The sequence below is a fragment of the Henckelia pumila genome, chromosome 2 (assembly GCF_033568475.1).
Source record: "Henckelia pumila isolate YLH828 chromosome 2, ASM3356847v2, whole genome shotgun sequence".
Taxonomy (NCBI): Eukaryota; Viridiplantae; Streptophyta; class Magnoliopsida; order Lamiales; family Gesneriaceae; genus Henckelia; species Henckelia pumila.
In genome coordinates, this window is record NC_133121.1 from 98,023,856 (window position 1) to 98,134,324 (window position 110,469).

The 110,469-nt window shown below is 34.0% G+C and overlaps 5 protein-coding genes, 1 long non-coding RNA gene and 2 pseudogenes across 9 annotated transcripts; 4 read left to right on the top strand and 4 right to left on the bottom strand.

Moving 5' to 3' along the window:
* Nucleotides 1-5,761: 5,761 nt before the first annotated feature.
* On the top strand, nucleotides 5,762-9,290 carry LOC140883881 (senescence-specific cysteine protease SAG39-like). Of its 2 annotated transcripts, XM_073290498.1 has the most exons (4): nucleotides 5,762-5,775; nucleotides 6,589-6,625; nucleotides 8,183-8,567; nucleotides 8,701-9,290. In XM_073290498.1, exons 1-4 carry the CDS (start codon nucleotides 5,762-5,764, stop codon nucleotides 9,288-9,290), a joined length of 1,026 nt encoding a protein of 341 aa, XP_073146599.1. The 2 variants fall into 2 exon arrangements, with proteins under 2 accessions (XP_073146599.1, XP_073146598.1); XM_073290497.1 differs by lacking the exons at nucleotides 5,762-5,775; nucleotides 6,589-6,625 and having other exon boundaries at nucleotides 8,129-8,567.
* Nucleotides 9,291-16,804: 7,514 nt separating this feature from the next.
* LOC140878891 (uncharacterized) lies at nucleotides 16,805-26,802 on the bottom strand. 3 transcript variants are annotated; one of them, XR_012149356.1, is made up of 5 exons: nucleotides 23,819-26,802; nucleotides 18,284-18,503; nucleotides 17,845-17,980; nucleotides 17,572-17,740; nucleotides 16,805-17,355 (listed from the first exon to the last, which is right to left on the bottom strand). It is a non-coding gene; the product is annotated as an uncharacterized lncRNA (long non-coding RNA). The 3 variants fall into 3 exon arrangements; XR_012149355.1 differs by having other exon boundaries at nucleotides 16,807-17,355; nucleotides 17,702-17,740; nucleotides 23,819-25,052; XR_012149357.1 differs by having other exon boundaries at nucleotides 16,806-17,355; nucleotides 17,724-17,980; nucleotides 23,819-26,800.
* A 20,544-nt stretch (nucleotides 26,803-47,346) lies between these two features.
* On the top strand, nucleotides 47,347-58,808 carry LOC140877990 (senescence-specific cysteine protease SAG39-like; annotated as a pseudogene).
* Nucleotides 58,809-62,977: 4,169 nt separating this feature from the next.
* On the top strand, nucleotides 62,978-65,201 carry LOC140880737 (senescence-specific cysteine protease SAG39-like). The gene is made up of 2 exons (XM_073285432.1): nucleotides 62,978-63,565; nucleotides 63,684-65,201. The coding sequence occupies exons 1-2, from the start codon at nucleotides 63,115-63,117 to the stop codon at nucleotides 64,271-64,273; spliced, it is 1,041 nt and encodes a 346-aa protein (XP_073141533.1). The 5' UTR covers nucleotides 62,978-63,114; the 3' UTR covers nucleotides 64,274-65,201.
* A 178-nt stretch (nucleotides 65,202-65,379) lies between these two features.
* LOC140880738 (signaling peptide TAXIMIN 1-like) lies at nucleotides 65,380-66,090 on the bottom strand. The gene is made up of 2 exons (XM_073285433.1): nucleotides 65,785-66,090; nucleotides 65,380-65,669 (listed from the first exon to the last, which is right to left on the bottom strand). Exons 1-2 carry the CDS (start codon nucleotides 65,904-65,906, stop codon nucleotides 65,546-65,548), a joined length of 246 nt encoding a protein of 81 aa, XP_073141534.1. The 5' UTR covers nucleotides 65,907-66,090; the 3' UTR covers nucleotides 65,380-65,545.
* A 9,870-nt stretch (nucleotides 66,091-75,960) lies between these two features.
* On the top strand, nucleotides 75,961-77,185 carry LOC140885157 (GDSL esterase/lipase At5g45920-like). Its single transcript, XM_073292093.1, has 5 exons — nucleotides 75,961-76,065; nucleotides 76,145-76,369; nucleotides 76,473-76,540; nucleotides 76,663-76,827; nucleotides 76,930-77,185. The coding sequence occupies exons 1-5, from the start codon at nucleotides 75,967-75,969 to the stop codon at nucleotides 77,045-77,047; spliced, it is 675 nt and encodes a 224-aa protein (XP_073148194.1). The 5' UTR covers nucleotides 75,961-75,966; the 3' UTR covers nucleotides 77,048-77,185.
* A 5,967-nt stretch (nucleotides 77,186-83,152) lies between these two features.
* On the bottom strand, nucleotides 83,153-83,701 carry LOC140877991 (uncharacterized). Its single transcript, XM_073281595.1, has one exon. It carries the CDS (start codon nucleotides 83,699-83,701, stop codon nucleotides 83,153-83,155), a length of 549 nt encoding a protein of 182 aa, XP_073137696.1.
* A 6,461-nt stretch (nucleotides 83,702-90,162) lies between these two features.
* LOC140877992 (senescence-specific cysteine protease SAG39-like) lies at nucleotides 90,163-92,009 on the bottom strand (annotated as a pseudogene).
* Nucleotides 92,010-110,469: the final 18,460 nt, after the last annotated feature.

Here is a 110,469-nt window from a genome sequence, read left to right on the forward strand (position 1 = left end):
TTGACACCGATGCTCTCTTACGTGTCTAATATGATAAAAAAAAACCGTATGTTACACATTTAAAAAATTACATAAACAAAAAGGGAAAATTGAATTTGTGTACGTTAATTAATTTTGTTACATTTTGATTTTGGTCCTTCATATTTTCACAATTCAGTTTTAGTCATACATGTTTCGATCTTTGGTTATTTTAGTTCCTTTTCGTTGAAAATAATGGTATGACACTGTACACACTAGCTCCACACAGCGCTGCATTGGTGACATGTTAGCGCCACATTCGAAAACATGAATAAAATTGCCAAAATAAAAAAATATATAGAAGACTAAATCTGAAATCTTACAACATAAAAGACCTAATTCACAAAGTGACAAACTTAAGGGATAAAAAATGCAATTTTCTCCGACAAAAATGAGGGAAACGAAAAAAAATTTTACCTCCCATTTTGATGTTTTGAAGATCATTTTGATTTACTTTCTCATTTCTTTTTACATACATAAATTTTAATGTGTGTAATCTAAATTTTATTATCAACATGCGTGCTATGTAGGAAACCACCGGTTATAAATAAATCATATTCTATAGATTTAGAGGTTTAAGGCCAAAAAAAAGATGTTATTGGATAAAAATCATGTTTTGACAAGTCATCGGTGTTTTATAAAACGCGAAAAAATATCGTTTAAGTGCGATTAAGCGTTAAGCATGAGCAAAAAAACTTCTCTTTGAGCAAAAACTTGAAAAAAAAAATGGTCAACCAATAGCACATAAAACGTACTTTTCACGTTTAAGGTTGTTCTAAACACGCTTAAACTTGTGAAGTTTGAAGTTTGACCGTGACGCTTCGTCACGGTTCGCGCTTTTTATAACCTTGCAAGTCACGTAAAAAAAAAAGCCAAAATAGGCTAATTTACGAAACTAAAATTGTAAATTTTTTATATCTTCAGTTTTTGAGTTTATTTCTCATATGTATAGTTTTTAAAACTTAACAAACAATTCTTTTCAAAAAAAAAAAAAAAAAAAACTTAACAAACAATTGTTATAGTGCCTATAATGAACATTATGATTTTTAGTTTTCAGTTTTATATCATTTTTTTTTAGTTTGAAAATAATGTCATGATTATTGTCTATCAGATATCTTTACTATTTATTAGATATTAATAAACATATATATAATTTTAGGTTGCACCTTCCTAATACTATTAAATATAGTACTTAACTGAACTATGTATTTACAATGTGTTCAGATGTCTAAAAAATGGAATTTGGAATTGGATTTGGATTTGGATTTGGATTTTAAAATCCATAAAATTGAAATTCCGTTTTGTGTTTGGCAAAAGTTAAAATATATTTTAGAATTTGATAGTATAAATTTTGGATAAATGATATTTTATTAAAAATTATAAAAAAAACTTAAAATTTATAAGTAAAGTATATGAATTTATTATTAAAAATAATTTTATTTCTTTATAAACTCAAATCCCGTGAAATCCCGTGAAATCCGACCAATTTTGTCAAGATTTCACTTAACTAATTGAAATCCTATGAAATCCCACCAAATACCAATCCCGTTTTGAAATACCAAGTTGCCAAAAACTAAAACGGTATTTCCAATTCAAAATCTGTTAGGATCGAAAATGTCTTTCTCAACTGTATATGGAGTTCAGATTAGTTAGTAAATGAACTCTTGTCTTTCTCGTGTGTCTATGTTAATCAATCAGTGCGGAAGAGATTGACTAATAGATCGAACACAGATCAAATGTCTTGGTTGAATTCGTGAGGTGAGTGAATGTGTTTGACAGATAAAAAATAACACAAAGACTTGTTTCTGGATGTTCGGAGCTCAATCTCCTACGTCACCCCTTCTTCCACCTCGGAAGGATTCACTCTCTTCTAGAAGACTTTGATCTGATACAAGCAATTTGCACAGATCCGATCCAAGATTGGACTTACACCTCTGCCTATCTCAGAACTCCTAGACACTCAAGAACTCAGCCCTCGACTGATCCTTGTTACAAAGATAGTGTTTTGACAGACCACTCAACTGATCTGGTACAATCTTACAACTGAATAAACTTAGCACAAAATGATCCTCACTTGATCTGATATGACACTGAGTGTGTGCTTCAATTGCTCTGCTTCAACTGCTCTTGAAGCTTTTAACTTGATCGTGTATTCTTCTCAATATCTTGGCTCTACTTCTTGTGTTTTTCTTTCTGAGTATTTATAGCCTTCAGAATATAGCTGTTAAGCTGCCGACAGGTGATCTGAATGAGCCGCCAACGTATCTCCTTAAATGACTCTCAAATCTTGACTTTCTGGTTCTTTGTTGGCAACGTTCAAATCTTCATTTATTGCCTGTCTTTTAGCACAACGGCTCTTTGATCTTCTATAATCATTTGATCTTGCTTGATTGATCTGCCTACTTGATTGCTTTCCAGATGATGTTTCTTTGATCTGCTTTCTTGTGCATAGATCTGCTTCTTCTGCTTCTTCAATTGATGACTTAAGTAATTTTTCAAACACCGAAACTTAGATCTTGAATTCCTAACAATTTCCCCCTTTTTGGTGTTTGATAAAAGTAAGCAATTTATCTGTCATTTTCCCTCTTTTTGACAATCGCATCAACTGATGATATTTTCCTTTTTAGTTGTTCTTTGATCTGCTCTCACTTTCTCTGAATCTGTTCCACCTTAAAATGTGATGTCTAATGAATTGTTCAAATTTCTAGCTTGTCTGATCTGGTTGACTGATCTGGTCATGTCTGAGCTTTAACTGATATGATCTGGTTCAATTGATCTAGTCTCTTAGTTGATCTTCATCATTCCAATGATCTGGCTCGTTTATTATTCGATCTGATCTTTTCTTGTTCGATTTTAAGTTCGCATGTGAGAGATATACTCGAAATACTAAGCTGTGTCAGAAATTCTGTTCTGCAGAATTTCTGTGCACATCTTGAAACTTCATCATGCTTTATCTGCTTCTTACACTCCGATTCAGATTAAACTTCTTGAAGATGATTTGTAGATCATTGTCTTAGATTCGTAACGCATACTGAATCATCCCGTTTGAATAAGCGAGCTGTAAGTTATGGCCAAAATACCAGAGATGGTCTGTTTGATCTGGTTGTTGTAACTTTGATCTGGTTTGCATCCAGATCGATGTTGCGACCAAATTTTTGCCTTGATAACGTCCGAATTAACTTATCTAGCCTGAGATATGACTTCTAGATATTTGAGTAATATTTCCAACCGTTTTGGCCTCAAGTCATTTGGATCACCGAGCTATGAGATATGATCGATTTACTGAACTGCGCCAGCTTAAGTTATTTGATCTGCTCCAACTTATCTGGATTCTTATCTCTTGCTCTGTATCTTCGAGTTGATATGTTACTGCCAAGTTGATCTGGCTCCTTTTGCGTCTATTGATCTGCTTTGCTCAGTTCTTCTGTTCTTCTTTCTTCTTCTCGACTGATCTGCTTTCTTCTTTAATTAAGATGCCAGAGAGAATCTTCATTCCCCCTTAATCTGTTGTGTTTCTCTCCAGATTTTGTGTTGTGTGATGTGTTCTTGTGATCTTCAAAATCTCTTTTATATGTAGATGAAATCCCATCGATCTTTTATTTTTCACAGTTCTTCATCTAGTCTCCAAGACTGGTGCGGGCTCGCATGCTCTTCGTAGCAACAGCGCTATCGCGCTTTGGAGGAGCGCTACTGAAGCGCTATCGCGCTTCCAAGGAGTGCTAGGAGCGCTATCGCGCTTCTAAGGGGCGCTAGTAGCGCTATCGCACTATTGAGGGGCGCTATCGCGCTAGCAAGGGGCGTTACTTTCTTGTTATCCTCTGTAATTTTCTGAAGATTGCTGTACTGTAATTCCTTTCTCAATTCTTCTCAGTACTTGTCACTTGCAAATACAAATAAAAATATGCTATGGTACCCATATCTTATGTGGGTCCTCGATGGATTAGTCCTTTAGGAACCCAAACTTTGATTAATCTAACAGATCGATCATTGAAAGTGTCCCATAAAGTTTGTATATTGTGTCATGTGTGCTGGTGATATGTATGTGAATGATAAATATGATATGCATTGTGTCGTTTGTGCATTGGATATGTCTGTCTAGATTGATCGTACAAGTTAGGTCTCCAATATCTCTTTTGAACGGATCTATTTTTTAAATAGGGTGGTCTATGTTGTACCTTCATAGAGTCTTGTCTTGCTTGACCATATCCAGACCGAACTAGTCTTTTCTTGATCCAGCTTGAGTTAGAACTCTCTGGTTCCACATATCCCAATCCTCGATTGTAAAGAGTTTTTGGTTGAGATATAGGTGAACTGACATGATTATCAGGTTCTATATTTTCATATATCGTGCTGGACTTGACAAATTTCACATAATTTGAAGTGTTCTTGTCCAAACAGGATTGAGTACTTTTCTCGGTTGATCTGCAGTCCTTGTCATCAAAGCCGAGACCTGTCTTGTCTCCAAAAAACTTTTGTGACTCTTGCATCTCAGTCAACAAAACATATGACTTATTCCACGTGGTTATCAGTTCAGTAAGTTTTAAGTTTTCTGACTTTAACTGCTGACTTTCCACTAGTAGCTTATCATTTTCAATCTTAAGCTTGGCAATCTCTGCTTCTAGGCTAATTTTCTCAACTGATGTTTCCCAATTAGGTTCAGTTGAGCAGTCCGACAGATCATTTTGCTTGGCCTTAACTTCCTCAAATGCTAAGCTCAGTCGTTGATACTCATTACTCATGTCATGTAATGCATTTGCTAAATCTTCTCGTGTAAATTCATCTGAGTTGAAATCAAATACCTGTTCACTGGGGAAGAGTTGATCTGATGATTGATTGCTGATAGATGGTTGGTCACTTTTGGCCATGAGGCAGCTATCTTCATCTTTGTCATCAGAACTTGATGTGCTCACTGAACAACAAGATTCTTCAATAAAAGTGATTGGTTCAATTGAGCAACGTTCTAGAAAGTCAGATGAATGAATTGGTTGACTTGTGCTCTCTTCATCATTTGATCTGGAACTATCTGAGCAGCAGAGTTCTTTAAGATCTTCAATCATTGGACTCCTGATCTGCTCAACTTCCTCATCTGTTCCAAACTTGATCAACTACTGCCAAAGATCCTTAGCAGCGGAGCATGTCTCAATAGTTTTGGCAGTGCAGTTGTCCACAGTGGTGTACCAGAAGCTTTTAGCAATATCACTGAATGCGGCCATTTGAATATGTTCAGAGACGAGAAAAAACCTCGCTTTGATACCACTTGTTAGGATCGAAAATGTCTTTCTCAACTGTATATGGAGTTCAGATGAGTTAGTAAATGAACTTTTGTCTTTCTCGTGTGTCTATGTTAATTAATCAGTGCGGAAGAGATTGACTAATAGATCGAACACAGATCAAATGGCTTGGCTGAATTCGTGAGGTGAGTGAATGTGTTGGACAGATAAGAAATAACACAAAGACTTGTTTTATGGATGTTCGGAGCTCAATCTCCTACGTCACCCCTTCTTCCACCTCGGAAGGATTCACTCTCTTCTAGAAGACTTTGATCTGATACAAGCAATTTGCACAGATCCGATCCAAGATTGGACTTACACCTCTGCCTATCTCAGAACTCCTAGACACTCAAGAACTCAGCCCTCGACTGATCCTTGTTACAAAGATAGTGTTTTGACAGACCACTCAACTGATCTGGTACAATCTTACAACTGAATAAACTCAGCACAAAATGATCCTCACTTGATCTGATATGACACTGAGTGTGTGCTTCAATTGCTCTGCTTCAACTGCTCTTGAAGCTTTTAACTTGATCGTGTATTCTTCTCAATATCTTGGCTCTACTTCTTGTGTTTTTATTTCTGAGTATTTATATCCTTCAGAATATAGTTGTTAAGCTGCCGACAGGTGATCTGAATGAGCCGCCAACGTATCTCCTTAAATGACTCTCAAATATTGATTTTCTGGTTCTTTGTTGGCAACGTTCAAATCTTCATTTATTGCCTTTGTATTTTAGCACAACGGCTCTTTGATCTTCTATAATCATTTGATCTTGCTTGATTGATCTGCCTACTTGATTGCTTTCCAGATGATGTTTCTTTGATCTGCTTTCTTGTACATAGATCTGCTTCTTCTGCTTCTTCAATTGATCTGCTTCTTCAATTGATGACTTAAGTAATTTTTCAAACACCGAAACTTAGATCTTGAATTCCAAACAAAATCCCAACAAATTCAGTCAAATTCCCGTTATCCAAACATAGTGTTAGAGTCCGTTTGGTTTAAGAAACAAAAGAGAAAAAATGTTTTTTATTAAAAAAAAAAAAGTGCTTTTGTTGTTTCAAATGTGTTTGGATAACTATGAAGTGCTTTTAAAAGCACTTAGCCCGTTTGAATTTTGCAGAGATTTTTTAAAATAAGTGCTTTTAAAAGCTACAATTTTTGGCTTTTAAAAAAACTTTAATTTTGATTTAAAAAAGTGTTTATTTAAGCACTTTTTTGGTCAACCAAACACCTTGTTAACTGAAAAGCACTTAAAAAAGTGCTTTTTTGGTCTGGCTTTTGAAATCAAACGGGGTTAAGAGCCAAAATAAGTGTTTTTTTAAAAATCTTATTTGTAGCTTTTCAAAGGTTTTTAACTTAAAAAAGTGCTTTCAATTTATTTATCCAAATACAAAATTATTTTAACTTTTACTTAAAAAAGTGATTTTAAAAACCAACTTAAAAAAACACTTATTTTTTAAAAAAACTTTTGAAAGCAAACGGTTAGTGATAGAATGATAGTGTGTATTTTTTGTCAAGGATTTCCTACAAAAAAAATTGTCACATATTCCTCCAACTCCATATGAAAGTTATCCATTCCATCAAAAAATCAGTCTTTAATATTGAGGTATGATTCGTGTTTTTAATTAATTTTTTTGAATTAATCTATCGCATGATTTGGTCGAATGTATTATTACATTTGACCATTTTGTGACGACATAGGCATTTTCAATTATTTTCCATTACATAAGAAAATTAATGTATATACATTTGTAATTAATTGAATTGACAGAATTAATACACATGGAAATTTAGGTGACTGGACGTATTCCTCCAACTCTGTAAATCGTTCAGCTTATATTATTAATATATGTATAACTTATCTTATTCAATCTCGTGTTTTTCTCGTAATATTATTTAACCATTTATTTATTATTTATTTTACATAAATCAAATCAATAATTATTTATCACATCAATCAAATCATTAAATTTAAATTATTATATTATCCCTTATAATATTTTTCTTATTTTATTTATTGTTAAAAAGACAAAATGATAATTTATCATTTTTATATAAAATTTAATCAATAAAATCAAATAAACTACAATCTATCAATTAAATCAAATACTATATTAAATATAATTTCTTATTTATTTTTATTACATTATATTAACTATCTATGTATTAATATTTATCCCATCATACCTATCAAACGGATATAACGGTTACATATACATATATGGTATTATATTGTATTTTTTTTTTTTTGAGAGATTATATTGTAATGATTTGTATGGTTTAAAATCATTACCGTTATTCCTTTCAAAAAAAAAATCATTACCGTTAAGAATATTAAATTCATTGTATATGTCAAGTTATATGAATCAAAATAGGAACCCAAAAAATGTAACTATAATTTTGTCGTTATTAAAATTGAGGAAATTATAATCCTAATAGTGTTTTTGTTTCTAAAAATTTAACTATTTCTTTTATGTATTTTTTTTTAAAAAAAAAACACACACACACTGACACACACATACACACCATGGACAAAAAAAATCGTGCCACAAATTAATATTTGGTTTTAGCATCCAATCCAAATGACAAACAAGTATACAAAGACACATACATAAATATATATTACTAGTTAATTGAATAAAGCAGCGTTCAAGCAACTTTCAGTTACGATTAATTAGAATATTGTGCATCAATTTGCCGGCAATTCCAGGGAGTTGTTATGGCAACTCAAACTTCACATTCACATTGAAAATGAATTCTATAAATTCACAAAGGATTCAAAGCTCTTCACATCACAAAATATACAATAAAAACTATACAGTCAGTGCTTGCATTAACAATGGCCATGACTCCAACTTGGAAGCTTGCTTTTGCCACTCTCTTTGTGATGCAGTTGTGGGCTACTAATTATCAAGCCACAGCGCGCACGGTGCCTCATTCGTCATCAATGGTTGAGAGACATGAGCAATGGATGACACAAAATGGACGTGTATATAAGGATGACACGGAGAAGACGAAAAGGTTCAAAATATTCAAGAAAAACGTGGAGTACATCGAGTCTTTCAATGAAGCCAGACTTCGATCTTACAAACTTGGCATCAACAAGTTAGCTGATTTGACGAATGAGGAGTTTCGGGCAGCCCGAAATGGATACAAAAGGGGATCCCATCCAAAAGCTTCATCTAATTTCAAATATTCCAACGTGTCCGCAGTTCCGTCAAGTGTGGATTGGAGGAAGAAGGGGGCTGTTACAGACATCAAGGATCAAGGCCAATGTGGTTAGTGCATAAAAAAAACAATAAACTGCAATAGCCAAAATTGGCTGGTCTCGACTTTTATTTTCCTTTATAAATACTATGTTTTAAATTCTCTCAAATTAAGAAACAAAATTTTAATTCATTAACAATGCAGGATGCTGCTGGGCCTTTTCTGCTGTGGCAGCCATAGAAGGAATCCACCAGCTCACCACAGGGAAACTAGTCTCATTATCCGAGCAAGAACTCGTCGATTGCGACACAAGTGAAGATCAGGGTTGCAATGGTGGTCTCATGGACTATGCGTTCCAATACATAATAGGAAATAAGGGACTGACCACTGAATCTAACTATCCCTACCAAGGAGTCGATGGCACCTGCAGCACACAAAAGGAATCCTCCCATGTCGCAAAGATCACAGGATACGAGGACGTTCCAGCAAATAGTGAGTCATCATTGCTGAAAGCTGTGGCAAACCAACCTGTATCCATAGCCATTGATGCTGGTGGATCAGACTTTCAATTCTACTCTAATGGAGTATTTACAGGAGAATGTGGAACCGATCTAGACCACGGTGTCACCGCAGTCGGTTACGGGAAAACTAGCGACGATACAAAGTATTGGTTGGTGAAGAATTCTTGGGGAAGTAGCTGGGGAGAGAGTGGATATATTAGAATGCAAAGAGGCATTTTTGCTGCAGAGGGTCTTTGTGGCATTGCAATGGAAGCTTCTTATCCCACTGCTTAAAAATCAAACGTTGTAAATTTGATTTTCTTCCTAAAAAACTCACAACTTGCCTATAATTATATATATGTTGATCTTATGTAATATAAGACATTAATGTACTGTTAATTCAGCTCATTGAACTCTCCATCTATATATATGTGTGTATTTTGACTTAATTGACTTAATTAACACTTCGTGTACATGTAGCATTACCCTAATACAAAATGGTACCACACATTTTGAAGCATAACCAACACTAGCCATTGACTCCGCACACACGTTGTGTGTAATATGATATCTATATTCCCAAGTTAGTTGTGTTATTTTGAAAATTAATTATGACATGAGATTTAGATATTTTTTACAAGAGCTTATTTAATTTTAAGTGCTTCCAAGCTTCTTAAATACTACCTTTTATAAGATGATTTTTCTATAATTATGAAATATTAAAATCTAAAAATTTATAATGAATATGAAATAAAAATATAAACAAATAATAACGTAATAAATAAATTTTGTTTTGAAGAGTTAAATGAAGAACACAATTATATACATTATAATCAAATGTGTGAGAAGTAAGTTTGGAATTAGAAAATGGCTTCATCAAAAGCTCAATTAATAATATATAAAGTAGAGATGACGAAAGTACAAATATATTATTTACATATATAAATTGAATGAGGTCTTGACTCTACTTGATTGAAAAAATAAATCATGACAATGACAAATGGAAAAATTGTATTTTTGATCTATATGTTTTGTAATTTTCATAACTATTTCATCGAATTTCAGTTTTATTTATGATTTACATATTTCTTAATTTTGTAAATTCAGTAATTTTTTTTTATTGAAAATGGTCATGTGATATCTACATGCTAGCGTTACATCGGAAAATTTCTAAAAAATAAAATCGAATATATAAATACTAAAATTAAAATTGATAACATAAATGATAGAAAGCCCAAGATTCATACATAAAGAACCAAAAATACAGTTTTTTAAAAAATTAATTATATATATATTATATATTATTTTATAGATTATAATTGGTTAGAATCTTAATTAGTATCTTACTATATTACTATATATTATAGTAAAGTCCTTTTTTTTAGAGAGTTATAGTAAAGTTCTTTAATTAATTGTTTAATTTATGATATAGTCCAATTTAATTCTGAACAAAATCAAAATTAATGAACAACTTAGACATTTTATATTGTCTCCTCTTTTCTTAACCCTTTGTTATTTTCTTATTTACCAATTTGACACTCACTTTGTACTTTTTTTTTTTAATTTATGAAAATGTCACTCACTTTTGTAATTGATGTATCTTTGTGACTAATTGTTATGAAATCACTACATTTGTTTTTTTGCATTTTTTTAATTTTACCATTTATTAGTATTATTTTATTAAAAAATTGATTATACAAGCACGTGACGTACATTTAAGTATTGGTAATTAATTAATGTTGTGTTATAGACTATAGGCCGTAGGGGTGGCTGAGTATTTTAAAATTTTGTTATTTTGAATTTTACCGTATCTATTAATACATTTATGAATTATCATAATTAGCTAAAGCAATTATTTCGGTTACAAATTAGTAATCCATAGGCATAATATTATAATAATCTCTTTCACATAATAAATTTTAATCCCAACTTGGACTAAAAGATAAATTAGTAAAATTTGATGAATTAGCAAGTTCATATATTTTTGGCAATATGACTAGGGGTGTTCATCGGTCGGTTCGGTTTTAATTTGTCTAATTTTGGTTCGGTTTTCCGGTTTTCGGTTTATAAAAAATGTAATCCGAAGTCAAACCATTATACTTCGGTTCGGTTCGGTTTTGCACAATAATGGACCGGTTTATACGGTTCGGTTTAGTCGGTTTGATCATTAATAATACATAACACAATAAAAAAAACATAAATTTCATCCTACTTGTAATTTAAATACCTCGACATACAACTTAAATTTATAGTCATATAGTGAAGAAACAAAAAATAACAAACAATACAAGGACAAACATCCAACCACATGCATATAATATTTTCAAAAAAACAAAACAAATTTTGATACGGTTATTCCAATTTTGATACAATTATTAAAATTAATAATATAAATACATTATAAAATATAATATATTTTTTTACATGATTTCTTAGTAAAAACTTTAAAAATAAAGTTTAAATGACATAAAAAACAACAATCAACTAAAAATTACATAAAGAACAATCAACTAATCAAATATAAATTACATAAACAACAACAATAAATTAAATAAACAACAATCAACAAAAAATTATTCAAAATGATTATTCATTCACTAAATATCATCTCATAACATATATAATATAAATAAAAAATATAAATAAAATTATTAATTTAATTCATTTTCGGTTTTTTCGGTCGGTTCGGTTTTGATATATATAATCCAAAACCGAACCAAATAAACTTCGATTTTAATATTTATATCCGAATTACAAAATACGATTTTCGGTTCGGTTTGGTCTTTGATTTTTCTGGTTTGAATTTCCGGTTTTTTCGGTTTTATCCGAAATATAAACACCCCTAAATATGACAATTTAGTCAAGTATCTTTTGTTGAATCACTTATAGCCTTGTAACTATATTTTGATGATTAATTTTAATCATTTCTATCAAAATCATGTAATTAAATTAATAAAAGCATTGTTAATTCTTATTTAACTACGAGGCCAAAAAATCGCTCGTGACATATAAATACGTTTATATATCAATGTAATTATTAAAATTTAATAATTATATTAGTAATTTAATTATATATATATATATATATATATGATGAAAATTGATTGTGAACAGATAATTACAGGACTGTAATTGATTAAACAAAAAAATACAAACTCAAACTGTCACGACCCCATATATATAGGTCTAAAATTGATATCGTGCTTATTTTAATAAATAAAAAAAAAACCTTGGCATAACTCTACAATACCATTGTATAATAAGTAAATAGATTTAGCAAACATATAAAAGGATTAAATATTATGCTCTCTAAATATATAAATTACAAAATGTATATATATATATATTGTGAATTAGCGACTAAAAATTTCATAACTAATTAGCGACGGATTTGGCTCCTGACAAGTGACAAACACCTCAGCGCTTGCAAAGGTTTTACCGACCGAATTTCGATTTCGGGAAATCCGTCGCTATTTTATTTCCTTGCGCGCTTGTAATGAAAGGTGCGACAGTTAAAAACCGTAAACCGTAGCAACATTTTGCAACGCCCAATATACTTTTTTTTAATAAACCGTAGCAAAATGCCCAATATACTTTTTTTAAAAAATTAAACCGCTACAAATTAGCAAAGAAAGCATTGCTAAATCTGAGATACTTGTTTGTTCACTAGCCATCTATATCAGTCAACACCATTTCTTTGTCTAATCTAATTTGTCATTCTTATCTGGAGTTTTCTCAAAATCTTGTTCATTGTGAATCGGCTCAATAAAGTTTGCTTCTAGAACTCTAGGTTATACTTATAACATCCACACGTATAATCACATACTGACATACATCGTACCGAATCAAATAAAGATGATTAAAGCCGAACGGAGGACGTGGAAAAATTATAAAATGAAGAGAAAATTACCAATGTGGTGGAATTTGAGCTTCAGAAAATTAGGGGAATTCCTGATACTCTAGGCGGCGGCTATGGCGGCGATCGACGGCGGCTGGGAAAACGGGTTCGACGAAAAGAGCTCAAAAATTAGAAAAATAAGTATCACAAAAAAGCTTACAACGTGGGATTTCCGAATCTATGATTATTTTCGAAATTTAGCCAAGGACGGAGGAGTTATGGCGACTTTGAGAATCGAAAAGGAATTCGAAAGAAAAGAAATAGAGGTAGAAGAAGTGTCGGCCGAAAGTGAAGGAAGCGAGGAGAGAGAATATACATGCAAACTGCCGCAATTGCGACGGTTTCAAATTATTTTTAAAACCGTCCCAGAAATAATATATGTATCCGGTATATATCTATACTGTCATATAAAAGATTTGCCTATTATAGTAATTACCTTGAAAACACCAAATTTATTTATTCCAAAATTACCCTTTTATGTCCAATATTTCACTAAAAACTTCTCACACTAACTCCATAATTTGCTTTAAAGAAAACTTTTCTTCTACACACACAAAGTATGTGCATTTTTTACTCGTATATATTAATACACGAAGCACATACAACTATATTAGTACACGAAGCACATACGTTGTATGTGCATAAAATATATATTATTTGAAATTAAATATTATTTCATAAACTTAAATTTAATTATAATTTTTGTTTAAATGTTAGGATAATGTGATAGTAGTTAAGATAATGGGGATATTGGAACAAAATGTGGGAAGTTTTTAAATAAGAAATTTACTTTTTTGGACATCAATTATTAAATATATTAGAAGAATGATAAAGGGTAAATTTGAAAATAAATTAAAATGAACAAATATGGTTTTTATATGGATTTTATGTATTATAATATAGTAAAGATATATATATATATATATATATATATATATATATATATATATATATGTGTGTGTGTGTGTGTGAAATTATGTGTATATATATTTTATATATTATTTTGCAACGGTTTTAAAATAACTGTTGCAATGTCATTGCGACGGTAAAAAAAACTGTCGCAATAATTAAAAATTTAAATAATCTACTAAGTTTGCGATGGTTTACGGTTTTTTATAAATTGTAGCAAAGCATCCGTTTGTTTAGTGTTTTGCAACGGTCGTTTTTATAAATCACAGCAACTATTGTGATGGTTTTAAAAAAATCGTCGCACAAGTTGCAAAGAATAAACCGCTCCAAAACAGTTGCAATACGTTCCCGAAAAAGTGTTTTGCTATGCTTTTCGAACGCGTAGCAAGCTTGCGTTTGCAACGCTATTTGCGACGGAAAAAATGTCGCAAAAAGCTTCTTTTTTTTTTGTTTGTAGTGAGGGATGACTATCTCCGTACACGACGGAAAATCCGATATTCGATTCGAATGGAGGAAGGTATAGAGAGATTATTTGGACCCGATTAAATAAAACGGATGTAACAACATCTTACCCGTACTCAATTAAATATATGTGTGTGCGCGCATATACATTAGGTTGTGTTTGGTAGAGTTTATCACTTATCAGTTTTTTCTTAATAAAATTTCAAAATGTAATGAAAAATTTTGTTAAGAAAAATCTGAGAAGTGTTTCATAAAAGCTCTCCCAAAAACTACCTAATTCTAATTTACTTTTTTTGAATGATGGTACTTGGATAGAACGAAAAAAAATATTAGTATAAAACAAATGTTATTTTTGTTGGATAATGATATTGGAATAACTTGTTTATAATATTTTATTATTTCTTATATGATGTTTAGTTTGTTGTTTCTTAAATTTAATTTTTCCTTACTATTTCTTAAGAATTTGTTTATTTCTCAATGAAATAAGTTTCAGTTCAAAGTTCAAATTATTAATGATAAAACTGTATTTTAATTTGAGTATATTTGGAAGCAATGTTGATACTTTCTTTACTTACAGGACAAACAAAAGTACTATCTAAATAAAAAATTTCTATTTTTAATTTGTGAAATATTTAAAGAGCAGTACTTCATTTTTATGAATAAAATGTGCTACTCTGCACACAATATAATGAGTGCATGTAAATTTAAATTGTGTATTGAGTAAGTTTTTTTAAAAAATTAAACATTATATATGGAGAATTATATTTTATAAGAAATCATAGTTTTATACATACACGATCTATTTTACGCATATTATAAATATCATTAGAAAAACAAATTTTACAGTCATTCAAAAAATAGTTGTACTTATAAGAACTAGTTATATACAGATATATTAGTTAAAAAAAATATTAAATATAGTACTGAACTATGTATATAGTGATAGACTGATAGTGTGTATTTTTTGTCAAGGAATTCCTAAAAAAAAAAATTGTCACATATTCCTCCAACTCCGTTTGAAATATATTCATTCCATTAAAACAAAGAAGTGTAAATTATTTAATATTTGAGACTGAAAGACATAAATTTTCTAGCCATTTTACTCATATAACAATTGAATACATTATAATCATCCTAGCTGGTTTTTTTTTATTGGCTTGGTCTTGATATTCCTGCACCCCAAGATGATATTAGGAGCTTAGGACACGATTTGTATCTGGCCAAGTGATAATCTCTCTTTAATATTGAGGTATGTTTCGTGTTTTTAATTAATTTTTTTGGATTAATTTGACGCATGATTTGGTCGAATACATTATTATTTGACCATTTGGTGACGACATAGGCATTTTCAATTATTTTCCATTACATAAGAAAATTAATGTAGATACATTTGTAATTAATTGAATTGACAGAATACACATGGAAATTTAGGTGATCGGACGTATTCTTATTAAACTGTAAATTTAATGCATAGAATAGCAGATTAATTAAAAGTTAAGTGATCGATTAATTAACATTTCTTATTCCAATAAACCAATTCCACCATCTTAGTGTAAATTTATATACAACGGTTATATGGTGAACGAGTTGAACAGAAATGATACGGTGAACAACTACCGTGAACATTTATGCGAGCACCTGCTGATGTGACATTATGCACATCCAATAGGTGAGAAACACATCAGCAGGTGCTCACATGTGTGCTCACGGTGATTGCTGACCATATTATTTATATATATATATATATGACTTTTCAGCTGCCCAACAATATTATCTCACTTCGTCCCCGTTGTTTTTTTTTCGCATCACTAAAACACGGTATCGGGTTTTAGTGGTCGGGGACGAATTGTGCATCATTAGTTGGACAGCTGAATATATATATATATATATAAGAATATATATATATATATATATATATATATAAGAATATTAAATTCATTATATATATCGAGCTATAGCCTATATGAACCAAAATAGGGGCCAAAAATCCAAAAAATATAACTATAATTTTTCGTTATGAAAATTGAGGAAATTATAATTCTAATAGTGTTTTTGTTTCTAAAAATAGTTAACTAATTCTCTTATATGTATTTTTTTAAATAAAAAAAGACACACTCACACACACCATATGGACAAAAAATCGTCCCACAAATTAATATGTGGTTTTAGCATCCAATCCAGAAGACAAGGAAGTATACAAAGTCCCCTAAGGGATGTTCAAGTTGGTGGAGTAGGTGAACTCTTGGCTATAGGTCAGCAAGAGTTGGATTTTCCAACATCATCTTGGACTAGCATGTCACACAAGTCTTGTCTAGTGTGGTTTACCTGACTAGCGTAGTTTGCAGGCTATTGCGTTAGTCCGAAGTTTTACCCAAAGCACACCGAAAAATAGCAGCTACGGGTTCCCACGTCACAAAAAAATGAAGTATACAAAGACACATACACAGATATATTATATATATTATTAGTTAATTATTTAATTGAATAAAGCAACGTTCAAGCAACTTTCAGCTATGATTAATTAGAATATTATGTATCAATTTGCCGGCAATTCCAGGGAGTTATTATGGCAACTCAAACTTCATTGCAAATGAATTCTATAAATTCCCAAAGGATTTAAAGCTCTTCACATCACAAAATATTCAATATAAACTATACAGTGAGTGCTTGCATTAACAATGGCCATCAGTACTTCAACTTGGAAACTTGCTTTTGCCACTCTTTTAGTGATGCAGTTGTGGGATACTTATCAAGCCACAGCTCGCACGATGCCTCATTTGTCATCAATGATTGAGAGACATGAACAATGGATGGCACAATATGGACGTGGATACAAAGATGACATAGAGAAGGCAAAAATGTTCCAAATATTCAAGGAAAACGTGGAGTACATCGAGTCTTTCAATGAAGTTGGACTTCGATCTTTCAAACTTGGCATCAACAAATTTGCTGATTTGACGAATGAGGAGTTTCGCGCAGCCCGAAATGGATACAAAAGGGGCTCCCATCCAATATCACCAAAAGCTTCATCTTTCAAATATTCCAACGTATCCATTGTTCCTTCGAGTGTGGACTGGAGAAAGAAGGGAGCTGTTACAGACATCAAGGATCAAGGCCAATGTGGTTAGTGCATAGAAAATAATAAGCTGCATTAATAGCCAAAATTGGTTGGTTTCCACTTTTATTTTCCTCTCTAATAATAACTATGTTTTAAATTCTCTCAAAGAAACAAATTTTCATTAACAATGCAGGATGCTGCTGGGCCTTTTCTGCTGTGGCAGCCACAGAAGGAATCTACCAGCTCACCGCAGGGAAACTAGTCTCATTATCCGAATAAGAGCTCGTCGATTGCGACACAAGTGAAGACCAGGGATGCAATGGTGGTCTCATGGACTATGCATGCTTTCGAATACATAATAGGAAATGAGGGACTGACCACTGAATCTAATTATCCGTACCAAGGAGTCAATGGCACCTGCAGCACACAAAAAGAAGCCTCTCATGTCGCAAAGATTACAGAATATGAGGATGTTCCAGCCAATAGCGAGTCATCGTTGCTGAAAGCCGTGGCAAACCAACCTGTATCCGTGGCTATTGATGCTGGTGGATCGGATTTTCAATTCTACTCCAGTGGAGTATTTACAGGAGAATGTGGAACCTGTTAGGTATCCACCATCTTCATGAGCCGAATAGCCAACCCCTATATACCTATCACCTGCACGATAACAAACCAAAACTAGCAGCCAGCAAAAAAGAAACCAAAGAAACAGCCGTAAAGAAAAACGAAGGTTTTGGGGCTCAGATAACTAAAATCGTCTCTCATTTGCAACCGGCAAACCAAGGCAAAGGCACAAAAGATTCTCACGCCCACTACACGCTTGAATCCCTACACACAGTAGGAAACCACTCCAACGTCTCGAGAAGGGAACGAGAGAGACTCACAGAGCATCACAAAGCTCAACGAAGAAAAGAAGACAGCACTTCACGAATGCAAGAAAGAAAGAGATGGAACGCTCACTCGGTTCACAAAGAACGCAGACGTTTCTTCCTCCTTGCGGCTGCTCAATCCTTACGCTCCTCTTAATCTCACTCTCTCGATCAATCGGCAGATAGGTTGGGGAAAGGTTTTATACAAGGGCCTTATTAATTGGACTAGGAAAAAATGAATTAGTTGGGCCAAAGCCCAACAAAACTCCACCTTTTGGCCCAACGCCGGTTCACTGGTTTTGGAGAGTCACCTACAGTTATCATCATCGCCCCACAACAAAAAACACAAAGTCAGTATCTGTCGAAAGTATCAAAGTTTAAAATTTTTAAACACGATCTAAATTTTTCAACAGATAAACACTTAGTTCCCATATCAACAGGATTAAATTCAGAAGGAATCTTTTGAAGATAGACAATACATTTTGCTACCACATCACGAATGTAGTGGAACCTAACATCAATATGTTTAGTTCTATCATGAAAAACAGGATTCTTACACAGTTGGATGCCGGATTGACTATCAGAAAATACAACAACTTCACCTTCAAGAAAACCAATTTCAGAAATGAGTCCTTTCAACCAAATAGCTTCTTTTAATGCTTCAGTGACATCTACATACTCAGATTTGGTGGTTGAAAGGGCAACAATGTGTTGTAATTGAGATTTCCAGCTAATACAAGCACCACACAATGTAAACACATAAGAAGTTGTAGATTTTCTATTGTCCCTATCATTGGCATAGTTAGAATCCACATATCCTACTAATTTGACAACATTTTTAGATCTGGAAAATTTTAAACCATGATTAACAGAGTCATTCAAATATCTCAACAAAAATTTGAGAGGCTTCCCAATGGTAAACTCGGGGATCAAACATATAACGACTCAAACAACTCACAAAATATGCAATATCAGGCTTTGTGCTAACCATTAAACACATGACAGAACCAATAGCATTTGAATAAGGCACATTCTTCATGCATTTAACATCATATTCAGTTTTAGGAGCTTGTTCTTTACTTAGAACGAAATGACCAGCAAGAGGCACATTAACAGGTTTGGCATTTGACATTGAAAATTTACTCAAAACTTTCTTAACATAAGTATCCTGATTCAATAAAATGATAGACCGCTTTCTATCCCTATAAATATTCATGCCAAGAATCCGTTTAGCATCTCCTAGAAATTTCATATCAAATTTATCACTCAAGCAATTTTTGACATACTCAACAGTTTTCACACAAGAACTAATCAAATAGCATATCAACCACATAGATAAGCAAAAACTGGAACATTAGCATTTTGTTTGAAATACAAGCAATGGTCATAATTACTTCTAGTAAAACCCAAAGAGAGCATGCATTCATCAAACTTTTTATTTCATTGCCTAGGAGATTGCTTCAAGCCATACAAAAATTTCTTGAGCAAACAAACATGATCAGGATACTTATTATTAACAAAGCCTTCAGGTTGCCTCATAAAAATTTTCTCATTTAGTTCACCATGTAAAAAAACAGTTTTAACATCTAACTGTTTCAACTCCCAATCAAACTAAGCAACTAGAGCAAGCATAATTCTAACAGTAGTAAATTTCACAACAGGAGCAAATATTTCGATATAGTCTATCCCTTCCTTTTGAGTAAAAACCTTAGCTACTAACCTAGCTTTAAATCTGACAGATTCACACTCATTCTTGACCTTAAATAACCACTTACAGTCCACAACATAACAATTTTCAGGTTTAGGCACAAGAATCCAAGTATTATTAACATGCAAAGAATTAATTTCTTCTTTCATCGCATTTAACCATTTCACAAAATTTTCAGATTTTAAAGATTCGTCATACGACTTGGGTTCAACATTATCAATAGATTCAAATACGCTAAATGCATAAGAAGTCATGTGAAAGATATCAAAGTGTTGTGGAGGCCTAATATTCCTTCTAGATTAATCTCTAACTAATTGATAATCATTCAAGTAATTTTCATGCACATTTTCAGCAGTTTCCTCATGCACATCAGATTCATCAATAGCATTTTCAGACAGATTATCAGACACTTCATCCAAAACAGGCACATTCTGCACATTTTCAGAAACAAGACTTGGACCAGACAAATGCTCCACCTTGTTTGGAGCAGTGGCAGCTTGGGGAATGGGTAAGGTAGCAGATAAACATGGAAAATCAGATTAATTGAAAACAACATCCCTACTGATTAACACTTTAAAACCAGCTTGATCCCTTAACCACAATCTATAACCCTTAACCTCATCAGGATAGCCAAGAAAAACACATTTTACTGATCTAGGTTCAAGTTTATCTTGTTTCTGATGCACAAAAGCAGAACAATCAAAAACTTTCAAGTTTGACAAATCAGTTTGCGTACCCGACCATACAAATTCTGGACACTTACCATTCAAAGGCACAGAAGATGATCTATTTTATTCAATAATCTGCTGTACAAACAGCTTCACCCCAGAACTTTTTTAAAAGTCCAGAACATGCAAGCATACACCTCACCCTTTCAAGAAAAGTTCTATTCAAACGTTCAGCAATACCATTTTGCTGAGGCGTATAAGGAACAGTCTTGTGTCTTTGAATACTAGATTCAGCACACAGGTTGTCAAACAATTTGTTACAAAATTCAAGACCATTATCGGTTCTTAGAATTTTAATTTTCTTACCGGTTTGATATTCAATCGAGTTTTTCCAGTTTTTAAACTTTTCAAATACATCAGATTTGTTTTTCAATAAAAACACCCAAACTTTCCTTGAAAAATCATCAATCACAGATAAGAAATATTGATTTCCACCATGCGTGGGCACCTAGCAGCAGTGTTTTCATAACCGAACCGGTGATCGAACCGGTTTACTTAAAAAAATGGTCCAAACGGTCGGACCGTTTTAACTGAACGGTCGAACCGGAAAACCGTTTATATAATTTAATATAATAAATAATATATTTTGAAATTTTAAAAACTCAAAAGTTATATAAATAGACATAAAATATATATTTAACATAGTTTAAAAGCTAAATAAATATGTAAATATATTTAAAATATCAATTATAGTTATAAATTATTTAAATAATAAATTATTTATTTTTTAAAAAACCAATAATTATTAAAAAAAATTAAATGAAGTAGAAATTTAAAATAATAATGTATTTATATATAAAAATATTAAATCTAAGGTTTAAAAATAAAAAAATTTAAATTTTCAAAATAAAAAAATAAAAAAATTCGAAAAACCGATTGAAGAACCGGTTTTCCGGTTCTTGGCCGGTCCAACCGGTTCTTGACTGGTTCTGACCGGTTGGACCGGTTTTCCGATTTTTGGGGTTGGACCGAACCGGTCCGGCGACCGGTTCCCGGTCGAACCGGCCGGTCCGGTCCGGTTCCGAAAACACTGCCTAGCAGGACCCCAAACATCAGCATGCAATATTCAAGAATTTCAGAAGTGACATATTGTTTGGGACTTGGGGAATGTGGAAACTTGACTCTAGGGCTATGTTTGGTAGCATTATTAATAATCCATGTATAAATATATCCTCTCTAATCATATGTTCTTCTCATCATATTATTTATCATCTATTAATTATAATTTTACATCAATCAAATCATTAATTATTTATCATACATCAATCAAATCATTGAATTTAAATTACTATATTACCCTTTATAAATAATATGATTTATATTTTATTCATTATTTAAAAGGATAAAATGGTAATTTATAATTTTTATATAAAATTTAATCAATCAAATCAAATCAACTATAATATATCAATCAAATCAAATATTAAATCCACTATCATTTCTTATTTATTTTTTATTACAATACATTACTTATCTATATATTATTTATCTCATCATCCGTACCAAACATACCCTAGATTGTTTGCCTAGAACACATGCATCACAAAATGGCACACAAGACAATTTTTCAGTACCAAAGTAACCATCTTTATGCAAAATTTCTAAACATTTAGAACTCATGTGACCTAGTTTTTTGTGCCACAAATCAGTTTTATCACTCTAGGAAGCATTCACAAAGTTTTGCATACAATATTCAGGTTCAGCATGGCAAACATACAAGTTTCTCAATTTTTCAGCTTTGAAAATCACCAAAGAACCTTTCAAGATTTTCAAGACCCCATTACCCCATCTACCCTGTAAACCGTCATCTTCCAAAGCAGCACATGAAATTAAATTATGACATAAATCAGGAACATATCTAACATTTTTCAAAGTCAGCACATAACCTGAATCAAATTTCAAACATACATCACCAAGACCAGCAACTTGAGACATCTTTTCATTAGCCATAGAAACAGACCCATGCTTCACTTCTTTATAATTAGAAAATAGATTTTTGAATGGAGACATGTGAAAAGTGCACGTAGAATCTACAAGCCATTCATTTTCACACAAAGCACTTGAATGCACAGAATTCACAGTAGGCACATCACATACTTTAGTCACCATAAAAACATCACCAATGCTTTCACTAGAAGAAGTCATATTAGCAATATCTTCATGCTGATTTTGTAATTCTGGTTTTGTTTTTGTTTAGCCTTAGAACAATCTTTAATGTAATGACCTGTTTCATCACAATTAAAAAATTTTCTATTTTTAGGCCTTGACTGAGATCTTTGCTTACTCTTACCTCTGTTTTTTAGAGAAGATTGATTATGATTGTTTGAATATCTTTGAAAACGAGTTTTAGACCTTCCCCTAACAAACATAGCCTCACTAGAATTATTACCACCCCTATTCGTTTTCAAATCGATCTCTTTGCTTTTAAGACCATTCACAACAGTTTTTAATGTTATATTATCTCTGCAATACTTAATAGCATATTTAACATCACTGTAAGAATCAGAAATAACATTCAAGAGAACAACAGGTGTGTATTCATCAATGTGTTTATCTCCTGTTTGCTTAATATCTTGAATTAGTTTGGTAAACACACCATTATTTTCATCAATGTCTTTGTTCAAATCAAGTTTGAAATGGAAAAAATTTTCAAGTAAAAACAATTTACTCGGCAGTGAAGTCTCAGTATAGAGTTCTTCTAATTTTTCCCAAAGTTCTTTGGCCAATTTCGGATTACCAACTTTTCTTAACACCGAATCAGATAAATTCAAGATAATAGAGGAGTAAGCAAATTCATCCATTTCAATCTTTTTCTCAGCCGTTTCGGCAGCAGAATACGACAAATCTATTGCTTTGAAAACTTTTTGTTGTATTAAAATTCCTTTCATTTTCTGCTGCCAAATTGAAAAATCTGTTTTCCCATTAAAATGTTCAAGATTAAAACCAGTGAATGACATTTTTTTTCACACAGAAAAAACAACAAAGCAAAACCAGCTAATTTTTCACAGAAATGCAGTAAACTAACTATTAGAGCAGTCACAACAGAAGCCACTTAAAATCACAAAAGTGAAAACACAACCAACACAAATAAGCACATAAGTCCTAGGAATCTACCAGCACGTAATCCCAGTACCTAAACCGCGGCCAGCGGCTACTACAAATGCGATAAAAGAGGTTCAAGCCAATTTACCAGATCGAAACTCTTCCCACGAACCAAAACTACACCCAAAGGCGACGAAGGGAAGCGGGATGTCCAAGGCGCACGACTGCTGTCAAACAAAAGCAGCGACTGTCCAAAAATGGTGGCGGCTGTCCAGTCGGCTCGGTTGCTGTCTAGGAAGCGCGGCTGCAGTCCCGGCACCGGCGCGACTGTCCAGAGGAGCAGAAAACAGCGGCGCGACGACAGTGGCTCTGATACCACTGTTAGGTATCCACCATCTTCATGAGCCGAATAGCCAGCCCCTATGTACCTATCACCTGCACGATAACAAACCAAAACCAGCAGCAAGCAAAAAAGAAACCAAAGAAATAGCAGTAAAGAAAAACAAAGGTTTCGGGGCTCAGATAACTAAAACCATATCTCCTTTGCAACCGGCAAACCAAGGCGAAGGCACAAAAGATTTTCACGCCCACTACACGCTTGAATCCGTACACACAGTAGGAAACCACCCCAACGACTCGAGAAGGGAACGAGAGAGACTCACAGAGCAGCACAAAGCTCAACGAAGAAAAGAAGACAGCACACCACGAATGCAAGAAAGGAAGAGATGGAACGCTCACTGGTTCACAAAGAACGCAGACGTTTCTTCCTCCTTGCGGCTGCTCAATCCTTACGCTCCTCTTAATCTCACTCTCTCGATCAATCGACAGATAGGGTTGGGGGAAGGCTTTATACAAGGGCCTTATTAATTGGGCTGGGAAAAAATGAATTAGTTGGGCCAAAGCCCAACAGAACCGATCTAGACCACGGTATCACCGCAATTGGTTACGGGAAAACTATCGACGGTACAAAGTATTGGTTGGTGAAGAATTCTTGGGGAAGTAGCTGAGGAGAGAGTGGATATATAAGAATGCAAAGAGGCATTTTTGCTGCAGAGGGTAGGGGTGTTCATGGTTTGGTTAACCGCTCGAACCGAGCCGAAACCAAAAATTCGATTTGAACCGAAAATCGAACCGAAAATTTGGTTCGTTTTTGGTTTTCAGATTTTTGGATTTTCGGTTTTCGGTTTGGTTCAGTTTTTTTCGGTCGGTTCACCGAACCGAACCGAAAAACGTTTTTTTTTATTTTTTTGAAATTTTAATTACTTTTTAATATTTTAATTAATATTTTTATTTGTTTTTATTAATAAATAAATATAAAATAAATAAAATAATTTAAAAATATATAAATTCGGTTAAACCAAAAACCGAACCGAAAAACCGAAAAAAATTTGGTTTTTAACCGAACCGAACCGTTAAATTCGGTTCGGATTTTCGGTGAATTTCGGTTCGGTTAACCAAAATTTCGGTTCGGACCGAATGAACACCCCTAGCAAAGGGTCTTTGTGGCATTGCAATGGAAGCTTCTTATCCCACTGCTTAAAAATAAAACATTGTAAATTTGATTTTCTTCCTGAAAAACTCACAACTTGCCTGTAATGATATATGTCGATCTTATGTAATATAAGATATTAATGTACCGTTAATCCTGCTCATTGAACACTCCATCTATTATATATATATCTATACTATTATATAAAACTTGGGCATCCTTTAATAACTACTTTTGGTGTGTCAAGATGACGCCAATTTTTTTTTTCATTTTACCCCTATTCATTTAGATTTCTCTGCACAGTTTTCCTTTTTTTTAAGGCAAAGGGAAAAATAACATTTTGACAACTTCCATAATTTTAATTTCATCTCACGTCTCTCTCACATGTCTCCTAAATGAACGTTCTTTTCTCCCAAACCAGAAATAAAAAATAAATTTTATTAAAAAAATACTGTAAAAGCACGCAACGCGTGCTTTGGATCGCTAGTATATATATATATACATGCACGTATTTAACTTAATTTACTCCCACTAATAATACAAAATGGTACCACATATTTTGAAGGATAACCAACACTAGCCATTGACTCCGCACACACGTTGTGTGTAATATGATACCTTTTATAAGATGATTTTCCTATAATTATGAAATATTAAAATCTAAAAATTTATAATGAATATGAAATAAAAATATAAAAAAATAATAACGTAATAAATAAAACACAATCATATTTTTTTTGAATTTTTTAAATGAAGAACAAAATTATATACATTATATACATTATAATCAAATGTGTGAGAAGTAATTTTGGAATTAGAAAATGGCTTCATCAAAAGCTAATTAAACATTATGGTCTCTCCCTCAATTAATAATATATAATATAGAGATGACGAAAGTACAAATATATTATTTACATATAAATTGAACGAGGTCTTGACTAGGAGTGCAAATGAATCGAACTTGTTTGTGAGCTTTACGAGCCCGCTCGATAAATATTTTATTCGTATTCGAGCTTATCGAACTCGAGCCGAATTCGAACATGTTCGAACTTTTTTTCGAGCCGAGCTCGAGCCGAAATTACTCTGTTTGATAGTTCGCGAATAGTTCACGAGCCTTAATATTTAATTAATATAATATAGTTAGATAATAATATATATACATTTCGAGCTTTCAACCCATAATATCCGAATAGTTCACGAATAGGTTCGAATATTTCAACCGAACTCGAACTCGAACTCGAACTTCATTTCGAGCCGAACTCGAGCCAAAATATTTGAAATTATCGAAATTCGAATCGAGCTCGAACTCGAATATACTCTTATCGAGCCGAATTCGAACCTTAAAATTTTACCATTATTCGGCTCGATTTGATTCGTTTGCACCCCTAGTCTTGACTCTACTTGATTGAAAAAATAAATCACAATGAAAAATGGAAAAATTATATTTTTGATCTATATGTTTTGTGATTTTTATAACTATGTCATCGAATTTCAGTTTTAGTTATGATTTACATATTTTTTATTTTTTGTAAATTTAGTAATTTTTTATTGAAAGTGCGGATGTGATAGATACATGATAGGGTTACATCGAAAAATTTCTAAAAAATAAAATCGAATATATAAATATTAAAATTAAAATTTGATAACATAAATGATAGAAAATCCAAGATTCATACAAAAAAAAACCAAGACAGTTTTTTTCAAAATTATATATATATATATATTATATATTATGTTATAGATTATCATTGATTAGATTCTTAATTAGGCATAATCATTTATTTTAGAGGTTGCAAATACTACCTTAGTATCTTACTATAATACTATATATTATAGTAAAGTCATTTTTTAGAGAATTATAGTAAAGTCCTTTAATTAATTGTTTTACAATACTGGTGAAACTTGAAATGAATTTATGATTATAGTCCAACTTAATTTTGAACAAAACCAAAATTAATGGACAACTTAGTCATTTTATATTGTCTCATCTTTTCTTAACCCTTTGTTATTTTCTTATTTACGAAAATGACTCTCACTTTTTACCCTTTTTAATTAATTTATGAAAATGTCACTCACTTTTGTAATTGATGTATCTTTGGTGACTAATTGTTATGAAAACATAACATTTGTTTTTGCATTTTTCTAATTTTACCATTTATTAGTATTACTTTATTAAAAAATAGATTATACAAACATTGTAAGGCGTACATTTAAGTACTAGCTAAATTAAGTAATGTTGTGTTATAGGCCGTAGGGGTGGCTGAGTATTTTAAAATTTTGATATTTTGAATTTTACAGTATCTATTACATTTATGAATTATCATAATTAGCTAAAATCAATTATTTCGGTTACAACTATCACTATAAATTAGTAATCCATAGGCATAATATTATAATAATCTGATTAATCTCTTTCACATAATAAATTTTTTAATCCCAACTTGGGCTAAAAGATAAATTAGTAAAATTTGATGAATTAGCAATTTCATATATTTTTGGCAATATGACAATGTAGTCAAGTATTTTGTTGAATCACTTATAGCCTTGTAACTATATTTTGATGATTAAAATCATGTAATTAAATTAATAAAAGCATTGTTAATTCTTTTATAACTACGAGGCCAAAAAATCGCTCGTGACATATAAATACGTGTATATATCAATGTAATTATTAAAATTTAATAATTATATTAGTAATTTAATTATACATATATATATGACGAAAATTGATTGTGAACAGATAATTACAGAACTATAATTAATTAAACAAAAATAAACACACAAAACTGTCAGCGCTTGCAAAGGTTTTAGCGACCGAATTTCGATTTCGGGAATCCGTCGCTATTTTATTTCCTTGCGCGCTTGTAGGGAAAGGTGCGACGGTTAAAAACCGTAAACAGTAGCAACATTGGTTTTTAAAAAAATAATAAGTTAATAGATTTAACTGTTGAAAAATATATTATTATTATTATGTTGAATATTGAATGTTGAATATTGAGTTGTAAAATGTGGAAAATTAGTGTGTGATGATGTAGATGATGATGTATTTATTTTTGGACTAATCTCAAATGTGGATCTATAAATAGGTCTTCATTTGTGATGAAAAATACAATTCAGTTGAGAGAAAAATATTATAAAGTGTAGAGTTTGATATATTTTAAGTTTTTGGAGTATTTACTTTTTACCGTAAATTTTTACTTTTTCACAACACGTTATCAGCATGATCGCTCGAAGTTTTTCTATATTTTCCGACGCTCCAAAATACAAGAAGAAGTCAAAAAAATATTCAACAAGTAAAAATTTTTATTTTACTGTTTATATATTTTTATTGTGTATATATTAATATATAATATCATGTTATGAAAAAATAAGTTTTTTTTCAAAACTTGTTATAAATCCTGGGAGGATGTTAAGACGACATCCCACACTCTCGGTAAGGGATACGACAAGTATAAAAGTCTCTAAGGTTTTAAACAATAACATGATATGATATATATTATTGTGTATTTATATACTAACCATATTTGTATAATCTCATGTTATTATATAAAAGGTTGTCTACGACACCGATCTTATAATAATGTGATATGATATACTATACCTGACTTTATACTAACTATATTGGTATAATTTCACAACATTATATAAAAGGTTGTCTACGACAATGACCTTATAATAATGTGATATGATATACATAATTATTTAATTATGATTATCATTATATGCATTGCATCATTATCACAAATTTTTATTCAACACATACTCGATTTTTTTTCTTTACCCCCAACGGTCACAAACGGCTAATTTTTGCCCTATAAATATGTTCACTCAAACTCATTTTCAATCACACCAAATTCACTCTTTCTCTCAAAATATTTTCTCCTCGGTTTTTTTTCGAAAAAGAAGAAGATGGAGTTTTTGACCTTTCTAAGGCTATTTTTCATAACGATTATGATCATCATGCTCACGAGTTTTGTACTCACCAACGATTTTCCACCACAGATTTTTTATCTATTTATATACGCACTTGTAATTTTCGTCCTTCCATTATTTTGTATTATCATACTAATAGAAATTAACTAATAAAATGCATTGTTATTTTTCTAGTACCACCATGTCAAATTTGGCAAATATTGAATTCGTTGCGCTCTATATCACTGGAAAGAATTATATGACATGGACTCTCGATGTAGAGATGCATCTTGAGTCATTGGGTCTAAGTGATACCATCAAAGAAATTAATATATCAACCTCACAAGATAAAGCAAAGGCAATGATTTTTTTACGCCGACATCTTGATTAAGGGTTGAAATGTGAGTATCTCACAGAAAAAGACCCAATGATTTTATGGAAAGGATTGAAAGAAAGATTTGAGCATATAAGGGAAGTGATACTTCCGACCGCCCGTGATGAATGGAATTCGTTGAGAATCCAAGACTTTAAAAAAGTCAGTGATTATAATTCTGCGATGTATCGAATAGTCTCGCAATTAAAATTCCGTGGACTTGAAGTCACAGAGATGGAAATGCTTGAGAAAACATTTTTCACTTTTCACGCATCAAATATAACTCTACAACAACAGTATAGAGTGCGTGGTTTTACGAGATATTCTGAACTCATTGCATGTCTTCTTGTGGCGGAAAAGAACAATGAATTGTTAACAAGAAATCATCAATCCCGACCCACTGGATCAACGGCATTTCCTGAAGCAAATGTCGTAATGAAAAATGAAAACCAAAATCAAAGACATAGACCAGAATTTGGTCGTGGACGAGGTCGAGGAAGTGGGTGTGGGCGTGGACGTGGACATAAAAATTATCGCGGTCGTGGTCGTGGCCGTGGATATGAAAATAATCGAGATAGTTATTTCAATAACTCATCTCAAAAGAACGTCACGAACCACCCACCAAAAAGGCAGCATGAAAATACGAGTGAAAATGAAAATCACTCAAAAAGATTTGAGAGTGTTTGTTATAGATGTGGCACTCCAGGACATTGGTCACATATTGTCGAACCCCTGAGCACCTATGTAAGCTCTATAAAGAATCGACAAAGGAAAAGAGACCAATTTTGTTGAAAATAGTGAACATTTAATTGGTTCAACTAGTTTCAATGCTGCAGATTTTTTTAAATGATTTCGAAGACATTGATTAAAAGATTGGTGGGATTAGATTGTAACAAATTTGTATTTTTTATGCATTCTTGTATTATAAAGCATGTTATATTTTGCATTTGTATTGTACTTAATTTTTCTTTATTGCATTTTTGTGAAGTTTGATATGGAAAATGCTATGAGCAAACATAGAAATAATATCATGGAAATTTGCATACCGGATAGTGGTACAACGCACACTATTCTACGAGATGAAAGATATTTCTTGGAAATAAAACCAACAAAAACAATGGTGAATACAATATCAGGTCCTGTAGACTTGATTGAAGGTTGTGGAAAAGCACATTTTTTGTTACCTAATGGTACAAATTTTTTGATAAATGATTTTTTATATTCACCACAATCGAAAAGAAATTTGTTGAGTTTTAATGACATATATTCTCATGGATATGATACTGAGACGATAACTGATGGAAATCAGAAATATATGTGGCTTACCACATATAAATCAGGAAAGAAATACGTGGTTGAAAAATTATCAATGCTCCCTACTAGATTGCATTATACACATATAAGGCCAATCGAATCAAATATGGTGGTTAATAGTTCTTCAATATTAATCAATTGTCATGATCGATTGGGACATCCTGGTTCAATAATGATGCGAAGAATTATTAAAAATACGCATGGTCATCCATTGAAAGACCAGAAGATCTTTCAGAATAATAAGTTTCAATGTAAATCATGTTCTCTTGGAAAACTTACTATAAGACCATCGCCAGCTAAAATTCAAATAGAATCACCCATATTTCTTGAACGTATTCAGGGTGATATTTGTGGGCCAATTCATCCACCATGTGGACCATTTCGATATTTTATGGTATTGATCGATGCCTCCAGCAGATGGTCACATGTATGCTTATTGTCAACTCGGAATGTGGCATTTGCAAAACTAATGACTCAAATAATAAAATTGCGGAATCAATTTCCCGATTATACAATCAAGAAAATAATACTTGATAATGCTGGAGAATTTACTTCCCAAACTTTCAATGACTATTGTATGTCAATGGGAATTACTATTGAACATCCTGTTGCTCATGTTATACACAGAATGGATTAGCTGAATCATTGATTAAATGTCTACAACTGATTGCTAGACCAATGATTATGAGAACAAAACTCCCTATTTCTATATGGGGACATGCAATTTTAAATGCTGCGGCATTAATTAGTATCAGACCAAGTGCATATCATAAATTCTCCCCATTGCATCTTGCATTTGGTAAAGAACCAAATATTTCTCATCTGAGAATTTTTGGATGTATGGTGTATGTGCCTATTGCACCACCTCAACGATCAAAAATGGGTCCTCAAAGAAAAATCGATATTTATATCGGTATGATAGCCCATCAATCATTAGATATCTTGAGCCTCAGCACGTTTTGCTGATTGTCATTTTAATGAAGAAATCTTCTCAATGTTAGGGGGAGAAAAAAAACACATCGAAAAAGAAATCACATGGTATGTACCATCAGTATTACATTTGGATCCAAGGACCAAACAATGTGAGAAAGATGTACAGCAAATTGTGCACTTGCAAAGAATTGCAAATCAAATGCCAGATGCATTTGCAGACACAAAAGGGGTAACAAAATCATATATACATGTTGTAAATTCCCCTGCTCGAATTGAAATTCCAAAGAAACAAATTGAAGACACTCATGATGTCATAAAACACTTGAAGCGTGGAAGGCTAGTCGGTTCTAAGGATAAAAATCCTCGGAAAAGAAAAAGGCATAGAGAAACACGATGATCATAAAATAGAAAATGGTGTTCCAGAAGAAACACTTGATGATGAAAATGTTCTGTCAAAACCACAAACTGACGAGAATCGTGAAATTTCTATCAATTATATTAATACTGGAAAAATATGGAACCGAAAAGATATAGAAGATATTGATGAGATATTTTCTTATAATGTGGCATGTGACATCATAAATGAAAACGAGGATCATGAACCAAAAACCTTTTGGTGAATGTAAAACTCGTCATGATTGGGCAAAATGGAAAGATGTCATCCAGTTTGAATTGGATTCGCTAAATAAACGTAATGTTTTTGGACCTATAGTCCCCACACCTGAAGGTGTAAAACCTGTTGGATACAAATGGGTTTTTATTCGAAAGCGAAATGAGAAAAATGAAATAGTAAGATATAAAGCTAGACTTGTTGCACAATGTTTTTCTCAAAGGCCTGGAATTGATTATGAAAAAACGTATTCTCCTGTTATGGTTGCAATTACGTTTCGATATTTGATTAGTTTGGCAGTGTCTGAAAATTTGGAAATGTGTCTTATGGATGTTGTTACAGCTTACTTATACGGATCACTTGATAGTGATATATACATGAAAATCCCTGAAGAATTTAAGATGCCTGAAGCACAAAGTTCAAAACCCAGAGAATTTTATTCTGTAAAATTGCAAAGATCATTATATGGGTTGAAGCAATCCGACCGAATGTGGTATAATCGGCTAAGTGAGCACTTGATGAAAAAGGGATATGTAAATGATCCAATATGCCCTTGTGTTTTCATCAAGAAAACAACATCCGGATGTGTAATTATTGCTGTATATGTTGATGATTTAAACATCATTGGAACAAATAAAGAAATTCAAGAGGTTATGATGTACTTGAAGGAAGAATTCGAAATGAAGGATCCTGGAAAAACCAAGTACTGTCTGGGTTTGCAAATAAAACAAAAAGAATGTGGAATTTTTGTTCACCATGCAAATTATACAGAAAAGATCCTTAAACGTTTTAATATGGATAAATCAAATCCATTAAGTACTCCAATGGTTGTAAGATCATTAAACATAGAAAAGGATTCATTCTGTCCATGTGAAGATGATGAAGTTATTCTTGGTCCAGAAGTATCATATCTAAGTGCTATTGGTGTCCTTATGTATCTTGCAAGTTGCACTAGACCAGATATATCTTTTGCTGTAAATTTATTGGCAAGATTCAGTTCATATCCAACAAAGAGGCACTGGAACGGAATTAAACATATATTTCGTTATCTACGAGAAACAACAGATTTGGGACTTTTGTACTCAAAAGACATCAACCAAAGTATCATTGGTTATGCAGATGCTGGATATTTATCTGATCCACATAAGGCACGTTACCAAACCGGATATGTATTTACTCATGGAGGTACCGCAATTTCTTGGCGTTCACAGAAACAAACACTCGTAACAACTTCATCAAATCACGCTGAGATTATTGCGCTACATGAAGAAAGCCGTGAATGTATTTGGCTAAATCAATGACACAACATATCCAAACTTCTTGTGGATTATCAGTAGACAAGAAGTCTGTGACGTTGTATGAAGACAATGCTGCATGTATTGCTAAAATGAAAGAAGCATACATCAAAAGTGACAGAACAAAACATATACCCCCAAAGTTTTTTGCCTACACTCAAGAGCTTGAGAAGAATAAAGATATTGATATCTGTTATATTCAATCAAGTGAGAACTCATCAAATCTCTTCACAAAGGCACTTTCCATGACGATATTCAGAAAGCATATATACAACATTGGAATGCGCAATCTTCGGAATATGTGAAGAATCATTCATGTTAACATGAGGGAGAGTTTACGTGGCTGCACTCTTTTTTCCTTACTATGGTTTTTATCCCACTGAGTTTTTCCTAGTAAGGTTTTTAACGAGGCAGTATAAAACACGTAATAAAGACAGTCATCATATCACAATCATCATCACAAGGGGGAGTGTTGAAAAATATATTATTATTATGTTGAATATTGAATTTTGAATGTTGAATATTGGATATTGAGTTGTAAAATGTGAAAAATTAGTGTGTGATGATGTAGATGATGATGTATTTATTTTTGGACTAATCTCAAATATGGATCTATAAATAGGTCTTCATTTGTGATGAAAAATACAATTGAGTTGAGATAAAAATATTATAAAGTGTAGAGTTTGATATATTTTAAGTTTTTGGAGTATTTACTTTTTATCGTAAATTTTTACTTTTTCACAACATTAACAAACATATAAAAGGATTAAATATTATGCTTTCTAACCTGTCAAAAAAAAAATTATGCTTTCTAAATATATAAAAAAATAATTAAAAAGAAACTTGCAAAGCTTTTAGCGACCGAATTTCGATTTCGAGAAATCCGTCACTATTTTATTTCCCTGGGCGCTTGTAGTGAATGGTGCGACGGTTCGAAATCCATCGCTATTTTATTTCCCTGCGCTTGGGCGGTGTTTAAAACCGTAGCAAAATGTCCAAAATACTTTTTTATAAAATAAACGGTAAAGTAGCATTGAGTACCTAAACCCAAACAAATATACATGTTCAGTCCCCCGTCAGAAAAATGTTTGTTTAAACTTCCTGGCCCACATTTTTTTTTCGGATGAAAATCAGTACAAAACATTGAAAATAAGGTACGAATACATGATATTCCAGTACAAAACATTGAAAATCTGCTATAAATGTATGATTTTTGAGTACTCAAATATATAGATAAATATTGACATTAATGACAAATTGTATGTTTTGATGAAAATGGATACAAAATATCAGAAATAGAGCACTAATATATGTTTTTTGAATACGAAATGTGTTAGATCTGATACAAATATATTATTTTTGAATACTAAAAATATTAATATTAAAGATGTTGTGAAAAAGTAAAAATTTATGGTAAAAAGTAAAAACTCCAAAACTCAAAATATATCAAACTCTACACTTCACAAATATTTTTCTCTCAATTCAATTGTATTTTTATCACAAATAAAGACCTATTTATAGATCCACATTTGAGATTAGTCCAAAAATAAATACATCATCATCTACATCATCACACACTAATTTTTCACATTTTACAACTCAACATTCAACATTCAACATTCAATATTCAACATAATATTAATAATAATAATATTTTTCAACACTCCCCCTTGTGATGATGATCGTGATATGATGACTGTCTTCATTACGTGTTTTATACTGCCTCGTTAAAAACCTTACTAGGAAAAACCCAGTGGGATAAAAACCATAATAAGGAAAAAAGAGTGCAGCCACGTAAACTCCCCCTCATGTTAACATGAATGATTCTTCACATATTTCGCAGATTGCGCATCCCAATGTTGTATATATGCTTTCTGGATATCGTCGTGGGAAGTGCCTTTGTGAAGAGATCTGATGAGTTCTCACTTGATTGAATATAACAGATATCAATATCTTTATTCTTCTCAAGCTCTTGAATGTAGACAAAGAACTTTGGGGGTATATGTTTTGTTCTGTCACTTTTGATGTATCATTCTTTCATTTGAGCAATACATGCAGCATTGTCTTCATACAACGTCACAGGCTTCTTGTCTACTGATAATCCACAAGAAGTTTGGATATGTTGTGTCATTGATTTTAGCCAAACACATTCACGGCTTGCTTCATGTAGCGCAATAATCTCAACGTGATTTGATGAAGTTGCTACGAGTGTTTGTTTCTGTGAACGCCAAGAAATTGCGGTGCCTCCACGAGTAAATACATATCCGGTTTGAGAACGTGCCTTATGTGGATCAGATAAATATCCAGCATCAGCATAACCAATGATACTTTGATTGGTGTCTTTTGAGTACAAAAGTCCCAAATCTGTTGTTCCTCGTAGATAACGAAATATATGTTTAATTCCGTTTCAGTGCCTCTTTGTTGGATATGAACTGAATCTTGCCAATAAATTTACAGCAAAAGATATATCAGGTCTAGTGCAATTTTCAAGATACATAAGGGCACCAATGACACTTAGATATGGTACTTCTGGACCAAGAATAACTTCATCATCTCCACATGGATGGAATGGATCCTTTTCTATGTTTAATAATCTTACAACCATTGGAGTACTTAATGGATTTGATTTATCCATATTAAAACGTTTAAGGATCTTTTCTGTATAATTTGTCTGGTGAACAAAAATTCCACATTCTTTTTGTTCGATTTGCAAACCCAGACAATCCTTGGTTTTTCCAAGATCCTTCATTTCGAATTCTTCCTTCAAGTACATCATAACTTCTTGAATTTCTTTATTCGTTCCAATGATGTTTAAATCATCAACATATACAGCAATAATTACACATCCGGATGTTGTTTTCTTGATGAAAACACAAGGGCATAATGGATCATTTACATATCCCTTTTTCATCAAGTGCTCACTTAGCCGATTATACCACATTCGGCCGGATTGCTTTAACCCATATAATGATCTTTGCAATTTTACAGAATAAAATTCTCTGGATTTTGAACTTTGTGCTTCAGGAATCTTAAATCCTTCAGGGATTTTCATGTATATATCACTATCAAGTGATCCGTATAAGTAAGCTGTAACAACATCCATAAGACACATTTCCAAATTTTCAGACACTGCCAAACTAATCAAATATCGAAACGTAATTGCATCCATAACAGGAGAATACGTTTCTTCATAATCAATTCCAGGCTTTTGAGAAAAACCTTGTGCAACAAGTCTAGCTTTATATCTGACTATTTCATTTTTCTCATTTCGCTTTCGAATAAAAACTCATTTGTATCCAACAGGTTTTACACCTTCAGGTGTGAGGACTATAGGTCCAAAAACATTACGTTTATTCAGCGAATCCAATTCAACCTGGATGGCATCTTTCCATTTGGCCCAATCATGAAGAGTTTTACATTCACCAAAAGATTTTGGTTCATGATTCTCATTTTCATTTATGATGTCACAAGCCACATTATAAGAAAATATCTCATCAATATCTTCTATGTCTTTTCGGTTCCATATTTTTTTAGTATTAATATAATTGATAGAGATTTCACGATTCTCGTCAGTTTGTGGTTCTGACAGAATATTTTCATCATCAGGTTTCTTCTGAAACACCATTTTCTATTTTATGATCGTCGTGTTTCTCTATGCCTTTTCTTTTCCGAGGATTTTTATCCTTGGAACTGACTGGTCTTCCACGCTTCAAGCGTTTTATGACATCATGAGTGTCTTCAATTTGTTTCTTTGGAATTTCAATTCGAGCAGGGGCATTTACAACATGTATATATGATTTTGTTACCTCTTTTGTGTCTGCAAATGCATCTGGCATTTGAGTTGCAATTCTTTGCATGTGTACAATTTGTTGTACATCTTTCTCACATTGTTTGGTCCTTGGATCCAAATGTAACAATGATGGTACATACCATGTGATTTCTTTTTCGATGTGATTCTTTTCTCCCCCTAACACTGGGAAGATTTCTTCATTAAAATGACAATCAGCAAAGCGTGCTGTAAACACATCGCCTGTCTGAGGCTCAAGATATCGAATGATTGATGGACTATCATAACCGATATAAATACCGATTTTTTTTTGTGGACCCATTTTTGATCGTTGAGGTGGTGCAATAGGCACATACACCATACATCCAAAAATTCTCAGATGAGAGATATTTGGTTCTTTACCAAATGCAAGTTGCAATGGGGAGAATTTATGATATGCACTTGGTCTGATGCGAATTAATGCCGCAGCATGTAAAATTGCATGTCCCCATATAGAAATAGGGAGTTTTGTTTTCATAATCATTGGTCTAGCAATCAGTTGTAGACGTTTAATCAATGATTCAGCTAATCCATTTTGCGTATGAACATGAGCTACAGGATGTTCAACAGTGATTCCCATTGACATAAAATAATCATTGAAAGTCTGGGATGTAAATTCTCCAGCATTATCAAGTCTTATTTTCTTGATTGTATAATCGGGAAATTGATTTCGCAATTTTATTATTTGAGCCATCAATCTTGCAAATGCCACATTCCGAGTTGACAATAAGCATACATGTGACCATCTGCTAGAGGCATCGATCAATACCATAAAGTATCGAAATGGTCCACATGGTGGATGAATTGGCCCACAAATATCACCTTGAATACGTTCAAGAAATATGGGTGATTCAGTTTGGATTTTAGCTGGCGATGGTCTTATAATAAGTTTTCCAAGAGAACATGCTTTACATTGAAACTTATTATTCTGAAAGATCTTCTGGTCTTTCAATGGATGACCATGCGTATTTTCAATAATTCTTCGCATCATTATTGAACCAGGATGTCCCAATCGATCATGCCAATTTGTTAATATTGAAGAACTATTAACCACCATATTTGATTCGATTGGCCTTATATGTGTATAATGCAATCCAATAGAGAGCATTGATAATTTTTCAACCACATATTTCTTTCCTGGTTTATATGTGGTAAGACACATATATTTCTGATTTCCATCAGTTATCGTCTCAGTATCATACCCATGAGAGTATATGTCATTAAAACTCAACAAATTTTTTTTCGATTGTGGTGAATATAAAGCATCATTTATTAGAAATTTTGTACCATTAGGTAACAAAAAATGTGCTTTTCCACAACCTTCAATCAAGTCTACAGGATCTGATATGGTATTCACCATTGTTTTTGTTGGTTTTATTTCCAAGAAATATCTTTCATCTCGCAGAATAGTGTGTGTTGTACCACTATCTGGTATGCAAATTTCCATGATATTATTTCCATGTTTGCTCATAGCATTTTCCATATCAAACTTCACAAAAAATGCAATAAAGAAAAATTAATTACAATACAAATGCAAAATATAACATGCTTTATAATACAAGAATGCATGAAAAATACAAATTTGTTACAATGTAGTCCCACCAATATTTTAATCAATGTCTTCGAAATCATTCAAAAAATCTGCAGCATTGAAACTAGTTGAACCAATTAAACGGTCACTATCTTCAACAAAATTTGTCTCTTTTCCTTTCTCCTTTGTCGATTCTTTATAGAGCTTACATAGGTGCTCAGGGGTTCGACAAATATGTGACCAGTGTCCTGGAGTGCCACATCTATAACAAACACTCTCAGATCTTTTTGAGTGATTTTTATTTTCACTCGTATTTTCATGCTGCCTTTTTGGTGGGTGATTCGTGACGTTCTTTTGAGATGAGTTATTGAAATAACTACCTCGATTATTTTCATATCCAGGGCCACAACCACGACCGCGATAATTTTTACGTCCACGTCCACGCCCATTTCCTCGACCTCGTCCACGACCAAAATCTGGTCTATGCCTTTGATTTTGGTTTTCATTTTTCATTACGACATTTGCTTCAGGAAATGCCGTTGATCCTAGTGGGTCGGGATTGATGATTTCTTACTAACAATTAGTTGTTCTTTTCCGTCACAAGAAGACATGCGATTAGTTCGGAATATCTCAAAAATCCACGCACTCTATATTGTTGTTGTAGAGTTATATTCGATGCGTGAAAAGTGGAAAATGTTTTCTCAAGCATTTCCATCTCTGTGACTTCAAGTCCACAGAATTTTAATTGCGAGACTATTCGATACATCGCAGAATTATAATCACTGACTTTTTTAAAGTCTTGGAATCTCAACGTATTCCATTCATCACGGGTGGTCGGGAGTATCACTTCCCTTATATGCTCAAATCTTTCTTTCAGCCCTTTCCATAAAGTCATTGGGTCTTTCTGTGAGATACTCACATTTCAACCCTTCATCAAGATGTCGGCGCAAGAAAATCATAGTTTTTGCTTTATCTTGTGAGGTTGATATATTATTTTCTTTAATGCTTTCACTTAGACCCAATGACTTAAGATGCATCTCAATATCAAGAGTCCATGGCATATAATTTTTTCCAGTGATATCGAGTGCAACGAATTCAAACTTTGCCAAGTTTGACATGGTGGTACTAGAAAAATAACAATGCATTTTATTAGTTAATTTCCATTAATATGACAATACAAAATAATGGATAAACGATGAGTACAAGTGTACAAATAGAGAAAAAGCATGTGGTGGAAAATCGCTGGTGAGTATAAAACTCGTGAGCATGATGATCATAATCGTTATGAAAAATATCCTTAGAAAAGCCAAAAACTCCATCTTCTTCTTTTTCAAAAAAAAACCGAGGAGAAAATGTTTTGAGATGAAGAATGAATTTTGGTGTGATTGAAAATGAGTTTGAGTGAAAATATTTAAAGGCCAAAAACTAGCCGTTTGTGATCGTTGGGGGTAAAGAAAAATCGAGTATGTGTTGAATAAAAATTTGTGATAATGATACAATGCATATAATGATAATCATAATTAAATAATTATGTATATCATATCACATTATTATAAGATCGGTGTCGTAGACAGCCTTTTATATAATATTATGAAATTATACCAATATAGTTAGTATAAAGTCAGGTATAGTATATCATATCACATTATTATAAGATCGGTGTCATAGACAACCTTTTATATAATAACATGACATTATACAAATATGATTATAATGTTTAAAAACCTTAGAGGCTTTTATACTTGTCGTATCCCTTAACGGGAGTGTGGGATGTCGTCTTAACATCCTCCCAGGATTTATAACAAGTTTTTAAAAAAAATCATAACATGATATTATATATTAAATATATACACAATAAAAATATATAAACAGTAAAATAAAAATTCTTACATGTTGAATATTTTTATCTTTTCTTTGTGTTTTGGAGCGTCGGAAATCTTCGAGCGATCGTGCTGATAACGTGTTGTGAAAAAGTAAAAATTTATGGTAAAAAGTAAAAACTCCAAAACTCAAAATATATCAAACTCTACACTTCACAAATATTTTTCTCTCAATTCAATTGTATTTTTCATCACAAATAAAGACCTATTTATAGATCCACATTTGAGATTAGTCCAAAAATAAATACATCATCATCTACATCATCACACACTAATTTTCCACATTTTACAACTCAATATTCAACATTCAACATTCAATATTCAACATAATATTAATAATAATAATATTTTTCAACAAATGACATATTTTTCTTATTAATAAAAATGTTCATGTTAATTTTATACTCAAAATCTTAGTTTTTATACCAGATTTTTAATGTTTTGTACTAGAATATCATATATTCGTACCTTATTTTCAATGTTTTGTACTCATTTTCATCCGAAAAAAAAATGTGGGCCCAGGAAGTTTAAACAAATATTTTTATGACAGGGGACTGAACATGCATATGTGTTTGGGTTTAGGTACTGAATGCAAATTTACCCTAAAATAAACCTACAACATTACGGGGTCAGTTAAAAAAATAGGAGTGGAGGAGAAAAGATTTAAAAATAAAGGATTTTGACTTTTTTTAGGAAAAAAAAAAGTTGACTGTTATCCTTACTTGAACAAAAAAACTGGGACGACCGTCCAAAAAAACAAAGCCTGTCGACCCAAAAATATGGTATGAGATACTTGTTTGTTCACTAGCCATCTATATCAGTCAAAACCACTTTAATCTAATCTAATTTGTTTCAAATAACTATTTACCAATACTCTAATGTCATTCTTTTCAGCAGTGTTCAAGCTTTTGAAAATCTGGAGTTTTCTCAAAATCTTGTTTGTAAATCGGCTCAATAAAGATTGCTTCTAGAACTCTAGGTTATAACATCCACACATATAATCACATACAGCGTACCAAATCAAATAAAGATGATTAAAGCCGAACGGAGGACTGATAAAATGAAGAGAAAATTACCAACGTGGTGGAATTTGAGCTTCAGAAAATTAGGGGAATTCCTGCTACTCTAGGCGGCGGTAGGCGGCGGCTATGGCGGCGATCGACGGCGGCTGGGAAAACGGATTCGACGAAAAGAGCTAAAAAAATAGGAAAATAGTTATCACAAGAAATCTTACATCGTGAGCTTTCCGAATCTATAATTGTTTTCGAAATCTAGCCACGGACGGAGGAGTTATGGCGACTTTAAGAATCAAAAATGAATTCGAAAGAAAAGAAAGAGAGTAAGAAGAAGTGTCGGCCGAGAGCGAGTGAAGGGAGGAGAGAGTAGATATGTAAACTTTGCAACGGTTTGAATTTTTTTTTTAAACCGTTGCAAATGAAATAATATATGTATCCAATATATATGTATACGAAATCTTGGGTGCAGGGGGCCTTTTTTTATATAATTTATTTGTTTTAAGTGTATTACGGAGCCTTTAAGACATTTTACTTGAGAATTGAGAAACCCATTTTCCCATTTCAGAAACCATTTCCCCCTTTTCTACTTCCAATCCAATTTGACATCAATGTGAGAAAGAAGAGATGCATTCAAATCCTCCGCCACACCAACAGCCGCCCACTCCATTCTCCATTACCATCTTCGTCTCCGACCCGTGCTCACCGCCTCCGACCCGAGCTCTAACATAGTCGACTGAGGAGCGAAGATGATGGTGGTGGTGACTGGTGAAAGGACAAGATCTGCGGCGGAGAGATGCGCGGCGGACCGTGGTGAAGATGATGGGTGGTCAGGGTGGTGGTTGGGCGTGGGATAGGTGATCGGGCGTGGGGTGGAGTTTTCGGACGGGTGTGATTGGGCGTGGGGTGGGGTGGTCGGGCTTAGAGTTGGCGGCGGCGCGGCGGATTTGAAGATTTGAAAGGGGAGGATTTGAAGGGAAACAAGACGATTGCTTCGTCTAAATAAAAAAATTAAAAAAGAAAAGAAAAATATCAAAAAAATGATATCTGCACCCGAGGGTGGGTGTAAGTGAATATTCCTCTATATATTTATGTGTATATATATATATATAATATATTATTTTGTAACGGTTTTTAAATAATTGTTGCAATATCATTGCGACGGTAAAAAACCATCGTAATAATAAAAAATTTAAATAATCTACTAAGTTTGTGACCGTCTACGATTTTTCATAAACCGTAACAAAGACTTCGTTTTTTTTAGAGTTTTGCAATGGTTTTTATAAATCGTAGCAACTATTGCGACGGTTTTTCAAAATCGTCGCACAAGTTGCAACGAATAAACCGTTTGAAAACCGTCGCAATATTGCGATGGTTTTTGAAAACCGTCGCAATACGTTCCCGACAAAGTTTTTTGCTATGCTTTTCGAAAGCGTAGCAAGCTTGCGTTTGCAACGCTTTTTGCGACGGAAAAAGAACACGATGAAGAATCCGATATCCGACTCGAATGAAGGAAGGTATAGAGACATTATTTGGATCCGATTAAATAAAACGGATGTAGCAACATTTTACCCGTACCCAATTAAGTATATGTGTGTGCTCACATATACATTTATGTTAGGTTGTATTTGGTAGAATTTTTAGGAATCACTTATCAGTTTTTTCTTAACAAAATTTCAAAATTTATGAAATTTTGTTAAGAAAAAACTGAGAAATACTTCATAGAAGCTATCCCAAAGACTACCTAATTCTAATTTACTTTTTTTGAATGATGGTAATTGGATAGGATGAAAAAAAATTATTAGTATAAAACAAATGTTATTTTTGTTGGATAATGATATTGGAATAACTTGTTTATAATATTTTATTATTTCTTGTACGATGTTTTTTGTTGTTTTATATATTTAATTTTTTATTACTATTTCTTAAGAATTTGATAAATAAACATATTAGGATATTTTGAAAAAAGATACAGTTGTAGGTGTTAGGGCATCTCCAATGCCAATCTCCATTTTGGAGTACTCTATTTTTTAAAATAAACTATTGAATTCTCTATTTCAAAAATCTCCTCCAACTCATATTCTCTATTTTTAATAAAACGATCTATTTTATTATTTTTAACTCCAAATTAATTAATATAAGAAAAATAATAATTATATAAATAAACTAAATTAAAGAAGACTCGGTTATTTAAAAATAAACAATACATTTATTTTACATCAAATTGCAAACATTCACAAAACTGAAAATCACATCAATATAATTTAATTAGAATAAATAAATTAAAATAAAATATTGAATACATTTTACAAAAAACCAAAAAAAAATAAAGAAAAAGATTGAAATGGCATTTTCGTAATGAAGGGTACGCTCCAAATACACCCTCCATTTCTATAGTGATTCTCCAAAATTGGAGAATCACTATAGCCATCTCCATTTTGAAGATCCAAAATGGAGATGGGTTGGAGGAAATTATGTTCTCCAAAATGGATATATTATTCTCCATTTTGGAGAAGGGCCGGAGATGCCCTTAATAAGGTATTTGGGTGGGGTATAGATATCCGATCCTCCGATAGATATGTGGATGAAGATGAAATTCGAATATCCGACGGCGATGAAGATGAGTATGATGATTTATACAATAAATGGAGATGGATTGGAGATAGAGATAGACATTGTAGTGACCCTGCATGGAATCACTTACTAACTGGCAACTAATAGCATGCATTAAACTTAATACAGCAAAATTCTTAACAGAGTAAAAACGTGCGGAAACATAATCCATAATTTACATAACAGCTTAGGAAAACATATCCAGTCTTAAATCTGTATTGATACAGCCATATCGAAGAACTTAAAAGTAACCATTATACAGCTAAGCAAATCCTGCTGTATAAAATCCCCTGAAAAGCTCCGGCTTCCTAGTCCTACCTCCAACTACCGGCTCCGTCCATCCTACGACCTGCCCGTGGAATAGGGTGTCCAAGATAACAACTAGGGCGTGAGCGCTAACGCCCGGTACATAGACATGAGTAAACATATGTATATGATGCATGCAACATGATGACTGGTAAAGGGTCATCTGAAAAGTCATGCTCAGTACCGGCGCCACATGAGTGCTGCCACCGCACGGATCAACCTCTGGGTGCAACCACACTCGTCTAGTACACCAGAGTAGTCAGACATAGATGTCCTCGCCGTCGCGGTACTCTCAGTGACAGACTATCGAGTATAGAGTTGAGCGGCTCTATAATCAGGTATAACAAGGTATAGGCTCAACGTGTATGTGCAAATGATATATGAATATAGAAAACGGTAAAACATACATCATGCCACATAATAAATGCCAAATAAATGCAACATATAAACATGTATACTCGCTGGCAATCTCAGTCAGTGTGTATGTACCTAACACCGAAGTCTGAACTAAGATGAAAAAAGACAACCCCTAGCTGTCCTAGGTCAACTCCCGACCCGACCTGGTCTCAAGCTTGACCCAAACTGGTCTCTTGGTCCGACCCCGAGCTCTTCCTTCCTGAGCTATTCCTTCCCGAATTCCCGAGCTACTCTTTCCCGAGCTCCCGAGCTACTCTTTTTCGGATAAAGATATGAAGTGAGATGGAAGTGATGTGAAAAATAACTGAATCCCCAGCTCCTATTTATAGACAAATATTTGGGGTGATCGGGATTCTTGAGCTGATGTCGAGACGTCCGAGCTCCTATAAGCACGCCACGTATCAGATGCTTGAGCTGAGTCACTACCATTATTGACAGCTCATGCTTAGGCGCCAACTGTCATTCATGCAAGCGTCCACACACCTGCCTGCCTGTCCTGGAGGGTTCGGGCTTCCCTAATAGCAGTTCGAGATTCCCTAGCAGGCTAACAGCAGAATTCCCTAGCCGTAAAATTCTTAGCAAGAGAATTTCCTAGCTAAAGAATCCCTAGCTATATAATCCCTAGCAGCAGATTCCCTAGCTGCTCATGTTTCCCTAGCTGCTCATATTCCCTAGCTATATAATCCCTAGGAGCAGATTCCCTAGCTGCTCATGTTTTCCTAGCTGCTCATATTTCCTAGCTGCAGTTCAGCAGCTCAACAGTTCAGCAGTTTAGAATGGACCCTTAATCATGATTATCATATTATTATCTTAAAATGGAATCTGGGTTACTACAGACATCAAATCCTACCTAAACTCAAATCATTGATATATATCATCCCTACTTAGAATGCAACCCGCTAAGCTTCAATGTTTAATTTTTAACCCAAAACTAAATTTAAAGAAATTTGTACTCTAATAATTTAAATTGCAAATGTTTGTAATTAATTAATGATATATATATATATATATATATATATATATATATATATATATTATTGTGAAATAGTTCAATATATGTTGACATGTGATATTTGGCTCCTTATAATGTTTAGTTTGGAAATTTTAAATTACATAAAAAATAATTAAAATATTTTATTGAAAAATATTAAAGTTGAGAATCAATCGTCCAAGTCAAGTTGAAGCGAACCATATCGAAGTCAAGATTAGGCTTTTAATTATTAATAACTAGTACTTCGGTATACGCATTTCATGAATGTACGTACAATCTATTTTTGTTTTTAACAAAAATAAAAGAAGAAAAAATAAATTAAAAATTAAAAAATATAACATTTTCGTAAATAAATAATCATCAAAACAATATACCAAATGACTAAATTTACATAGTCTTACTTTTTTTTCGCACAGATTAAGAAAAAATTACTAGAAAAGTAAATTTTATACAAAGTTTCTATTTTATCTCTATTTAATGTATTAAAAAATGATTGCACAATTTTTAATGTGTAGTTAATAGGGGTATATTAGTAAAGGTTTGTAAAAAATATTACTAAATATAATAAATGACTATGTATTTGGGACAAACAAAAAAGGAAACATGTTTTATATAATTGAGACGGATGGAGTAATTGTAATTTTATTTAAAACTTAACTAATTAATTGAAAGTTATTATTTAATTAAAGAGTTTCTAGTGTAATAAAATAATTTACTTTGGCTTACAATTTTAAAAAATCGATAGAATTTGTTTGGTTCATTTTTTCAAATAAAAAATCGAACAATCCCTATATCAACTCCTAGTAATGCTTTAGCCCCTGATAGATACACAGACTTGCAACAAAGAATAAATGGAAAATAAAAAATTTAAAAAAATAATAATATTATTGTCATTATACATTAGTTTGTTTTCGCATTCAAAAGCCAAAAGGAAATATACAAATCATGAACATGTATATATATATATTGAATTGAGTGAAGCAGCGTTGACGCAACTTTGTGGTATGATTAGAATGTCTTTCAATTTGCCGGGCTTTCTAAAGACTTTTAAATGAACGTTACTCCACATTCACATTCACATTCACATTCACATTGCATTGCAACCAAACTAACTCTATAAATGAGCTAGGAATTCCGAACATTTCACATCATAAATTCCATAAACATCATATTATGGCCTTCACTTGTCCAACTAATTGGAAGCTTGTTTTTACCACTTTGTTAGTGATGCAGTTGTGGGCTACTAATTATCAAGCCACAGCACGCACGGTGCCTCATTCGTCATCAATGGTTGAGAGACATGAGCAATGGATGTCACAATATGGACGATACACAAGGATGACACAGAGAGGCAGCAAGATTTAAAATATTCAAGGAAAACGTGGAGTATATCGAGTCTTTCAATGAAGCTGGACTTCGGCCTTACAAACTTGGCATCAACAAATTTGCTGATTTGACGAATGAGGAATTTCAAGCAGCCCGAAATGGATACAAAAGAGGATATCATCCAATATGTAGTGACTCAACCCGGATCCACTATCTAATCAGAGTTAATTAATGCATGCAATAATACTTAAAGCGTAAGGAGCGGATAATAATTTAAAATACAACAAATCCAATCGACAGAATACAAACGACGATAACAAACGTGTATAAATGCCATTATACAACCAAATCGAAGGTTAAGTGTAAACAAATCCCTACCCTCTAAAATCTTACACTATCGGATCCTCAATCCTGCTGAGAGCCACCTGGACCGTCCAGCCTCAAACGTGCCCCGCCACAAAGTACACCACAATACCCAAACACAGGGGCGTGAGCGACAACACTCAATACGGAAGCAATGATATAAGTACAAATATGCTCATACATATGATTTAAATCCCAGGTAAAACACTTGCTCATGGCGCCAGGAATATACAGTACCGGCTAGGGAGCGACTCCGCGAGGTACTCGTATATTCTATATCAGGGCTGAGCCAACCTCATCCTGACCCAAATCCAAAACAGGATACAAGTCCCATATGAAAACTGTCATGCCTGACTCGAGTCCAAAATGAGATCACTGTTCCCTATGGAAACTGTCAATGACTCACATCTCTCAGGATGCAGTCACACGTAAAATCATGCATGTGCTAAGGCGGTAAAACATGCTAAAACATGATAAAACATATAGCACAAACTTATGCAACATACATGCAAATATATCATGCCGGATATCTCGGTCAGTACTTACGTACCTCTAACACTGTTGGTCAAACCTAGCTCCGCTGGTCTAGACTCCAAGCCTACTAGTCCAGTCTACTGCTACTACAATGCAATTACCCATGCATTAATAATTAAGCTCTAAAAGCCTTAACTAAACTATTCTATACTCTTAAATATTTTTAGGAAGCCAAAGCTATACATGCGTCCGTCGTTAGCCTTTTGTTGTCGCTTGCCTCAAAACTAGGCAACAGCTCCGCTACAACGTCTAAACCGCTATGTCACTTCCGGATTCCACATAGGATGTCTAGATCTCCCTAGATCTGAGTTAGAAGGCATAGGAATCGAGAGAGAAGAGAGGAGAGGTGCACATGAAAATGAAATCTCGGTCCTCTATTTATAGACATGGAACGGAACATCCGTTCTCCATCGTTGCGTCCGTTCCCGATCGTTGCGTCCGTTCCCTCCATCGTTGCGTCCGATGTCTCATCACGTGCGTAAGCAATGAAGTCATCTTGCTGATATCACAGATGACATCAGTAGGCCAGAACATTGCTTCCGATCATGAACATTTCTTCCGTTCCTGGTCACCCTTCGGGCCATTTTCCGATCGTTCTGAATCCATTTCTGGAGTCCGTTAATTCAACAAAAACTTCCTTAATCATGTATTAATAAATCAAAACATGATTATACGATTAATATACTCATTAATCGTTAATTATGGATACGGGTCACTATACAATATTTCCAAAAGTTTCATCTTTCAAATATGCCAATGTGTCTACAGTTCCGTCAAGTGTGGACTGGAGAAATAAGGGAGCTGTTACAGGCATCAAGGACCAAGGCCAATGTGGTTAGTGTATAGAAAACAATAAGAAATAGCCAAAATCGACTGGTTTCCACTTCCATTTTAATTTCTCTGTAAATACCATGTTTAAAATTCTTTCAAATAAACAAATTTTCATGAACAATTAATGCAGGATGTTGTTGGGCGTTTTCTGCTGTGGCGGCCACGGAAGGGATCCACCAGCTCACGACAAGGAATCTGGTCTCATTATCCGAGCAAGAACTCGTCGATTGCAACACAAGTGAAGATCAGGGATGCAATGGTGGTCTCATGGACTATGCTTTTCAATACATAATAGGAAATAAGGGACTGACTACTGAATCTAATTATCCCTACCAAGGAGTCGATGGCACCTGCAGCACAAAAAAAGAATCCTCTCATATCGCAAAGATCACAGGATACGAGGATGTTCCAGCCAATAGCGAGTCATCATTGCTGAAAGCCGTGGCAAACCAACCTGTATCTGTGGCCATTGATGCTGGTGGATCGGACTTTCAATTCTACTCTAGTGGAGTATTTACAGGAGAATGTGGAACCGATCTAGACCACGGTGTTAACGCGGTCGGTTACGAAAAAACTAGCGACAAGACAAAGTATTGGTTGGTGAAGAATTCTTGGGGAAGTAGTGAAAGAGTGGGTGCCCGGATAGCCAACTTGTGGCTAAGGGCTTTTATGACTCTTTGTGTAAACAATCTTTGTTTAATATAATTTACATTTTATTAATGGCAATGACTTTATCTTTCTTCATATTGTTATATTGTGATATACTATTGTTGTTTTGATAAAGACCTTGATTATACTATAGTGTATGTAAGATGTGGTAGTACATGGGGATGACTATCATGAAACACATCTTATAGTCACTGTATATTCTAAACAGTTTCTAGTCGATTGAGCCGTCCAAAAATAAGGATAAGGATCGCTCGAGTTTGAGACTAGCATTTGCGATGCAGAGTACCACGTTTCATTGGTAGGAAACATAGAGATGTTCGAAGCATGCAAATGGATATTCATATGATGAATGATCGAACTACCCTATTCGGACTTTCCAAGTGGTTATCAGTTATCGAGTGGATAAAGTCCGCGTTTTTGGTTGTACACCATTAGTCCTTATTACTTGAAACATCATTGAGACTCTATATGCTAGTACTGTGCTTTGACTCGTTTACCGACTCTATGGGGATCATCAGGTGTCGGGATTGGGTACAGTTACGACGCATATAGGATTCAATGCTTTGTTGTCAAGGATTCACCACATACTTGCGAGTGTGGATATCCTATGCGATCTGAGGAGATATTAGTGTGACGAATCTCTGGCCAGAGTACATGATGTGTTTTAGGTTAATGGTTATCCTAGTAACACATGCGATGTCACTAATAGATCTCCAAGATGTTGTGCATAGTTATCGAATTTCGAACGACTCTCGATGCACCAATGGTTGTTGATTCGATCGGGATATTTGGTTGAAGGGACCGTACTGTACGCTAACCAAAATCTACTGGTTCTTGCAGGCACTATCAGTAATACCTAGGGAATCATGGGGCGATGTTGCTAGACGCTCTTACCATGATTCGTTGGGTAAGTCGGAAATTGTTGTTCCGAGTCACAAGGAGTTGTGAGTCCACGGCTAGCTGTATTCCTGAACCATTGAGGGTTACACAAGTAATGGATTACTAAAACCCCGTAGAGATAGTTAAATTTAAAGAATTAAATTTAATGAAAGAGAAATTGGATTTCTCAACTAAAGGGAGTGAAATTTCCTAAAATGACATAGTGATGGGCATTTTTGGAAATCACTGAATTCGGATTCAAAAAAATTATCTTGACTCTAAAAGATGCAGAAATGGTTTCTGTGCAAATTGGTGAAATCAGTTTATCAATCGGAGTCACGATGAATTTTATATTAATTTTTATAACAACGGGCTTGGCTTGTTGGGCTTAAGTTATGGATTGTGGGCTTTAAGGAGTTAGAGTCCTGATACAATTATAACTAGAAATTATCTATAAATAGAGGTGTTGGGTTCGAAAATCAAATACTTTGTGTCTTATAATTTTCGAAATTACACTCTAAATATTCTAAGGGTTTTTCGAAATCCTTGTCCCTCCCGGAGAAAATTCAGACTTGTGATTTTTGTGAAAAATTACAATTCTGAATTAACAGATCATATCTGTTTATTCTCTACGCAAAACTTTTGATTGATTTCTAGTGCAGTCAATCAGAGGGTTTCTGTTTTCTGTTCGTGGACCTTATTCCGGTGATTGATCGTAACGCAATCGGTTCCCGAGATATAAAAGAAGAGCAGATTAAATTCTGTTGGTGTCCATAATCTCGCTTCGAGATTGGAGGTAAAATATTTAATTAATTATTATTTATTTTACTTGTGTGATTTAATCGTTAAACGTTTTGATACCCATGATATGAAATTGTTTCATATCAAAGAAAAATAAAATTTTAAACTTCCGTTGCACCGGGTATCGATTCAATTGATCTGAACACGGTTTTCCAACAGTGGTATCAGAGACAGGTTGCTCAGATCAAACGATTAAATTAATCGATTGTACAAAAATTTTTGGCCTCGGGTTTTTGAAACAAAACATATTTTTTAAAAAAAAATCAAAAATTTTATTTTTCTGACGGGGTAGAAAAAAGGGCAGCGATTGGATCGCTGCCCAATGGGCAGCGGCGGGCTGCCCAGCCCACACCCGGTCAGGGCACGGGCTGCCCGGGATTGTCCCGGGCAGCCCGGAAAAATTAAAAATTGATTTTTGAAAATTTTGAATTTTTGAAATTCTAGTGTTTGATCCGATCGAAAAATGTTTTTGATAAGATCACGAGGCATCGGATCGAATTGTTCGAGTCCGAAATTTTTAAAATTGATTTTTGGATAAATTTGAATTTTTGAAAAATTTAAATATTTTATCCGTTAAATTGAATTTTGAAAATTGATTATTTTGGTACAATTGATGATAAGATGTGATCTTATGGATGGATAAGATAAAATATGATTTTATCTTTTAAATTATGATGCCACAGCATGTTTATCCAATTATTTAAATTTTGAATTTAAAATTGGATAATGGGATGATCGATTGCCATAACCAATTTTGTAGGTGTATGTTAGGAATTTACATTTGTCTTATTGTTGTTGGTGTTTATTAATGGGCTTGGTTTATAGCCCAATATGATTGTCATATGTAATAAAAGTGGGCCTGGTTTATGGCCCGTTCCCACCCCTACAAATGTATCCCATATTTGTCATCGAAATTTATTGTAAATTTATTAGACTTAGTGGCAGACAAAAATTTGAAGAAATGGTGGGCCCAACAGACAATGAAGACTGAAGAAATGTAAATTGGAAGCTCAATGTAATAGGATTGCATTGCATACCTGCATATTACCTAGGATTGGACTTAGACTCGTGATTGGCAACCACGGGTCGAATAGATAATGGGATCGATCATCCTTAAATAATATATGATATTATTGATGTATGCATGTTTAGAACAAATTGTATGAATCCCGCAAGCATACATATATTTGCATGATGAGACAAATTTTCAAAAATAAAATCCCTCATTTTAAATATGATTTAAAATTGATATCAAGATAAACAAAAGGGAATTTTAAATATTGTTTAAATATTCCTACCTTCCATCAACGATCAATGTATGTGATGCTACTCGCGGATACGGTCCGGCTCATATTATTGGGGGGGCCCGTTCGTCGGAAAGCTGTACATTGGATCGACACATGTTGTAAGTTGGGTGGAACTCCCATGGGATTGGCTCATATTATTGGGGATCCACATGGCGACCGTCCATCACAACTTAATATTGATGGGTCATCTTGACATGTCACAATAAACGGCGTCATATTATTGGGCCCTTATTGGACATGAGGTAAAAACATGGAGGTTGCTTTGGAAGCAATTGGGCTCTACCTTTTGAAAATTATAGTTGGCTGATATTATTCGGGACTATAGTTTGTCAATTGGACTCCATGTTCCCACTAAAGAAAATGTTTCTCGTTTTCACTAGAGGGTGGTGAAATCGTCAAAATAGTGGGAGTGTGATTCATAAAATAAAATTCGCCATATTTTATGTCTTAGTAAATTATTAAACAAATCATCGATTATTGTCTGTTATATCTCAGTATTTCATTACAATGAATTCGTAATCCACATGTTTCAATTCTCGAACAAAACAAACTTTCTGGCGCAATCTATACAGGATGGTTCCATAAGTTAAGATTGTCCTGAGTTCGAAAAAGATTTTCTAAGTGTTAGAAATAGGCTTCTCCGAAAACAGCCTCGGCTGATGTAACTGCCGAAAGGTTGGCCGAACTAGAGAAATGGTTGGACCATGATCTCAAGGCCAAATGTTACATGCAAAATTCGACAAGTCTAAACAAGTTTGCCATTACTGCAAGAAACTCGGTCATTGGAAACGTAACTGCAAGGAATACCTCGAGCAGTTGAGAACTGCAAAGGGTATGTTTTACATTGAAATAAATGTTTTACTTAATACTACTTCTTGGGTATTGGATACCAGATATAGATCTCACATTTACAATGAGTTGCAAATGATGACAAGAAGTAATAAGCTAAGGATGGGTGAGACCCAGCTAAGGCTCGGGAATGGTTCTAGAGTCGAAGCCAAAGCTATAGGAGACATTTATTTAGTTTTGCAGAACAATTTTAAGTTATTTTTGAGAGATGTTTTATATGTTCCGGATTTGGTCAAAAACATTAAATCTATTTTTATGCTTGATAGAGATGGTTTTTCTTGCAATTTTGTAAATGAGATTTGCAATATTTACAAGAATGAATGTTTGATTGGAAATGGACAACTTGAAAACGATCTATATAGCTTAAAATTAAAAGACGTTCCAATTAATTATGTTGATAAACCGGTAACAACAATTAAAAGGAAGGAAGATAGTCAAAACCCGGCAAACCTTTGGCATGCTAGGCTAGGTCATATTTCCTCAAGGAGGATGAACAAGCTAGTGGGAGAGGGCATGTTTGATATGTCTAATATTAACTCTCTACCTACTTGTGAGTCTTGCCTAAAGGGAAAAATGACTAAATATCCTTTCAAAGGGAAACCTGAGCGTAGTCAAAATCTGTTGGATTTGATCCATACAGATGTTTGCGGTCCATTTAGGATTGGTACTAAATGTGGCAACACCTACTTCATTACCTTTACTGATGATCATTCTAGGTATGGATATTTATATTTAATGAAATATAAGTCTGAAGCATTTGAAAGGTTCAAAGAATTCAAGGCTGAAGTAGAAAACAAACTAGGTAAAAGTATTAAGGCACTTCGATCGGATCGAGATGGAGAATACTTAAGTACCGAGTTTTTGGACTATCTAAAAGAGAATGGGATTCTCTCTCAGTGGACTCCTCTTATGACACCTCAGCTTAATGGTGTTTCGGAGCATCGCAATCGAACTTTGTTGGACATGGTTCGATCCATGATGAGCTTCACTGAGCTCCCACCTTCGTTTTGGGGCTACGCGCTTGAAACGGCGCTATTGTTGTTAAACAACGTCCACACTAAAGCAGTAAATAAAACACCATATGAGTTATGGAATGGCAAAGCTCCTAAGTATTCATACTTGAGGATTTGGGGATATTCTGCTTACGTGAAGCAGACAGTGGGAGATAAGTTGGATAGTCGATCCTCCTTATGTTATTTTGTGGGGTATCCGAAGAATTCAATCGGATATTATTTCTATCATCCTAATGAAACAAAAGTGTTTGTTTCAAGGAATGCCACCTTCTTGGAGAAGGAGTTCTTATTGGATAAGAAAGGCAAGATGATGGAACTCGAAGAAATTCGAGAAGAACCCGAGATACAAAATAGCGATCCTACACCTCAAGAATCATCACAAGACACGCCTCCTACTAGGAGATCCGAGAGGACTTCTAGGCATCCTATTAGATATGGTCTTCTTCTTGAAGGGGATCAAAGTGAACCCGGCATTGGATGTGATCCAAGAAACTTCAAGGAAGCAATTTCTGATGCGGATTCAAATTTATGGCTTGAAGCTACGCAATCGGAAATAGATTCGATGCATTCTAACCAAGTTTGGTCTTTAGTAGATCCTCCCGATGGAATTGTTCCAATAGGGTGCAAATGGATCTACAAGAGAAAGCTTGGGCCTGACGGAAAGGTATTGACCTACAAGGCACGATTGGTGGCAAAAGGTTATACTCAAAGACAAGGAGTTGACTATGATGAAACCTTTTCACCAGTCGCAATGTTCAAATCCATAAGAATCCTTATTGCCATAGCAGCATGGTATGACTATGAGATATGACAAATAGATATAAAGACTGCTTTTCTTAATGGAAACATTAAGGAAGAGATCTATATGATGCAGCCTGAGGGATACACATCCATGGGAAGCGAGCATAAGGTATGCAAGCTTCAGAGATTAATTTATGGTCTCAAACAAGCATCAAGAAGTTGGAACCAGAAATTTGATGAAACAATAAAGGATTTTGGTTTCATCAAGAACCCGGAGGAACCATGCGTGTACAAGAAATTAGTTAAGGATGCGGTAATATTCTTAGTACTTTATGTTGATGACATCCTACTCATGGGGAATGACGTAGGGATGTTGCAGTCAACAAAGATATGGTTATCAGGTAGATTCTTGATGAAGGATTTGGGTGAGACATCCTATATTCTAGGGATACAGATCTATAGAGATAGATCTAAGAGAATGATAGGACTCACTCAAGCAACCTACATCGACACTATATTGAAAAGGTTTTCAATGGATGAGTCCAAGAGAGGACATCTACCTATGTGTCATGGAGTTTCTCTATCCAAGTCTATGTGTCCCAAGACTGACGAAGAGATAGATAAAATGACACATATACCATATGCGTCAGCCATAGATAGTATCATGTATGGGATGATATCTACTAGACCGGATGTGGCCTATGCTCTGAGCGTCACGCAGATATCAAGCCAATCCAAGTCAAATGCATTGGAAAGCCGTGAAGGATATTCTTAAGTACTTGAGAAGAACTAAGAATATATTCATGGTTTATGGTGGAAGAGAATTGAAGTTGGAAGGCTACACCGACTCTAGCTTCCAAAGTGACGTGGATGACTCGAAATCAACCTCTGGATTTGTATTCGTGCTCAATGGCGGTGCTGTCTCTTGGAAGAGTTCCAAGCAAGACACCACAGCGGATTCCACCACTGAGGCAAAATACATTGCAGCATCAGCTGCTGCTAAAGAGGCGGTTTGGATGAGGAAATTCATCCAAGAGTTGGGTGTGATTCCAGAATCTGTTGGTCCAGTCCCGGTGTACTGCGACAACACTGGTGCCGTTGCTCAGGCAAAGGAACCAAGGTCTCATCAAAGATCCAAACACATACTGAGGAAATACCACATCATCCGGGAGATCGTGGAAAGAGGAGACATTACAGTCGAGAGAGTGGCCTCTGCAGACAATATCGCTGATCCGCTTACGAAGCCCTTGCCAGGACCATTGTTTGACAAACATCGCGAAGCAATGGGATTACGTAATATGACTAGTTGGCTTTAGGGCAAGTGGGAGATTGAAAGAGTGGGTGCCCGGATAGCCAACTTGTGGCTAAGGGCTTTTATGACTCTTTGTGTAAACAATCTTTGTTTAATATAATTTACATTTTATTAATGGCAATGACTTTATCTTTCTTCATATTGTTATATTGTGATATACTATTGTTGTTTTGATAAAGACCTTGAATATACTATAGTGTATGTAAGATGTGGTAGTACATGGGGATGGCTATCATGAAACACATCTTATAGTCACTGTATATTCTAAACAGTTCCTAGTCGATTGAGCCGTCCGAAAATAAGGATAAGGATCGCTCGAGTTTGAGACTAGCATTTGCGATGCAGAGTACCACGTTTCATTGGTAGGGAACATAGAGATGTTCGAAGCATGCAAATGGATATTCATATGATGAATGATCGAACTACCCTATTCGGACTTTCCAAGTGGTTATCACTTATCGAGTGGATAAAGTCCGCGTTTTTGGTTGTACACCATTAGTCCTTATTACTTGAAACATCATTGAGACTCTATATGCTAGTACTGTGCTTTGACTCGTTTACCGACTTTATGAGGTCATCAGGTGTCGGGATTGGGTACAGTTACGACGCATATAGGAGTCAATGCTTTGTTGTCAAGGATTCACCACATACTTGCGATTGTGGATATCCTATGCGATCTGATGAGATATTAGTGTGACGAATCTCTGGCCAGAGTACATGATGTGTTTTAGGTTAATGGTTATCCTAGTAACACATGCGATGTCACTAATAGATCTCCAAGATGTTGTGCATAGTTATCGAATCTCGAACGACTCTCGATGCACCAATGATTGTTGATTTGATCGGGATATTTGGTTGAAGGGACCGTACTGTACGCTAACCAAAATCTACTGGTTCTTGCAGGCACTATCAGTAATACCTAGGGAATCATGGGGCGATGTTGCTAGATGCTCTTACCATGATTCGTTGGGTAAGTCGGAAATTGTTGTTTCGAGTCACAAGGAGTTGTGAGCCCACGGCTAGCTGTATTCCTGAACCATTGAGGGTTACACAAGTAATGGATTACTAAAACCCCGTAGAGATAGTTAAATTTAAAGAGTTAAATTTAATGAAAGAGAAATTGGATTTCTCAACTAAAGGGAGTGGAATTTCCTAAAATGACATAGTGATGGGCATTTTTGGAAATCACTGAATTCGGATTCAAAAAAATTATCTTGACTCTAAAAGATGCAGAAATGGTTTCTGTGCACATTGGTGAAATCAGTTTATCAATCGGAGTCATGATGAATTTTATATTAATTTCTATAACAACGGGCTTGGCTTGTTGGGCTTAAGTTATGGATTGTGGGCTTTAAGGAGTTAGAGTCCTGATATAATTATAACTAGAAATTATCTATAAATAGAGGTGTTGGGTTCGAAAATCAAATACTTTGTGTCTTATAATTTTCGAAATTACACTCTAAATATTCTAAGGGTTTTTCGAAATCCTTGTCCCTCCCGGAGAAAATTCAGACTTGTGATTTTTGTGAAAAATTACAATTCTGAATCAACAGATCATATCTGTTTATTCTCTACGCAAAACTTCTGATTGATTTCTAGTGCAGTCAATCAGAGGGTTTCTGTTTTCTGTTCGTGGACCTTATTCCGGTGATTGATCGTAACGCCATCGGTTCCCGGGATATACAAGAAGAGCAGATTAAATTCTGTTGGTGTCCATAATCTCGCTTCGAGATTGGAGGTAAAATATTTAATTAATTATTATTTATTTTACTTGTGTGATTTAATCGTTAAACGTTTTGATACCCATGATATGAAATTGTTTCATATCAAAGAAAAATAAAATTTTAAACTTCCGCTGCACCGGGTATCGATTCAATTGATCTGAACACGGTTTTCCAACAAGTAGCTGGGGAGAGATGGATATATAAGAATGCAAAGAGGCATTTCTGCTGCAGAGGGTCTATGACTCTATGTGGCATTGCTATGGAAGCTTCTTATCCAACTACTTAAAAATGTAATATTACAAATTTGATTTTCTTCCTGAAAAACTCAAAACTTGCTATAATTGTTTATGTCGATCTTATGTAATATAAGACATTAATATACTGTTAATCCTCATTGAACTCTCCAAATGTGTGTGTGGGCGCGTTTTTTACTTTACTTAAATTAATTATCAAATGGCACCACACCATTTCGTAGGATAATTAACACTAGCTATCAACTCTGCATACACGTTGACGTTGTTCGTAATATAATATTTGAATATTATATGTTGTATATATTTTGTTTATTCAAGTTTTGTTATACTATATATTTACAAAATTAAATTTGACGAGATTTAGGTAGTGTTTGCAAGAGATTAATTAATTTAAGTGCTTCTAAGCTTCTTAAAGACTACCTTAGTATAAGTTCATTTAATATAATTATAAACACTTTCTTATTGATATGAAATATTTTTTAAAAAAATAATAATAATTTAACAAATAAAACACAATCATTTTTTAAAAGATTTAAATTATGAACAAAATTATATACATTATAATCAAATGTGTGAGGGATAATTTTGGAATTAAAAAAAACTTTACTAAAAGAGTAGATTTCTTGTGAGACGGTTTTATATATCTTTATCCGTGAGACATGTCAATCCTACCCATATTTACAATAGAAAATAATACTTTTGACATAAAAAGTAATATTTTTTTCATGGGTAATCCAAATAAAAAATTTGTCTCTCAAAATTAACTCGTTAGAGCGTTTCACAAGATTTTTTGCCTGCTAAAAGTTAGTTAAACATTAAGATCTCTCCCTTAATTAATAGTATATATAGATCTGATGAAAGAACAAATTAATATATTATTTACACATAAATTGAATCATGACTTCTCGATTGAAAAAATAGATCACACTGACAAAAAAAATTAATCGGAAAATTGTATTTTTACTCTGTATGTTTTGTGATTTTGATAAATATATTATCAAATTGCAGTATTAGAATTTATTTATCTTTTGATTTCTTTTAAATTTTAATATTTTTTCATTAAAAATGCTACACATGCACGTGCAACGTCACATAGGAAAACTGTACAATTTCAACCAAAAAAAACCCAAGATAACATACAAAATTAAAAATTTGATAACATAAAGGACAAAGCGCAAAGATTTAAATATACAAAACCAAAAACAGAAGTTTCAAAAATTAATTATGTATATTATATATTATTTTCACAAAACTTACCGTGGGATGGTATCAGAGGTAAATTTTATGAGACGAATGTCTTAATTTTGTTACTCATAATAAAAATTACTTTTTATGTCAAAAATATTATTTTTTATTATAAATAATAGCAGAGTTGATTTGTCTCACGAAAAAAATCTATGAGATCTGTCTCACAAGAGTCCTACTATATAATTTTATAGATTGGCATGGGTTAAAATAATTAATTACCCAAAAACTTATGTGAGGCGACCATCTTACCAGTCATTTTTATGAGACAGATCTTCTATATGAGTCATCCAAAAAAATTTCATGAAATCGTTTTATAAGAGACGTAATCAATCAATTAACGTTGTGTCTTAATATTTTAAATGTTGATATTTTGAATTTTATATTTGCTAATAAAATTATGAATTGTCATTACCTAAAAAACACAATTATTTCAGTTATAAATATCACTACAAATTAGTAATCCATAGGCATAATTAATATGATAACATATTTTACATAATAAATTTTTTAATCCCAACTTTTGCTAGCTAAAAGATAAATTTGTAAGTTTTGATTAATTAGCAAGTTCATATAGTTTTGGCAAAATGTCAATTTAATTCATTTATATATTGGAATATGCCAATTTTGGTCACGTGCCTTTTGTTCATGAATCAATTATAGTCACCATAACTACATTTTGGTGATTAATTTTAGTCATTTCTCCCAAAGTCATGTAATTACATTAATAATACAATAGTTATTTTTTTTCTTATCGCGAGATGATAAAAAAACTTTCTGGTGTTATGGTGCATATAAATGTGTTTATCAATGTACTTATAAAACTTTGATAATGAAACTAGTCATACTTATCGTCAAACTTAGTAACGGGTCTATAATTGATTCCAAGAAAATTACAAAACTCAAACGGTATCCAATATATATAGGATTAAAATTGATATTGTGATTAGAGGTGGCAAAAATTCCCGAAATACCGACCCTTCTCGAATCTCATCTCATTCTCGTCCCAAAAAAATCTCAACCTGACATTTTTTCAACCCGAATTTTCGGGATTTTTTCCATCCCGATTGATATCGGGAGAGGGATCGGGAATAAAACTTATCCTGAAAGAACAACATTAACTTTGATTACTGACATTCCTTTTTATTTTGGCTTCAAACTTTTTTTTTGAGATTTTGTAATGTCCCCAATACTTGGCTCTCTCTATTTATATTTTTTTGCAATTTTTCCTTCGCTTGGAGCATTTGAATAGGAGAAACTCGAATATGATATCCAAGTGGTGCTTTTGAAATTTGTAATGTACTAAGAAGTTCTTTGAGATTTTTCATAGATTTTTTTTAAAAAAAATATTGTTCTGGGATTACCTTTTTTCTACCCGACGGGATCCCGAACATTCGGGTACAGACACCTTTTGGATGCGGGATCAGGAGGAAAAAAATCACAATTCTTATCGGGACGAGAATCGGGTAAGGGGGTTACGAGACGGATTCCGACCCAATCCCACCCCTAATTGTGCCTATATTTTTTAAAACCTTTCATAATTCCACAAGACAAAAACTCCTATGGAACGGTCTCAATGGTCCATTTTTTGAGACGGGTCTCTTATATGAGTTATCTATAAAAAAATATTACATTTTATGCCAAAAATATTACTTATTATTATAAATATGGGTATGATTGACTCATCTCACGTATGAAACCGTTTCACAAGAGTGTTACTCATTCCACGATATTATTGTATAATAAGTTAATAAATTTAGCATTTACAAATGATTAAATAGTATATATGCTTTCTATACATGAACTAGTTACTACTAGAAAATTTGTGAATTAGCGACCAAAATTTTCATCATTAATTAGCGACGGATTTGGTTCGTGACAAATACCTCAGCCGTTGCAAAGGGTTTAGGCGTTTAGCGACCGAATTTCGATTTCGGAAAATCCGTCGCTATTTCTATCGTCATTTCCCAACGCTCTTGTTGTAGTTGTAGTCAATAGACCTTTTTATCTTTTTTAGAAAAAAATAAAAATAATAATAATAATATACTTTTTCATTATTTTATTACTGAAATTTAATTTTCAAGTAAGCCTTATTTTTAATTATTTCATTGTATCCAGAAAACCAAACTAACCCAGTTGTTTGGATTACAAATTGGTTTTGTTCAAAGTTTAGATTACAAAATTGATATATCTTGTAATGAATGCTACATTTATATAAATTAATTTAAACTTTTCAATTATTCAAACTAACCAATTTTAAAGGCCCAAAAATTTGTCCATCAACTTAGAATGTAACCCACAAAGTTTTAATTTTTAACTTTAAACCCAAAAATTTTGTATTTTAAGAATTTACGTTGTTTGTGCAAACTTTGTAGTGCTATTATCATATATTATATTGTGAAATAGTTTAATATATGATCATATGTGCATATTTGTCTCCTTACAATATTTAGTTGGGAAAATTTAAATTACAATAAAAAATAATTAAAATATTTTATGAAAAATATTAAAGTTTAGAATCGATGTCTAAACCAAGTCGAACCGAACCAAATCTAAGCCTCAATTTGGCTTTTAATTATTAATAGTATAGTTTGGTTTGCTATTTTTAAAAATCGATAGAATTGGTTTGATTTTTTTTTTTCCCAATCAAAAATCGAATCAATCCCAGGATCAACTCCTAGTAATGCATTACTTTCAAAAAAAAAAAAAAAAAAAAAAACTCCCGGTAATGCATTTTTTTTAATTGATACACGAATAGGCTTGCAACAAAGAAGAAATGCAAAAGAATAATATTGTCGTTATGCAATAGTTTGTTTTAGCAACCAAAAAGCCAAAGGAAATATACAAGTCATAAACATAAACACACACACATGTAAGAATATACTATTGAATTGAATGAAGCAGCGTTGACGCAACTTTGTGATATGATTAGAATGTCTTTCAACTTGCCGGGCTTTCTAAGGGATTTTAAAGGAACGTCACTCCACATTCACTTTCACATTCACATTCACATTGCATTGCAACAAAACTAACTCTATAAATGCGCTAGGAATTCCGAACATTTCACATCATAAATTCCATAAACATCATATTATGGCCTTCACTTGTCCAACTAATTGGAAGCTTGTTTTTGCCACTTTGTTAGTGATGCAGTTGTGGGCTACTAATTATCAAGCCACAGCACGCACGGTGCCTCATTCGTCATCAATGGTTGAGAGACATGAGCAATGGATGTCACAGTATGGACGTGTATACAAGGATGACACAGAGAAGGCAGAAATGTTTAAAATATTTAAGGAAAACGTGGAGTACATCGAGTCTTTCAATGAAGCTGGACTTCGGCCTTACAAACTTAGCATCAACAAATTTGCTGATTTGACGAATGATGAGTTTCAAGCAGCCCGAAATGGATACGAAAGAGGATCCCATCCAATATCTCCAAAAGTTTCATCTTTCAAATATGCCAATGTGTCTACAGTACCGTCGAGTGTGGACTGGAGAAAGAAGGGAGCTGTTACAAACATCAAGGACCAAGGCCAATGTGGTTAGTGTATAGAAAACAATAAGCAATAGCCAAAATCGGCTGGTCTCCACTTTCATTTTTCTCTGTAAATACCATGTTTTAAATTCTCTCAAATAAAAAAATTTCATGAACAATGCAGGATGCTGCTGGGCCTTTTCAGCTGTGGCAGCCACAGAAGGAATCCACCAGCTCACCACAGGGAAACTAGTCTCATTATCCGAACAAGAACTCGTCGATTGCGACACAAGTGAAGATCAGGGTTGCAATGGTGGTCTCATGGACTATGCGTTCCAATACATAATAGGAAATAAGGGACTGACCACTGAATCTAACTATCCCTACCAAGGAGTCGATGGCACCTGCAGCACACAAAAGGAATCCTCCCATGTCGCAAAGATCACAGGATACGAGGACGTTCCAGCAAATAGTGAGTCATCGTTGCTGAAAGCCGTGGCAAACCAACCTGTATCTGTAGCCATTGATGCTGGTGGATCAGACTTTCAATTCTACTCTAGTGGAGTTTTTACAGGAGAATGTGGGACCGATCTAGACCACGGTGTCACCGCAGTCGGTTACGGAAAAAGTAGCGACGGGACAAAGTATTGGTTGGTGAAGAATTCTTGGGGAAGTAGCTGGGGAGAGAAAGGATATATAAGAATGCAAAGGGGCATTTCTGCTGCAGAGGGTCTATGTGGCATTGCCATGGAAGCTTCTTATCCAACTGCTTAAAAATGTAATATTACAAATTTGATTTTCTTCCCGAAAAACTCAAAACTTGTTGTAACTATATCAGATGTACATAATATATATAAGACATTATTATGTGAGACCTCATTGAACTTTGCACTATATTCTGATTTTACTTCGATTAATGCTACAATGTGAAATATCCAGATCAGTGTTCTAAAATTCGGTCGGGTGCCGACCGCATTAGAAAAGTGCTAGACGGCCCTAGGTGCTCAGGAAAACTTTTAGTTTGAGCTTTAAACGACACGTAGTTTTATAAGTCCTAAATTAACATTCAACAAGAAAACTTTGCCTAAAAACAAAACTTCATCTTCATTTTTCAATTTTATGTTGCCCTAACTTTCTAACTAAGGGGACAAATTGATTTGTATGGACATATAGGGTATGTGTTTTAAATGCATAATAAAATTGATAATGTTATATTAATCCTTAGATTTCTGTTTAATTCGTGGAATTCGTCCAGCGACGCCTTGTGCTCATCTAAATGCTAGGTTCCGGTCTATCGTTCGTCTAGCCATGCATGCATATTTGTATACACCGTATCCTTAATGTCATCCATAGCTTTCATATTTTTTTTTAGTAATGCTACATGTACAACCAAATTTGTACAACAATTTTTACACCACAAAAAATTCAATACAAAATTTAAATTTATCAAATCTCACAATACATTGAATGCAAAATCTCACGATATCATATCAAAATCTCACAAGATAATAGCAAAATATCACAACATAATTATTGTAAATATCATTCTACCTCTAACATTATTCCACTTTTTTTTGACCAATAACGACCGATTGGCTAATTTCAGTAATCATGTACCTTACTTTATGTTAATTTGTAATAATTGAAACGAATTACCATAAAAAATTTAACTTTTATAAAACTTGCCTTTACTTATTTCATTTTATTTTAAGAATTTGCATTATAGCTTTTTGTTAAAGTCGAAAAAAAACGTTCTTTGATTATTACTTGTTATATTAGTAATTAAACTCGGTGACCCCAAGTATTTGGACGAGAATGATCCTCACAAAAACAAGATATAATATAACATCACGAGCTTAATTTTTAAAATATCTTATAAGTAATCAGTACAAAATAATGTAATTATTATTCCAACTCGAGCAACCATAAATCTAATATCCACCCAAATACAAATACAAAAAAAGAGATGAAAATTGAAAAGAAACATAAAAATTGGGGGAAAATACAAATAAATGAGAAGAGATATTGAAAGAGTTACATGAAAATCTAGCAAGGAATCTGCTCCGTGAACCACTTCATCACCGAAAACGGAGCCTTGATGAGCGAAATCGCCAACTCCACGATCACCGTCACGCAGATGCAACAAGGGCACAGGCAACTCAGCACAATCCTGCAATCAATCGCAAATACCCCAAAACCCAAATCAAAAAAAAAATCCCAATCTCAAATCAATGGATAGGGGAAGAGATAGAGATAGAAATAGAGATAGAGATAGAAAAACCGACCCGACGATCCAGATGACGACTCCGATTATGGAGAGAAGAAGGGCGACGAAGGCGAATGGGAGACCCAGAAGAAAGCCCAAAGGGCGGCATTGGCAGTCATCTTCACAACAGCAGCAGCACATATTTCTGCAAATCTCAATCCGAATCTGAATCTGAATCTGGAGTAGTGTGATGATGATGAATTGATGATGATGAGTGATAATGGTCAACCTTGAAATATAGCATAATTATTGGGGAATTGTGGACGGATAATACGAAGCTTCCGATTACAGAATCTGCGGTGGGCCAACGCCGATGATTAAAGACGCGTTTGAAGAAATCATGTCCATTATCCCCTCCTATCTCCACATTATTATTATTATTATTATTATTATTATTATTATTATTATTATTATTATTATTTCGAGTGAGATAACATCATATTATTTATTTATTTAAACATGTATACTGGGCAATTACGATTTATGATATTTGTCTTCGATTCGAACAAAGTATTACTTTTTTATGTATAAATTTTTATTTTTTTATCGTAAAAATATCATTGTTTTTTTTTTTTTGTTATTTATGATGTGAAGATATAGAAATATTGTATAATTCATTCTGATTTGTATGAAAAATATTCAATCTTCAAAAATTATTATTTTTTATGTCTAAAATAGTTTTTTTTTCATTACAAAATATCAATTTTTTTTAGTTGTTACACTATGAAGAAAAATTTTGTAATCTAGGTTGATTTGAGTGAAAAGTAATAATAATTGTCAACAAAAATTCATTTGAGATTGTGTCACGAATCAATTTTGTGTGACAGATTTATTTGACTAGTTAAACCTATAAAAAATTATTATTTTTATGCTAAAAATATTACTGATTGCCCCAAATATGAATCGGATCAACTTATCTCACGAATATAGATTCACAAAACCCATCTCACTTTTAGGAGACGGATCTACAGTTCAATCGATCGAACCTATGAAAAATTATTATTTTTATACTAAAAATATTATTTTTCACTCTAAATATAAATCGGATTATCTCGTCTCACGAATATAGATTCATGAAGCCGTTTTAAATTAAACATACTATAAGGCTCCGTTTGGTAGCCTATATTATTAATACGTGTATAACTTATCCTATCAAATTTCACGTTCTTCTCATCATATTATTTATTCATCTATTAATTATTTATTTTATATCAATCAAATTATCAATTATTTATCCTACATCAATCAAATCATTTAATTTAAATTACTATATTACCCTTTATAAATAATATTATTTATATTTTATTTATTGTTAAAAGGATAAAATGGTAATTTGTCATTTTTTAATATAAAATTTTATCAATCAAATCAATAAATTATAATCCATCAATCAAATCAAATATTATATTCACTATCATTTTTTATTTATTTTTTATTATATTATATTACTTATCTATCCCATCATACCTACCAAGCGGTACCTAAGTGTATCCCGAGAAAGAGCTTTTAGGGAATTTTTTTTTTTTTATGAATCAAGGTCAAAATTTTACATTATGTATTGTAAACTTTGTCATTTGTTTATACACACAGTAAATATTTAAGTAATTAACCTCCGGTTGAGTCTCACTTAAAAAAATAACATTCTTTTCTTATTATTTTATTTTTACTGGTTTGCCCTTTTTTAACATGACTCTCGTTACTGAAGTATTTAGATTTTTTACCTTCTCAATTTGATGAATATTTAAAATATTAAATTTTAACATTATTAATTTGATAAAAATTTAAAGATGCCAATTTATCAAAGTAAAGAGTTAGAAAATTTTATGGTTTGTGCTATAATTACATACATAATTAAATTTAATAATTTTTATTATATTTTTATGACTCTTCTTCTTACCAAATCTTCTAACTTAGGTAATTCACGAACTATATTATTTCTAATTGAATACTTTTAATTTATCTATAATTTATTTAGAGATAAAAACCAAAAATAAAAAAAATTTATCCTCGGATCAAAGATTATCAAAGAAACACAAAATCATCAAAATTAAATGTCAAGTTTGATATTTGTTGCAATGGAATAGCTAGAAATCCTTAATAAATCCACGCAATTACTAAATAATCCTCAACTTAACAAAAATAACAAAATTAAAATCATTAGAATCTAAAAATTATAAATATTACGAGATGAGTGTTGAGCAATTATTCACAAGAAATAAAAATAAAATTTCTACCTGAACAATTGATTTCTTCTTTTTGCTTGAAATTCTCTAACAAACGGAATCGTTTTTTTCTTTGGTTTTCTTTTCTGAACTTTAAGTTTAGGAGGTAGGACAATCCCATAACCAGTGTCAGCTGGTATATTCTATTCATTAGACGGGGGCACGGGATAAATTATTTCTGTGTATACCAAAGTCCATGCATTTGTCATGCATTTAATAATGCGAGCACAATTCATATATGTCCATACCATGGTAACCATCAGTAACAATAGCATGCGCACACGAAAGTCTATCAACATCAAAAACTCGACAATGACATGTTCTTTTATTTATAAACTCCGCAACTGCATCATGGCCAACTCCAATAACGTGATATTCAAAAGTATTCATTTGAATGACTTCCATCTTCTGTGACTCAATAAACCTTGATTGTAAGGATGTTTCGGCCCATGAAGTAAGATGTCGAGTTGAAGCAACAACAGCTTTGCGATGAATATTAAACCACGATGAGGTAAGATTTTAAATTGAATCTGACAGAGCAGTAATTGGAAGCTTACGTTCCAACACCAACATTGAATTAATGGACTCTTCCATTGGTTGTCATGATATTATATTGTGAACCAGGAAAGTATGCTCTGGCCCATTTTTCTTTATCAACACTAACCTCAAGATAATTTGTGATACTTAGATAACTTTTATTTATTTCATCATACAATTCTTCAAACTCAACATGACTGTAAGCTTTAGCATCTTGCATAAACAACACAACTCTACCTACTTTGGACTTCAATCTTGACTTGATGTTTTGTCCAAGATGTTATATGCAATGTCCATGTCATGCTCGCTTGTATACGGAAGCAAGACCATTGATGATTCCTTTATGTCTGTCAGAAATAAAAATAAGTTAATCATCATCAAATATCAACTCACAGAACTTTCAAAGAACCACGTGCAAAATGCTTCACTTTCTGAATCAACAACTGTCCAAGCAATATGATATTGGTGGTGGTTTCCATTATGTGCGGTGACTATCAATAAAACATATTTATATTTACCAGTTAAATGGGTACCGTCAACTGATATCATCTTTCGCATATATCTAAATCCTACAATACATGCCCTATATGCCAGAAACATATATTTGAAGCGACCATCTGGGATGACATTCAAATGTGTTGTTGTCCCTGGATTCACTTGTTCAAGCGTGTAAAGATATGTTGGAAGTAATTTAAAACTCTCAGTAGGATATCCTCTTAGTTGATATATAACCAGTTTTCTCCCCTTCCAAGCTTTGAAGTATCTAATTTCAGCACCTGTATTTTGCAACTTTGTTTGTATTGACTTCAATGCAGGCAGTTTTTATTGCTCTATAAAATTTTCTACCAACATATTTGCAACTATTGATGCACTTGCTTGTCGATGCCTCCTCTTTCTATTACCTAGATCACAAGTGTGTTATTGCAATAAGTTTGGACCGAGAAAAGTGATGAATCTTGTTTTTGTGCTCCACACAGCTTCCAACTGTAGATATCATCTGCACATCTTACTGAATAAAGAGTTTTGGCATTGCAATACTATACAATTTTCTTTGAATGTCTTTTTTGTTATCGAACTTTTTACCAACTGACAAATTATATTCATCGGTAAAATTGTAAACATGTTTGCTACCATAACCAAGCAACAAAAAAATACTGGCCATCATTGACTACTATATACCTCACAATTGTCAAACTTCAACCCAACACTTTGTTTTACTCCATTCTCACTAATATTTGCTTCAATGTTTTTTTTTTCATTTTTCCCACATCCAGCATCGTTTACTATAAAAACATCATCAACATGTTCATTTGGATAAATTTTAACATTAGTATGATCACCATTGTCATCATATTGATTATCACCACAATCGTCACCAAATACATAATCAAAAGAATCATCACAACAATTTTTATCAGAGAACAAATCAAATCAAATTTAGGACCACCAAAATCAATACTATCATGTGAACCAAATTAATGAACATTACTCATGTGAGAAATAATTCGAACTTTCTTCTCTATTTCCATGTGAATTAAAGGCCTATGATGTGCATCACCAAGTAATAGATATGTCGATAGACATTCTTCATAAGTTAAATATATTGGGCCAAAAACATGATCACAAATATGTGTTAAGTAACTAAATTTCAATTCAATCTCACTTATCCAAGTCACAATTCTTGTATACCTCATCTTTCAGCCTTGATATAGTTGCTCTAGTGTCGCCAAAATTTATGGCTCCATATCGACCGTTTAATCCCGAGCACCATGCATGTTCTCCTTGCTGAACATAACAATTTGCGTCATTTTTCTATTACAAAAAATATACGTGGTTGTAAGTAAAATAAAAAAGTAAATGACAATATGTTTAGCAAAAATGAAGTTTCTGATTATTAAAGTTATGAGTGTTCTGTCTCCATGTCATCTATTCAATTAAATAGAATTTAAATAAAATTAAAAACCATCATTTAATGTACGTTTAACAAGCAGAATTTTATCATACAATTTTTATTGAATTTTAAATAAATCAATACATCTAATGGTGGGTATATGAATGAGGTAAATCTAATGGTGGGTATATGAATGAATGAGTCGCAGACACTTCACTTTCTTTCACAATTTCTTTGCATAATTAATCCCTTAACTTATTATGATTTCGGTTCAGACATATATTAAATTAAAACTCATTTAGAAGGTTAGTTTAAAGAATAAAATATTAAGAAGGTCAAAAATCTAAGTAAAAAGATAGAGGGTTATTTTTCAAATTTTTCTATACACACTTCGAAAATTTGGCGATAATATTTTTGTAAAATCAATTATTATGATAATGTCAATATTGTCTAACTACAATATGTATGCTAGATGAGGAACTAGTTGTCAAGAAGATTAAAACTCCAAAATTTTTGGTTTTTTAATTCTTATTTAATTCTTATAGATGGATTGAACATAGATATTGTATTCACAAAATATTAATCTTAATTTCAGAAGATTGAAATTCCAATATTTGCTTTTATATTGAACTGAAAAGAATTTTTCCACTAAGCCGACCCACATATTGTTTCTATTGAAGATGATCAGAATTCTTCTGTCATAAAGAAGAAAAAATAAGATGGCAAAAGAAAAAAATCATGAAATGAGATAAAAATTTAAAATATAAAGAAATAAAGCATTCGATGTAGTGATTTAATTTAATGTTTAGAATGTATTATATATATTATATTTTCATTTTTAATAAATCAATAGTGGTGAAATAAGTAGGACTGTCAATTCAGATCGGCCTGCCAACATGGCGGGTTGGGAATACCTCAACCCAACCGGCCTTGTGTTGACGCCAAAAAGTTAAAAAATATATATGAAATTTATTATTAAAACTCATACATAAACAATAATAAATGATACACGTTTAAAAATTTATTAACCATACATAAATCATTATAAATAATATAAACTTCAAAATTAATCAATTAAATATAAATTATTATAAATCATACAAATATTTTAAACCTTTTATATAAATCATTCAAAACTTATCAACCATAAAAAATTATTCAAAATACTAATAATATATAATTTTTAAAAATTATTAAAAAAAAAAAACAAATTGGAAGGCAGGCCAGCCTGCCCAAACTTGGCCCGCAGCCTAAACACGCCGCTCTCAAATGGGCTACCAAAAGCACAACTCAACCCTTTTTTTATGGACAGTACCGGTTGGTCCGATGGGTTAAACTCGAATTAATGATTATAAAAATAAGTGATCGACACTATGAGTTACACTTTTGTTTTTTCTTAAAATTGTAATTTAATAAATCTATAATGATATTAAGTCTATATTATATTTTTCGCAATATCTCATTTATATAAAATTACAATATTGAATGCTGATATGTTTTTTTACAAATTATAAATTACATTGAATTTAATATATATTAACTAAAATAACATGAAAATAATTAATTTGATGTAAATCTTCTCAATTCATTTTTTTAACGACTCTTATCGAAAATAGAAGTGTGTGTTTGCGTTGCACGTGTTCTACTATTTTTTTCGCCTAAATATCATATTTATATATAGAAAGACCAATACAATAATCTAAAGTCTGAAATAGATTAATGATTCCCAAATATATATCAACAATTCAATGCGATATTTTTTTAAAAAAAAAAAACTAATAACTTTGAAAGTGTCTCAATTTCTATGTACTAGCCCTAAAGCACACGCATTGCGTGTATATACTACATAAATATAAATACCTTTTTTTTGTTGTGCTGTTAAATAAAGTCAAAGAATCCATGCACATGCATAACAATGTCAAATAACAAAATATTAATACCAGGGACGGAACTATATGGGGGGCTAGGCTGGGCTTCAGCCCAGTCTAGCCCAGCCCATATAGTTAGTGTATATATATATATTTATTTATTGAGTTAATTATATATATTAATTATTATTTGGAATTGATTGGATTTTTTAATTTATTGATATATATGAGTTTTATTTAAGTTATTTAGGCTTCTATATTTTGTGTTTATATAGACCATTTTATGGAACATTCAATATATTGAACATTATATGCTATTGAGTACAAAATAACATCATAAATTCAAAGTAAATCTATAATTATGTACATTATCACATTTAAAAAATTATACTTTATAAAATATAAAACAATTATTCAACTTATTTTAAAGAGAAATTTTTTTGATTCATTAACCCATCAAATTTTCAAATTTTTTTATAAAATATAATTTAATTATTGAAATACATTCACTGTTGAATATAGAAAATATTTATAAGGATATTGATATATTAAAATTTTGTGTCATTATTAGCATGATTGATATTCAATTTTTTTTAAAATCATAACAAAGTTGAAAGATATATGAATAATAAAATATTAACATAAATCTAATATGTATATTGACCCTATGAGTTTTATTCATATTTTTTTCTTGTAAAATTAGCCCCCCCTACCGCAAAATTAGTAGGACTGTCAATTCAGACCGGCCTGCCAACATGGCGAGTTGGGAATACCTCAACCCAACCGGCCTTGTGTTGACGCCAAAAAATTAAAAAATATATATGAAATTTATTATTAAAACTCATACATAAACAATAATAAATGATACACGTTTAAAAATTTATTAACCATACATAAATCATTATAAATAATATAAACTTCAAAATTAATCAATTAAATATAAATTATTATAAATCATACAAATATTTTAAACCTTTTATATAAATCATTCAAAACTTATCAACCATAAAAAATTATTCAAAATACTAATTATATATAATTTTTAAAAATTATAAAAAAAAAAAAAACAAATTGGAAGGCAGGCCAACCTGCCCAAACTTGGCCCGCAGCCTAAACACGCCGCTCTCAAATGGGCCACCAAAAGCACAACTCAACCCTTTTTTTTTTGGACAGTACCAGTTGGTCCGATGGGTTAAACTCGAATTAATGATTATAAAAATAAGTGATCGACACTATGAGTTACACTTTTGTTTTTTCTTAAAATCGTAATTTAATAAATCTATAATGATATTAAGTCTATATTATATTTTCCGCAATATCTCATTTATATAAAATTACAATATTGAATGCTGATATGTTTTCAGCAATTATAAATTTATTTATATTTGTAACAAATAAAATTTTTGAACAAAAATTCTTTGCGTACATTTTATAATACAAGTTTTACAAATTATAAATTACATTGAATTTAATATATATTAACTAAAATAACATGAAAATAATTAATTTGATGTAAATCTTCTCAATTCATTTCTTTAACGACTCTTATCGAAAATAGAAGTGTGTGTTTGCGTTGCACGTGTTCTACTATTTTTTTCGCCTAAATATCATATTTATATATAGAAAGACCAATACAATAATCTAAAGTCTGGAATAGATTAATGATTCCCAAATATATATCAACAATTCAATGCGATATTTTTTTTTAAAAAAAAAACTAATAACTTTGAAAGTGTCTCAATTTCTATGTACTAGCCCTAAAGCAAACGCATTGCATGTATATACTACATAAATATAAATACTTTTTTTTTGTTGCGCTGTTAAATAAAGTCAAAGAATTCATGCACATGCATAACAATGTCAAATAACAAAATATTAATACCAGAGACGGAACTATATGGGGGCCCAGTCTAGCCCAGCCCATATAGTTAGTGTATATATATATATTTATTTATTGAGTTACTTATATATATTAATTATTATTTGCAATTGATTGGATTTTTTAATTTATTGATATATATGAGTTTTATTTAAGTTATTTAGGCTTCTATATTTTGTGTTTATATAGATCATTTTATGGAACATTCAATATATTGAACATTATATGCTATTGAGTACAAAATAACATCATAAATTCAAAGTAAATCTATAATTATGTACATTATCACATTTAAAAAATTATACTTTATAAAATATAAAACAATTATTCAACTTATTTTAAAGAGAAATTTTTTTGATTCATTAACCCATCAAATTTTCAAATTTTTTTATAAAATATAATTTAATTATTGAAATACATTCACTGTTGAATATAGAAAATATTTATAAGGATATTGATATATTAAAATTTTGTGTCATTACTAGCATGATTGATATTCAATTTTTTTTAAAATCATAAACAAGTTGAAAGATATATGAATAATAAAATATTAACATAAATCTAATATGTATATTGACCCTATGAGTTTTATTCATATTTTTTTCTTGTAAAATTAGCCCCCCTACCGCAAAATTCTGGTTACGTCCCTGATTAATACCCGATGACAAAATATTCAAAAAAAAAATTGAGAGGATTACCTGGTAATAATTTGAAAAGAAGATACGAGAAGAACAAAATCTGAAAAACGAGAATGGCATGGGAGGAAGAAAAAAACGTGGAATTCAGTCGGTGAAGTGACCGGCTGTGGTTTTGATTGAAATTAGGGGGTGTTTTCAAATAAAAAAAATGACAAATGCATGTAATTATAATATTTAGGAAAGGGTAAATTAGCAAGATATTAAATCGACCACAACATTATTATAAGGGACTTGGACATTATTAAATAGCAAAGAAGTAAATATATTTTATCATTGAATTGTGTGGCAATTCTAAAAGACCGGTTCACAATGTATCTCGATCGATTTCTACATATATTGTATCAGAATTTTAAAATCTGCCATTTTAAATACTTTTAGAATTTCAATTACAATCACAAAACTTAATAAATCACGTGAAATGAAAAATCATATCGATTATCGGCAATGGTCAACGGGGAATAAATTTTAAACATTCATTTAGTTTCGCACAACTCTAGTTTAAGGTGTTTTTCGGTTTCTTTGGGCGCGCACACATGCATATATATATATATATAGTTTCGCACATCATTTAATTTTTTTTTAAACTATTCAATATATATACATATACATGTGTCTCTATCTCTATTGTCCAGTATTTAAATGTGACATTATGAAGATACACAAGATTATTAAAAAATCAGCAACACAGTATGCAATCCGAGAGATAAACAATGCCACCACTTTTCAGTTTGATCTGTCAACTTAACTCAAAGAAGATGTTTGCCACTTAAAATGCGTTAATTAAGTATACTTACATTTCGAAAAGATGTGATTTAAGATAACTATTTGTTTTACGATATTTTTCTTGTTTTTTTGTTTTTTTTTTATATGGACCAAATACTGAAACGAATTCCTCTGCGTAGGAGTATACGTACCATTAAAAAGTATTAAATAACTTGGTGAGTTAAGAATCAATTACATTAATTATCCGCCATTAATTACTCGCATTTAAACCCCATAAGTTATTAGTCTGATCTCTTCATATTACGTACCTTTTTCATTTGATGCATATATATGTGCAGAAGCTAGCAGTTGTTTTTGGTGAGAAACTGCAAGCAAAATTAAAGATGAGGCCAAAGATTTATCTCTTCGGCGATTCCATTACCGAAGGCTCCTTCAAAGATGGTGGCTGGGGTTCTTCTCTCGCCAATCACTTCTGCCGCACGGTACGTACGTATATATTTCATTTTCACCATTTGTTCTTTCAGTAGTGTAATTTCTGATAAATATATAATATATATATAGGTGGATGTGGTGTTGAGAGGGTACAGTGGGTACAATACAAGAATGGCTCTTCAGGTGACCGGGAAGGTGTTTCCTCCGCCGGAGGAGGGTGGCGATGACCCGCCGGCGGTGATGGTTTTCTTCGGCGCTAACGACGCATGCCTCCCGGACAGATCCAGCGCGCATCAACACGTGCCGATTGAGGAGTACAAACAAAATCTCCACGCCATTATCGACTTTCTCCAGGTTTCGATTATGTTGCATGCATGCATGTAAATTTAAACCTAAATTTTTAGGTCAAGCCATGAAAATTGTCTTAAATTAGCATAATTGCTTTGATGGTTTTCAGAAGCGATGGCCTTCGACTCGTGTTCTCCTCATCTCACCGCCTCCCATCGACGAAGCCGCACGTCTCCAGTTAATATTAATCTATATATCTATTCAAATTGTCTTTCAATCGAGTGTTTCGAAAATTTCACATTTTTTTCATATGCATGGTTTGAGGTATTCTTGACTGTAAGAAGTAACAAAACATGCAGGCATCCGTTTCACCCCAACCCGACCGGCTTACCGGAGAGGACGAACGAAGCTGCAGGTAACTATGCTAGAGCATGTCTCGAGGTTGCAGCTGAATGTGGACTTGCTGCTGTGGATCTCTGGACAAAGATGCAGCAATCTCCTGGATGGCAAAAGGCCTTCTTAGTGTATGCTTTCTTGCTACGTACAGGATCCGTATGGACCTGGTTGACCCGTCTCATGTTTAAAAAACTATAATTAATTAAATATCTAGGTTTGAATCAATGCAGAGATGGCTTACATTTGACTGTGGATGGAAACAAGGTCGTTTTCGAGGAAGTGATCGCGCGGCTGAAGGAAGTTGGCGTAAGCACGGAAAGTCTGCCGGCCGATCACCCACTGTCCTAAAGGATCGATCTTCCAGTGTTTTCAGATTTTATCCGAACAAATTAATAAAGTGGAAAACTCTCCATTGTAATCAAATTTATGTTAAATAGTGGTATGTTATGATAAATCATTTGCAGCAAACATTGATACATTTATAAGTTAGAAAAACATATCAACCACATGAATTGTACGTTTGGTGAAATGATATTCTGCAACTTTATTTTTGACTTCGCATATCGCTTCAATTCTTCTAGTTAATGATATACTTCATGTCAGTGCACCTATTTCAATAGTTAAACATGATTTCAATTGGTAAATGACGATATAGATTTATGAAAAATGCTACATGTACACATTGAGTTATACACTGCACATGAAATTACAAAATTATCCCTCATTTTTATTTGAAAAAATTCTTTCAAAAATAAATTAAGGATATTTATGTAATTTCAAGTACAATGTGTAACCCAACGTGTAAGTCTCTGTGTACATGTAGCATCATTTGTCGCCACAAATATCAACTGATCACTAGCTATATATAGCTCGAGAAAATTTCTTACTCGACTTTCTAGACAAACATCCAATTATATCGGTCATCTTAAATTCATTTGACATAATTCTATTTAAACTCGTCAAATTAATCCAAATTGTTGTCTATATATAAAGATTAGAACATTAACTAGATCCTTATTTATTTGTGGGAAAAAGCCATTCCTCTAACTTTAGTTGTTTTTTTTTTTTACTCTTTTAATTAGTCAAAGTTCTGTATTAGTCCTCTAACTATTAAATTTTGGCTATATTGGTCCTCTAATTTTACTTGCTAGTCAAAGTTATGTATTAGTCCTCTAACTTTTAAATTTTGGCTATATTGGTCCTATTTTTACCGGAATATCTAACTTTTGTCGGAAATTGATTAGTAGATAATAAAATTCGATGATTTTCAATTTAAAAGATAATCATACTACTTGAAATGTCACCTAATTTTATAATTTCGGTATGTTAATAGAATAAATGTGTTCATAATTTTTTTAAAAAAATCAAAAAAATCAAAAGTAAAAAACCGTGGACTTTAATTAGAATTTTTTTAATTATATAAACTTTTAGAATGTTTCTTGTTTCTATGTTTGAGAAAATAATTTCCTCCACAACCCAAAAATAAAAAAAGAATTAATATTTGACTCGATTGATTTATTTTTTAATTAGCTTTTTGAGAAAAAAAAACGAGAAAGGTTAAAAAAAATATATGATTATGAGCATCATATCTCTTTTGTCCTCATGAAATGTGGAAAAGTAATTTTTAAACTTAAATACAAATCTCCAACGAATCAATATTCATTGCGATTTTTCTGGTGAGATTTGATATTTGTTTATGTGTAAATGGTGTCTTTTGTCTAGAGTTTTTTAGGATCGCTTAATCTGGGATGATGTTATTAATTAAGGTAGAAAGGTACCCGCAACATATTTATTACATCTATTTTTTGTATTTGCTTATTATTATTATTATTATTATTTTATAGTTCAGTTTAATAATGTGAAATTTAAGTAGCATTCGAAATAGGATGATATCCTTTCAAATTGAAAAATTTCGAAAATTTCTTTAAAAATTAAACATTCCGGTAAAAATAAACCAAAATAGCCAAAATTTAAAAGTTAAAGGACCAAAAAAGAACTTTGACTAGTTAGAGGACTAAAAGAGAAAACGTGTAAAGATAGAGGACCAATTCAGAACTTTGACCAGTTAGAGGACTAAAAGAGAAAACGGGTAAAAATATAAGACCAAAATGGTTTTTTATAAAGGTGATCATGTATGTTTATCTCTTTACTATTTTGATATTTTAATTTATTCAATTTCAGTTATCATGTTATACATCTAATGTAATTTTTTTTGGAAATTTTATTCTTTTTTCTCGTATGTACCTTTGATGAGTTTAGTGTCATATCAGTAATAATTTTGATTATGAGTGGATGTGATTTATTTTACAACAAAAAGTAAAAAAGAAATCTACATTCATATCAATCCACGGGGAGTCAAGCCCCGATTCAAGGAGGATTCACAGTACTGTGCAATAATGTATTATATTACATAAGATTGTGATGATGTCGGAATTTTACCTCGGGTTCGGTCTGGTAGAATGGATCCTCCAATTCCTTTCTAGAGCAAGTCGGGTCGGGTATATATCAATGAAATCTGCGCAAGCAACAGCTAGGTCAAGGGGCGCCGAAGGTGTTTTCGGCGAGACCCCTCCAATGCCTAAGTCAGTGTCTTGAAGGCAGAGGATATGATTAATGCAAAAACTGAGAGATATGAGTGCGTGAATGTAAAAGTGAGAGTGAATGTGTGATGAATAATGAAGAGTACGTAATGAATGAACACAATCATAACAATAATAGTAAGTTATCTAGTCGAATTATAACATATCCTGGACTAGGACTCTTCCACCATTGGTTCCTTTGTAAGCTTATCTCTATTTCGTGAATATTTGAAAAGATCCAAGTTTATCTCATATATATCAGAGTCCTACTTGAACTAGAAAAAAAATACTTGTGGCCCATTAGAAACAACCTAGATCGGCCCATAATGACCAGCCCAGGTCGGCCCATAAAAACCCAGCCCTGGTCATGGTAAAGTCCAACATAATTTTGGACTGGACTAGACCTTACCGCCTTGGGCTATATCAGGTAGACCCATTATAAACGGGTTCGGGTTGGATATTTTCTCGGGGTAACAATAGTACCTCCCGAACTGGTCTAAAATAAGAATGAGTTTAGACCAAGAATGTAGATCGGACCCGGAACTACCTGTGCCTCCCTTGGACGGCCCAGATTTGAATCCGCGTGATGTGTTTTCAACGAACGGTCTAGATAAAGGTTTGATTAGAACCGAGCTCGAATAAAGAGCAATAGACGATAACCTGATGAAACCGAGCTCAAATAAAGAGTTATAGATAACAATTGATGTTGCCGAGCGGATCACGCTTTTAAGATAACCACGAGTTGCGTGGGATTACATGATGTCGAGCTTAGTCGGGCTTTGGAGAATACCACTGACGTGGATTTATGACGCCACTGATGTGGACTTTTTGATGTGACTAATGTGGGCTTTTGATGCCACTGATATAGGCTTTTGATGCCCCTATTGTGGGCTTTTGATACCACTGAAGTGGACTTTGAGTGCCGGACCTGCCCGGGCTTTTGATACCACTGATGTGGGCCACTGAAGTGGACTTTGAGTGCCAGATCTGCCTGAGCTTTGTATACCACTGATGTGGGCCACTGACGTGGGCTTTGAATGCCAGACCTTCCTGGGCTTTGTATACTACTGACGTGGGCTTTGAGTGTCAGACCTGCCTGGGCTTTGTATATCACTGATATGGGCAACTGACGTGGGCTTTGAGTGTCACACCTGCCTGGGCTTTGTGTACCACTGATATGGGCCACTGACGTGGGCTTTGAGTGCCAGACCTGCCTGAGCTTTGTATACCACTGATGTGGGCCACTGACGTGGGCTTTGAGTGCCACACCTGCTTGGGCTTTGTGTACCACTGATGTGGGCCACTGACGTGGGCTTTGAGTGCCAGACCTATCTGGGCTTTATAAAGTGTTGAACCATAAATTGGGCCTTATTGCCAGATTGCATGTCCGATATGATATAACTGGGCCTTATAGCAAGATTGCATGCCCGATATGATATAACTGGGCCTTACAGCGAGATTGCATGCCCGATGACGTAAAAGATGGCCTTACTGCGAGATCCATGTAGCCAAGTGTAACATGTTTTTAGCCTTCATGCAACCCTTTGAGATAGCTAGAACCCACAATCGTGATCTCAAGAGAATTTCATACAAATAAAATTTTTCAATCTTAGGGCTAAGCATAGAGAAAAAAATATGTATCTTAATGAGATAAAGAATGCTACAAATTCCAGACAAAATAAACAAAAAGCGTTCATCTATTTTATAGAAAAATAACCATAATCATCCATGAAAAATAGTTTGAGTCTGATCAAACCAAAGAACAGTCAGGCTGAATGCAATTCAATAGCCGATTTGCAACTAACTGCCGGCATACCCCGATGCATGGCATATTAAACAAAAACCCAATTGTGAGATGAGAAGGAAACCTAGAGGATCTGTATTCTTGCACACCAAAATTAGTGTCATAAGATAGCCTTATGATTTTTATTCCGAATTTCAAGCAGAACTTTTAGAAACATGAAGCAACCCTATGTAGGCTTTAATTCTCCATAACTCAATTAATACACACAAATTTAAAACCATTAACTTGGTACATGTTCTCATACATTCATGAGATTACACTATCGTAAGATAAACAGAAGTGGAATTTACATGGTGAAATATGTTCAAGTATGAAAAACTTATCTTGCCAAGTATGAAGATGTCGACGAATTTGGGCTTGCACGGCTGGATAATTATCACATATCTAATTTGGCGAATCTACAAACATGTCTCCATGGAGTTATTTCATCGAGCAGTTGGTGGGAGTAAAATTTCATATCTGAATGTCCTCAATTAAGGATCATGTTCTTTCAATATCCTTATGGAGTATGAGACTTTGTAAAATTTTCTCGAAGGTTCGCAACAATAGAGGCGATAGAACAATGGTTGGTGCTTTGGAGAGGCGATAATGATTGAGAGGAGATTCGAACAGATATATCTGAGTTTGCAAGCCTGTGCGTCTGATTATCATAGAAACCGACGACTGTCATCGTAACCAGCCATTGACATGGGTTTTGATGGGGCGGCGGTGTACATGGGTTTAGCAGCAAGAAAGATATTAGTAAAATTCTACGAAGGTGGCCTTTTGCTAGGAGAGACCTTTGTCTGGGATTCTTTCACGAAAGATTTTGTAGCTTGTAGGTGATGGGGTGTTGAAATTATACGAAAGTGACCCTTGAGTTTTGGAAATCCCAAATTTTGGACTTAGTTATGAGAACTGAGAAGTGAAAACACACGGCTTTAAATTTTGAGACATAGATTGCCCATATATTCGTGCTTCCATGGGTAAACTCAACCAAGTAGAACCAACTGTGGGATTAGATTTCGATTCCCACAGACGGCGCCAATTGATGCGTTCAAAAATTTTCGCATCAAGTAAATTACCTCGAACCGGTAATCATCGAACCAATTTCTTCAATAAACCGAGCCGAATGATCCCAAATATTTCTGTGTATCAAACAAAACATGTGAGATGGCTCGGCCACTCCGACGCTCAAGTCAGTATTGGATTCAATGAAAAAAATGTATGGAAATTGCAAGAGATAGAAAATATGAGAAAGATGTGTAAACACATAGGTGGGATGTGTAAGAAAAAAAAATGAGAGGCGTTATGACAACCTGTCTAATAAGGGTTAGAGATCTCTTATTTATAGGGAGATAATTCTAGTCCACGTAGAATTGTAATGTGTAATACAACTAGATTTATGCATATCCATGCAACATTATGATATATCTCTAAAATATAAATAAATATATGATAGGATTTTTATCATATCATCAATAATTCCTCCCGTAGAGAAGTGACGACGAGTGAAACGAGGAGGAACTTTTAAGTGGTTGAATTTATATTTTAGAGCATAAAGATAACACTCTGGTTTTTTGCAATTTTCTTTGAGCGTTCATGATGGAGTGAACTTATATGGTGTCGAGATGGTCGGACTTGTAATTTTTGCCAAGTTAATGGGTTTATAGTGCCGAGCTAGTCGGACTTTGATATAACCACGAGTGGCGTGGGTTTATGATGTCGGACCTGCCCGGACTTTTGAGAACATTGATGTGGGATTTTTTAAGATAAATAAAATTTTGTAAGAAATTAATTTGCTTGAAGAGGAAACATGATTGTATCAAGAATTGAAATTTAAACTATTGCATGCCGAAAGAAAGATAAATCATGGACTTATCTTGGAATTTGGAGGCGATTTATGGCTTGGCTACCTCGGCGATCGCCTTTTTATTGGTCTCTCAGTGGGATACGTGCTGCATGAAAACAAAAAACCAAGACGAGAGAGACAAAATAATAATAACCTATCCATGTAGATAAATGACTCGGCATAATAAATTCAAATGTTATGCCATTGATGCGGGCTTTTTTTCGAAACACACTTGTAAATTAAAGAGAAATAGAAATGTCCATCATTACAAGTTTGTTCAACCAAAATGGAAAGTTTCCTGGATCCCACGTAAATTGGGAAGAGGAAAAAATAACAAAAGCAGCTAAAGCGTGAGCAACCGAATTTGCCGATCTCCGTACATGAATAAAATTTATGTCTCCTTGTTGCTCCAGTAAATATCGAACATCAGTCGCTATGGAGCCGACATAGCTACGATCTTCTTCCAGACAAGTGACTGCTTGCACTGCTAGAAGAGAATCAGAAGAAATTATTTGCACCTGAAATTCATTTTCCCGAGCTATTCTCAATCCACCGTCAATGGCCAGTAACTCAGCCTTCGTAACTGAAATTGGTTTCACAAGCAAACGGCCAAATGCAAGTAAGGGTTGGCCCTCATGGTTCCTTACCACTCCTCCAAAGGCAAATGCATTTAATCTTTCATTATAGGCCACATCTACATCCAACCTTAAACAATTTACAGGTGGAACGAACCATTTCTCTGGTGAGGCTGCTATACTAATCTCCTTGGCAGCAAAGAAGGACACCATAGCTTGCTGAAACTCGCCAAGTAGCGTGTCGCACCAGTCAGTGGCATCAAAAAAAAATCCACATCAGTGTATTCCATGGCTTGTGGGTGGTGATTTTAATGAAATCTGTTTTGATAGAGAAAATATTGGAGGAAATATTCGGCCTTTTCTCAAATGGGGGCATTCAGGGAGGCCTTGGATGAGTGCTCGCTACAGGATATTCACACTAATGGCGAGCTTTTTACTTGGGTTAATCGAAGGCGGGCAGAAAATATTATTTTTGAAAGACTGGACAGATTTGTGGCGAATGTGGAATGGAGACTGCTTTATCCTGCTTCAAGAGCTTAATCTTTGGAGTTTTACCATTCAGATCATAGACCCATCTTGATTGATCTTAGGGAGTCAACCTGCCAGCCTAGGCCGCTTACTACTATAAAGAGATTTGAACCCCACTGGGTTACGGAGCACGACTGTAAGGAAGTGGTAAAGAGTGGATGGTCGAGTGGCAGTAACTTGCCAGCCCTTCCTCTTCGCATTCTGCATTGCAAGGAGGTGCTTTGGCATTGGGCTGGAACTAGATTTCGTGCACTACAGAGGCAGCTTAAGAAAAAAGTCGGGAGCTTAACACGTTGAGAACTCATGGGCAGTGGCAAAATTCCGTTCACCGTATTAATGAGTTGGAAAGGGAAGTTGAAATGTTGGCTACAAAAGATGAGTTATATTGGAAACAAAGAAGTCGTGTTAGCTGGCTTGCGCATGGGGATCTAAATTCGAAATTTTTTCATGCTAGAGCTTCGTCTCGCAAGGCCAAAAACAATATCAGTTGGCTCATATCAAGCCACGGCAACTGGTGTACAGACAAGGTCGGTATGTCGGAGATCATTGTTAATTATTTCTCTAATTTATTTGCTACTTCTCTCCCTTTGCCAGAAGATATTAATCAAGTTATGAGCAGTGTAGTCCCTACTATTAATGCGAATATGAACAGGCTATTGTGTGCTCGGTTTGGCGAAGAAGAAGTTCATAAGGCCCTTTTTGATATGCATCCCGATAAAGCACCGGGGCCTGATGGGATGTCGGTCTTTTTTTCCAAAAATATTGGGATGTAGTGGGCAAGGATGTCACAGTGGCTGTATTAAGAGTTCTGAATGAAGGTGCGGATCTTTTGGAATGGAATGCGACTACAGTTACTCTTATTCCAAAAATTAATCAGCCTATGTCAGTAAAGGATTATAGGCCGATTAGCCTGTGTAATGTCTGTTACAAAATCGTTGCACGTGCCCTTACAAACAGGCTATGGGACATTCTTAAAGTGGCTGTGAATGAATATCAGAGTGCTTTTATACCTGGACGCCTGATTTCCGATAATATAACCTTGGGTTTTGAAGCTTTACACTGGATTAAGAGTAAAAAGAAAGGTAAGAAAGGTTTTGCTGCTTTAAAACTGGATATGAGTAAAGCCTACGATAGGGTTGAATGGCCTTTTTTAGAAGGGATCATGCTAAGACTTGGGTTCTCGCCGTCTTGGGTAGAAAAGATTATGAGATGTGTTTGTTCTGTCAGATACTCCTTCTCCTTCAATGGCGATCTCATTGGAAATGTTTCCTCGAGTAGATGGATTAGACAGGGTGACCCTCTGTCCCCTTATCTTTTTGTCTTATGTGCTCAGGGCTTATCATCTATGTTATTATCTCTTGAGGCTCGTCGATTGTTGACAGGGGTTAAAATTTCTTGCTTTAGTCCAGCCCTTACCCATCTCTTCTTTCCAAATGACATTCTTTTGTTCTTCAAGGCCACGTTGATGGATTGCTGGGCCATTCGAGATTGCTTGTCCTTGTATGAGAAGGCATCTGGTCAACTTATTAACTTTGAGAAATCGTCACTATCTTTTAGTCCTAACACTGATCCCCAGTTGGTAGACAACATCAAGACGGCTTTGGCTATTCCAGTGGTTCAGGGCCATGATGTTTATCTAGGACTCCCGGTTTTTGCTGCTAGAAGCAAGAAAGTTCAATTTCGATATCTGGTGGAAAGAGTAGCAAAAAGAATCCAAAGTTGGGGTCACAAATCCTTTTCGACTGGTGGCAAGGAGATTCTCATTAAGTCGGTGCTCCAATCCATACCGACTTACGCTATGTCTTGATTTCGAATCTCGAAGTCTGTTTGCGAGGAGATTGAACGTGAATGTTCTAATTTTTGGTGGGGTATTGCTGCTGGGAGAAAAAGAATGCATTGGAAGACTTGGAAGTTTCTTTGTAAGCCAAAATATTTGGGAGGTTGAGATTCCGGCACCTTGAAACCTTCAATAAGGCTCTCTTAGCAAAACAGATTTGGCGAATTATAACTGTACCAAACTCCTTGGTTCCCCGAATCCTAAAATCTCGCTACTTTCGTCATCAAGATATTATGGAGGCAAACCTTGGTAGTAACCCATCTTATATCTGGAAATCATTGTTATGGAGTAGGACTTTAATTGCTCAAGGAATCGGTTGGCGTGTGGGCAATGGGGCTTCTATAGATATTTGTGCGGATTGCTGGGTCCCTGGAATCCGTAGTCGTTTACCACTTTTACAGGAGGTGGAAGATAACAGAAAAGTGCAAGATTTAATTGAGCATGGTACTTGGAATTCCTTAAAGATTAACCAGCTCTTTCCTCAGTATATCGCCCAAAGCATATTGTCTATACCTCTATATCAGACCAGACAAGAGGACTCTAGATTCTGGATTTTTGACTCTAAAGGAAAATACACTGTTAGAGATGGTTATAAGGCTGCAATGGGATTCTTTGATCAACCAGCGCACAGCTCTGAGAACCAATTGAAAAACTGGTGGAAATTTCTCTGGGCAATGTCGGTTCCCCCGAAAGTTTGAATTTTTTGGTGGAGAGTCTTACATGATATAATCCCTATGGAAAGGAATCTACACCAACATCATGTTCCGGTTACAGGTTTATGTCCCCTCTGTCAATCAAGCTGTGACACTACAATGCATGCTCTTTTCTTCTGTCCGATGGTGAGGGGCTGTTGGAAAGGGTCGAAGTTCTGGGCGCTCATCAAGCAAGCTCGATATTTGCAGAGCTTGGACATGTTTGGGTGGATGATGGAGAATTTACACAGAAAGGACTTTGAAGCTTTTGCAATGCGGTCTTGGGCAATTTGGAGCGAGAGGCTTGGTGTGATACATACTAAAAATAACAGGAAGGCCGAGCTCAATGCTGACTGGTGCGACACGCTACTTGGCGAGTTTCAGCAAGCAATGGTGTCCCTCTTTGCTGCCAAGGAGATTAGTATAGCAGCCTCACCAGAGAAATGGTTCGTTCCACCTGTAAATTGTTTAAGGTTGGATGTAGATGCGACCTATAATGAAAGATTAAATGCATTTGCCTTTGGAGGAGTGATAAGGAACCATGAGGGCCAACCCTTACTTGCATTTGGCCGTTTGCTTGTGAAACCAATTTCAGTTACGGCGGCTGAGTTACTGTCCATTGACGGTGGATTGAGAATAGCTCGGGAAAATGAATTTCAGGTGCAAATAATTTCTTCTGATTCTCTTCTAGCAGTGCAAGCAGTCACTTGTCTGGAAGAAGATCGTAGCTATGTCGGCTCCATAGCGACTGATGTTCGATATTTACTGGAGCAACAAGGAGACATAAATTTTATTCATGTACGGAGATCGGCAAATTCGGTTGCTAACGTTTTAGTTGCTTTTGTTATTTCTTCCTCTTTCCAATTTACGTGGGATCCAGGAAACTTTCCATTTTGGTTGAACAAACTTGTAATGATGGACATTTCTATTTCTCTTTAATTTTACAAGTGTGTTTCGAAAATAAATACCACTTATGTGGATTTTTTTTTGATGCCACTGACGTGGGCTTTTGTTGCCACTGATGTGGGCTTTGAGTGCCAGACCTGTCTGGGCTTTGTATACCACTGATGTGGGCCACTGAAGTGGACTTTGAGTGCCAGACCTGCCTGGTCTTTGTATACCACTGATGTGGGCCACTGAAGTGGGCTTTGATTGTCAGACCTGCCTGGGCTTTGTATACCACTGATGTGGACCACTGAAGTGGGCTTTGAGTGCCAAACCTGCTTGGGCTTTGTATGCCACTGAAGTTGGCTTTGAGTGCCAGACCTGCCTGGGCTTTGTATACAACTGATGTGGGCCACTGACGTGGGCTTTGAGTGTTAGACCTGTCTGGGCTTTGTATACCACTGATGTAGGCCACTGACGTGGGCTTTGAGTATCAGACCTGCCTGGGCTTTATAAAGTGTTGAACCATAAATTGGGTCTTATTGCTAGATTGCATGTCCGATATGATATAATTGGGTCTTACACCGAGATTGCGTGCCCGATGTGATATAACTGGGCCTTACTGCAAGATTGCATGCCCGATATGATATAATTGGGTCTTACAGCGAGATTGCATGTCCGATATGATATAATTGGGTCTTAATGCAAGATTGCATGCCAGATATGATATAATTGGGCCTTACTGCAAGATTGCATGCCCAGTGACGTAAAATAACCCAAACAAAAATACAAGGGAAGAGAAGTTCAACAAATTTTATCACAAGAAAACAAACATGTAATTTTGATGGTAGAAGATGCCTCAGAATATTATTAATAATGATAATAAATAATAATTTAATAATTTAATTTAAACATAAAGATGATTGAAATACTTATCTCGTTCACGCGTTGTCGATGACGTGACTTTGGATGTATAGCAAGATAATATCTTCTATACTTTGATCAAAGAACCGACTTGATGTGGCAAGCGAAAAGCGATCTCAACCGTCCAGAATGTCCGTCAAGATGTTCTGAACTCATGATAAAAATTTCAAATAATTTCAACGGTTAGACTTTTCGGAATGATTTTTTCATGAACACTACTCAAAAATTATGCGAGCAGATTGTACTGCAGCTAGGCGGTCCGAGCCACCTTTTACAGAGCCCCAAGATTTAGATCAGGATCTTAACTGTTCAGATACTTGATAACATGATCTTAAATATGTATACCAAATTTGAACTCAATCCGACGGTTCAATTAATTCCTATTATTTTTTCAAGATTCTGATATTCAAGCCCTTTGAAGAACACATAGAAGCTGTGCGAGCAAGCAGCGTATGTTTGGCGGTCCAGATCTGATTGTACAGACCACCAATCACAATCTCCACCATTCATATCCTTGAAAACATATTAATAAATATGTCTACAAAATTTGAACCCGATCCGACGGTTCAATTAATTCTTATTATTTTTGAATGTTTTGATGCGCAAGCCCTGCGAAAAACACATAGAAGCTGTGCGAGCGAGCAGTGTATGTTTGGAGGTCCATATCTGGTTGTACAGATCACCAATCATGATCTCCACCGTTCATATCCTTGAAAACCTATTCATAAATATGTCTGCAATATTTGAACTTGATCCGACGGTTCAATTTATTGTTATGATTTTTGCAAGTTTCTGATACGCAAGCCATGCGAAAATATACATAGAAGCTGTGCGAGCGAGAAGCGTCTGTTCGGCGGTCCAGATCCAATTCTACAAGATAGTAATCACAATATCCACCTTTCAAATCCTAGAAAACATATTAATGAATATGTATACAAAATTTGAACCCGATCCGACGGTTCAATTAATTTTAATTATTTTCTGAAATTTCTGATACGCAAGCCATGCGAGAATCCAAAAATTGTTTCTTCTCTTGTACTCACCATCTTAACCCTTTGTTTTCAAATTCCCACATACAGCGCCAATTGATAATGTCGGAATTTTACCTCAGGTTTGGTCTGGTAGAATGGATCCTCCAATTCCTTTCTAAAGCAGGTCGGGTCGGGTATCAATGAAATCTGCGCAAGCAACAGCTAGGTCAAGAGGTGCCGAAGGTGTTTTTGGCGTGACCCCTCCGATACCTAAGTCAGTGTCTTGAAGGAAGAGGGTATGATTAATGCGAAAACTGAGAGATATGAGTGCGTGAATGTAAAAGTGAGAGTGAATGTGTGATGAATAATGAAGAGTAAGTAATGAATGAACACAATCATAACAATACCTGTATTTATAGGGAAAAAAATAGTAAGTTACCTAGTCGAATTATAACATGTCCTGGACTAGGACTCTTCCTCCATTGGTCCCTTTGTAAGTTTATCTCTATTTCGTGAATATTTGAAAAGATCCAAGCTTATCTCATATATTTCAGAGTTCTAATTGAACTAGAAAAGAATACTTGCGGCCCATTAGAAACAGCCTAGATCGGCCCATAATGACCAGCCCAGGTCGGCCCATAAAAACCCAGCCCTTGTCATGGTAAAGTCCAACATAATTTTGGACTGGACTAGACCTTACCGCCTGGGGCTATATCAGGTAGACCCATTATAAACAGGTTTGGGTTGGATATTTTCTTGGGGTAACAGATTGACATATATAATTACAAGAAAGCTGGGAGTTTTTCACGAGGAACATGAAATTTGTAATATTACATTTTAAGCATTTGGATAAGAAGCTTCCATTGCAATGCCACAGAGACCCTCTACAGCAGAAATGCCTCTTTGCATTCTAATATATCCACTCTCTCCCCAGCTACATCCACAAGAATTTTTCACCAATTAATACTTTGTTCCGTCGCTAGTTTTCCCGTAACCGACTGCAGTGACACCGTGGTCTAGATCGGTTCCACATTCTCCTATAAATACTCCACTAGAGTAGAATTGAAAGTCTGATCCACCAGCATCAATGGCCACGGATACAGGTTGGTTTGCCACTGCTTTCAACAACGATGACTCGCTATTGGCTGGAACATCCTCGTATCCTGTGATCTTTGCGACATGAGAGGATTCCTTTTGTGTGCTGCAGGTGTCATCGAATCCTTGGTAGGGATAATTAGATTCAGTGGTCAGTCCCTTATTTCCTATTATGTATATTCAAAAGAATAGTCCATGAGACCACCTTTGCATCCATGATCTTCACTTGTGTCGCAATCGACGAGTTCTTGCTCAGATAATGAGACCAGATTCCCTATCGTGAGCTGGTGGATCCCATCCGTGACCGCCACAGCAGAAAATGCCCAACAACAACCTGCATTAATTGTTCATGAAAATTTGTTTATTTGAAAGAATTTTAAAAATGGTATTATTAGAGAAAAAATGAAAGTGGAGACAAGTCGATTTTGGCTATTGCAGCTTATTGTTTTCTATGCACTAACCACATTGGCCTTGGTCCTTGATGCCTGTAACAGCCCCCTTCTTTCTCTAGTCCACACTCGGCGGAACTACGGACACGTTGTCATATTTGAAAGAAGAAACATTTGGTGATATTGGATGGGATCCTCTTTTGTATCCGTTTCGTGTTGCCCGAAACTCCTCATTTGTCAAATCAGCAAACTTGTTGATGCCAAGTTTGTAAGGTCGAAGTCCAGCTTCATTGAAAAAGACTCGATGTGCTCTATGTTTTCCTTGAATATTTTAAACTTTTTTGTCTTCTCCGTGTCATCTTTGTATATACATCCATGTTCTGTTATCCATTGTTCATGTCTTTCAACCAGTGATGCAGAATGAGGCACCGTGCGTGCTGTGGCTTGATAATTAGTAGCCTACAACTGCATCACTAACAGAGTGGCGAAAACAAGCTTCCAAGTTGGAGTGATGGCGGCCATTGTTGAGAGCACAATATAATGTTTATGGAATTTATGATGTGAAACTTTTTGAATTCCTTGCGTATTTATAGTGTTGGTTTGGTTGCAATGCAACGTGAATGTGGAGTTACGTTCTTTTTAAAGTCCTTAGAAAGCCCGGCAAGTTGGAAAAAAACATTTTAATCAATAATCATATCACAAAGTTGCGTGAATGCTGCTTCATTCAATTGAATATTATATACATATACATGTGTTTGTGTTCATGTTTATGATTTGTATATTTCTTATGACTTTTGGATGCTAAAACAAACTAATGCATAACGACAATATTCTTATTTTGCATTTCTTTCTTTCTTTTCTTAAAAATAAGTCTATCTGGATATCTATCAAAAACCAAAAAAAAAAAATGCATTCTTAGGGGTTGATATGGGGATAATTGATTGGTTCGATTTTTTTTTTAAAGAGTCAAATCAATTCTGTCGATTTTTTAAAATTTCATACCAAACTATATCTTGATATATATTATTACAGTAGAAACCTTTAATTATCTAACTTTTAATTAATTGGTAAAACTTGATTTGAAATTTTCATTACATTCTTACTTAATTTTCAATAAAACCAAAATTATTAGACAAATCAGTAATTTTGTGTAGCTTTATATTTTTAGTCATTAGATGTTTTTACCAAAATGACACTCATTTTGTGCTCTTTGATTTTTTTATTTACGAAAATGACACTTACTTGTAAAATTTATATATTTATTGTCTTTTGTGATTATTTGATTAGGAAAACACTATATTTTTTTCGTATTTGTTAAATTGTACGTTTTTTGTCTTCGTTAAAATAAAAGGAACTGTAAGAGCAAGCAACGCGTTCAACGGAATACTAGTTATTAATAATTTCACAAAAACTATTCTGAGGTGGTCTTATAAATCAATACCATCAGACGAATCTCCTATTTAGATCTCTCCTGAAAATATATTAATTTTTATTTTAAATATGGACAGCGTTTATACGTCTTATTGTTAAAGATATTTGAGACAATCTTACTCTAATTACTAAATCCAGATCTAGACTTGGATTTGATTCGGTTCGGCTTGCTTTGGACGATCGATTATCAACTAATATTTTTCATCAAGTAAAATATTTTAATTATTTTTAATGAAATTTAAAATTTCCAAACTAACTATTATAAACAAAGAAATATCAACATGTAAACATTGTATGATAATATATAGCATTACAAAATTTGCACAACCGCCTGTCAAAAAAAAAAAAATTGCACAACCGATAAATTCTTAAAATACAAATTTGTTCCTTCAAAAAAAAAACAAATTTCGTTAAGTTTAGTTTCAGGTTTGAAAGTTAAAAATTAAAAATTTGTGAGACATTCCAAGTTGGACAAATTTTTGGGCCTTTAAAATTGGTTATTTAAATAAAAGAAATTTTATGTTGTGAAAAATTAAAAATTTACGAAAAAAAATAAATACTCCAAAACTCAAAATTTATCAAACTCTACACTTTATAATATTTTTCTCTCAACTCAATTGTATTTTTCATCACAAATTAAGAGACCTATTTATAGATCTCAATGGGAGATTAGTCCAAAAATTAAATAATCATCATCTACATCATCACACACTAATTTTCAAAATAATACAACTCAATATTCAACATTCAACATTCAATATTCAATATTCAACATAATAATAATAATAATAATAATATATTTTTCAACACTCCCCCTTGTGATGATGATCGTGATATGATGACTGTATTTATTACGTGTTTTATACTGCCTCGTTAAAAACCTTACTAGGAAAAACCCAGTGGGATAAAAACCATAGTAAGGGAAAAAGAGTGCAGCCACGTAAACTCTCCCTCATGTTAACATGAGTGATTCTTCACATATTCCGCAGATTACGCATCTCAATGTTGTATATATGCTTTCTGAATATCGTCGTGGGAAGTGTCTTTGTGAAGAGATCTGATGAGTTCTCACTTGATTGAATATAACAGATATCAATATCTTTATTCTTCTCAAGCTCTTGAGTGTAGGCAAAGAACTTTGGGGGTATATGTTTTGTTCTATCACTTTTGATGTATCCTTCTTTCATTTGAGCAATACATGCAACATTGTCTTCATACAACGTCACAGGCTTCTTGTTTACTGATAATCCACAAGAAGTTTGGATATGTTGTCATTGATTTTAGCCAAACACATTCACGGCTTGCTTCATGTAGCGCAATAGTCTCAGCGTGATTTGATGAAGTTGTTACGAGTGTTTGTTTCTGTGAACGCCAAGAAATTGTGGTGCCTCCACGAGTAAATACATATCCGGTTTGGGAACGTGCCTTATGTGGATCAGATAAATATCCAGCATCGGCATATCCAATGATACTTTGATTGGTGTCTTTTGAGTACAAAAGTCTCAAATCTGTCGTTCCTCGTAGATAACGAAATATATGTTTAATTCCGTTCCAGTGCCTCTTTGTTGGATATGAACTGAATCTTGCCAATAAATTTACAGCAAAAGATATATCTGGTCTAATGCAATTTGCAAGATACATAAGGGTACCAATGGCACTTAGATATGGTACTTCTGGACCAAGAATAACTTCATCATTTTCACATGGACGGAATGGATCCTTTTCTATGTTTAATGATCTTACAACCATTGGAGTACTTAATGGATTTGATTTATCCATATTAAAACGTTTAAGGATCTTTTCTATATAATTTGCCTGGTGAACAAAAATTCCACATTCTTTTTGTTTGATTTGCAAACCCAGACTGTACTTGGTTTTTCCAAGATCCTTCATTTCAAATTCTTCTTTCAAGTACATCATAACTTCTTGAATTTCTTTATTCGTTCCAATGATGTTTAAATCATCAACATATACAGCAATAATTACACATTCGAATGTTGTTTTCTTGATGAAAACACAAGGGCATATTGGATCATTTACATATTCCTTTTTCATCAAGTGATCACTTAGCCGATTATACCACATTCGGCCTGATTGTTTCAACCCATATAATGATCTTTGCAATTTTACAGAATAAAATTCTATGGGTTTTGAACTTTGTGATTCAGGCATCTTAAATCTTTCAGGGATTTTCATGTATATATCACTATCAAGTGATCCGTATAAATAAGCTGTAACAACATCCATAAGACACATTTCCAAATTTTCAGATACTGCCAAACTAATCAAATATCGAAACGTAATTGCATCCATAACAGGAGAATACGTTTCTTCATAATCAATTCCAGGCCTTTGAGAAAAATCTTGTGCAACAAGTCTAGCTTTATATCTTACTATTTCATTTTTCTCATTTCTCTTTCGAATAAAAACCCATTTGTATCCAACAGGTTTTACACCTTCAGGTGTGAGGTCTATAGGTTCAAAAACATTACGTTTATTCAGCGAATCTAATTCAACCTGGATGGCATCTTTCCATTTGGCCCAATCATGACGAGTTTTACATTCACCAAAAGATTTTGGTTCATGATCCTCATTTTCATTTATGATGTCACAAGCCACATTATAAGAAAATATCTCATCAATATCTTCTATGTCTTTTCGGTTCCATATTTTTTCAGTATTAATATATGAAAGAGTGGGTGCCCAGTGAGCCTACTTGTGGCTATGGGCTTTGATGACTCTTTGTACAAACGATCTTTTGTTTAATATAATTTACACTTTTATTAATGGCAATGACTTTATCTTTCTTCATATTGTTATATTGTGATATACTATTGTTGTTTTGATAAAGACCTTGAATATACTATAGTGTATGTAAGATGTGGTAGAACATGGGGATGTCTATCATGAAATACATCTTATAGTCACTGTATATTCTAAACTGTTCCTAGTCGATTGAGCCGTCCGATAATAAGGATAAGGATCGCTCGAGTTTGAGACTAGCATTTGCGATGCGGAGTACCACGTTTCATTGGTAGGGAACATGGAGATGTTCGAAGCATGCAAATGGATATTCATAGGATGAATAATCGAACTACCCTATCCGGACTTTCCAAGTGGTTATCACTTATCGAGTGGATAAAGTCCGCGGTTTTGGTTGTACACCATTAGTCCTTACTACTTGAAACATCATGGAGACTCTATATGCTAGTACTGTGCTTTGACTCGTTTACCGACTCTATGGGGGTCATCAGGTATCGGGATTGGGTACAGTTACAACACATATAGGAGTCGATGCATTGTTGTCAAGGATTCACCACATACTTGCGAGTGTGGATATCCTATGCGATCTGAGGAGATATTAGTGTGACGAATCTCTGGCCAGAGTACTTGATGTGATTTAAGAAATGGTTTCTTAGTAGCACATGCGATGTCACTAATTTGATCTTCAAGATGTATTGCATAGTTATCGAATCTTGAGCGACTCTCGATATACCAATGGTTGTTGATTCGATCGGGATATATGGATGAAGGGACCGTACTGTACGCTAACCAAAATCTACTGGTTCTTGTAGGCACTATCAGTGATACCTAGGGAATCATGGGGCGATGTTGCTAGGCGCTTTACCATGATTCGTTGGACAAGTCGGAAATCGTTGTTCCGAGTCACAAGGAGTTGTGAGCCCACGGCTAGCTGTATCCCTGAACCATTGAGGGTCACACAGTGTAATGGTTTTTTAATCCCCGTTGAGATAGTTAAATTTAAAGAGTTAAATTTAATGAATAAAGAAGTTGGACTTCTTAAATAAGAGTAAGGGAGTAGGATTTCCTAAAATGACATAGGGATGTACATTTTTGGAAACCACTGAATTCGGATTCAGGAAAATTTATCTTGACTTTAAAATGTGCAGAAATGGTTTCTGTGCACATTGGTAAAATCGGTTTATCAATCGGAGTCACGATGAATTTTATATTAATTTCTGAACATGCGGGCTTTGCTTGTCGGGCCTCAACTTATGACTAATGGGCCCTAAGGTGTTAGTGGCCTGCATTATAAATAAGTTATTGCAGTACAGAAATTACACACAACTGGTCATAATTTTGAGAGCAAAATTTCGAAAACCCTAGCCTCCTCTCTCTCAAAGTGGCCGAACACCCTCCCTCTCTGTCTGAGAAATTCCGGTCTGTGATTTTGAATTGCAGTCTGGAATAAGCGAATCAAATTCGTTATTCTCTTCGCAGAAAACTTCTGATAGATTTTCTAGTGCAATCTATCAGAGGGATTAAACCTCCATTCGTGGACCTGATTGAAGGACAGAATATTCATCAGTTCCAGGGAGATACAAGAAGCGCAGAGAAATCTGTGTGGTGTCCAATAATCTCGCTTCGAGATTGAAGGTAAAATTTAATAATAGTTATTTAATTTTACACACACAAATAAATTTAATCGTTGAACGGTTGATACCCACAATATGGAATTGTTCCATAATAAAATTTTTAAACTTCCGCTGCACCGGGTATCAATCGTGATTGATCTGGGAACACGCCAGTTTTCCAACAGTGGTATCAGAGCCAGGTTGCTCAGATCAAACGATTAAATTAATCGATTGTACAAAAATTTTTGAGTCTCGATTTTTGAAACAAAATAAATATTTTTAAATAAAAAAAAATTTTTCGGGGCAAAACCCGGGCAGCGATTGGATCGCTGCCCGGTGGGGCAGCAATTGTTGCTGCCCTGGGCGGCGCACAGCGCCGCCCAAAGGGGGCGCACGGCGTCGCCCACGGCGGCGCCGTGCACCAGGCGCCGCCAGGGCAGCAACTGTTGCTGCCCTAAAGGGGCAGCCGGGCTGCCCCGGCCCGCGCCCACGGGTGCGGGCCGGCCCGGGAGTGTCCCGGGCAGCCCGCGGGAAAAATTAATTTTTTATTTAAATTAATTTTAATGTGTTAAAATTTTATTTTTGGTCCGGTCAAAAATTGTTTTTGATTGGTTCACGAGGCATCGGATCGAATTGTTCGAGTCCGAAAATTTTAAAATTGATTTTTGGATAAATTTGAATTTTTGGAAAATTTTAATATTTTATCCTTAAATTGAATTTTGAAATCAATTATTTTTGGTACAATTGATGATAAGATTTGATCTTATGAATATATTGAGTAAAATATGATTTTATCCATAAAATTGGATTTTGTAGATAAAATATGATTTTATTTGATAAAGAGATAAAATATGATTTTATATGTAAAATGAGATTTTATATATAAAATATGATTTTATCCTGTTTAAATTTGAATTGCCACTGCATGTTATCCAATAAATTAATTTTGAATTAAATGTTATTGGATAAGGATGATCGATTGCCATGACCAATTTTGTAGGTGTATGTTAGGAATTTACATTTGTTTTTATTGTTGTTGGTTTTATTAATGGGCCTGGTTTATGGCCCAGTATGAATGTCATATGTAATAAAAGTGGGCTTGGTTTATGGCCCGTTCCCACCCCTAAAAATGTATCCCCTACTTGTCATTGTTATTTATTGTAAATACATTAGATTTAGTGGGAGATCAAGATTTGAAGATGGTGGGCCCAGCAGACAATAAAGACAGAAGAAATGTAAATTGGAAGCAAATGTAATAGGATTGCATTGCATACTGCATATTACCTAGGATTGGACTAAGACTCGTGATTGGCAACCACGAGTCAATTAGAAATGGAATCAATCATCCTATATATATAATATATGATATTATGATTGTATGCATGTTTTAGACATAATTGCGTGAATCCGGCAAGCATGCAATAATTTGAAATTGATGAGACAAATTTTTTATAATTAAAAATCCCTCATTTTAAATATGATTTAAAATTGATATCAAGATAAATAAAGGAAATTTAAATTTGTTTAAATATTCCTACCTTCCATCAACGGTCAATGTATGTGATGCTACCCGCGGATACGGTCCGGCTCATATTATTGGGGGGGCCCGTCCGTCGGAAAGCTGTACATTGGATCGACACATGTTGTAAGTTGGGTGGAACTCCCATGGGATCGGCTCATATTATTGGGGATCCACATGGCGACCGTCCATCACAACTTAATATTGATGGGTCATCTTGACATGTCACTTTAAACGGCGTCATATTATTGGGCCCTTATTGGACATGAGGTAAATACATGGGGGTTGCTTTGGAAGCAATTGGGCTCTACCTTTTGAGAATTATGGTTGGCTGATATTATTCGGGACCATAAGTTTGTCAATTGGACTCCATGTTCTCACTAAGGAAAAAGTTTCCCGTTTTCACTAGAGGGTAGTGAAATCGTTAAAATAGTGGGAGTGAGATTCATAAAATTAAATTCGCCTATTTTATGTCTTAGTAAATTGCTTAAACAATCATCGATAATTGTCTGTTTCATCTCAGTAATCCACATGTTTCTATTCTCCAACAAAACAAACTTATTGGCGCAAACAATACAGAATGATTCCATAAGTTAAGATTGTCCTAAGTTCGGAAAAGATTTTCTAAAGTGTTAGAAAAGGCTTCTCCGAAAACAGCCCCGGCTGATGTAACTGCCGAAAGGTTGGCCGAACTAGAGAAATGGTTGGACCATGATCTCAAGGCCAAATGTTACATGCAAAATTGGACAAGTCTAAACAAGTTTGCCATCACTGCAAGAAACCCGGTCATTGGAAACGTAACTGCAAGGAATACCTCAAGCAGTTGCGAACTGCAAAGGGTATGTTTTACATTAAAATGTTTTTCTTAATACTACTTCTTGGGTATTGGATACCAGATGTAGATCTCATATTTGCAATGAGTTGCAAATGATGACAAGAAGTAATAGGCTAAGGATGGGTGAGACCCAGTCAAGGCTCGGGAATGGTTCCAGAGATAAATCCAAAGCTATAGGAGACATTTTTGCAGAACGGTTTTAAGTTATTTTTAAGAGATGTTTTATTTGTTCCGGATTTAATTAAAAACATTATTTCTGTTTCTATGCTAGATAGAGATGGTTATTCTTGCAATTTTATGAATAGGATTTGCAATATTTACAAGAATGAATGTTTGATTGGAAATGGACAACTTGAAAACGATCTATACAACTTAAAACTAGAAGACGTTCCAATAAATTATATTGATAAACCGGCGACAACAAACAAAAGGAAAATCGATAGTCAAAACCCGGCGAACCTTTGGCATGCTAGGCTAGGTCATATTTCCTCAAGGAGGATGAACAAGCCAGTGGGAGATGGCATGTTTGATATGTCTGATATTAACTCTCTACCTACTTGTGAATCCTGTCTAAAAGGGAAAATGACTAAATCTCCTTTTAAGGGGAAGCCTGAACGTAGTCAAAATCTGTTGGATTTGATCCATACAGATGTTTGTGGACCATTTAGAGTTGGGACTCAATATGGCCACACCTACTTCATTACCTTTACTGACGATTATTCAAGGTATGGGTATTTATATTTAATGAAATATAAGTCTGAAGCATTTGAAAAGTTCAAAGAATTCAAGGCTGAAGTAGAAAACAAGCTAGGTAAAAGTATTAAAGCACTTCGATCGGATCGAGGTGGAGAATACTTAAGTACCGAGTTTTTGGACTATCTAAAAGAGAATGGGATTCTCTCTCAGTGGACTCCTCCTATGACACCACAGCTGAATGGTGTATCGGAGCGTCGTAATCGAACTTTGTTGGACATGGTTCGATCCATGATGAGCTTCACTGAGCTTCCACCTTCGTTTTGGGGCTATGCGCTTGAAACGGCGGTATTGTTGTTGAACAACGTCCACACTAAAGCAGTGGACAAAACACCATACGAGTTATGGAATGGCAAAGCTCCTAAGTATTCGTACTTGAGGATTTGGGGATGTCCTGCTTACGTGAAGCGGACAGTGGGAGATAAGTTGGATAGTCGATCCAGCTTATGTTATTTTGTAGGGTATCCGAAGAATTCAATCGGATATTATTTCTATTATCCTGCTGAAACAAAGGTGTTTGTTTCTAGGAATGCCACCTTCTTGGAGAAGGAGTTCTTATTGGATAAGAAAGGCGAGATGATGGAACTCGAAGAAGTTCGAGAAGAACCCGAAATACAAAATAACGATCCTACGCCTCAGGAACCATTACTGGACACGCCTGAACCTAGAAGATCCGAGAGGACTTCTAGACCTCCTGTTCGATATGGTCTTCTTCTTGAAGGGGATCAAGATGAACCCGACATTGGATGTGATCCAAGAAACTTCAAGGAAGCAATTTCTGATGCGGATTCAAATTTATGGCTTGAAGCTATGCAGTCTGAATTGGATTCAATGCATACAAACCAAGTTTGGTCTTTAGTAGATCCTCCTGATGGAATTGTTCCAATAGGGTGTAAATGGATCTACAAGAGAAAGCTTGGGCCTGATGGTAAGGTATTGACCTACAAGGCACGATTGGTGGCGAAAGGTTACACTCAAAGACAAGGAGTTGACTATGATGAAACCTTTTCACCAGTTGCAATGTTCAAGTCCATAAGAATCCTTATTGCCATAGCTGCATGGTATGACTATGAGATATGGCAAATGGATGTGAAGACTGCTTTTCTTAATGGAGACATTAAGGAAGAAATCTATATGAAGCAGCCAGAGGGGTTCACATCCATGGGAAGCGAGCATAAGGTATGCAAGCTTCAGAGATCAATTTATGGTCTAAAACAAGCATCCAGAAGTTGGAACCAGAAATTTGATGAAACAATAAAAGATTTTGGTTTCATCAAGAACCCGGAGGAACCGTGCGTGTACAAGAAAGTAGTTAAGGATGCTGTGACATTCTTAGTACTTTATGTTGATGACATCCTACTCATTGGGAATGATGTAGGGATGTTGCAGTCAACAAAGATATGGTTATCAGGTAGATTCTCGATGAAGGATTTGGGTGAGGCATCCTACATTCTTGGGATACAGATCTATAGAGATAGATCTAAGAGAATGATAGGACTCACTCAATCAACCTACATCGACACCATATTAAAACGGTTTTCAATGGATGGGTCCAAGAGAGGACATCTACCCATGTGTCATGGAGTTTCTCTATCCAAGTCTATGTGTCCCAAGACTGATGAAGAGATAGAGAATATGACACATGTACCATATGCGTCAGCTATAGGTAGTATCATGTATGGGATGATATCTACCAGACCGGATGTAGCATTTGCTCTGAGTGTCACGAGCAGATATCAGGCTAATCCTGGTCAAATGCATTGGAAAGCCGTGAAGGACATTCTTAAGTACTTACGAAGGACTAAGAATATGTTCATGGTATATGGAGGACGAGATCTGAAATTGGAAGGCTATACCGACTCTAGCTTCCAAAGTGACGTGGATGACTCGAAGTCAACCTCTGGATTTGTGTTCATGCTCAATGGCGGTGCTGTCTCTTGGAAGAGTTCCAAGCAGGACACCACAGCGGATTCCACCACTGAGGCTGAATACATTGCAGCATCAGCTGCTGCTAAAGAGGCCGTTTGGATGAGGAAGTTCGTCCAAGAGTTGGGCGTCATTCCTGAATTTGTTGGTCCAGTCCCGGTGTACTGTGACAACACGGGTGCCGTTGCTCAAGCAAAGGAACCAAGGTCTCATCAAAGATCCAAACACGTACTGAGGAAATACCACATCATCCGGGAGATTGTGGAAAGAGGAGACATCACTGTCGAACGAGTGGCCTCTGCAGACAATATCGCTGATCCGCTTACTAAGCCCTTGCCAGGACCATTGTTTGACAAACATCGCGAAGCAATGGGTCTACGTAGTATGACTAGTTGGCTATAGGGCAAGTGGGAGATTGAAAGAGTGGGTGCCCAGTGAGCCAACTTGTGGCTATGGGCTTTGATGACTCTTTGTACAAACGATCTTTTGTTTAATATAATTTACACTTTTATTAATGGCAATGACTTTATCTTTCTTCATATTGTTATATTGTGATATACTATTGTTGTTTTGATAAAGACCTTGAATATACTATAGTGTATGTAAGATGTGGTAGAACATGGGGATGTCTATCATGAAATACATCTTATAGTCACTGTATATTCTAAACTGTTCCTAGTTGATTGAGCCGTCCGATAATAAGGATAAGGATCGCTCGAGTTTGAGACTAGCATTTGCGATGCGGAGTACCACGTTTCATTGGTAGGGAACATGGAGATGTTCGAAGCATGCAAATGGATATTCATAGGATGAATAATCGAACTACCCTATCCGGACTTTCCAAGTGGTTATCACTTATCGAGTGGATAAAGTCCGCGGTTTTGGTTGTACACCATTAGTCCTTACTACTTGAAACATCATGGAGACTCTATATGCTAGTACTGTGCTTTGACTCGTTTACCGACTCTATGGGGGTCATCAGGTGTCGGGATTGGGTACAGTTACAACACATATAGGAGTCGATGCATTGTTGTCAAGGATTCACCACATACTTGCGAGTGTGGATATCCTATGCGATCTGAGGAGATATTAGTGTGACGAATCTCTGGCCAGAGTACTTGATGTGATTTAAGAAATGGTTTCTTAGTAGCACATGCGATGTCACTAATTTGATCTTCAAGATGTATTGCATAGTTATCGAATCTTGAGCGACTCTCGATATACCAATGGTTGTTGATTCGATCGGGATATATGGATGAAGGGACCGTACTGTACGCTAACCAAAATCTACTGGTTCTTGTAGGCACTATCAGTGATACCTAGGGAATCATGGGGCGATGTTGCTAGGCGCTTTACCATGATTCGTTGGACAAGTCGGAAATCGTTGTTCTGAGTCACAAGGAGTTGTGAGCCCACGGCTAGCTGTATCCCTGAACCATTGAGGGTCACACAGTGTAATGGTTTTTTAATCCCCGTTGAGATAGTTAAATTTAAAGAGTTAAATTTAATGAATAAAGAAGTTGGACTTCTTAAATAAGAGTAAGGGAGTAGGATTTCCTAAAATGACATAGGGATGTACATTTTTGGAAACCACTGAATTCGGATTCAGGAAAATTTATCTTGACTTTAAAATGTGCAGAAATGGTTTCTGTGCACATTGGTAAAATCGGTTTATCAATCGGAGTCACGATGAATTTTATATTAATTTCTGAACATGCGGGCTTTGCTTGTCGGGCCTCAACTTATGACTAATGGGCCCTAAGGTGTTAGTGGCCTGCATTATAAATAAGTTATTGCAGTACAGAAATTACACACAACTGGTCATAATTTTGAGAGCAAAATTTCGAAAACCCTAGCCTCCTCTCTCTCAAAGTGGCCGAACACCCTCCCTCTCTGTCTGAGAAATTCCGGTCTGTGATTTTGAATTGCAGTCTGGAATAAGCGAATCAAATTCGTTATTCTCTTCGCAGAAAACTTCTGATAGATTTTCTAGTGCAATCTATCAGAGGGATTAAACCTCCATTCGTGGACCTGATTGAAGGACAGAATATTCATCAGTTCCAGGGAGATACAAGAAGCGCAGAGAAATCTGTGTGGTGTCCAATAATCTCGCTTCGAGATTGAAGGTAAAATTTAATAATAGTTATTTAATTTTACACACACAAATAAATTTAATCGTTGAACGGTTGATACCCACAATATGGAATGGTTCCATAATAAAATTTTTAAACTTCCGTTGCACCGGGTATCAATCGTGATTGATCTGGGAACACGCCAGTTTTCCAACAATATAATTGATAGAGATTTCACGATTCTCGTCAGTTTGTGGTTCTGACAGAACATTTTCATCATCAGGTGTTTCTTCTGGAACACCATTTTCTATTTTATGATCATCGTGCTTCTCTATGCCTTTTTTTTTCGAGGATTTTTATCCTTGGAACCGACTGGCCTTCCACGCTTCAGGCGTTTAATGACATCATGAGTGTCTTCAATTTATTTCTTTGGAATTTCAATTCGAGCTGGGGCATTTACAGCATGTATATATGATTTTGTCACCCCTTTTGTGTCTGCAAATGCATCTGGCATTTGATTTGCTATTCTTTGCAAATGTACAATTTGTTGTACATCTTTTTCACATTGTTTGGTTCTTGGATCCAAATGTAACAATGATGGTACATACCATGTGATTTCTTTTTCGATGTGTTTCTTTTCTCCCCCTAACACTGGGAATATTTCTTCATTAAAATGACAATCAGCAAAGCGTGCTGTAAACACATCGCCTGTCTGAGGCTCAAGATATCGAATGATTGATGGACTATCATAACCGATATAAATACCGATTTTTCTTTGAGGACCCATTTTTTATCGTTGAGGTGGTGCAATAGGCACATACACCATACATCCAAAAATTCTTAGATGAGAGATATTTGGTTCTTTACCAAATGCAAGTTACAATGGGGAGAATTTATGATATGCACTTGGTCTGATGCGAATTAATGCCGCAGCATGTAAAATTGCATGTCCCCATATAGAAATAAGGAGTTTTGTTTTTATAATCATTGGTCTAGCAATCAGTTGTAGACATTTAATCAATGATTCAGCTAATCCATTTTGCGTATGAACATGAGCTACAGGATGTTCAACAGTAATTCCCATTGACATACAATAATCATTGAAAGTCTGGGATGTAAATTCTCCAGCATTATCAAGTCTTATTTTCTTGATTGTATAATCGGGAAATTGATTTCACAATTTTATTATTTGAGCCATCAATCTTGCAAATGCCACATTTCGAGTTGACAATAAGCATACATGTGACCATCTGCTAGAGGCATCGATCAATACCATAAAGTATCGAAATGATCCACATGGTGGATGAATTGGCCCACAAATATCACCCTGAATACGTTCAAGAAATATGGGTGATTCAGTTTGGATTTTAGCTGGTGATGGTCTTATAATAAGTTTTCCAAGTGAACATGCTTTACATTGAAACTTATTATTCTGAAAGATCTTTTGGTCTTTCAGTGGATGACCATGTGTATTTTCAATAATTCTTCGCATCATTGTTGAACCAGGATGTCCCAATCGATCATGACAATTTGTTAATATTGATGAATTATCCATCACCATATTTGATTCAATTGGACTTATATGTGTATAATGCAATCCAGTAGGAAGCATTGGTAGTTTCTCAACTACAAATTTCTTTCCTGACTTATATGTGGTAAGACACATATATTTCTGATTTCCATCAGTCATTGTCTCAGTATCATACCCATGAGAATATATGTCATTAAAACTCAACAAATTTCTTTTCGATCGTGGTGAATATAAAGCATCATTTATCAGAAATTTTGTACCATTTGATAACAAAAATTGTGCTTTACCACAACCTTCAATCAAGTCTACAGGACCTGATATTGTATTCACCATTGTTTTTGTTGGTTTTATTTCCAAGAAATATCTTTCATCTCGCAGAATAGTTTGCGTTGTACCACTATCCGGTATGCAAATTTCCATGATATTATTTCCATGTTTGCTCATAGCATTTTCCATATCAAACTTCACAAAAATGTAATAAAGAAAAATTAAGTACAATACAAATGTAAAATATAACATGCTTTATAATACAAAAATGCATGAAAAATACAAATTTGTTACAATCTAGTCCCACCAATCTTTTAATCAATGTCTTCGAAATCATTCAAAAAATCTGCAGCATTGAAACTAGTTGAACCAATTAAATGGTCACTATTTTCAACAAAATTGGTTTCTTTTCATTTTTCCTTTATCGATTCTTTATAGAGCTTACAAAGGTGCTCGGGGGCTCGACAAGTTCGTGACCAATGTCCCGGAGTGCCACATCTATAACAAACACTCTCGGTTCTTTTTGAGTGATTTTCATTTTCACTCATGTTTTCATGCTGCCTTTTTAGTGGGTGGTGCGTGACGCTCTTTTGAGATGAGTTACTGAAATAACTATCTCGATTATTTTCATATCCACGACCGCGTCCACGACCACGGTCATTTCTACGTCCACGTCCACGCCCACGTCCTCGACCTCGTCCACGACCAAAATCTGGTCTATTCCTTTTATTTTGGTTTTCATTTTTCATTACGACATTTGCTTCAGGAAATGCCGTTGATCCAGTGGGTCGGGATTGATGATTTCTTACTAACAATTCGTTGTTCTTTTCCGCCACAAGAAGACATGCGATTAGTTTGGAATATCTCAAAAATCCACGCACTCTATACTGTTGTTGTAGAGTTATATTCGATGCGTGAAAAGTGGAAAATGTTTTCTCAAGCATTTCCATCTCTATGACTTCAAGTCCACAGAATTTTAATTGCGAGACTATTCGATACATCGCAGAATTATAATCACTGACTTTTTTAAATTCTTGGAATCTCAACATATTCCATTCATCACGGGCGGTCGGGAGTATCACTTCCCTTATATGCTCAAATCTTTCTTTCAGCCCTTTTCATAAAGTCATTGGGTCTTTTTCTGTGAGATACTCACATTTCAACCCTTCATCAAGATGTCGTCGCAAGAAAATCATAGGTTTTGCTTTATCTTGTGAGGTTAATATATTATTTTCTTTAATGCTTTCACTTAGACCCAATGACTCAAGATGCATCTCAACATCAAGAGTCCATGGCATATAATTTTTTCCAGTGATATCAAGTGCAATGAATTCAAGCTTTGCCAAGTTTGACATGGTGGTACTAGAAAAATAACAATGCATTTTATTAGTTAATTTACATTAATATGACAATACAAAATAATGGATAAACGATGAGTACAAGTAAGTGTACAAATAGAGAAAAAGCATGTGGTGAAAAATCGCTGGTGAGTACAAAACTCGTGAGCATGATGATCATAATCGTTATGAAAAATATCCTTAGAAAAGCCAAAAACTTCATCTTCTTCTTTTTCGAAAAAAACCGAGGAGAAAATGTTTTGAGATGAAGAATGAATCTTGGTGTGATTGAAAATGAGTTTGAGTAAAAATATTTATAGGCCAAAAACTAGCCGTTTGTGACCGTTGGGGGTAAAGAAAAATCGAGTATGTGTTGAATAAAAATTTGTGATAATGATACAATGCATATAATGATAATCATAATTAAATAATTATGTATATCATATCACATTATTATAAGATCGGTGTCGTAGACAGCCTTTTATATAATATTGTGAAATTATATCAATATAGTTAGTATAAAGTCAGGTATAGTATATCATATCACATTATTATAAGATCGGTGTCATAGACAACCTTTTATATAATAACATGAAATTATATATTAATATAGTTAATATATATACGTAATAAATATATATCACGTTATTGTTTAAAAACCTTAGAGGTTTTTATACTTGTCGTATCCCTTACCGGGAGTGTGGGATGTCGTCTTAACATCCTCCCAGGATTTATAACAAGTTTTGAAAAAAAACTTATTTTTTCATAACATGATATTATATATTAATATATACACAATAAAAATGTATAAACAGTAAAATTCTTACTTGTTGAATATTTTTTACTTCTTCTTGTATTTTGGAGCGTCGGAAAATATAGAGAACCTTCGAGCGATCGTGCTGATAACGTGTTGTGAAAAAGTAAAAATTTACGGAAAAAAATAAATACTCCAAAACTCAAAATTTATCAAACTCTACACTTTATAATATTTTTCTCTCAACTCAGTTGTATTTTTCATCACAAATGAAGAAACCTATTTATAGATCTCAATGGGAGATTAGTCCAAAAATTAAATCATCATCATCTACATCATCACACACTAAATTTTAAAATAATACAACTCAATATTCAACATTCAACATTCAATATTCAATATTCAACATAATAATAATAATAATAATAATAATAATAATAATAATATATTTTTCAACATTTTAAAATTTATATAAAGTTAACATTCATTATAGAATAGCAATTTTGTAATCTAAACTTTGAATTAATAAAACCAATTTTTTGGTTTGTTTAATTTTAAACCAATCCAATCAACTGGTTTATTTTGGTTTCTCGATAAAATAAAATAGAAAAACTTGTTTTTTTGGTCCGATATGTTTGTCACTTTGCGATTTCAGTACTTTATATTTTCAGATTTCAGTTTTAGTCCGCTATCTTTATTTTTTTGGCAATTTTAGTCATTTTTCCGATGTGGCGCTGACATGACACCAATTCAGTGCTGATGTGGAGTTGACGTGTACAGTGTCACGTAAGCATTTTCGAATAAAAAAGACCACAATTGCCAAAAATCGGAACATGCAGGACTAAAACCGAAATATGAAAACATAGAGGACCAAAATCGCAAAGAGACAATCATACAAGACCAAATTTGCAGTTTTCTCGATAAAATATTTCGAAATAAACTTACTTAAATTTGAAATCTCAGTGATAAAATAATTAAAAGGTATATTATTATTACTAGTGCAAAATGCACATGCTTTGCATTTGTAAAATAAATGATTTTTTACGTAATTTTTTTTATAACCAAAAAATAGATTGAGAAAGAGGTTTATTGAGATAGCGGATAAGAAAAGATAATTATAGAATATAATAGTATTCATTATATATCTTTATTTATTTTTTTTAAGAAAGAGGAAAAGGTGTTTGTCTTGACAACAAGGCGCTTGGAAATACCGACAAGAATAGCGACGAATTTTTTCGAAATCGAAAATCGGTCGCTAAACCCTTTTGCAAGCCCTCAGATATTTGTCAGAAGCCAAATCCGTCGCCGATCAGTGATGAAATTTTTCGTCGCTACAACACAATTTTTTTTAGTAGTTCATATATTTAGAATGCATGATATTCATTTATATGTTTGCTGAATTTATTAGCTTATTATACAAATGATACTGTAGGCTTATGCAATATGTTTCTAAACATTGGAACAATACAAATTTAGTCATATTATTGGAACTGGTTCCGTGCTTCCGAATTCTCCTTCGGAGATTTCGAAATATCCAATAACTTGAAGTCCTTAAAACTATTTTCGATCATTCTGAATCTGATTTTCAATTCTTTAAATCCAAATAAAAACCTCTTAATCATGTTTAGTCGGTTGGTTAACTTGTTAAAAAATCGGGCTACTACACATAATGTATTCATCTACGAAACAGATGTCTAGTAATTCAACATTATACAGAGCTTGAGTATATTTCTTTCTCTTCTTTGTATCCTGACTATTAAAATAATCTACACCTATAAATTGTGCTTTAAATAGGGTGGCTATTTTTCCGGCTATTTCACTAAGGGATTCTCCGACAAAAACGATTCTTTGGTTTCTTCCGACGTCATTTCCCAAGCGACATTTACTGATTCCATAAGACTCATTTTTAAAAGTTTAATGAATCCTTCTTTATTAAGATCAAGTGTACCTGCTGCGATTCTCATATCTGACGTCCAATCGTCTATCAAATCTTCTCTATTTTTTAAATCGAATACATCGAGGTTAAGCATGATCCTGTAAACAATGTATTGATTCCAAAACACTTTAACCATAGGGTGTTTGGTGCAACAGAATTTAATTTCTTCTTGACCTTGTCCCTGCTAGGTGTGAATCTCCTCCTCTTCAGAAGTCAATATGGTTTCTCTCATATTTGTGTTATGGGATCCCACACTTTCTTGATCTCTTTGTGTAATCGGACTCACTAGAGATTGATTACCTTTAGTTGTGTTCATTTTTTGATCTACAATCTTGAGATGCGTAAATTATTTTGCGAGGTCTTGTAAATATTCAAGACCAATCATATCTATAGTTGTCATCAGTTTTTCTTTTCTGAGATATTTTTGATAAGATTGATCGATTTTTCTTCGTTGGTTAAAGGTTTCTGTATCACTTTGAGTTTTTCTCTCTGATGTAACAGAGGTTCTGTATACGTACCAAAGGATGGTGGTAACCTTCCTCCCATGACCCTTTGACTAGAACTAGGTTGTTGTTCAAGGTTTCGGATCCTAGTTTATATATCCTTTAAGTTTTCCAGATTTTCTTTTTGATGTTTATATATGCCTTCAATTTGTTTTGATACATAATATAATTGATTGTCATAATTTTGTATTGTCTTTGAATTTCTCTAAGATGTAGAAACATAAAATCCTTTAAATTAAATTAATAAGATAATGAACTCTTCATTTTTCAAATTTCAAGGTCAATACACCCTAGGTTTAGAAATATTTATCCGCAGTTGTTTTTTGTCTTTCTGTTCACGTAATTTGACCGAAATCCCGTAAATGTGCTTGCTACTTGATTTTATTTTTTTTTTGTTTTTTTTATTATACAATTTTTATA

Coding starts and splice junctions, on each gene's coding strand:
- LOC140880737 (XM_073285432.1), top strand. CDS start 63,115: ATGGCCTTCACTTGTCCAACTAATTGGAAGCTTGTTTTTGCCACTTTG. Junction 63,566..63,683: donor CAAGGACCAAGGCCAATGTG/GTTAGTGTATAG, acceptor TGAACAATGCAG/GATGCTGCTGGGCCTTTTCA.
- LOC140883881 (XM_073290497.1), top strand. CDS start 8,129: ATGGCCATGACTCCAACTTGGAAGCTTGCTTTTGCCACTCTCTTTGTG. Junction 8,568..8,700: donor CAAGGATCAAGGCCAATGTG/GTTAGTGCATAA, acceptor TTAACAATGCAG/GATGCTGCTGGGCCTTTTCT.
- LOC140880738 (XM_073285433.1), bottom strand. CDS start 65,906: ATGTGCTGCTGCTGTTGTGAAGATGACTGCCAATGCCGCCCTTTGGGC. Junction 65,670..65,784: donor GTCGTCATCTGGATCGTCGG/GTCGGTTTTTCT, acceptor GATTGATTGCAG/GATTGTGCTGAGTTGCCTGT.
- LOC140877991 (XM_073281595.1), bottom strand. CDS start 83,701: ATGGTGTCCTTCTTTGCTGCCAAGGAGATTAGTATAGCAGCCTCACCA.
- LOC140885157 (XM_073292093.1), top strand. CDS start 75,967: ATGAGGCCAAAGATTTATCTCTTCGGCGATTCCATTACCGAAGGCTCC. Junction 76,370..76,472: donor CCATTATCGACTTTCTCCAG/GTTTCGATTATG, acceptor GATGGTTTTCAG/AAGCGATGGCCTTCGACTCG. Junction 76,541..76,662: donor GACGAAGCCGCACGTCTCCA/GTTAATATTAAT, acceptor CAAAACATGCAG/GCATCCGTTTCACCCCAACC.